General features: G+C 36.0%; 16 protein-coding genes and 1 long non-coding RNA gene across 32 annotated transcripts; 7 read left to right on the top strand and 10 right to left on the bottom strand.

Moving 5' to 3' along the window:
- Positions 1–2054: 2054 nt before the first annotated feature.
- LOC110807429 (P-loop containing nucleoside triphosphate hydrolases superfamily protein) lies at positions 2055–11677 on the bottom strand. Of its 3 annotated transcripts, XM_022032556.2 has the most exons (14): positions 11261–11676; positions 9213–9348; positions 8600–8986; positions 8093–8331; positions 7491–7618; positions 7283–7401; positions 7118–7210; positions 6739–6840; positions 6319–6421; positions 5643–5726; positions 5471–5566; positions 5235–5362; positions 4995–5115; positions 2055–3641 (listed from the first exon to the last, which is right to left on the bottom strand). In XM_022032556.2, exons 1-13 carry the CDS (start codon positions 11635–11637, stop codon positions 5014–5016), a joined length of 2094 nt encoding a protein of 697 aa, XP_021888248.2. In that variant the 5' UTR covers positions 11638–11676; the 3' UTR covers positions 2055–3641; positions 4995–5013. The 3 variants fall into 3 exon arrangements, with proteins under 3 accessions (XP_021888248.2, XP_088071558.1, XP_021888247.2); XM_088215432.1 differs by lacking the exon at positions 2055–3641 and having other exon boundaries at positions 4871–5115; positions 9213–9345; positions 11261–11677; XM_022032555.2 differs by lacking the exon at positions 2055–3641 and having other exon boundaries at positions 4871–5115.
- On the top strand, positions 2127–3687 carry CYP94B2 (cytochrome P450, family 94, subfamily B, polypeptide 2). The gene has a single exon (XM_022032559.2). The coding sequence runs from the start codon at positions 2127–2129 to the stop codon at positions 3660–3662; it is 1536 nt and encodes a 511-aa protein (XP_021888251.2). The 3' UTR covers positions 3663–3687.
- A 1728-nt stretch (positions 11678–13405) lies between the features above and the next one.
- On the top strand, positions 13406–16085 carry LOC148269100 (uncharacterized). The gene is made up of 2 exons (XM_088215413.1): positions 13406–13678; positions 15220–16085. Exon 2 carries the CDS (start codon positions 15270–15272, stop codon positions 15831–15833), a length of 564 nt encoding a protein of 187 aa, XP_088071539.1. The 5' UTR covers positions 13406–13678; positions 15220–15269; the 3' UTR covers positions 15834–16085.
- A 5681-nt stretch (positions 16086–21766) lies between these two features.
- On the bottom strand, positions 21767–25012 carry LOC110807424 (SWI/SNF complex component SNF12 homolog). The gene is made up of 2 exons (XM_022032548.2): positions 22776–25012; positions 21767–22069 (listed from the first exon to the last, which is right to left on the bottom strand). Exons 1-2 carry the CDS (start codon positions 24308–24310, stop codon positions 21997–21999), a joined length of 1608 nt encoding a protein of 535 aa, XP_021888240.2. The 5' UTR covers positions 24311–25012; the 3' UTR covers positions 21767–21996.
- Positions 25013–25769: 757 nt separating this feature from the next.
- LOC110807423 (Galactose oxidase/kelch repeat superfamily protein) lies at positions 25770–28735 on the bottom strand. Its single transcript, XM_022032547.2, has 2 exons — positions 28127–28735; positions 25770–27193 (listed from the first exon to the last, which is right to left on the bottom strand). Exon 2 carries the CDS (start codon positions 27160–27162, stop codon positions 25921–25923), a length of 1242 nt encoding a protein of 413 aa, XP_021888239.1. The 5' UTR covers positions 27163–27193; positions 28127–28735; the 3' UTR covers positions 25770–25920.
- Positions 28736–40538: 11803 nt separating this feature from the next.
- GHS1 (Ribosomal protein S21 family protein) lies at positions 40539–42312 on the top strand. 3 transcript variants are annotated; one of them, XR_002539632.2, is made up of 3 exons: positions 40539–41008; positions 41887–42057; positions 42185–42312. XR_002539632.2 is itself a non-coding variant. In XM_022041574.2 (2 exons), the coding sequence occupies exons 1-2, from the start codon at positions 40566–40568 to the stop codon at positions 41990–41992; spliced, it is 549 nt and encodes a 182-aa protein (XP_021897266.2). In that variant the 5' UTR covers positions 40539–40565; the 3' UTR covers positions 41993–42312. The 3 variants fall into 3 exon arrangements, 1 of the variants encoding a protein (XP_021897266.2); XR_002539633.2 differs by having other exon boundaries at positions 42182–42312; XM_022041574.2 differs by having other exon boundaries at positions 41887–42312.
- A 489-nt stretch (positions 42313–42801) lies between these two features.
- On the bottom strand, positions 42802–44613 carry LOC110814179 (uncharacterized protein At4g15970-like). Its single transcript, XM_022041562.2, has 3 exons — positions 44456–44613; positions 43610–43990; positions 42802–43463 (listed from the first exon to the last, which is right to left on the bottom strand). The coding sequence occupies exons 1-3, from the start codon at positions 44600–44602 to the stop codon at positions 42984–42986; spliced, it is 1008 nt and encodes a 335-aa protein (XP_021897254.2). The 5' UTR covers positions 44603–44613; the 3' UTR covers positions 42802–42983.
- A 7110-nt stretch (positions 44614–51723) lies between these two features.
- Positions 51724–52724, top strand: LOC148269099 (uncharacterized). The gene is made up of 2 exons (XR_015817683.1): positions 51724–52087; positions 52477–52724. It is a non-coding gene; the product is annotated as an uncharacterized LOC148269099 (long non-coding RNA).
- Positions 52725–63285: 10561 nt separating this feature from the next.
- CLC-B (chloride channel B) lies at positions 63286–67644 on the top strand. The gene is made up of 6 exons (XM_022032537.2): positions 63286–63941; positions 64061–64261; positions 64412–64589; positions 65085–65617; positions 65947–67096; positions 67370–67644. The coding sequence occupies exons 1-6, from the start codon at positions 63727–63729 to the stop codon at positions 67463–67465; spliced, it is 2373 nt and encodes a 790-aa protein (XP_021888229.1). The 5' UTR covers positions 63286–63726; the 3' UTR covers positions 67466–67644.
- LOC110807416 (S-adenosyl-L-methionine-dependent methyltransferases superfamily protein) lies at positions 67608–71929 on the bottom strand. Its single transcript, XM_022032538.2, has 15 exons — positions 71640–71929; positions 71425–71539; positions 71214–71325; positions 71079–71123; positions 70901–70968; positions 70735–70789; positions 70564–70643; positions 70382–70465; positions 69684–69797; positions 69167–69285; positions 68944–69061; positions 68684–68817; positions 68421–68565; positions 68227–68306; positions 67608–68135 (listed from the first exon to the last, which is right to left on the bottom strand). The coding sequence occupies exons 1-15, from the start codon at positions 71822–71824 to the stop codon at positions 68054–68056; spliced, it is 1536 nt and encodes a 511-aa protein (XP_021888230.1). The 5' UTR covers positions 71825–71929; the 3' UTR covers positions 67608–68053.
- A 10894-nt stretch (positions 71930–82823) lies between these two features.
- Positions 82824–85948, top strand: LOC110807412 (receptor-like protein EIX2). The gene has a single exon (XM_022032536.2). It carries the CDS (start codon positions 82824–82826, stop codon positions 85806–85808), a length of 2985 nt encoding a protein of 994 aa, XP_021888228.1. The 3' UTR covers positions 85809–85948.
- On the bottom strand, positions 83547–87934 carry LOC148269098 (uncharacterized). Of its 9 annotated transcripts, none has more exons than XR_015817662.1 (6): positions 87682–87934; positions 87467–87581; positions 87271–87359; positions 87118–87156; positions 86862–87007; positions 83547–85095 (listed from the first exon to the last, which is right to left on the bottom strand). XR_015817662.1 is itself a non-coding variant. In XM_088215353.1 (5 exons), the coding sequence occupies exons 1-4, from the start codon at positions 87869–87871 to the stop codon at positions 87101–87103; spliced, it is 450 nt and encodes a 149-aa protein (XP_088071479.1). In that variant the 5' UTR covers positions 87872–87934; the 3' UTR covers positions 86158–87007; positions 87093–87100. The 9 variants fall into 9 exon arrangements, 3 of the variants coding, with proteins under 3 accessions (XP_088071479.1, XP_088071473.1, XP_088071482.1); XR_015817661.1 differs by lacking the exon at positions 83547–85095 and adding an exon at positions 86158–86723 and having other exon boundaries at positions 87682–87930; XR_015817664.1 differs by lacking the exon at positions 83547–85095 and having other exon boundaries at positions 86158–87007; positions 87093–87156; positions 87255–87359; positions 87682–87929.
- A 15723-nt stretch (positions 87935–103657) lies between these two features.
- LOC110817975 (receptor-like protein EIX1) lies at positions 103658–106950 on the top strand. Its single transcript, XM_022046704.2, has one exon. It carries the CDS (start codon positions 103819–103821, stop codon positions 106798–106800), a length of 2982 nt encoding a protein of 993 aa, XP_021902396.2. The 5' UTR covers positions 103658–103818; the 3' UTR covers positions 106801–106950.
- Positions 106951–107523: 573 nt separating this feature from the next.
- Positions 107524–114095, bottom strand: UKL2 (uridine kinase-like 2). The gene is made up of 14 exons (XM_088215335.1): positions 113792–114095; positions 113231–113322; positions 113055–113124; positions 112822–112940; positions 112070–112166; positions 110500–110579; positions 109812–110006; positions 109267–109350; positions 109103–109163; positions 108885–108945; positions 108578–108671; positions 108412–108484; positions 107979–108061; positions 107524–107866 (listed from the first exon to the last, which is right to left on the bottom strand). Exons 1-14 carry the CDS (start codon positions 113985–113987, stop codon positions 107720–107722), a joined length of 1452 nt encoding a protein of 483 aa, XP_088071461.1. The 5' UTR covers positions 113988–114095; the 3' UTR covers positions 107524–107719.
- Positions 114096–115357: 1262 nt separating this feature from the next.
- EMB3011 (RNA helicase family protein) lies at positions 115358–126598 on the bottom strand. Of its 2 annotated transcripts, XM_088215319.1 has the most exons (18): positions 126231–126598; positions 125025–125081; positions 124801–124942; positions 123906–124118; positions 123220–123287; positions 122587–122842; positions 121780–121947; positions 121481–121626; positions 121210–121307; positions 120708–120816; positions 119525–119702; positions 119196–119425; positions 118914–119090; positions 118160–118231; positions 117866–118042; positions 117467–117528; positions 117223–117375; positions 115358–117140 (listed from the first exon to the last, which is right to left on the bottom strand). In XM_088215319.1, the coding sequence occupies exons 2-18, from the start codon at positions 125028–125030 to the stop codon at positions 115541–115543; spliced, it is 3855 nt and encodes a 1284-aa protein (XP_088071445.1). In that variant the 5' UTR covers positions 125031–125081; positions 126231–126598; the 3' UTR covers positions 115358–115540. The 2 variants fall into 2 exon arrangements, with proteins under 2 accessions (XP_088071445.1, XP_088071447.1); XM_088215321.1 differs by lacking the exon at positions 123220–123287 and having other exon boundaries at positions 122587–122835.
- A 3547-nt stretch (positions 126599–130145) lies between these two features.
- On the bottom strand, positions 130146–134253 carry LOC148269097 (Cupredoxin superfamily protein). Of its 2 annotated transcripts, XM_088215314.1 has the most exons (3): positions 133839–134253; positions 133490–133725; positions 130146–130561 (listed from the first exon to the last, which is right to left on the bottom strand). In XM_088215314.1, exons 2-3 carry the CDS (start codon positions 133662–133664, stop codon positions 130212–130214), a joined length of 525 nt encoding a protein of 174 aa, XP_088071440.1. In that variant the 5' UTR covers positions 133665–133725; positions 133839–134253; the 3' UTR covers positions 130146–130211. The 2 variants fall into 2 exon arrangements, with proteins under 2 accessions (XP_088071440.1, XP_088071430.1); XM_088215304.1 differs by having other exon boundaries at positions 133490–134253.
- Positions 134254–135058: 805 nt separating this feature from the next.
- On the bottom strand, positions 135059–141223 carry MPL1 (Myzus persicae-induced lipase 1). Of its 2 annotated transcripts, none has more exons than XM_088215293.1 (9): positions 140607–141223; positions 140386–140496; positions 137767–137907; positions 137570–137680; positions 137126–137269; positions 136998–137038; positions 136781–136860; positions 136219–136314; positions 135059–135478 (listed from the first exon to the last, which is right to left on the bottom strand). In XM_088215293.1, exons 1-9 carry the CDS (start codon positions 140790–140792, stop codon positions 135156–135158), a joined length of 1233 nt encoding a protein of 410 aa, XP_088071419.1. In that variant the 5' UTR covers positions 140793–141223; the 3' UTR covers positions 135059–135155. The 2 variants fall into 2 exon arrangements, with proteins under 2 accessions (XP_088071419.1, XP_088071425.1); XM_088215299.1 differs by having other exon boundaries at positions 137585–137680.
- Positions 141224–142014: the final 791 nt, after the last annotated feature.

Genomic DNA, 142014 nt, shown 5'->3' with positions numbered 1-142014 from the left:
TAGAACATGAAATTTTCTAAACATATACAGTGACGTGAGAATTATGTCATATTACGGTGAGCTTATAATTTTTTTTATTCTTTAATATCTTATCATATTTATGTATTACATAATTTTTTTTAAAAAAAAATGTTATCTGTTATAGAAATGTTCTTCTAATTTAAATTTTTCATAATTTAAAATTTATGATTTTTTTATTAATTTATATAAAATTATTAATTTTTTTATGAGCTATCTCGACACATATATATATATATATATATATAAAAGTTTCTAAATAAATATGTGAGAAAAGAATTAAGAGATTTTACGCGGAAGAATGAAAAATAAAAAATAAAGGACAAACGACTAAATTATCAAAATCAAAATCAACCAAACTTTTCTGTACTAGAAAGTACTTAATTATCAACAACAAAAAAAAAAAAAATCTAAAATTGAATTAAATTAAACCTAAACCATAAGAGAGAAAATTTCAATTTACCTTAATAGAAATATGAAAGTGAGAGATTGGATTCAAACCCTTAAAATATATGTACATCTTCATGAAATAACCAGTTGAAACCAGTGATAAACCCTAAGAACAACATGTTTTAACAAACCTAACGATGAACAATGATATCACTCGCTATATCTAATATCCTTGCAAGTAAACTCAAACAAAATGAGGTGGAAAAATTTTCAACCACTTCATTCACCGCCCAAGCGGTGGGACTTAATTTCAAAAGATACTTGTACCGACAAAAGGATTGTTTCAAATCATGCTCATTAAAAAAAAAAAACAAGTGAAGCCGAGGTGTGCCAAGTACCATCCCATTATTTAAATAAATAAATAGATTCGTATTCCAAATTATATACAGAATATAACTTTTTGTAATTATATAAAATACATATAATTAATAAAAATACTCATCTTCACTAATTTTTCATGAAAAGTTTATAAGATAAACTAAATGTGATAAAAATAAATAAATTAATTAAGAATTTTTTTTTATTATCATGTGATCTCAAAATTTATAATCAATAATAAATTAGTTACATAGTAATATCATTCCACTTATATTTTTATTTTTATAGTTAAAATATTAAATAAACAATTATCATAATATTACGTATAAAATTATTTTAAAAAATAATGGACTGGCATTTATTATTTCTTGATTGTATGTGTGTGTGTAATAGATGGTGGTGATATGCAAACGTGGAAGAAAAGAAATAAAAAGTAAAAAAAATTAAGAAAACTGAACGTTTTTAGTTGTACTGCCAGGTAGTGTTCAAGACATTTAATACACAGAATACTCAACTGAAATTAAAAAATCCTACAATTATAAAATAATCAGAGAGATTAAAAAAAAAAAATCAAATAATGCAGAATAGATATAATTGAATAGTGTAAAAGGTACAAAACCAAATTTAATATAAAAATATAATTTAATACAAACTAGCTTACATTTTTCACATGCAATTTTTTTATTAATAGTTTTCTTATAATAGCTTTATACAGAGATTTTTAATTTATTTATTTTTTTATAATTTTGACTCCTTCATCCTTGAACTTATACAGACACATTTTTATAAATACAATATATTTACAATGCCTTAAATACATTACGTATAATGAATTATCACCCAAAAATTAAAAAAATTAAAAAATAACCCAAGTGCTAGAAGTAAAAATGGATACATAACAATATTATACTAAGCTGTACTTCATCCGAAAAATTAAAGACTCCTAGTTTTTATCCTTCATGCTCAAAATTCTAAAACTACTATAATTCAAGCTTGCAAATTACCAAAATTGTTTGTAAAAAAAAATATTACGTTTTCTTAATTAGGTTAAAAAAAAATAGTAAATATAACTTTACACGTAAAATGTTTTAAAATAATAATGTGGCCAACTGGTCTTTTAATCCCGATGTAATTGAGATATACGTCCAACCTAAAATTCTAATTTGACTATTGCAACTATTCTATTGTCCTTTTTTTTTTTTCTTGTCTTGTCTAAAATCAGTACTGACTCGCTGTTTGTTTGATGGCAAATTCTCAAGTACCCTATAAGACAGAACCAAGTACTTTTATATATTTTACAAAACTAACAAAACCCATTTCCCTGTCATCTCCATGTGAAGATGGAAATCGCCATGTCTCTCTTTGGAGCACTGCAGCCCCTAACGCTTGTTTTCTTTTCATTCTTTCTTTCTCTATTACAAGTTATCATTCTACGTGAAATTTTTAGGGCTGGAAGGCTCTTACCGTCAACCGGCCACACCCCAGCCACCTACCCCATTATAGGTTGCTTGATATCTTTCTACAAGAACCGCAACCGTTTGCTTGACTGGTATACTGAGCTCCTGGTCGAGTCATCCACCAACACCATAGTGGTACGCCGGTTCGGTGCACCACGGACCATTGTGACGGCGAACCCAGAAAACGTTGAGCACATGCTCAAGACCAACTTCAACAACTACCCTAAAGGCAAGCCCTTTACTGAGATTCTTGGGGACTTTCTTGGGTTTGGGATATTCAATGTGGATGGTGAGCTATGGCGAACACAGCGCAAGCTAGCCAGCCATGAGTTCACCGCCAGGTCATTGAAAGAATTTGTCGTGAATACACTTGAGGATGAAGTGGAAAACCAGCTATTGCCTTTATTAGAGTCACTGGCAAAAGCATCTAAAGTGATTGATCTGCAGGAGCTGCTGAGGAGACTTAGCTTCAACATGATTTGCAAGATCTCTTTAGGAGTAGATCGATATTGGTTAGATCCTTCGGAGCCTGTGTCTCCATTTGACAAAGCTTTTGACATCGCATCCGAGGTGTGTGCAAAGCGTGGAGCCGCACCTTTGTTCATTGTCTGGAAGATCAAGAAATGGCTAGGTGTTGGATCGGAGAGGAGACTCAAGCTTGCCGTTGATGAAGTTCATGCCTATGTCACAGAGATGATTCGGGATAAGAAGAGAAAGATCGAAAAGGAAGGCAAAGAAAGGCGCAGTGAAGATCTCCTGTCTCGTTTGATATTGGCAAAACATGAAGAGATGGTGATAAGAGACATGGTGATCAGTTTTATCATGGCAGGAAGGGACACAACTTCGGCAGCAATGACATGGCTCTTTTGGTTGCTTTCTCACAACCCAGGTATAGAACAAGAGTTGGTGAAAGAAACAAGGCTGGTCAAACCGAAGCTGTTAGATTATGAATCGTTGAAGGAACTAAAATTGTTGAAGGCTTGCCTTTGCGAGTCCATGAGGCTCTACCCTCCTGTTGCCTGGGACTCGAAGCATGCCATAGCTGATGACTTGTTGCCCGATGGAATTCCAGTCCGGGCAGGAGATAGAGTTACTTACTTCCCCTACGGAATGGGAAGGATGGAAGCATTGTGGGGAGAGGACTGGCTTGAGTTCAAACCGCAGAGATGGTTTACAGAATCAAACTACAGTGAAAGAGTACTAAAGAAGGTATCTCCCTATAAGTTTCCAGTTTTTCAGGCCGGTCCAAGAATTTGTCTTGGCAAGCAGATGGCCTTTCTTCATATGAAATATGTGGTAGCTTCCATACTTCAGCAGTATGAGATCAGACCGGTGGGTTCAGATAAACCAGTTTTCGTTCCTCTCCTGACAGCTCACATGGCCGGCGGCCTAAAGGTTCTGATTCACAGGAGAGACTAATAAAGAAATATCTAAAATTTTTTTACAGTCAATATCATAAACTTGTTGTGCATTAACTTTAATATACAATTGGAAAAAAGAGAACAAATAAACAATTATCAAATCTGAGTATGCAAAAATTTCACACATATCTTTAACAGCAAGAATATCATATTCACAATAATCATGGATGTCAAGCGTAATCCAAAGCAACGTGCCATCCTAGTGGAGAATTTATTTGTGTCTCTAAATATGTAAGAAAGGTCTTTATCTTTCTCATCTTCTAGTTATAGTCAGAATGCACATGCGTGTTTGGACCGATTATCTCCCACATTCTATTTTAATAAGGGAAAAATGGTAAGAATCTTAAAATTACGTTGTTCGGTATTAGTCATCACTCAAGCATGTATGTATTATTAATCTAATTTTTAATAATTAATTAACTACCTCGTATTTTATATGTAAAAAGTTATAACTTACTTGTCTAATCCCTCCTCTCCTGCCAATTTTAGTCTGGGAAAAAGGTGAATTGCTTTTTGTCATTTCTAATTGGAGGCTCAAATCTAGTAAAATTTTACGGATGATGCAGATGAAATCTACAGCACAAACTGATATTGGGAAGCAGTCCCGGGGCAACAGTTGTTTGAGATTTTATGTGCATAATTAACCTATTGTAGTTAAGTTGTCATTATCCACTAGCAATGTTCAAATTTTTAGTCCCCACCAGAAAACTGGATCGAACTGGACCGGATGCTTTTGGTCCAAAAATAGGTGGATGAGAATTAGGTCAGATCCGATTTAGTCTCCCATCCGACCTAACAAACTGAAATTACAAACAACGCCCAGCCAGCTGAACCCAGCCCAGCAGCCTGAAGCCCATCTTCCGATCTTCAGTCCAGGCTCTGGCATTGAGCCAGCCCAGCCGTGAGCCCAGAAATTCATTTTCTGGGCTGAATTTCATGGTGAGAAAATAATATGCAGGACGCAATGCACAAAGAGTTGAATTCTCAGCTTCAAGAATTTCATGGTGAGAAAATAATATGAACACAACAAATGATATTGTAATTATGTATATTAAAAAAAATCAGAAGTAGATCTAAGATATGATTAGGAACTTAATGGAGATTAAACCAAATGCGGAGGGATTTGGTCTGAGATTCCTCTTTCTTTACTCTATATTTCTTCTCTAAAGTAAGGGTTAATTAGTTGGTTAGTTAAGTCACCCCAAATTATATAAATTTCATTGTAGATTTATCGGAAACAAATCTCAATATTTAATTTTGTTAAAGCTGACAATTATAGCGGTACAAGTTATGGTGAGTAATTCTATATGGGAGTATAACAATATCTAACCTTTTCAGTTAAGGGATCTCTAGAGTGCTAAGCTTCCGAACTGTTTGTTCCACTCCTCATATATACCAAGTTCATTCAAAGAAACAGAGGGTCTCACCTCTTGCAATCCATTTTCGAAGTCCTACATGAAAGAAAGAAAAACAATTACAAGTAATTATGCTAAACAAAGACAAGACTATTTATTAACATTTGCCTACTCGTGCCCTCTTGTAAGACGCCATCTAGTTTACATATTATTACCTGAAGATTTACTGGCCGCATATCCTCCTTCTTCAGCTGGGTAATTTCAATGCCATGTCTAAGGGCCTCTCTCAGTGGACCCATAGATGCATCTTTCACTAAGTTTTTCATGTCTGATCCTGAATACCCTAGAACACAAGGAAGAATGCATTGAATTTCAATGTAAAAAACAGGGACATGAATGAAGCCAAATAGAAAAGATAAAGAACTCAAGAAAAATTATATGAAGTGAATACCATCTGTCAGTCTGCATATAGCATCAATATCCTCCTTTGAGAGAGTGAATAGTCCATCCTTTTCTAAGAGATTGCGTATGATCCAGGCTCTTGCTTCTTCGCAACATCATTTTGTTAGTAACGTATTCTCTTACTAAAACTGGAGGGGCAAATTAGAGGACATGACATGTACCTGATGAAGGGAGAGGAATATAGAGCCTCTTGGTAAGGCGCCTCCGTGCCGCTTCATCAAGTTCTTGGGGTCTATTTGTCGCTCCTGATTATACAGAGTCACGGACACGAGTTATTTGAAAGTTAGAGGCGAAACAGTTTCACCTAAAGCATTGAATTTTGTTGTGTTGAAGGTAGTAAATATTACTCAAATTTCCAAAGATGGACAAAGGCTTTTACAGAGATTTAATTGTAATTATCCACATGAAAGAAACTTGTCTACGTTCATTGTGCAAAAGGTCATACAGCATTTGTCTTAGAAATCAGAAGGTTCTCCATTCACTTGAACCAAGCATGCTTAATATGGAACTGAACCTTAATGAGTCTCAACTCTTAATGAGCATGACACATGTTTTAATACATTATGGTTCATAATTTCAAATGGCTTTAGAGAATGGAAAATGGAAGAAGATTCAAAAAGAGCTCAGCGAATGCACCATGTCCTCTGGATTCTTGTCATTTCGAAACAAAGAACTGATTCTAAATTTCACGCATGAAGCAGCTAAGAAGCAATTGGTGGCAGACAAGCTTTGCCAGTTTAATTTGTTTTCTTGGTCATAAACCATTGGAGTCAAAATAGTTTGCTAACAGAAAATGCATTTTGAATATTAGATATTTTAGATTAGAGTCAAATTTACCTATAAGCAGAATTTGCTCATTACCACTGTCAAAGCCTTCCATTTCAATAAGGAACTGTGTCTTAAGTCTTCTGCTTGATTCATGTTCCCCCTCTGATTTACGCTGTGTTGAGAAATAATCAGCAGAGCATTATTTTCAAAGGAAAGACATGGTAACTAACATAGTCAAAACCATGATTAAGTTGCTCTAAATCTAGCCAAAGTGCATCAAGAAATTTGCATATGTTAATTGCCTTTATAGATGAAAAGCAACAAGCCATGTATCAAAACATAAAAATAGAGGACAAAGTCAACCAAATCAGTCATAAAACTGCTTAACGAAATTCCATTGGTTTTAGAATACATGCAAGGGATTACAATCCAAAGGACAGTATATAAGGGTACTTTAAGTTTGTCTTTAAGATATGCAACCCAACTTACCTGAGACAGAAGTGAATCTATTTCATCAACAAAAATTACAGCAGGCTGACGACAGCTGGCAACTCCAAAAAGGGCCCTCACTAGCTTTTCACCCTCGCCAATCTGAAGAGTATTTTATTTCAAGATGTTGATTCAGTCTAGTACCATCTAGGAAAAAGGGGAACACAACTGGGAGACTACAAGTATGCAATAAGTGAAAGAAAACTGACATTGATTTCATAAATAAGTTAAAAGACAAAAGATGAAGATACGGTGCAAAGCTGCAATCGGATCCATTCAGTTTGCCTTGCAATTTAGAGATTTAAAATTCACTATTTTCTACAGCGAATTCTGTTCATGGACAATCACATAAGCAATGCAAAGATACGCTAACACCTACCCACTTGCTTGTCAACGAACTGGCAGAAATGTAGAAAAACGTTGCTTTTGCTTCTCCAGCTATAGCTTTCCCTATCATTGTTTTTCCGGTTCCCTGAAACAAGGTAGCATGGTGAAAAACGTATGCTGGTAGTATTTCCCTTATGGAAAAAGATTTAACACTTACAGGCGGTCCAAAAAGGAGAAGCCCTCTTCCAGGAGAACGACATCCTCTGAATATGTCAGGGCGTAATAAAGGCCATATTACCATCTCAGTTACACATTTTTTAGCATGCTCCAGACCGGCTACAATAATTTCAGGCAATAATTGTCAATGATAAGTAAATTGCCAAAGTGCATGGAATGTATAGAAATTTTCTGCTTTGTCTAACTACCAATATCATCCCACCGAACATTGGGATCCCGATCCATAATCTCATTACTGACATGCTCTATAAGACGAGGTTCCAGGTTCCTTAATTTTTCAGGAAGCTCACCATCAGGACCGCATAGCATCTCCAAACTTGAATCAGAACATGAAATGTGTTAGGGCATAATCCTGTATCTCACTCGATTTATACTGAAGTTTCATGCATCAGATAAAAGTAATGATAAGAATATAGCAGTTAAAACATGAAACAATTAAATGAACTTGGGAATATATAGAGACCACTTCATGAGCAACCTCTATAATCACCATTATAGAAATTATTGGTTAAACTCCTTATGATAAAAAGCCACCATACAAGTTTACAGTAAAAAGGCACCATACATTCATTACTTAGCAGGATTTGATCCTACAAATTCCACCACTCGTGAAGAGTAAAGACTGTTTTCCCCTAACTTATTTTTTAGTGAAAGCATGGCAGTTGAAGTCCTGAATGAGCAATAATTTGGATAATCGGTATGCAAATTCTAACATTAGGTGACGTTGGGTTAGGCCTATAATTTATAGCATGCTTTATGTATTGTAGCAACATAAATTCACATAACTTACACTCTCCTTGTTGAGTCATCTAGTCCGTCATCACCCTTTCCAGCAACCCGTGAAGTCATATTTCCAACATTGCCCCCATTGGATTTGATCGGAGGGACAAAATTACCACGAGCTAGACGTCGAGAATATCCATATGACCTTACACCAGAACCTTTAATGGAGGCATTGTTATCGCATTGTGGAGACAAAGATGCACCAGGTGATCCAGCCAGGCCTCGTTTTTGTCTTGAGTCCATCTCCTGACAAAAAAGAGGCTCCCATCAAAGGAGCAGCCAGTAAGGATCTGCAGAGCCTTAAGAATTGATGTTCGTTCTCCTTTTTTACACCAAAAATTTCCAAATAAGAAAGAGAATAGCTTGATAGCAAATGAATAAGTAAGATGTAAGATGTTTCAACTTGCTTCATAGAACAGGCAAATTTTTGGCAAAAATGAAGAAAAGGCGAAAATCCTCCCCCTAGTATGCATACTACATTTGGAAAAGATGAAACTATCAGAAATCAAGGTACCAGTTTAGCTCTGGCAGTCACAAATCCGTTGCCCGGAACATCAGCATTAGCTTCTTCATCGTTCAATGATCTTACACTCACATTTATTGGGCTGCTGATGTCAACATGAGCTCTTTTTGTCCCTAAGCTATTCACATTACCCCTTTCATTCTCTTCAACTTTGAGAAAAATAGGAGAACCATGACCCTTAGGATAGGTGCTACACGACTGAGCCCTTCCAACTAAACTGCAATCATCAGCACCTTCATTGTGGTGATTCAAAGAACTATTGGAAATGCTATTACTTGTACTCCCAAAGTTGTTTCCATACAATGAAGTCAACTTCGTCTGTGTTATAGCTTTTGACGCCTTGGTAATAAACTTGTTCTGCTTATTCCATTGCTCTCCCTGATACAAAGTTAGAGACAATGATTCAGTTACCTAATCATGTGAACTTCTGGCTTCTTTTGCTGGCAACTAAATGAGGGGTGTTTTTTATCATGGAAAAATATTTACTGTAAAAAACCTGCTAAAAGCATCATAATCACAAGCATGGTATTAAAAAGAAAAAAGAGAAAAATATGCAATTTTTAACAGCTTCAAATGCAATAAAAATCTATTCCATATACCATACCACTTCATTTGTAACTCTTCCATTACACTGCTGAACAAGAACTTGGAAGTACTTTGACTCCTTAATCTTCTCAATATCAAATTCTTTACCGCTAAAGGCGCAGCCTGGATCCCTGTTTGCCAGTTCAAAGGCTCTTCTGGTGATATATGAAGCACAACAATTAGCTTGAATTAACAAAGTACATATAATATTCTAAAGAAGGAAAAAATTTTAAAATGGTTACGACTCTTGTATGACCCATGCAAAGAACGATTTTTTATTTCCAACCACATGGCCCAACCTTCCCCATCAATTACCTCAATCATCCTGGGTGAAGACAAGTCTGTTATGCTCTGAAATAAAGGAATTTGACTTGGTGCAAATTCTAACTGGACAGCATGCCTATTTTGAGGATTTGAAGGAGCAGATCAGTGGGAAGTTCCAGATGAAAGACTTGAGTGCAACAAGGAAAATCCATAAGATGAAGATTCACAACGAATGTAAGTTTGGAAGTAGTACATCCAAATAGTGCAATGATCAGTTAGGCTTCCAGGACGCCAAAGCTGTAATTACTCTATCGAGTGCAGATTCAATGCCAAGGAATCACCAAAAATATAGGAGGAAAAAATAGGTACATAAAATGCGGTCCATATGCAAACGAAGTAGGAAAATTTGACACATGATCAGTTTGATTGCTCAGGATATCGCTTATCTGAACAAATTGAAACAGATCCTCCGGTATTTATGTGTCTGCAAGATATTGAATAGGGATCGGAATGTTACTCTTAAGAAAAAACACAATAGAATTTGTTGACTCTGATTTTGTTGGTGACTAGGATAAAAGAAGGTCAGCTACAAACTACTACTTTATTCCTCCAGGCTGTGGCATCAGTAGGAAAGCGATTTTATAATCTAAAGATGCACTATCAATTATGGAGACAAAGTACATGACAACTACTGAGTGGTAAAGGAGGCATTATGCCTCGGTCTAGTTAGTGATCTACATTATAACATGAAAGAAAGAGTGGTACCTGTTGTAGCTAGAACTATTGTTCACTTAGCGAAGAACACCATATACCATGAGAGAAACCAAATACATCCAAGTACAGTATCATTTGCACTGAAAGAAAATATAGCCTCTAGTGGAAATATTCAAGTTGAGAAAGAATCCATTTTGAGAATCTTGCAAACATCTTGACAAACCCAGCCAATGAATCAAGTTCAAGCATGGGCATGTTTAGTTTGGAGGTTGCTGAAAGCTTATGAGGCTTTTGGCATAAACTAATGAAGAAGTTCCAAACTTCACCTCAATTTTCTTTTTACTATCCATCACAGTGGAGATTGGTGCAGTACTGGTGCAAACTGGAAGTCTTTGCTTCCCAACTAGCAACATCAACCTTCCCAAAAACCTTAATTTTCCATTCAAATGCTCCCCGTGTTCATTATCCGTAGATATCAATTATAGCACATGGATTGAGAAAATGGGTAAAGAGTGGTTGGTGAAGTGAAAGAAAGGTGAGAGTCCTAAGTGCTGATAAGAAAAAAAGAGGGAGTCTCTTCTGAAGATTGATTTCAATTCTTCATTCTCTTTGACACGTGTAGTTGAGATTAGGATTTAAGAATCATTATGTCTTCTACCATTGTCCTAATCTTCCAAGCTTATATAAAAAATTTTCCATTGTATTTGTAATAGTGGGCTAAAAAGGCCGAACCAATTTGAATATTTCGTCGCTTTTGCTTGAGTTCACATCGATCGCTCTTATTTAATCTTATTTAATCCTTTATACTCCGTAAAAGATCGACTGAGAGCTCTGCCTCTAGTTTCCTCAACAAATATAAGATGGAACTTCAGATTTTTGGATCTAATTACTTACCAGAATAATTTAAGAATCCAGAATTTCAGAAAATCACAAAAACCAGATTAGTTGCCAAATGTTCAAATCTATTTTGGTTAAAAATCAATCACGAATATCAAGATAAATCAATAAATTTCAAAGATAAACCAAACTCCTAGGCTCAGCGTGGTAGAGAACAATTTACAGAACCAAAAAGAGGCGACGTGCATATACCGATCGGAATCAGGGACGAGGGCTCGCCGAGCGGCGTCGACTTTGGAGGCGACTTCACGGCGGATGGAACGAGCGAGCTGGAGGTCTGCGTCGGAGAGAGAGCAGGAATCAATGAAGCCGAGAAGACGCAGGCCGAGAAGCTGAGCCGATTCGAAGTCCCGCTTGTCGAGGAAGTGATCGACGCCGAAGAGCAATGAGTGAAGCCGTTTAAGGTTCTGGTCCACCTCTGCTCTCCAGCATAACGCTGGTTCTCCTCCTCCTTTGGACGATTCTCCCATCTCCTCGGCTTCTGGTTTCGACAACGAAAATGAACTTGAAGATTTGTGACTTTCGCGATTTTGCTCCAGAGACCGCTGAAACTCCGTCTTTCCCGCCATTTTCTTTTTCCAACTTCGTTTTAATTAGGAAACTCGCGCTCTCCGGTCTATTGTTTAGTGAGGTTTATAAATTGTATGCTAAATTACCATTTTATTTTTTTAATTTATAAAATTATTTTATTTCATAATGTTTTATACAAATATGAAATTTTTGTTTTATTTGTATTTTTGTAAATAATTTTTAAATCATAATAATTAAATATTAACTCAGTAACCGAACAATAAGAGATAAAAGTGCAATAAATAATTATTTTTATATTTCTAAAATTTTAATCATATATACAGTAATTGTATTTTTAAATTACTTTTAAGTAATTTAAATAAGATGGATAATTTTTTACTGTTTTTTAATTAAAAATTTTTAAAAAAATATTTTCAAACTCAGTTTTTCTTTTCAATCTAAACAAAATACCAATGAAATTTTCAAGCTCAAATTTGTCTAATTTTATTTTTCTGTCAATACCAAATAAATATAATATTCATCAAAACCATTAAATTTCACCATGAATGTTTATTATGTGTATAATACAATTATGAAAAATAAACTTTTAATGTCGAATCACAATCAACTATAATATATATAAAATAATGGGTTTATTATTTTTTAATATAAAATAATAATCATTAATTATAATAATTAACGAACGAAACTTACTATAAAATATTTAATTTATTAGATACACAATCATTATGTTTCAATTATATTATGTAAATAAATTAGATGTTACTATAATATTCTAAAAAAATATATTATTTTTGACGTATACCTTCATATTATTTTGATGAAATTTTTACTAATTATTTTATTAATACAAAATTTTTTAATATATTATATAATAATTACATACGTAAATTAAATTTAATTAAATTTTACAATAAATATTATAATAACAATAGATATAACGTATTATATAAATTAAAAAACTATCGCGGTAATTATGTGATTTGTTAGATCATTACTAACTTATTATTTTGCAGCATTATGTTTGTAAATTATAAATTAAGACCAGCTATGACATTTACATGGATGTCGATTTTGTGTTTTATTGTTGGTATTTTACTAACATATATTTCATTTATGATTGTTCGTAGATAAAAAATTAAAAGAGGAATGATAAATGGTTGTTAGTGTATCCACGCGGAGTGAAAATTTTAATATTTATGTGAATATATTATTCTTTACATTATAATTTATTTAATAATATTAAATATGTTGTCATTAATTAAAATATATTATTAAAATTAAAAATTTATATAATATTTGAATAAAAAATAGTGTGAAAACTGACTTAAACAATTTAAATATTACATAGACTTTTTAAAATGTTATTAAACCAACATTATTTAAATATACGACGTAAATTATAATATTATTTATTGATGCGACGATAATTATTAATAAATCAAATAAAATTTTATAAGAATAAAAAAAATGATTTTAAATAATTTATTAGATTGTTTGCGAATCAAAATAATACACATTGAGATCCATACATAGTTATCGACGAGCAGCGTCAATAGCTCGTCGCCCAAATGGGGGCTTAAGATAGTCGAAAATGAGTTTGATTTAGGATGTTGAATTTCAGAGAATTAGATGTTAATCTGACTATTCTAAGTGATTAACAGTGATTTAGATAATTCAAAAGATATTATTAGTGTAATTTATTTTTTTAGTGTATTGTCTAATTACTTCTACCAATTGGCTACATGAGATAAATAATATTTTGTTAAAATATAAATTAAAAAAACAAAAAACAAAACAAAACCCTAAGCAAATTTCAATGGGTTTTACAGGGTTTTAAGGCAGCGTTGTTCACAGTTCCGTCTGTTAGAAGCCTACAAAGGGAGCAAAACCCTCTTCTAACCTCACCGAAGCCCACGCTTCTACAGAGCGGTTTACATAGCTTCCTCCAAATCTACCTGAAATTTTACGATCGACTTCTCATAAGCTCGATTATTCGTCATTCTCTCAGTCTCACAAGCGACGGTGTCGGTCAACTACTTTCGGATACGGGAAAGTTCTTCGGCAATTGCTTCGTAGGTAAGTTCATACATCATTTTACATACATTTATACGAATCAATTGCGAAGTTAACTTTTTATGATAGTTTATTTTTTGCGTATTTGAGTTTGATATCACACTGATTTGCTCTGGATGAATTATTGGATGCTGACTGCACTTGGATATCCTTCAGTTTTACGTGGTTTCTGTTAATCCTTTTATACAAATAGCTTATTTAGATATCAAGGAATGTATCTCCGATCGCATGGGATCGGTATAAATGAAATTTGTCCAGTTCATTGACTAATCGTTGACTCTCCGCATGTATGCTTCAGCTCTTTAGCTGCTTCTCCGTCTTACTGCATATTGCTTGATTCCTCTCATTTGTACATTATTTTCTTTTGCACTTTATCAGCTTATCTGGAGATTGGATATGTTGGTTGACTTGTTGGGATATAGGTTTTAAGACTCGCAGTTTTTACTAGTTTATCATAGAACCGGATCCTGCATCTTTCTTTTCGCCCTAATCAGTTTTATAGCAGTTTGTGTTAAAAGAAAAGACCTGGGGAGGAGCAGGTAATTATCAAATTTATACCTTGTTATTTCTTTTTGTTGATTGGTAGTAAGTAAACATGATCTGACCATATTAAGAAATGATTGTATTTAATAAATGGTTGCTGTAGATTATCTATTTCTTTTCAAGAAAATCCTGTCAATATGGTTCTTTGTTTTGGTACTCTGTTGTTTATGAGTTTCCTGGTGTTTTTTTTTTTTTTTTATAATTTCATTGGTATTGAAATTATAGGTGTAAGTGGCAAGGTCTTTCTGGCTTAAATGAGTCATATCCTGTTATTTTACAAGGTCTGTTTGGGCCGTTTGAGGATTTGGTTTGTATACATGTTGGAGTTATGTAGTTAGATGAAGCTATTTTAAGCTTGGAAATTCACTTGTTCAGGCAACTGGCTTGCTTGAAATAACTTGCATGCTTTAGTTGGATTTTTTTTTTTTCCCTGTTATTATTTATTGCTATCTCAAATTTGATGACTGGGAATTTTTATTACCTGTCTTACTAAGAATTGGCATGTTTATCTGGGTTTTGGGAAAGTAATTGAGGGCTGGCTTCTCTTCAGTTTTAACAATGGATCATTTATTAGTGGGCTAATTTTGATTCTGTCAGCTGTGCATGGGCTGCACCACTTTGTTGTCTTGTTACAGAATACTAGTTTTTAATTTCATTTATTCTGTTAGTTTTTTGTAGGTTATGGCCACAAAAATCTATTAGAATAACTTAAACCTTTATTTGTGTGCGTGAACCTCGTATACCTCTTTGAAGAGGCTTAGGTGTGGCTCGTGCGTATCAGTCTGAGTTAATTATAAGTGCCATGTCTCATTGTTCTTGGGATCTTTTTCGTCCCTTTGCTGTTTTTAATGATCTTTGATACATGCACATTGACCTTTGTTTTGGGCAAGTAGCTGAATTATTTTGATTAAAGTTAGCTTTTATTTTTTAAATTTATATCTCACATTCTCTTTCATGGTTTCATAAATTTATTGATTGCTTATACTTGTTTCTTGACTCAGCGATTCCCGCTAATCGTGAATCCACACCAGACTCAGTAAAATCCGACACTATGTCCTCGTCAAATCATAAGACAGAAGATTTAAACCCCGAAGCATCTGACAACAAAACATCAGAAAATCAGTTTTTGACCCATGCTACCAATTCCTTAGATGATCTCCAAAGTCAGCAAGGAAAGGAAAACCTAGAGCAAGGTCCAGATAAATCAAAGGACACTGAAAATAGTGAAAAAAGTCAAGGAGAAGGTGAAGGGAAAGAAGAGGAAGCGGACGAGGAAGAGGAAGGAGAGTGTGGATTTTGCTTGTTCATGAAGGGAGGTGGGTGTAAAGATAGTTTTGTTGCTTGGGAGAAATGTATTGAAGAAGCTGAGAAGAATAATGAAGAGATTGTGGAGAAGTGCTTCCAGGCTACTGCTGCTTTGAAAAAATGCATGGAGGCTCATGCTGATTATTACGAGCCAATTTTGCGTGCAGAAAAGGCAGCAGAGGAGGAAGCTGCCAAGGAGTTGGAAAGAGAAAAGGCAATGGATGGATCTGAGGGGAACACATCTTCGAAGGAATCAGAGCAGAAAATTGAGTCCAGTGATTTGAAGATGGCAGGTTCAATCAATCAATAAGAGGGTTAGAAGTTCCCTGATTTTTGTTCTTGGATATAATTGTTGATTCACTAGCGCTATTTCTTTTTTCGAGAATTGGCTGCAACGATTTTATTTTATTTTTCAGATAATATGAAACCGGGAGTAAGGGAAATTGAGAGGTCACAAAGAAAGAAAAAGATTAATGTAACCGCTAATTCATATTTCCTTCAATAAGTGAGTGATGATTCATCACTTGAAGAACATTCATTATTTAGAGATACAATTGTAACATGTGTTTTTATATAACTTTTCAGTTAGAGTATTAAAGAAATGCTAATTGCTATCAGTTATACGGTGATGTATCTCTAGGAGTTACTCCTAAATTTACCCGTTTTAGGCATAAATAGTAGCTCTTGAGTTAGAGAAAAACACCATCTTGTTACCATTGTTCATTTGGTGGTGCAACTAACATCAAGGTCAAGTTCCATACATTCTTGATTTGGCTACCATCTTTTGTTTGATTCTTTTGAGTGGTAACCAAATTAATTCATGCTCCACTGTTGCTTTATCTAGTTGCACATCAGCATGGAGCTTGTTAATAGGTGCTTTATCTTTCCTTTTTGGGTTTCCACTTCCAGTTCCAGGGGATTCTAGAAGAAAGTTAGAATATTTTCACAGATTTTTGTTGTCAAAGATTACTTAACATCGTGCTGAATCTCCTAGAAGCAGTTGAAGGAAAAGTGTTACCATTACATGGAAATTTGAGTGAAGCTAGATGCACACAATGGAAATAACTTGAGTAGTATGAACTTGTGTCTGTGTTTTTGTACCTTAGGTTAAGGGGATAAAGTTGAATGCGGTTCTCTGTACCTGATTTCTGAGGCTTCACTGAAGTTTAGAAATTACTGGGCTGCACAGAGGTAGGAGTTAAATTGTTAGACACTTGGACTAAAACAGGTGGTAACTGGGCATTAACATATTTATATATGTGTATGCAGAACAGTCTACTAGTTGCTTTAATTGGATGGCAGAAAGTCCTAGCTAGGAAAGTTAATCAACAGCATTTTTATTGATTCAGAAAGTTTGGTTACATATGTTCTGTAAGTAGACTAGGATTTATATTTCTTTCAAATATGGCAATTGGTATAGTGATATGGGTAAGTTTTGGAATTTAATAGCATTAGGATTTTATGTAGAGTTTACACTCTTAAGTTTATTGAAGTTTTGATATAGGAAAAAAAGAGTTTAAAAACAACATTAAGAGAAAAATTAACGAAGAACTTAAGAGAAAAATAAGAAAAACCAAATTAGTGATATTGGATCTCAATAATCGATCAACCTTTCAATGATGCTTGTATATACTCACCAAGCATGATCAAAATAAAGAACTTTGTATCTACCTAGGATAAAAGAGCTTAAAAACAATTTAAGAGAAAAATTATATAAATAATTAAGAGAAAAATTAACAAACAACCAAACTAGTGATCTCAGATCTCAACATCTGAATAATGTTTGTACATACTTACCAAGCATAATCAAAATAAATCTACCTAATTAGCAAAATGAGCATATTATTTGAAGAATCTATAATGATAATAATTGAATAGTATTCTAGCTAAATAGGAAATGATAAGCTTAAATCAATAACAACTCTGTAATAGTTACTAAATAAGCTAAATATTCTTAATAATACATAAACAATCACTTACATATAATTTAGGATCTTCTTGTTTTGCATCGTATTTTTGTACTTACTAAAAAATCGACCTAGAGTTTCACCATGTGGAATTAGAAAGAGTGTGAAAACTTAAACATGGCTTTCGAAGAAGAGAAGCTTGTATAAGATCCTTTGAGAAAACAAAAATGTTGCCATAAGTGTAGAAGTACTAAACTATGTAGGTTTAGTACTTCTACACTTAATTGATATGTAATTTCTATGTAATTGGGTGGTACTCCCTTAATACCTTTGTGAATAATAATACTTTCACTTTTTATTTAAAAAAAAATATAAAATGTAGGTGCTACAAAATCTACTGAAGGAGAACTGCCAGATTCTAACTATTAGTATCAAACGGTAAAGACTTTTTAGGTCTAGTCTCTTCAACTAGTGTCGCTTTTGTCTTCATGGAGCTCTAATCAACCAAGAAAACTTGTACTCAGCATAGGTGATGTCAGTGTTTGTTAATAAATCAAAAAATAAGTGTTTTTTTTAAGAAAAAATCAAAAGATAAATGACAAGGTTGGCAAGAGGGTTGGGATGTCAAATGGCGAAATTACCAATAAAGTATCTGAAATTACCTTTGGGAGTTAACACAAAGATGAGAGGACATGGGATCCGGTGGTGAAGAGCTTCAAAAGAAGGTTGGCGGGTTAGAAGATAAACCTTTTTTTTATCAATAGGAGGTAATTGACACTTACTAAGAGTATGTTGGTTAACGGACCCATTTATTACATGTCTTTTCTGATAATCCCAATAAAAGTGACCAAAAAATTGGAATTTATTCATTGTAGGTTCATTTGGGGTGATTCGGGGAACAGGAGGAAGTACTATTTGTGAATTGAGATGAAATAAAAAAACCAATGTCTCATAGTGGTTTGGGGTTGAGATGTTTTGTGGAGATGAATATGGCTCTACAAGGGAAATGACTATGGAGGTTCATGAAAGAGAATGGTACTCTTTAATGGAGAATGATTGAGACAAAGTTCGGTACTGTTGATACGGGCTGGTTTTCTAGAGTTGCAACGAGACTGCACGGGCAGGGGTTCTGGAGGAAAAGTAGCATGAGTAGGCATAAATTCCAGGAATGCATAGGGGATGTTGCGGCAAGATGAATATGGCTCTGTAAGGAAAATGACTATGGAGGTTAATGAAAGATAACAATAATCTTTGATGGAGAGTGACTGAGACAAAATTCGATACTGTGGATAGGGGCTGATTTTCTAGAGTTGTGACAAGACTGTGCGGGAAGGAGATGTGGAGGAAAATTTTTTGAAATAGACATGAATTTCAGGAATACATCATATGGAGTGTAGGTAGGGGGGACAATATTAATTTCTAGCAGGATTCCTGGCTTAGAGGAGGTGTATTCAGAGACCAATTCTCTCAAATTTATGCTATAGCATGGTATAAGGACATCACAGTTTATGAGTCATGAGAGATAATGGAGGGAATAGAGAGTGTATTGTGAATAGGGTGAGTAATCTCAATGATTGGGAGATTGATGATTATGAGTCTCTACTAAAAAATATACTTTCCTTTGTCAACCTGATTGGGAACAATGATTAACCATTATGGAAACTCAAGAGCAATGGTTTCTTCACTGTCAACTTATATTACAATCATTTGGCTAAGAATGAAATAGCAGAACCCAGGTTTCTGTTTTAGCAAATATGGAATGTGAATGCTCCTCCCATAGTTTTTCTTTTTGTTTGGGATGCGGAGCGTGAGTATATTTTTACTATATTGACAAATTGATGAGACGGGAAAAGATTATGGTGAATGATTGTTTTCTTTGCAAGAGGGAGGCAGAATCTTGTAATTATATTATGCTTTAGTGCCCTTTCACATATAAGTTATGGATTATTGGAAATTAGTTGGGTAATAGTTGGCTTGATAAGAGATGAAATCTGGGTCTAGAAGGGCATTAGTAATGGGAGGAAACACGTGAGTCTCATTCCTCTTACCAGTTTATAGGTGGTCTGAAAGGAGAAAAACAAGAGAGTTTTTGAGATGATGAAAGAGAATTTTGTTAGAATTAGAGACAGATGACTCCAAATATTGGGTTTCTTGTTTATGGGGCATCATGTTCATTCTTTTAAGGATTTTGAAGATTTTTTTGACATACCAATTGAGTTGTAAATATTTTTATATATAGGTGACATTCCCTTGGTGCTTGTGAGTTAGTGAAATATACTATACTTTTTATTTCAAGGAAAAAAAAAAAGGAATTACTCCATCTTTGACAATTTTTTTTTTACTCAGTTACTTCACACATTTATATCTTCAAGATAATTACTTAGTTTGTAGGCGCATTAGAAAGAAACTCTTGAGAAGGAGAAACCCAGAAAGAAGATGACTATGAGACTCTTCTGCTTTGAAGCACATCATACACACCCTTGCACACAAAGCATGATTCAGTCAGCGACCTTTGAGTAGATTGTTAGTATTTGTCCTATTTGAAACTGCAGTCCAAACAAAACTTTAAACTTAGGAGTAGGAACCTTAAGGGCACTGAATAAAAACATTTTCTTGGATAGAATGGTTACAGATAAGAAGGCATAGAAAGACTTGCAAGTAAAAATTCCCAAAGAGTTCAAAGAGCAGTCTACCCTCAGGCCTTGGAGAAAAGACAACAAAATGAGGAAATTGTTATCAACAACTTCGTGGTTTACGCTATTTACTATAACTAACTCTCAAGCAATAGTCGCTTATAGCCTGAACTCCCAAAAATAGTCTTAAAAGGTGTTTCCATAACTGCATTGGTGAATGAAATGATCTATTTCCTCCTGAACTAGCATGTATGGTCCCCTTGATCTTTTTAGTTATTATTGTTAGTAATTCTTCTTTCTCTGTAAAAAGAATTATTGTTAGTAATGAAGTAAAATTACAGAAATGTGTAATGTGTTGTTGCATTTTTTTTGTTTGCCCCGGAAGGACTTGTCTCTTGCCATAACCTTTATCCATATGGCTATTTGTTGTTTTCCTGGCTCTTTTTCTTTCGTCCTTTCTATTAGTGCAGACCACAGAGGTCTCTCTTTGATGTACTTTCTCCCCCTAGTTGCTACCTCTTTATTTGATATTATGTAAATTTCTGAAGGAATTCTACAAAATTCCTAGATGTTTCAAACATAGTTTCAGGAGATGTTTATGTATTTATTTATTTTTCTTCTCTTGAAGGAAGTAGTGTAATTTATTTTCAAAATCTCTAAAACCTGCATGTGATTACACAGTGGAAGGAAGCTGCCAAGTAACTGAATGACACTAGCTAGACCTACCACCCTCCTTATTCTGAAAATTGATGTTCATTAGCTGTCTCTGATACAAGATTCCCTTTCTTTTTAAGGATATAAAGCAGCATTTCTTAATTGTGGTTCACTGGTGTTCTATTATATGTATCTACATAATATATATATATATATGTATATATTCGTGTATATTGTGTGTCTATATATACATGTGTATATATATATATATATCCGTATATATTATACAATCATGCATAATGTGATGTAGGAGAGGTGAATAAACTAGAATTTGTTTATTATAATGTGATTTTAGTTATTTAAATTCTAATGGTATGAAATATAAATTTGAATAAAATATATAGATTTGAAAAAAAAAAAGTGGTATTATAATTCTAAGTTACTTTTTTTTTAATCATCGAATTTAAGTTAAAATTATTTGTAATTTATTTTTTGAAATATATGAGAATAAAAATTTATTGTTGTAAAATAATATAAAAAGAACTGATTTAATTGTACATTAAATATATAAATTATTAATTTTATAATCAAATAATTAATCTTTAAAAATAAAATAAAATCACACCAAACTAGGGGTATTGGGAAAAATCCTAACAGTAAAAGGAAGACAGCAGAGAAATAGGCTGAAAGTAACTTCGAATTTTTCTCACTTGATTTTTTATTTTAAATTATTTAGTATTCACAATTTAATTAAATTTATATATACAATTTAATTAAATTTATATTTATAATTTCACAATAATAAACATGTATTCACACTCAAAAACTAATTCCAAAAATAAAATTAGACTCTCGACATAAAATTAATTAAAATTTTAAATATTATTCTTATAAAAATGTTACATTTTTATTGTATTATAATTCTTAATCAACAAAATTAAAATTTGAATCAGATTAAACTTAATTGTTGGTTGAATTAATAGTTAATATATTTTTAATCATCATACCCCAGATTGTACAACACTGAAACTTTTTGGCACCAAGAGCAATGAGCAAAAGCCAAGTTCAGATAGAATTTAAGCCTAAAAACATGTTACTGATTGTACTTCCCTTGTTTTACAACCAACAACTCCTTCCCCACGGCTATTCAGTACTAGATATCATAATCAACTATTCTATACTTACACCAAAGGAAGCAAAAATGATCTCCAAATATTGAAGCTACCAGAACCAACAAGAAGAAACACCGTGGCCTATCTCCTCGACTTCCAGCTCCACTTCATGTGCTCCCTGGAACATCATTTCCGGGTGCTGGCTTTCGATTCAAGTATCGGATAACAGCATCTTCAACCCTGTTAGAATAACCCAAAAAGAGAAGAAAATTTAGTCAATCTGGTTTTTCAAATTTATCTAAGATATTCATAGAATACATTCAATTATCTGGGTTGAATACTTAATAGGAGATACTGATAAGAAATGATCTAAAATCTATTATTCAATGTAAAAACACCCTCATCGTGAACAAGATTGCTAGACTGAAAGCGTTGGTCAAGCTAAAACCACCTTATACGGAAATAATTAAGAAAAATGTGTGCTGGCAAGGATTAGAATGTTAAATTAGTCTTCTAAATTCTAATATAATGTTAAATGATTGATTGTAATTAATTATCTCAAATACTGATAGGAAATGGTCAAATATTATACTACCTTATAAAAAATATATTAAGACCAAACTTGAAGTACAGCTGACTAATCTTGAAAAACAGCAGGATGTATTTGAGATATCAAATCCACTCCAAGTTACGAGTTATATGAAACAATCATTCATGTTAAAAACTGGCTATCAATTATCTCAAGTAATATCATAGGGGTTAGTCGGGAGACTTGAAGTCCACGATTTGAGTCTTGGGAGAAGGTCAATACAAGTGAATCATGATTTGTGGTGGCTCTTTGACTTATACGAGTCTGCCTCAAATGGCAGAGCATAATAATAATAATAAAAAATGAAGAACACGGGACAATAATGACCAAAGAAAGAAAAGAAGTTGATGAACTTACCATGGTTGATTGAAGAAATCTGACCGACGTTCTTTCTCAGCATTTCGACTACCTTCTCCAGCTACAAGCTTCAAATCCCTGCTTTGAGATTCCATCAAGGCATTAATAAATTCCACAGGTGATTGACTGAATCCTAGAAAAAATGCTCGTCTCCTCCTATGTTCGTGTATTTTTCTTATGGTTGCACATATTGCTTCCTCACAGGCCTCAATCTCTTTGTTCTTCTCAGCATTGGCTAATAGAATAGACAGTTCTCTCTGTATTGGGAAGGGCACATCAACCAACACATCGTAGCATGCAGTTCCAGCTGGACTACTCCCCGATAGCTTGATTTTATGCTCCAAATGTATAGGTGGTGGAGGAGTCAAATGCTGAGATATTTTCTGTGAGACCATTGTAAATTTCATCTTTTCTTCCCCAAACACTTTTTGGAGAGCTACATCGCAGCTAAAGAAAGAAGGGTCATTTGGGTTCTGCAATTTTCTTGCCTTCACGTAATGCCAGATTGCAGCAATAATTCTTGGGCGGGTATCAACCTCAATACCAAGCACTTCCATCAATGCAGGGGAAAGCTTAAATTTCTCAGGAACGTAATTCATTTCCAACCGTATATTTACTGTAAATTCTTGATCCCCTTTTCTCTTCACTTCGAAACCCTCGTGTGGTGCAGGTGATCGAGCTTGCTCCCACATAATAATATGGTTATCTGGATATAATCTCTGATCCAATGAAATGCTTACTCTTTTGAAAAAAGATGAGAACTTTGGATATATCGGGTTTGATTTCTGAACAAATCCAGGCTGATCAGGGTCTACTCCATCTTCCAAAATCCTCCCTATTATCTTAAGTGTCCATATTGGAGGTTCAGCATTTGGCTTCTTTGGGATGGTTTTAATCTGATTTGCGTATGTGTTGAAAACATAGATTCGAAGAGTTTTCTGAATGCAAGGAGGATTCTTAAGGGCCTCCTGGATGTCAACCTTCTTTCTCGCTAAAGCAGCATCTACACGAGCCTCAAACTCGAGAAGCTGTGTGTATAAAGCAGACTCTGGAAGAATTGCTGCCACTCTATCCTGTAACTGTTTCTCAGGAAGCTTCTGCTTCTTCCTTCGAGCACCAGCTGGTGTAAGTTCCATAGCTTTCAAAGGAGAAATTGTGTTTGTCATAGGAACACCAGGTGGACGCATGGGTGGCTTTTGGGGGAATCTTTTAAGATTGACAGATCCAGGAGTTGGGATGGAAGGTGAAGATGATCCTAAGTTAGCAATAGCCGCTGCCTGGTTCGGGTTCATAGCCAGCCCTTGAGCTTGTAAGTGAGCTTGTAACTGGGCATGAGCCTGTGCTTTTGACTGCGCAATAGCCTGGGCTTGGGAGAGCTGAAACTGAGCTTGAAAGCCAGCTGCAATTTGTGCCTGAGCCTGGGATGGTGTGAATGTCGGGTTCGTGGGTATAGAAGGAGAGGCCATTCCAGCATTTCCGAAAGGTGAGGAAGATGAACCAAGGTTCTTGGGTGGATTATTGTTGTTCATAGACATCCCCCAATAGATAAATTTACCAAGAAATAACTAAACAACTAACAATATCCAAACTTCACATACGCATTAACTCTAGTATCTCAACATAAACACCACCCATTGACCAAGCCAATCAAAGCTTTAAGATTTCCCTCACCAAAAAAAAAAAAAAAACCTAAAGGATCGGAATTCCCGAAAAAAGGGAACCTTTTAATTAAGAGCTAAACTCCACTAACGTGTACCTAATAGTAAGTAAGACAACCAAAAACTATGTCTCCTAAATCCCTGAAAAACGCTGATCTTTCAACCAGAAGATAAGAGGAAAAAAAGAAAAACCCTAATTCACTGAATTAAGCTTCAATTTCTACTCCTAGTCAGTGCCGTCAAGCCAGGGACTAAAAGCATGTCGGGCAGACACAATAACAAGTCAAAAACACGAAAATCCAACATATAAAACACCACTAAAATCTGAAATTCAATATCGGAAATAGGAAATGACACTGAAAGGGCAAGCTCGAGAGAGGATTTTTGACTGAGAGAAAATTCGAATTGAAGGATTAAGAGGGAACAAAGTAAATTGCTTACAGAGTATAAACAGCTCAAGCTTTTGCTTGCTGTCTTTCTGCTTTGCCCCCAACAAAAAGAGCTGCCACAGAGATGGGGACGACTTTTTTGTGCTCTGCTTGGTTCTCTCTCTGTTTTTTGTTGTTTCTTTTTCTTTCTCCAGGAAATTGTAGTTCCTGCCCGTTCTGCCCATATTTTGACGGGTTCGGTTTCGGGTCATTATCTGGATAATTACCCGGCCCATTTAAGTCTAATGAATGGAATTATGGGGAGATCGGAATAACAAGGGAGAATATTTAGAGAATATTTATATTTATATTAATAAAATATTTATATATATAGTAGGTTTTGATAGATCAAATCCGAATTCATCCTATTCCACAACTATTTTTCCGTCATCCGAACTCGATTTATTCCGAACTTACTATTTAATGAAATAACTTACTTAAATCATATTTAAATAAGTCGGGTTCGAATTAGAATTATTATTTATATAAATAATAGTACAAAACCTAATAGCCTAAGTAATTGGCTAAATTTTGAATTGGTGTCTAAGTTGCTAAAATTGATTTGATTAATGTATAATCAACAACATAATTAGGATTATGCTTCAAATTATTTATAATCTGTTTATTAAGAATTTCATGTATTTTTTTTATTTTTATTTTTACTTTTTATTTAATAAATTTACTTAAATATTATGTTTTATATTCTTTTATCAATTATTTTTTTTTTTATGTAAAACACATAATTTTATTTAATTAATAAAATTTACATATTCGTAAGATTTTATTGTACATCAACTTCCCAAGATCATTTACAGTACAAGAAGAAAACATACACTCACATCCATATATGTTTTTTTTTTTGTAGTTTTCAATTTCCCAGAATCAGTACAGATACAAGAGAAAGGGAATCAGCAAAATGCTTTTAATTATCACCAATAATGCCAACGGATGATGTATCCTCCAACCAAGTTACATATATATATATATATATAACCACAACAATCCAGTGCCATTATTTTTATTCTTCATAAAACTTCTTTCTATATAACATCATCATCCTCAAGCTGCCATTACAGAACAGTTGAGGATAAAATGACTAAGCCTGCGTTTACAGCAATCGATAGGCCTCCACCGCAATTCCTCGCTATTGTTACCACCGGAACCCGGACAGCAAATGTATATACTTACATCATCTTCTAAATCAGATGATGCACCCATCACAAGCAGCTCATAACCAAGAGACTTGAATGCCACACCCCATCCTCCATGAGAATCAGCTTTAACCGGGACTGAACCTAGCTTCTTCCATGTATTGCTGGCCTTAAGGTAGACTCTCAGCTCGTTGGAGGATGTTTCGAGTGAATATAGTTGGTTGTTTACAACGGCAATTAGAGGCGGAGACTGCAGGGTTGCAACTGGGATATCTCTTAACATGTTTGGTATATGTTCCCAAGTGTTTTTAGCTTCATCATAAGCTTCCCCACAAGTTAAGTCTCTTCCATTTTGGTCTCTCCCTCCAATGACAAAAAATTTATTGTCCATGTAACATCCGGAACAAAGCTTCCTTCGGATATGCATATGTGGGAGTCGATGCCATGACCTAGTTTCGGGGTTATACTTCTCTGCAGAATTCAGTATTTCCCTACTTGTTTCCAAATCAATCCCACCCGCTACGAAAGCATGAGACCCACAAGTGGCTGAAGCAAATAAGCACCTGGGATTGATCATTGATGGACCCTTCTGCCATATATCAGTCTCCAATTCATATCTCCACACAACTCCACCACTTATCTCCCTGCCTGACACAATCAAATGAGTCCCTGCACATAGAGATTCCTTGTCTCCAAGCAGGAAGCATTCATCTGCAGGCAAATTCGGAAGACTCCTACATGACTTGAATTGTCGATCAAATTCCCACCAGCAACTATCACCACTAGCCAACATGAAAACTGAGGACTCCCTACACCTGATTTCTCTCCTGATCTTGAATATCTCACCACTCTTCAGCAGCCAAAAGAACTGCTTGTTGAGCAAGCCTAATTTCCAGTACTCTGATTCAGGAAACCGGGCCAGAATCAAGATCTCTAACTCATCACTGAGCTGGGAAACAACATACGAGTAATCTGCATCCTGAGGTTGGACCACTGAGGAACTACAGCGATTTTTTCCTTCATCACCGGAATTTACTTCCAGGTTCAGTTGTGGTATCCAATTAACCTCACAGATTTTAGGTTTCTGCAGTGCAGGGGAATAGAAGTCGGTCTGACTCTCTTCACCTTCTGCTTCTTTGTCTCGAGACATTGATCAAACACTTCTTGAACCTTGGAACTCTCTGTCAGTTTGACCAAAGAAGTCAAGAACAAAGCAAATCCAATATCAATCATAAGCCATCCAAGTAGCTTACAAGTAAATAAGTATAAACAACAGATTGGGTCCAAAAACAATACAAATAGTATCTTATATGTACATACATTTATCTAAAACTCCACATATTGGTAAAAAATAGATATCAAGACAGACTATCATCAAACAAAAGAATGATCAATTTTCAAATCAATGATTGAACAGATAGACAGGCCAAACAAAGATCTATTCCATTTACTAGTTAATAAACCTGCAAAAAAGAACATATATAACACATGTAGTATTAGATCATGCTTGTTTTCCTTGTCATAATTTGAGAAAAAAAAAAAAGTAGAAGAGTGAAAATGAAAGAACTGAAAACCAGAATGAAAATTGGAATATAAATACGAAAATCAATATTCATTTCCAGCAATTGGTCAAATACTAACACTTCCTTGTCACCTAGAGGAAGAGAACTCAGAGAAGAGGTTCAGAAAATTTAGATAAAGAACAAAAATGAACAATATATATAAGCTTCATGGGTGAAAAAGGAAAAAAAAAACTCAGGATTCAACATTATTTGCAGAGAAGGAAAAAAAAAAACTAAACAAGCTGGACATGCAGAATTTGATAAAAGGAAGTGAAAAACAGTTGCAGAAACCATAAAACTATTAAAGCTTAAAATCTCCATTAGCCCAATACACTGCTGTATAGATATATTTATATATATTGTATGTGTTTGTATGTACATACATGCAACTGGACCTTGAAAATGATAAAGAAAAGCTAAAAGGGTACCCGGAACAGAAAGGATGCATATATGAATATACAGAGAGATGAACATATACATATATATATATATATACTTATAACATAGCTACACATGTATACTATGAGACTGCCAAAAAGATAGAGAGCATACCAGATATACCAAGTCAAAGACAGAACAGTAAAAAGAAACAGGAGGTGTAGAGTCTCCAGTGCTTAGACAGTAAGATAAACCCTAGAATTTGGATTAGAGGAAGAGAGAGAAGAGATGATACATAGATACAGCATGAGCACATGTAAACACCCAAAAAGAACAACCGTGAAGAGAAAGAGAAGAAGAGAGGGCAGAGGCCATTAAAGGCTCAGAGATTGAGAAATATTAAAGTAAAAATTTTACAGTACACCCCCATTTGCTGGGGATTTATGCTTAATTTAGTTTAATGTAACCCATATTGGTTAGGATTATTATAATATTAAATTAAATAAAAGACGAAATTTTCGTTTTATTTATACATTTTCTTAAATTTTACCATTAACAACAACAAAAACCCATAATATTTTTTCAAAAAAAGGAACTTATAGAGCTAAAAAGAGAGTGAGAGACAGAGAGGGTATCTGTTATTTTCTTTGTTTTTCTCTTTCACTTTCTCTCTCAGACAAACAAAGGGTAAGCAAAGAAAAAAAAATGGTTTTCTTAAAAAGAAATCTGAGAGACAGAAGGCAAAAACAGAGAAAGTTTTTCCTTTTGGTTTTTTCAGAGCATGGAAAAATTTTCAGCAATGGAGTCCAGCTCATGCATTAATGTTCTCATTCTTTGTTCTTTGTTTTTTCTTCTCGTTTGCCAATTATGGTAAATATTAGTAGTATTTTATTAATTAACTTCTGCTTAAAATTTTATTTTAAAATAATAGTGAGAGAAATAAATTATTTTTAAGAATTATTAAATAATAATTTATCAGTATTATATTTTATAAATTAAATTAAATAATTAAATATTTCACAATATACTTTTTAAGATTTAAATCAATTTAATTTATATATTCACTAATAAAATAAGATACCGATTCTATTTAATCAAACATTATAAATCAGTTAGCGATAATCGTAATGTATTTATAAAGTAGCGACTTTTATTTAAATTCGTGATCTTCAAATTGAACACAAAAATTTTAATTACCATACTACTACGATTTTAATAATTAGTTCAAGATAATTATAAAGTTAATAATATTATTAAATATTAAAATAAAGTGTAATGGTTACTTTGAAATTTAATTAGAAGCCTTAATTTTCTATTTTTTTTTTTGTTTTAAAAATGGTTATATAAATTTCCTTTAAGTTTTTTAAAAATTTTATTTTATTGCTATTTCACTTATATGTTTATTTATTAATAGTTACATTTATGGATATAATATGATCACTAACATAATGATTGTTGGTTATATAACATTAAATTACTTCTCTATTAAAATCTGATTTAAAATAATTGCAACAAGAAATAACAAAAGTGCATAATTTGTAATGTTCTCATGCATACATAAATATATTTATGACTTTAAATATGTTGATATATATTGTTCTTTTTCATGTAATATTAAATGTACCTAAATTAAATTCTTTTACTTTATAATAAAATATTTTTAATCAGTTTTAGTTGATAAATTATTTTATTATTAACAACTTAATTATATGAAAACAATATTGAATTAATAAACTAAAAAAATTGTTATTTAATATATATTAAAAATATATGAAATTAAAATTAAGCAAAGTTATAAAGTCCTTTTTGTTGGTAAATAATGTGTGACAGAACTAGTGGGCAGTTAGTCTTATCAAATGTCTGGAAATTTTTTTTAAAAAAATCAAAAATCAAAAAATTAAAAGTGTATAACTGCAATTTTTATATTTAAAAATTATTTTTATTAAATATTAAATATTTTTTAATTAAAAAATATTTTTATTTTAACAATATTTTTGGTAACCCACATCATAATAAATTACACCACATCAAAATGCTCACTAAACCCAATAAAACCATTTATTTATAAAATAATGATGATAATAACCATAGGAATAAAAAATATTAGAAAGCTTAAAGCTTACAACATCTGTCCAATTGATAAAGTTTGTGGCAATAAAAGAATCTAACAAAGTTTAATTAACAAAGATTAAGGGATGATTAAATTAATCCCCGTCCAATTGGACAGCAGATGCCACGCTTAACCCTAGAAAGTGGAAATCCATTGGATAAACCCTTCCTTCCTTTTAATGTTCTTTTTTTATATAATATAAAGTTAATTAATTGTTTGATTGAAAGTTTACATATATACATATATAACAGAGATACATATGTAGGTTCTCCACTTATTTTTGTTTGGTGGATTTGCCTTTTAGATAATATATATATTTTTTAAAGTGTACTATTATTGTTATTTATTGGGTTTTTTAAAATTTTTATTGTTGCAAAAAAAAATACATATTTAAAATGTTACTTTGGCATGAAAGTCACATCAATATAAACCCCAAAAAATATTTTTTTAAAAAAATTTATTTAAATATTTTAAATATAAAATTATTTAAAAAAAAAAAACTAGCATAAATACATTATTATATATTAAATAATAATAATAATAATAATAATAAATAATTTATTTATTTATATCACTGATTTCCTAAGTTTCATAACAAATTCCATCGATTAAATCTATTTTTTCAATAAATACGATACATATATATCATATAAATAAAGAGATCCATTTATCTATAGGAACAAAAAAAAAAAACATAATCAATAATTGAATTGATGATAAAATAAAATGATGGGTCTCAAACTGTAGCACCCCTGGTTGTTCTATAATTTCAAATTTCATCCGTGCTCTATTCTTTTATATTCACGATCTCATTCAAATCCAAACGAGCGACATGCATTCAATTCAATAGTCAACTATATCAATCCTATTAGTTCCACTTTACAACTAATAGTTTCGAGTGACAAATGATCCAAAAAGAAAAAGAATGTGTATCTAGTATAGAGAAGTAAACTCGTATGAATGTCTAGTGTGAATTTTGTATGTCAGTGTTCAGTTAACTTGATTCTTCTACATATTATCCTACCGTCTGGGGTTTTAGCTTCGACTCTTACCATATTGTATTTGTAAATGACATAGAGTGAGCATACTCTAGTCTAGTAGAATAAATTCAGAATTTCAAACAAAGCATGTAAATACATTTGAACCCCAAATCCGGCACTACCTCTACACCTATAACACAGTACTACTCTCACCTTTCCCTATGACTTTTTAATAACACCTATACGACAAGACCACTATCTCATTACCTCCACCCATCATTTCCTCTATGCACACGCAACTATCCCACTTCAACTCACATCATTAACTACCATACCAAGTTCTTACCAGCCCCTACGCTACGCTCACTCACCCTACACCTCCACACCATAATAGCACCACTATAACATTACCTCGAGGACACATCCCCTATGTATTCTCTACCCATGCTGACCTTTAATGGCCACACACGTGACTACAACAACAATATTCACATTCCACACAGTGAATATACACACACAACCTCGTCCTAGCCACCATATCACAATTCGACCACTCACGTATACACCAGCCACACATATATATACATGCAACATCTGTCAATTCAATCACAAAATCAAAACTCATGGAACATAGTCCACACTCACGTATATTGGCCCCAGTCAGCCACACACGTGTATCAGTAATATATATATATATATACATACAACCACGTCTCTCGAACTCACGACATATAGTGCACACTCACACACACCGAACCTTAATCGGCCACACGCACACATATTTTCAGTAGAACCAACATTAGTGCATCAACCTTCCTCTTTGTCGTCGTTAATATCGGTGCACCAACACTCCAAATCACGACACCAACATCGGCACCCTAGCTCATATCGGTGCACCAACACTCCAAATCACGAAACAACGTCGGCACCAACATCGGCATATATCGGTGCACCAACAGCTCATATCGGTGCACCAACATCGGCACACCAATGTCGTTAATATCGGTGCACTAACACTCCAAATCACGAAACAACAACGCATATCATCGTTCCTGGTTTCACGTAGACTCCCTCTCTCACCTATAACCCCTACTTCACACACATTCCAGCTCATCTCCTCCTTCACCGAACATAAACCTAAGCACACCATTCACCACACTCCTGCTCTACGATTGGCCTCCTCCTTTCACTTCCACCACTAAACACGCCGCTCTACTCCTTTCAGAATCATGAATCAACCACCGAATCGTCCAGATGGAAATTCACACTATATTAACATACAAAAGCCCAAAATTTAGAATTTATTTACCTCTGGCTTCCATCATCTCCTAGATTCGTAGAATGCCTTCACTCGTACTTCTCTTCGACTCTCTCCCGATCCCTTTCTAAATTTCCTCAATCTCTCTTCTCCCCTGTAGCCCGATCTCTCCTCATTTTCCCATATTTCTTTTTCTTTCTTTTTTTTTTTCTCAGCCAACCCCTATTTATATTTCCCTTCTCATCTAATCTCAGCCCTTCATTCTACCCCTCTAATCCTCATAGTTCACCTAACCCCTAAGTACATTACAACACCCCTCTAAAAGAAATTTAGACCCTCAAATTTTGTCACATTACCTTAAATAACTGCGGATAGTTAATTCTCATTTCGTCCTCTCGTTCCTAAGTTGCCTATTCGTTATTATGATGCTGCCATAATACTTTCACCATAGACACTACATGACTTCTCAATTTCCTTTATTGTCTATTTAGGATCCTGATTGGTTTCTCTTCGTAAGTTAGATCCCTTTCCAATAGAAGTGACTCATCTCGTATAATATGCGTCGGGTCGGGTTGATACTTCTGTAATATCAACACATGGAATACATTATAAACCCTAACATACTTCGGAGGGAGTGCGATCCGATACGCCACCATACCCACTTTTTTAAGAAGCTTAAAAGGACCTATAAATCGGAGGTTCAAATTTTCCTTTCTTTTCAAATATCAACAAGCCCTTCATGAGAGATACCTTCAAGAATACATGGTCCCCTACCTCAAAAGTCAAGTCTCGCCTTCAGTTGTCTACATACCCCTTTTATCTACTCTATGCCACCTGGAGATTCCTTTATATTACCTCCACTTTTGCAGTAGTCTCCTTTACCAATTTCGGTCCTAGTAATTGCCTCTCGTTGACCTCATCCTAATAAATGGGTAACCTGCAGGGTCTGCCATATAGAGCCTCATAGGGAATCATTCTGATGCTAGCATGGTAACTATTATTATATACGAATTCCATTAGAGACAACATTCTCATGCTCTTCCAACTGAGGACATCTGCTATTACATTACCTTTTGCTGGATGGTATTGAATTTTAAAATCAAAGTCTTTCAACAAATCTATCCACAATCTTTGTCGCATATTCAGTTCCCTCTGTGTGAATAAATACTGCAAGCTCTTGTGATCGATATAAATTTCAAAAGTTTTTCCATATAGGTAATGTCGTCATAGTTTCAATGCATAAATTACTGCCGTCAATTCCAAATGATGTGTTGGATAATTTCTTTTGTGTACTTTCAACTGTCTGAATCCGTAAGCAATTACCTTCTCAAGTTGCATAAGAACACAGTCCAACCCTAAATATAAGCCATCATTGTACACTACAAAACTCCCTTCCCCAGATAGAATAATCAATATTGGTGTTGTAGTGAGTTTCCACTTAAGTTTATTAAAACTAGCCTCATAGTCATCATCCCATTGAAACTTTACACTCTTCTTAGTTAATCGAGTAAACGATGTTGCAATACTCGAAAAACTTTTGACAAACCTGCGATAATATCCTGCTAATCCCAAAAAACTCCTGACCTCTACCACAATGTTCGGTCTTTCCCACTTAACTACTGCTTCCACTTTCACAGGATCCACAAATACTCCCTTTTCTTACACAATATGACCCAGAAATAATATTTGCTCTAACCAAAATTCACACTTACTAAACTTAGCATACAACCTGGCCTTCTGAAGGATCTCCAATACAATCACTAGATGTTTAACATGTTCTTCTAAATCTCTGAAATATATCAATATATTATCTGTAAACACTACCACATAGTAGTTCAAGAGAGGTCTGACCACTCGATTCATTAGATCCATGAATATTGTAGGTGTATCCCTTAGTCCAAAAGGCATGATAAGAAATTTGTAGTTCCTGTACCTGGTGCGAAACACCGTCTTTGATATGTCCTCAACCCTCATTCTTAACTGATGATACCCAAACCATAAGTCTATCTTTGAAAATATTCTGACCCTCTGCAACTGATCAAAGAGGTCATCTATTTTCGGGAGTGGATACTTATTTTTTATGGTTACTTGATTCAGGTCTCTGTAGTCTATACACACGCGCATAGTCTAATCTTTCTTCTTCATAAACAATATTGGGGCTCCCCACGGTGACACATTCGACCTTATGAACTTTTTGTCCAACAGTTACTGTAATTGCTTACTCAGTTCCAACAATTCTGATCTCGCCATCCTATATGGGATCTTGGAATAGGTTGTGTTTCTGGTTGTAACTCTTTTGTAAACTCAACTTTCTGGTTGGGTGGTAAGCTAGGGAAGTCCTCTGGGAATACATTAGAAAAATCTCGTACTACAGGTATCTTTTACAGAGTGAGTCACTTACGCTCATGATCTATCAAACACATTAGTAAGAACGTTACTTTGACTGTATATGAACTAAAAATGTCACCTACCACAATCATAGAACCCATCAGTATATCATGCATTATGAGGTATAAACAATAAATAAAAGTACCACTATTTATTACCACCTCTAACCCCAAAATATATATTTTTTTATGCTGTACAATTCATCCCTCTTTTTTTTATATAGAGAAAGGCTCTTCATCCGAGATTCTAAACACCATTTTTTTACGGAAGTAGTCTACATGTACATGATGAGTGGTAAGTCAATCCATGTCTAAAATTACATCAAAATCTCTAATGTCTGGTAGAATCAAATTTGCTTCTAATTCCATCTTTGCTCCTTCTATCCCACATGAGTTATATATTACATTAGTATATAGGGCACCACTAGTGGGAGTGGATACTGTAAGCATGCAATCTAACACTATCGAGTCTACCCTCAACTTAGGCACAAACATGCATGAAGTGAATGAGTCCGTGGCTCTCAAATCAATCAAAACTCTAGTAGGCAAACTCGAAACATAGAGTGTACCTTGTATCATTTATGGAGTGGCTTTTGTATCTTGAGCAGTTAGGGCAAATACCCCCCTGCACCAACAGTCTACTAGGCTCCCTAAGTAGGGGATAATCTCACACGAAGTGCTGGGTATTGCCACATCGGTAACATCCTTAACTAACAGTTATACACGAGTGATCTCCATGACTCCTGGCACATCATGGACAATCTGTACTCCTTGAGGTTATCTAGTGACCTGGAGTTAAGTTTTACATTGTTCTCTATCTTTTATCTGTTTGACTAGGTTGTGGTGGTATTCGTTTGTGGCCAAAAAATCCTTTACTATACTCCAGTTGTTCCCTGAGCAGGGTCTCTACTAGTTGTGCCTTCTCCAACACTGTTTGATATGTGGGTAAGGTGAACACCGGTACCTGATGATACAGTTATGGTCTCAACCCCTTTTTAAACCTCATAGCCTTTTTTCACTCATTCATCATAATCTCTATAACAAATTATCCCAAGCTTATACATTTATCTGCATATTCTGCCACTAAAAATTTTCCTTATCGGAGCTCTGCAAATTCAGTTTTTTTTTTTTCATTTAAAAAAATATAAAAAATACTCTGCATTGAAGGTCTCCATGAACATTTCCCAAGTTATTGGGGGGACTAAGGCTCCCCTATTTAAACTCCACCATCGCTCCACCGGTCCTTTCAACATAAAGATAGTTAGTTGTACTTTCTGTTCTGAGGTAACTTCTATTATATCAAATAATTTCTCAGTTTTTTTTATCTAGTATTCAGCAACCAATGGATCGGAACCCCCATTGAATGCCGAAGGATTGAGCCTCTGATACTTCTCAATGTTACTTGTGTTTACTCCACCCTGACTAGCATTATATTGTGGGATGTAAGAGACCTCTCTTAGATCATCACTATCAGGCATTCGACCACTCTACATAGGCAGTTAAAATCATTTTGGTGACTAGCTGTTTGCCCCACCTGTGGTGCCGGTGGGGCGAAAGTGGGCCTCTGGTGAGTAGTGAGTGGTGCAGATGGGCAAGGAGTCGGTCCTTAAAAAGTAGAGAGGGGCACCTGATGAAAGGAAGACGCCCCCTGCGGTGCAGTTGGTGGATCCTGGGGTGTTGGGGTGGATCCCCTCCTAGGACGACCTTTGCCTCTCTTCATCCCCTTTCCTTGTCTACCTACATCACAATAGCCTTCGTCAGTCACTCGACCTAAAATGTGCCTACAATCTACCACATAATTTAACCCTAGAAACTTGTTCTAATACCAACTGTATACCCCTAGGTGTTCTATAGTCTTAAATTTCACCTGTGCTCCATTCATTTATATTCATGATCTCATTCAAATCTAAACAAGCAACATGCATTCAATTCAATAGTCAACTACATCAATCCTATTAGTTTTACTTTACAACTAATAGTTTTGAGTAATAAATGATCTAAAAAGGAAAAAAATGTGTGTTTAGTATAGAGAAGTAAACTCATATGAATGTTTAGTGTGAATTTTATATGTCAGTGTTCAGTTAACTTGATTCCTCTACGTATTGTCCCACCGCCTGGGGTTTTAGCTCTAACTCTTGCACTATTATATGTGTAAATGACATACAACGAGCATATTCTAGCTCAGTAAAACAAATTCAAAATTTCAAATAAAGCATGAAAATACATTTAAATGCCAAATTCGGTACTACCCCTACCCCTATAACACAGTACCACTCTCACCTTTCCCTATGACCTTTAGTAACACCTATACGAAAAGACCACCATCCCATTGCCTCCACCCATCTAGGTGTTATGATGTACCTGGGGGTTAGGTAAATGGTCATGATTAGAGGGGTAGAATGAAGGGCTGAGATTAGATGATAAGGGAAATATAAATAGGGGTGGGTTGAGACCAAAAAAAAAAAGAAAAAAAGAAAGAAAATGAAATAGGGGAAAAGGAGGAGAGATAGAAGAGAGATTGAGGAAATTTGAAAGGGGATTTGAGAGAGGGAGTCGAAGAGAAGTACGAGTGAAGGCGTTCTACAAATCTAGGTGACGATGGAAGCCATAAGTAAATAAATTCTAAATTTTAGGTTTTTATAAGGTAACATAGTGTGAATTTCCATCAGGTCGATTCATGATTTTGAAGGAGTAGAATGATGAAGAACAATGGATAGAGATTGTTTAGTGGTGAAAGTGAAAGGATGAGGCCAATCGTAGAGCATGAGTGTAGTGAATGGTGTGTTTAGGTTTGTGTTCAGTGAGGGAGGAGATGAGCTAGAATGTGTGTGAAGTAGGGGCTATAGGTGAGAGAGGGAGTCTATGTGAAACCATGAATGGTGATATGCGTTGCCGTTTCAAGGTGTTAGGGTGCTGATGTTGGTGTCGTGATTTGGAGTATTGGTGCGCCGATATTGGCGATGACAAAGAGGAAGGTTGATGCACCAATGTTGGTGCTACTGAAAAGATGTATGCGTGTGGCCGATTAAGGGTCGATGTGTGTGAATGTGCACTAAATGTTGCGAGTTCAGGAGACGTGGTTGTATGTATATATATATATATATAATCAGTATGCGTGTGTGGTCGACCGAGGCTGGTGTGCGTGAGTATGGACTGTGTTCCATGAGTTTTGATTTTGTGATTGAATTGACAGATGTGGTGTGTGTATGTATGTGTGGTTGGTGTGTGCATGAGTGGCCGAACTGGGGCCGGTATATATATATCTATATATATATATGGATGGTGCTCACGGTTGATTGTGATGTGGTGGCTAGGAGGAGGCTATGTGTGTATTCACTATGTGGAGTGTGAATATTGTTGTGGTAGTTGCGTGTGTGGCCATTAAAGGTCGGTATGGGTATAGAAAACGTAGACGATGTGCCCTAGAGGTAATGTTGAAGTGGTGTTGTTGTGGTGTGGAGGTATAGGGTGAGTGAACGTAGCGTAAGGGCTGGTAGGAACTTGATATGGTAGTTAATGATATGAGTTGAAGTGGGATAGTTGTGTGTGCATAGAGGAAAGAATGGGTGGAGGTAACGGGATGGTGGTCTTGTCGTATAGGTATTACTAAAATGTCATAGAAAAAAGTGAGAGTAGTACTGTGTTATAAGTGTAGGGGTAGTGTCGGATTTAGGGTTCAAATGTATTTTCATGCTTTATTTAAAATTCTGAATTTGTTTTATTGGACTAAAGTATTCTTACTTTATGTCATTTGCAGATATAATAGGGTAGGAGTTAGAGCTAAAACTCCAGACGGTGGGACAATACGTAAAGGAATCAAGTTAACTGAACACTAGAATACAAAATTCACATACGACATTTATACAAGTTTACTACTCTATACCAGACACACATTCTTTTCCTTTTTGGATCATTTGTCACTCAAAACTATTAGTTGTAAAATAGAACTAATAGAATTGATGTAGTTGACTATTGAATTGAATGCATGTTGCTTATTTGGATTTAAATGAGATCATGAATATAAATGAACAGAGCACAGGTGAAATTTGGGACTTTAGAACACCCAAGAGTGTTACACAAATTTATGATAAAGAAAAATAATTTTTAATTTAGTTCTCTACCTTAATAGCAAAAAATAAAAAAATTAATCAAATTCTATTGAATTTGATTTTTAGTGATCATTTATAAAAAATAATAATAATAATTTTATTTATTAAATAGTTGAACAAGCGAGAACAATTTATTTGCAATATTGTAATAGTTTAAATTCCAATGTAAATGGGTACGGACATTCGTACAATATTTTATACAATTGCGTATGTAATATTTATTATAATTATTAATCAAAAATATTTTATAAACGTTTATACTTATTTATATTTGTGGTTTAAATTGTTACAAATATTTAATTGATATTTATAAAAACTATCTAGTAATACATTATGAGGTGTATATATATATACTTAGTGTGAACGGATATTCCTTGTCCATCATCATAAACACCATTAAAATGTAAAAGTAAAAATTAAAAATTAAAAATTTAGGCTAATTAAGAATGATATGATGGTAGACAAGAGGTAAAGCCGGCAGCCCTGCTGACTTTACAAAACCCTAATTATTAAAACTAAACCCACTAGCTTTAATTAATCATTTTGATTTAATTGGTTAAGTAAAAAATTAAATAATACTTGCCATTTCATGGAGATATATGGGTTTACTAAACAAACCACTTTTTAAGAATTGACAATTTGCTTATTGGAGGCTTTCAAAACATTTTATATACATATATATATATATATATATATATATATATATATATACATACATTTTTTATGGGGTAACCTTTAAAAATTGGGTCATCCCCCTATTGTAGGTAGATACGCACGAACTTACAAGGATTGGGGAACGGGCAAGTGGTTATAAATTTAATTGATAATTAACAATATTATGTTATAACGACTGAATAATTTTATATTTTAATTAAAAATTATAAATTTAAACGTAATTCATAATATAAAAATTTATTTAATATTAAAAATATTAAAAAAAAAATTGATTGAAAATAATAAAAAATAATTAAATTAACAAATTATTTATGAACTTATTTAATCTAATTCATTCAAATTCGATGTAATAATAATTTTATTCTTTAAATTTCAGAGATTTGGGTTTAGCATTCCATAATCCTTTAGAACACAATTTATAAAATAAACTATATATATTCTTGTATGATATATGACAAGTTTATTATAAGTTGAGGAAGGATAAGAGAAAAATTGGAAGTAATGACCAATGAGGAGGAAGTGGCGGTGTAGCCGGCAAATGGGTAAGCATATTATATATATATATATATATATAGAGAGAGACACACACAGACACATATACATATACATACATATATATGTATAGTGGATGGCTTAGCTCATAAAATTTGCCTTCCACATCACTTGTTGCTCGAATTTCCACTTTAATTTCCAATCATCAAATTTCATTTTATTGTTGGATTTTGACCTTTGATAAAAGGGACCTAAGATTTGGGGTAATACTCTAACCATTATTTTACATTTTTTAGTTTAAATATTTTCCTAATTCACTCTATAAATACAATTAAATATAAATTTTAAATAAATTTCACCACCAAATTTTATTTGCTATATATATATATATAGGTAGGTTAAGTCTCTTTTACAGCATATCAGATTTGGGCCTCTTATATGTGGAATTTTGGAAAAGGCCTTTTATAAATACCATCCGGGTCAAAATGGAGGCCCAATTTTTACCCCGAATCCTTAAAAATTAAAGATCCGATCCGACCCGATTGGAAACCAACAAAAAAATGCAACATTATTATTATCCACAATTCCATCATCATCCATCCATGGCTACTTCCTTCTCTCTCCCCAATTTCATCTCCTTCCTCTTCCCCTCAAACCCACCTCCGCCACCGCCGAAACTCCCGCTTTCCGATGTCCATCTCCCGTCCTCTTCTCATGCACAGAAGCTCAGAAACGGGTCGGTTTCAATGGCGGGCCAAGAGGCTCACTCGTCTTACTCTTCTTCGTCTTCGTCTCTATCCGCTGAATTGTCGTCTGTAGTATGCCCGTCTGTCGCGTACGCGAACACCCTTTTCTTTAGATCAGCGTACAATGTGCAGGTGATTGTGGACGACAACGAGCCGGAGGAGAGGCTGCTGAACAGGTTCAGGAGAGAGGTCATGAAAGCTGGGGTTATTCAGGAGTGTAAGAGAAGAAGGTTTTTTGAGAATAAGCAGGATGAGAAGAAGAGAAAGTCACGCGAGGCTGCGAAGCGTAATCGACGAAGGTTTAACTTTTCCCCCTTTTTTTTTCTGTTTTTCCTATTTTCTTTCTTGGTTGGTTGGTGGGAAAACTTCAGGGACAAAAAACTGAAGGGAGTTTAGGGTGAGTGATTATTTATGTACATAGGGAAATGGGTAGTTTGGATGCTTGGTTATGTTTGGTGTGAGGGAATTTTTTGGCAGAGAAAAACAAAGTTCCGTTCTTCGTGCCTGATCACTTCACTGTTCATCTTTAAATTAGGGTATAAATTTAAGCTTTTCTGGGTTTCGTGACCGGATTTTAACACAGAAAAGATAAGTCATAATGATATGATTCCAGTGATCTTCTTGATCACAAAGCTTTTATAGAATAACTGAAATATCAAGTTCTTCTCCTAGGATGATAAGAAAGAAAATTTGGGCATGTATAAATTACCAGTTTCATTTGTTTTAAGAGTATGGAGTTTTCTGGCAATGGCGAGAAACCCCCCCACGCGCTGTGAATGGTTATCGCCTTTGAAGAAACCAAGCAAAAAATATTTCTTTGTTTCTATTTCTCGAATTTACATGTATTTTATACCTAAATTTTAGAACATGGTTTCATGAACAATCATGTGCATGTAAAGATATGAACTAAAGAAATCAAAGGTAGAAATGTTGTAATGTGCCAAATGTAACTTCCATGTTTCATTTTTTGTGGACAAACCAACAATGTGTTCTTACAAGGAAATCCTTTACTCTTTTCAGTAAGTCAATATAGGATCCTTCTTGTGTCTTTGTATTACCTGTCTATGTCGAACAGTTTTGCGGACTTCCTAGTCCTTTGGCTTGTTCTGCTTGGCTTTTAGTTAAAATATTTCTTGGAGATGATTATTGACCATTCCCCATTTTGCACAATGACCAGGCGGGGCCAGTTTAGATCTTTTCAAAACAAGCAAGAGACACCTGTAGTTAAGAAAGATGAGGATGAAGATAACTGGGAAATGCCGGAGGGAGATCTCCCATATTGACAACATTTCACTATGCTTTTAGTTCTTGGACTCGACAGATTTCGTTTTCCAGTTTTTTGACCCATGTAAGTTGCATGAAGTGATCGAGTTATTTTATTGACCTAGTGCCCTGTAATTTTGGCAATTTTAAGTAATATATATATGTTTCAGTTCATTCCCAAACGTGTTATGTAGCTCTTATTTATTTAGCAGGGGTAGAAGAGGTGCTTCTTAAATGTGACATAAGGTGAAAGGTCTTTTTGGCAAATGGACAGCAAACTTTTACATTTCTGTATTACTTGTGAAAGAGGAGATAATCTGCATTATACTTACTGCCCCAATGATAGTTATTCCTTACCCATTTTCTGACTAGATTTGTAAATTGTGATGATATTGGAAATGAAAATATTATGAGAAAAAAGGGTGATGATGCTGGAGAGTTGCCCTAAGTCATGTGTGTGGTGTAAGACATAAATAGCTTGATTGTGAGACTGATTCAAAGAGATGCACTACTTGTGATGATGTTGGATACCGATGTTATAAGAAATGAAGCTGATGATGATAAAGGTTTACACTAGATTGATGTGGGTTCTTGGAGGAATTGTTCCTCTGATTAATCTTATTGTATTTCATGTAATTCAGTAATTTTCTGCAATAATACTTAACATGGTGTGGTAACCTGAGTGTTATTTAAAAGAAAATAGTGCAGTAATAAGCTACACAATGTTAACTGATTACCGCAAAATTGTTGGATTGCTATGAATTTTGAGAAAATTATCACGAGGTCATTATTCCTCCTATGTATCATAAATTCTACGAAGCGATGTAAGTAGTGGGAAAGCTATAAGTAGCATCACTCTGATACTGAATCAAGCAGGTACATTATACTCTGTGTACTTCCTTGTCTGGTATGTTTCTACATTTCTGTTAGGTACGTAAGCATTCATATAACTCTGAACTCCCCCCCTACTTTGCTGGTGTCAAACTTATTTGCCTGCGCCCTGCAATGCCCTCATTCTATGCATTTCGTTGGAGCTTTCCACGAGGAAATCTCCCATTGGAAACCAGCAGCGGCAACCTTCTTCCAATCATCAAGGAGAAGCTTGAGTTCATGGACTTTACTCTTAGTATTCTCACAGCAATTTGCATGGAATGTACTGATCTTGCTCAGCTTTACTTCTGGATTACAAAATCCCACGAAATTCGTCAGATTCAGATGATTCAGTCGGTGTCCAAGTTTCGTTTCGATTCCAGTGTACTCCAGGATTTCACAGAAAGATTTATGTTCGTAATCGGGAAACAAGAACCTCATCAACTTCACCATCTTGAAGATTTCAAGGGTTGAATCAAATGACTTGGCGTGGAAGAATCCTGCATCTGCTCTGGTTTCGATGTTTGGTTGATTTGCAGTGGAGAAATCACAGGTAACTTCAATTTCTTTTTCAGGGTCCAAGTGTGGAAATGGATTCCTAAGCCACATCACATCTGCCTCCTGCGGCCATAGTTCCTTAATATTAAGCTAAAGACTGAGAACAAATTTAGCTTGTTCATCCAAGTATAGAATGTCTTAGTCTATGTTCTTGACAAATTTAGAAATGATGCGATGATGAACACGAGAGTAGAGGAATAAGATATTACCGTGAAAACGACATTGTAACCCAATTCTAGAACTTGTTTGAGCAAATTGATTATACCGGCACCAAAAGTAGGATGATCCGGGTTTTTGGACTGAATCTTACGGTTAGTTTGATTGGGAGAGGAGTTTTTGAGAAGGAAGCAATTGGGATGAATTGAATTACAGTAACGAAAAGCTTGTTTATCAAGAGTGGCAATCACAATGTGATTCAACAAGGGTTTGGTAGCTTGACCAATTTGAAAGCTCTCAAGGAAGAGGTCAAGAACAGAGCCTGAAGTTGCCCATGCTTTGTTAACAACTGTTAATACGATTGTTCTGTCTTCCATTGTTGCTCTTCTCAGAACTTGCAACAAGATGCTTTTGCTTTTGGAGGAATAAGCAGGCTGGGAAACAAAAAACAAAGCATTGGTATCAAGATTAGTTTCAACCCATTACATTATTGCAACTATATATGCACACATATACTAATTATTACTGAATTATTGCATAATAATATACAATTATTGTAAAGTATTTATTTTATTTAATTTCAAGTTAAATATTTTAACTGTTTGATATAATGAAAGAAATTATGATTTGCACAATTAACTTGACAAATAATTTTAACCCTACAATTACGAATTTGTACTTTTATTTATCATTAAATAAATTACAAAAATAACAAATTTAATACCTCTTCTCTCTTCACTATGAATTTCAATTTCTTAATTTTAAAAATTGTCAAGAGAATCCAAAATTAAACCATCCAAGACAAGAGACCTAATACATACATACATAAATACATACAGCGCACATATATATATATATATATATATATATGTATAAGTAAGAAAAAAAGTTGATCTTACAGGTTGAGGAGTGAAGAGCCATGATTTGACATAACTTGGATAAGGGGAATGATTAGACTGATGCAAAATCAACCACATAATGAAGATGAGAAAAGAAGCTATCACAAACCTCAGACACTTCTCTACCTTCAAAACTCCCATCACCATTTTTCTCCAAATTATTTAGAAAAAAAAAAAACATGTTAGGATTTAATTTATTTTTTAATAAATATTATGATACTGAGAAATATTAAAGGAGCAAATTAAAAACGGAAAAAAAAAATATTAATAAATACTATGAATCGTAAGGGATTTGTTGGTATGTACATACATACATACATATATATCATATCGTATACTATGTTTTTAATGTTGGGTGATATGAGAAAATCTTTTTGGGAATCACAGTTCAAAATCCTAGTAATTACACACATATATACATACATATGTTGGTATATATATGGTTTATACATATATACATATATATATATATATATCATATACCGTGCTTTCGATGTTGGGTAATATGAGAAAATCTCTTTGAGCAATTTTTGGGATTTGGTTCAAAATCCTTGTAATTACATATATATATATATATATAAAGTACATCTTGTGTTTCTTAGTATCCCTATTGTTTTTATGAACAAAAAAAAAAGTTATTGATTAAAAATATCATATTAAATCTATAAGCTTTATATATGATATATAATATGGAATTTAATTATTTTTTGGACTAATTTAATTTTCAAATTTTAATTTCCCAATCTGTAAGATTGATGTAGAATTTGATTCGAGAATGTTGGAGATGAGAAACAATAAGATGATAAGAGAACGGAAATTTAGGATATTATATAATACACACACACACACACACACACACACATATATATATATATATATATAAGTTTCCTATTTTCTTAAGTTATAAATAATTTTTGGACAAAAATACCTTTACAACATGTCAATTTCTGATATCTTCATTTGGTAGGTGTGTATAAGGTCTTTTTAAGACAAAAAAAAAAAAGTAATAACTTGATATATAAGCATAGTGTAGGTTTATATTGATGCAATTAAAAATGTAAAATATAATTTGATATAATTATATAAATGCAATATTAGTTTTTTGATATTAACCCTTTAATTAGCTACAAACTACTTACTTATATTAGAAGGTAAAAATTAAAATAATAATAATAATCAATTGGTATATACAATTTTTTTTTAAAATTTATCGCGTAATTAATTTAAGAGAGAATAATCAATTTATACGTTTTAAAAATTTTAGAAACTAAAAAAATAACCGAAATATCATAATCAACTTAACCCATCGAATTATATAGCATAATCAAACTGGATTGTCCGAATTTATTTGATCAATTCGGTTAATAACTGAGTATTCGATAAAAATAATTGTTAAAAAATTTATTATCTTATAAAAAAATTGAAATTATGTACTTGTTATAAATAACTTTGAAAATTTTATATAAATTTTTATTAAAATCTAAATTCATTTTTTAAAAGTTTTAAATTATAATTTTTGTGTTTAAAGACATATTAAGTTTTGGTTTTAACTTTTGTTAATGTTTTTTTTTTTTTAATTTTATCTATTTGATTGCAAACCTATTTTTGAAATGTAAAAATTAAAACAAAAACTTACTCCAAGCTATAGTTAATAGACAAAAGCATATATATATAATTTTTGTTCAACAATAAAATATTAATTTTTATTGAATTAAATATTAATGATTAATTATTATTAATTTATAATATATACATAAAATAATAGTGAGTTATATATTTTCATTAACATTGAAATTTATAATATTGGAGCTGAAAATTTTTTAATTATTAAAATACTTTGTTGTTGATTATTGATAACCACTTTAAATTAGTCAAACTAACACATGATTATGATGCCTTCCAAGTTTTAGTTATTTTTCACTAATAATTGAATCACATGCTCATTTTTTAAATAAATATTACATATATATATATATTATATTCATTTTATTACATGTGTATGAAATGCATGATTGGTAACAAAACAATAATTTAGAAGAGGATACGTCACATAAAGGTCTTTAATTTTTTATATAATTATAACTATATTCTCAACATTATTATATTTCTGAAAAATAAAATATGACAAATACATAAAAAATTTTATGATTGATAAACAACTCCGGTCATTAAATCGTACGGTCAACAGCGAGCCACGCGTTACGTTATTATAGGTGGTCAAACATCCAATAAGATTGTTGTGGCACGTAATCAGCAACGTGGTCGGCGAGACAGCCAAGCAACGCGGCTTTTGGATCAAAAAGATCAGGTGGTCTAAACGTTTGACCATCACCGTCGCAACGCGCACCGTAGGATGGTCGCCACTTGGCATCGGGCCCACAACCGTGACAGTACTGCCAGTTATTTGTCAATTTTTCGCACGTGAATCTCACCCTGATTTTTTTTTGTCATCAATCAAGAAACTGAAGGCTCGTGGGACCCACTCCCATGTTGATCCCCCATGAAATAATACCCAATACATCTAACCATGTCCCTTTTTTTTCCATCTCCTAAAACGACAGCGTTTGATGGATAAGGTGGCTTTTGAGAGAACCGAAGGGCCGTTTTTTCCTGCGCCGTTGATCTTCTTGTCACTCCGTCTTGATAATCGACACGTGTAACGTCATAGATGTAGCCTTTCTATCTTCTTTGCTTATCTGGAAAAGGGATGAGCTGGCACCATAAAAGTGTAAGCAACAAGATGCCAATTGGGCAATACTGTGGGACCCAGTAATAAAACGATAATGATATTGATTATATTACTTAATAATTCCAATTTTCTATAATTAATTTGCGAGATATTTTCTTATATTAATATTTCGTTATCCTCATTAATATTTTTTTAATTGATTATTTAAAAACCTTAAATATTATTTTATCAACCAATTTGTGAGATATTTTGGTAGATTAATCTATTAACTTAAATAACTCAAAAGGGTAACTAAAAAATTAATAATATGGTCCAAGTTGTGAGATATTTGTTGCTTGATGCAACTAAAATGAATAATTTAAAGTCTCAAATATTGAATGGACCACTTGTTGGTGCATATATTTGTTTTATGATAAAAATCTAATTAAAGTGAGTGAATTACATATAAAAAATTTGAAAAATTCAATAACCAACAGCACAGTTAGCACAGTGAGTTAGATATTTGTGCTATTGTAACGGCTCCGTAAATTAAAAAGAAATGTATATATATTTATTCTAAGTGCGAAAGCGAAATAAAATGTATTATGATTAATATCCCTTACACAATAACCAAAACGAATTAAAGTATGAAAAAATATGTAACGGCCCCGGAAAATATTAAAATGAAATGAGTATTTAAATATATCGAATGCGGAAGCGAGATCAAAATTTCAGTTAACATCCCTTACACGAAAAACCAAACAAACGTACTTAAAATATAAAAGGTTAAACTAACTAAGAAAGAAAACTCGAAAATAAACTATGCGTATGACTACAGAGTCTCTAGGCATCCCCTTCGTCGTCCTCCTGCGGAACGGGCTCGGGAACCATGTCTTCCTGATCTGAAATGGTTAATTAAGGAGTGAGCTACACTAGCCCAGTAAGAACATCACGATATCTCACCGTCACGGAAATAAAGGTGGGTAGAAAACCACAAAAAGACCAATGGAGCATAATTTACAACAAAACCTTTTATCAATAATAAAACTTTTACCATCCACTTACCTTGGTGGAATTTATGAAAACAATATGAGAAAAACAATAACATTATCATAATCATTGAATAATCTAAGCTGTAAAACATAACACTTATCACGCCTCTTGTAATTCAATCATTGTACAACATATCTTTTTTCTCATTTACCAGCCTACTAGTATCCGTGGGGGTCCATAGGGGTTCCGCTACCCGTTAACCTTTAACATTCATAATCAGTTTCCAGGGCCGTCCCCATACCCCGTCCGGTATGGGCGCCAAAACCATGAACCTCAATACCCCGTCCGGTATGAGGGTGAAACGGGCCGTCCCCATACCCCGTCCGGTATGGGCGCCAAAACCATAAACCTCAATACCCCGTCCGGTATGAGGGTGAAACGGGCCGTCCCCATACCCCGTCCGGTATGGGCGCCAAAACCATAAGATCTCCATACCCCGTCCGGCATGTGAGACCACAATCCCGGTAGGGTTCCCTACGGACCCGGTCCGTCCACCATCTCCCAGGATATCTAGTCAGGCTGACCCCCATAATACAATTATCAGTCTACACAATCTTTCATTTTCCTTTTCCTCAATCAGCATCATCAATTCACATTTAAACAAGCAAATCGTAATTCATACCAAACAGACAACATACAGTATCAGTTTTTCAGTCATTCAACCCATAATTAATAAAAACGTAGTACATGCACACAAATCTGTAAAATGAACACATCAAACCTCATTTTGCATTTAAAGCTGTAAACAGGCCAAATAACAGTAAATCATCAATCACACTAGACTCGGGCTCCATTAGCAACCTTAAGCAATTTCACACATGCGTTAATTCAAGAAATACCGTTTTATCATTTTGAACTTTAATACCGTGATAGGAAATAGGGTGAGGGGTCCTTACTTGTTTTCGGGATCCGAATACGATTCACAGTGCGCCTGCAGGCTGTCCCTAATTTTCCCTGAATTTTTCCCGGGGAACTGAAACACACTAACAGTACCTGCACGTGTTCCAAAAAAAATCCAAATTAGGCCCAGGGCCTCTTTCGGCCCAAATCGCAACTCCGGCACGGCGGCTCCGCCGTGCTCCGGCGACGGCGCCGCCGCTGGCGGCGGCAAGTCGCCTCGGGTTGACTGTTTTCGGCCGAATTCGGCCACTCTCGCATTGGTCCTTGTCAGAAAACAACCCTAGGGCCCTCGGGGGGCCAAAAAATCACGGAAAAGCGGAGCTTACCGGCGGCGGCGCTCTCGGGTACGACGACTCTCCGGCGAGGTTCGTGTTTTGGTGATTTGGCTTCGGTCAACCTGTAGAGAAAAGAATGGTGATCACGGTGATATAAAAATTGCATCGAACGGAGGCCGGGAAGGGCCTCGTCGGAGGCAAAAACCGAGAGGGGGCGCGGCGGCGCCGCTGGGCTTCGGCCGCGTATTCCGGCCGTTTGGCCGGGATTTCGGCTTCGATTTGGCCATAGGAGGAATCAGTGGGGAAGAACGAGTCGGGGGTATGAAATTTACCTCGATCGGCGGTCGGAAATTTCCCCGGTGCTGCGGCGAGTGGCGGCGGGTGGCGGCGGTCGGCCTCTGGTTCGTCTTCTCCGGCGAGCGGCTGGCGGCTAGGGTTTGTGGTCTGGTGTGGGGGTTCTATTTATAACCCCTTGCCTTTTGATCACAGCCGTTCATTTCGTTTTAATCTGGGCCGTTCGTTTTTGATTGAATCTGGGCCGTCCGTGCGTTTGAATCTGGGCCGTCCGATCGCGCGATTGATCTGGGCCGTCGGATCGCACCCACGCGGATCGCCAACGTGGCTCCTTTCGGAGTGACGCGATCTTGCCACGTGGCAGGCCCTGGTTGGCCGGGACTGCTGACCGGGCCTGCTGACGTGGCTGCTGACGTGGCCCCCTTTTTTTTTTTTTTTTTTTCTCCTTTCCGGGTGCTACAAAATAAAATAACTTAAAGAAAATACTATGAATGAATACTGTAAGGAAAACTAATATATTCTTTGGATTCTACTCGCCGTCTTCCTGCAGAACGGACTCCAGAACCAAATCCTCCTGATCTGAAATGGTTAAGTAAGGAATGAGCTACATTAATCCAGTAAAGACATCTTACTATCTCACTGTCACAGAAGTAAAGGTTGGTAGAAAACGAAAACGATCAATGGAGCATAATTTATAACAAACTCATTTATCAATAATAAAACCCTTTACTATCCACCTACATTGGTGAGATTCATTAAAACAATTTATGAAAATAATTACATCATAGATATCATAAGATTACGCACACTCTGCAACATAACACATATCATGCTTTTGTATTTCAATTATCAGACAACAATTACCCTATTTTTATCAGCCTACTAGTATCCATGGGGATCCATAGGGGGTCCCCGCTACACGTGAACCATTCACATTAATAACTCAATTTCAGGGCCGTTCCCATACCTCGTCCGGTATGGGTACCAAAACCATAAACCTTAATACCTCGTCCGGTATCAGGGTGAAACGGGTTGTCCCCATACCCCATCCGGTATGGGCGTCAAAATACATAAAGTCTCCATACCCCGTCCGATATGAGAGACCACATTCCCGGTAGGGTTTCCTATGGACCCGGTTCGTCCACCATCTCCCAGGATATCTAGTGAGGTTGTCGACATAAAAAATTATCAATTCACATACATTTTTACCATTTTTCTTAATCTCAATTATCCAATCAAACACAAATACGTAAACCGATAATGGATATCAAACAAGGCAACACAACATAGGGTTCACAATAATTCAAAACATAATAAATGAAACCGTGATTCATGCATATGAAACCATAGAATAAACACATCAGACACCATACTGCATTCAAAACTGTAAAATAAATCAAACAACACCTAACCGAAAATATATCAGATTTGGGCTCCATTAGTAACCTTAATCAATTATACATATCTATTAATTCATAAAATACCGTTTTATCATTTATCAGGCTTTAATGCCGTGATAGAAAATAGGGTGAGAGATCCTTACTTGTTTCGAAATCTAAAATCGGGTTCTCACTGCGCCTACGGGCAGTCCTTAGATTCCCTAAATTTTTTTCAGAAACTGAAACACACTTCCGGTACCTGCACATGTCCCCAAAAAACCCCAAATCAGACCCAGGGCCCTTTAGGCCAATTTTAGAATTCCGGCACGGCGAAGTGGCGACGGACGGCGGCGATCCGCCTCGAGTTAGCCGTTTCCGGCCGTTTTTGGCTGGATTCAGCCAAACTTGCATTAGTTCCTGTGATAAAACACCCCTAGGGCCCTCAGTGGGCCAAAAAATTCTAGAAAATCGAGACTTACCAGCAGCGAAGCTCTCAGATGCGACGGCTCATCCGGCACGAGTTGCAATTCGGTGTTTTGCTCCAGTCAACCTGTAGAGAAAAAGACGGTGGCCACAATGGTATAAAAATTACATCAAACGGGAAACAAGGAGAGTCTCATCGGAGGTAAAAATTGAGAAAACTCACGGCGGCGCCTGTAAGGACTAGAAAGTAGAAAAAATAGAAAGAAAAAAAAAATAATAATAATAAAAACGACGTCGTTTTAGAGAGGGGAAAAACGACGTCGTTTTGAAAGAAAGAAAAACGACGTCGTTTTGGGATGTAGGAAAACGATGTCGTTTTGGGGTAGGCTGGCAGAGTATAAAAGGAGGTCGAAAAAGGGAGAAGGAGAAGGAAAGGAGAAAAGAAAAAAAAAAAAAAGAAAGAAAAGGAAAAAGAGAAAAAGAGAAAAGGAGGGAAGGAGGACAGCGGAGACGAAGAAGAAGAGGAAAGTTCCAGAAGGAGAGAGGAGAGAGTCGGGGCGGAGGGGAGCGAGAAGGGAGAGGGAAGGAGGCCGTGGACGGACGACGCGACCGGCAGGAAGAAGGAGGATGGAAACGGGAGGTACGGTGAAAATTTGAGTTGTTTGGTGTGGTGTGTGTGTGTAGAGAAATTTGGTTGCAGGTTGCGGCATCGGCAATGGCGCGACGGAGTGGAGCAGTGAAGGTAGGCCGTAAGCGTGGGGTTGTCCCGCGCGCTCACGGAGGTGATTGGGGAAGGAAGGGAAAGTATGGCGGTGTTGGGGGCGTTTGGGGGGGGGGGGGTTGTTTGGCCGTGCTATTGCCTTGGAATGGGACCTTGATAATTAGTGTAGGGAGAGGGTTATGAGTTGTTTGGGGTTGGGTAGGATAAATGCATATAGACATTCTGGAAATTCTTGTCACTGCATATTACACTTACAACTTGATTTTTATCGTATTGAGTTATGTGAACTCACTTCTCATCATTCACAGGTGGAGTAAGGACGGAATTGGGATCCGAGCGGCTGGTAATGGAGCCCCGTCGGTAGTGCCATAGGGCACAAGTTTTGTTTGTGATTTAAAGTAGTTTGAAAGGATGGTTTAGTCTGGATATTGAATATCTAGGAATGTTTGATATTGTATTACTATGTGTTGTAGAGGTGGAGATGTATGTACAATTGATTTGGAACATGGAAGGTGGATATCTCTTGTGCATGGTTGGAATAATATGGATTTCGGTATTGTGTTGTATGGGTGCTTTATCGTACACCGTTAAGAAAAAAAAAAAAAACGGGGTGTTACAGTTGGTATCAGAGCAAAACTAAGTATACCTACTAACTGGTATAACTATCCTGCAGGTGTATCAAGGGAGGTGACGAAGAAAGGACGGGGCCGACCCCGTCGCGGGGCTGTCCCGGGGCTGCGGGACTCACCGGGGATTCCACAACGACCACCTGGGTGTCCCCAGGTACCACTCCCAGCATTTTACGGGCCACCCCCGTATCAAGCGGTGCCCCCTCCCACACAACCGAGGCCCGCGCCTGGCCCAGCGGTAAACCAGACGGGACTGCCTGGGGTACAACAGGAAGACTTCAACCGACTGTGTAGAGTGGTGGAGAGTCTGGCCACAGTGATCAGAGATAGAGAACTACGGGCTGAGACAGCCTCGGTCCCACAACCGGGGATTCACCAGGGTGTGGTGGACACCAGCAATATTGAGAAATATCGAAGGTTAAACCCTCCTGCTTTCAATGGGAGTACTGATCCCTTGGTGGCGGAAGACTGGATAAAGGAGACCGAAAAATTATTCGAAGTGATCACAGTGACCACTGAACAGAAGGTGCAACTGGCCACATTTATGTTTAGAGGATCCGCTGAGCGTTGGTGGAAACTAAAAAGAAGAACTCTAGCTCCCCCAGTCACTTGGGAAGTATTCCTGGAAGCCTTCAATGCAGAATATTTTCCGGATTTCTTGAGACAACGGAAGGAAATAGAGTTTGCCGAACTGAGATAAGGAAGATTGTCAGTGGTAGAATATGCTGAGGGGTACATAGAATTGGGGCGGTTCGCGCCCGAGGTGATGATGAATGAGACCAAGAAGGCTCACAGATTCGAAAAAGGGTTACGGTCTGAACTGTATCGTCAAGTGGCTGTGTTTGCATTACCCTCATATCAGATGGTGTTAGAAAAGGCACAGTTGGTGGAAGCACTGTATAAAGAACAAGTTGAGAACAGTAAAGGGGAGTTCAGTTACAGACGTCCACCACCCCCCTCCGGCCAAATAGAGAAAAGGCAGAGGATAGCACCGGATTCTGCCCCGAGTCAGCAGGTATCCCGGAGTAAACCAAATTGCACCCAATGTGGTAGAAATCATGGGGATCGACCATGTATGAGCGGCGGGCGGGGCTGTTATCGGTGCGGAAACACTCAACATTTTGTGCGTGATTGCCCGTTACCGAAGGAGCCGGGTAGACCGTGGGTTCAAGGACGGGTGTTTGCCATCACAGCGCCAGAGGCGGCCGCCACTTCCGAAATAATACAAGGTATACTTTACATTTCAGATATTCCTGCTAAAGTACTAATTGACCCTGGTGCCACACATTCATTTGTATCGCCTATGTTTGCATCTAGGATAGGTATAGAACCTCGAGTGTTAGATCGAGTGTTAGTCATATCTACGCCAACTAATGGCCCTTTATGTACGGATGTGATGTTTGATTCTTGTGAGGTAGATGTAGAGGGGAGGAAGTTAAAAGTGGATCTAATTTTGTTAGACATTAAGGATTTTGATGTAATACTGGGGATGGATTGGCTTGCGGCCCAACGTGCCCATGTAGACTGTTTCCGTAAGAGGGTAGTGTTTAAGATGCCTAACGAAGAACCTTTTTCTGTATGGAAAGAAAAATCTCAATGAATGAATGAGTGTTATATTAAAATGTGCTAGCGAGAATATGTATATGGATTATAATTTTGTCTACGTTTGATAGGTAACGAGGATAAGAGACTTACACTCCGAGAGATACCAGTGGTAAGAGATTTCCCAGACGTTTTCCCAGACGACCTTCTGGGATTACCACCCAATAGAGAGGTCGAATTCGCCATCGAACTCCTGCCCGGCACCCAACCAATCTCTAAGACCCCATACAGGATGGCGAGATCAGAACTAATGGAGTTAAGTAGACAGTTACAAGAGTTACTGGATAAGAAATTTATAAGGCCGAGCGTATCACCGTGGGGAGCCCCAGTACTGTTTGTTAAGAAGAAGGATGGATCCATGCGAATGTGTATTGATTATAGAGACCTGAATCAAGTGACAATAAAGAATAGGTATCCGTTACCTAGGATCGACGACTTATTTGATCAATTGCAAGGGGCACAAGTGTTTTCAAAAATAGATTTGCGTTCGGGGTATCATCAGCTACGGGTAAGAGCCGAAGACATTTCCAAGACAGCATTCCGCACCAGGTATGGTCACTATGAATTTTTAGTGATGCCTTTTGGACTAACGAATGCGCCTGCAGTGTTTATGGATTTGATGAATCGGGTGTTCCGACCCCTGTTGGATCGCTATGTCATTGTCTTCATAGATGACATATTAATTTACTCAAGAGATTTGGGAGAACATGCAGAACATCTGACTACGGTGCTGGGGATGCTTCGAAAAGCTAAACTGTATGCGAAACTTAGTAAGTGCGAGTTCTGGTTGGATCAAATTACCTTCTTGGGACATATTGTGTCGAGAGATGGGGTATCAGTAGACCCAATGAAAATAGAAGCGGTGGTAAAGTGGGAAAGACCAAAGACTGTCACAGAGATCAGGAGTTTTCTGGGCTTAGCAGGATATTACCGTCGGTTTGTGCGGGGGTTTTCTAGTATTGCAGCACCTCTTACCAAGCTGACAAAGAAGAATGTGGAGTTCGAATGGGATGAAAAGTGTGAGAGTAGCTTTCAGGAATTGAAACATAGATTGACTACTACGCCAATATTGGCCATCCCATCGGGGGAGGGTAATTTTGCAGTATATAGCGATGCATCTCATGTTGGGTTAGGCTGTGTATTAATGCAACAAGGGAAGGTTATAGCGTACGGGTCGCGACAATTGAGGACACATGAAAAGAACTATCCGACACACGATTTGGAACTAGCTGCAGTGGTCTATGCTTTAAAACTGTGGCGACATTACTTATACGAGGAAACATTTGAAATTTACACAGATCATAAAAGTTTACAGTACTTGTTCACGCAACAGGAATTGAATATGCGACAGAGGAGATGGATGGATCTGTTGAAAGATTTTGACTGCAGAATTAAGTACTACCCGGGACGGGGAAACGTCGTGGCAGATGCACTCAGCCGTAAGAGTACTGGGGTGTTATCTCATTTGATGGTGTCGGAGTGGGGTATACGGGAAGCCATACAACGATTGGATATTCAAGAGGGGAACAATGGCAGATATGTGGCTAGTTTGAGGGCACAACCTACTTTGGTTCAGAAGATAAGAGAGGGACAATTGGGGGACACTGAGATACAGAGGATCCGGGAGGGAGTAGAACAGGGTACAGTGGGAGATTTTGGGTTGGGGAACGATGGAATACTCAGATTTCAAACCAGAATGTGCGTTCCCAGTGATTGTACACTCAGAGAAGAGATACTCAGTGAGGCTCATGACACCAAACTTGCTATACACCCGGGAAGTACTAAGATGTACAAAAATTTGCAGAAGAGCTTCTGGTGGAGGGGCATGAAGAGGGATGTGGCCGAGTATGTGTTAAAGTGTTTGGTATGCCAACAAGTCAAGGCGGAACACCAGCGGCCTGGGGGGTTGTTACAACCCTTACCTATACCCGAGTGGAAGTGGGAATATGTCTCTATGGACTTTGTGACCGGGTTGCCAGGTAATCGTAAGAAACATGATAGTATTTGGGTGGTGGTTGATCGTCTAACTAAATCTTCCCACTTCTTGGCAATGAAAGTGACCGATCCAGTAGAACGGTTAGCGAGACTGTATATCGGAGAGGTAGTGAGATTACACGGCATTCCTGTGACAATTGTCTCCGACCGGGATCCCCGATTTACTTCCAGATTTTGGAGAGGGTTGCAACAGGCTTTGGGTACTAAATTGAGCTTCAGCACAGCTTTTCACCCACAAACGGACGGACAAACGGAGAGGACGATACAAGTGTTGGAGGATATGTTGAGAGCCTGTGTCATCGACACGGGAGGAGATTGGGAAGACATACTACCCTTAATAGAATTTGCATACAATAATAGTTATCACACCAGTATCGGCATGACTCCTTATGAAGCTCTGTATGGTCGACCCTGTAGGTCGCCGGTGTGTTGGAGCGAGGTGGGGGAAAGACAGTTGTTGGGGCCGGAGATGGTAGAGGAAACCACAGCTAAGGTGCGGATGATACGACATAATTTACAAGCTGCCCAGAGTAGACAGAAGGGGTACGCAGACAATCGTAGGAGAGAGTTAAGCTTTGAAGTAGGGGATCATGTGTTCCTGAAAGTTTCTCCGATGAAAGGGTTATTGAGGTTTGGAAAGAAAGGGAAATTAAGTCCCCGGTTCATAGGGCCGTTTGAGATTTTGGAAAAAGTGGGGGTGGTTGCGTATAGGGTAGCGCTTCCTCCTCGGTACAGTGGGGTTCACAACGTATTTCACGTATCACTACTACGAAAATACCGTCCGGATCCCAACCACATTCTAAGGTATGAATCGTTGCCATTGGAGAAGGACTTGTCTTATGAGGAGGAGCCAATCCAAGTTCTCGAACGACAAGAAAGGAAGTTGAGGAGCAGGGTGATACCTATGGTGAAGATACAGTGGAGACATCATGCCAAGGAAGGGGCAACCTGGGAACGGGAAGACGAAATGAGACGAAATTATCCAGAATTGTTTGGAGGTAAGGTAACCAAATTTGAGGGACCAAATTTTTTTTTTTAGGGGGGAAGTGTTGTAAGGACTAGAAAGTAGAAAGAATAGAAAGAAAAAAAAAATAATAATAATAAAAACGACGTCGTTTTAGAGAGGGGAAAAACGACGTCGTTTTGAAAGAAAGAAAAACGACGTCGTTTTGGGATGTAGGAAAACGATGTCGTTTTGGGGTAGGCTGGCAGAGTATAAAAGGAGGTCGGAAAAGGGAGAAGGAGAAGGAAAGGAGAAAAGAAAAAAAAAAGAAAGAAAAGGAAAAAAAGAAAAAGAGAAAAGGAGGGAAGGAGGACAGCGGAGACGAAGAAGAAGAGGAAAGTTCCAGAAGGAGAGAGGAGAGAGTCGGGGCGGAGGGGAGCGAGAAGGGAGAGGGAAGGAGGCCGTGGACGGACGACGCGACCGGCAGGAAGAAGGAGGATGGAAACGGGAGGTACGGTGAAAATTTGAGTTGTTTGGTGTGGTGTGTGTGTGTAGAGAAATTTGGTTGCAGGTTGCGGCGTCGGCAATGGCGCGACGGAGTGGAGCAGTGAAGGTAGGCCGTAAGCGTGGGGTTGTCCCGCGCGCTCACGGAGGTGATCGGGGAAGGAAGGGAAAGTATGGCGGTGTTGGGGGCGTGTGGGGGGGGGGGGGGGGGAGGAAGGATGGGGGTGGTACGGGTAGAACAGAGTGAGGAGGATGTGAGAGAACAATCTAGGGGGCGCGGGTGGGATAAAAACTCGAGAGGACAGAAGAGGTGTGTGTGTGGTGTGTGCGTGGGTGGGGATGTGGAGGGAGCCGTTAATAGGCGGTGATGTGTTTCCCCGAAATACACGGTGGTGAGGGCGTGTATGTGGCGTGAAACGGTGCAAGCTGAGAGGTTAATCGCCCTAGGTAGGCAAAAGTGTATAGGAACCGGGAGGAGGCAGGAGGATGGGGGAGGTAGTGGGTAGGGGGCAGTGGGAGAGGGAAGGGAGCTGGAAGGTACGGCAGAGGGGACTAGGAAGCAGGATTTGAGAGGGATTGGATGGGAGAAGAGGAGTAATGTGGTCAGTAGGAGTTAGTAAGTTAGAATGCTTGGGACTAGCATGGTATAAGGGGAGATGGGAGCATGCGGTTTGGGAGGGGAGATTTGGAGGCCGTTGGTAGGGGCGGGTTGAGTTGCCGATGTTGGTGGAGCAGGGAGGGGATATGTATGTGAGTGTGGCCTAGCAAGGCCGAGAGGGGTAGAAGGGTGCATGAGTCACGGATGGTGGTGACGGGAGGTAGAAATGTTTGTGTGTGTGCGTGGCCCAACGAGGTCGAGAGATGGAGGAGTGAGTATGAGTCGCCGATGTTGGTGACGCGAGAGGATGGTATTTGTGTGTGTGTGTGGCCTCTTTAGGTCGAGAGGTGGAGGAGTGAGTATGAGTCGCTGATGTTGGTGACGCGAGACGATGGTATTTGTGTGTGTGTGTGGCCTCTTTAGGTCGAGAGGTGGAGGAGTGAGTATGAGTCGCCGATGTTGGTGACGCGAGATGATGGCATTTGTGTGTGTGTGTGGCCTCTTTAGGTCGAGAGGTGGAGGAGTGAGTGTGAGTCGCCGATGTTGGTGACGCGGAATAATGGTGTGTGGGTGTGTGCGTGGCCTATTAGGTCGAGAGGTGGAGATATAGGTGTGAGTCGCCGATATTGGTGACGTGGAATGAAGGTGGTTGGGTGTGTGTGTGTGTGGCCTCGTGAGGTCGGGAGATGGGGGAAGAGTGTATGAGTCGCCGATGTTGGTGACGAGAGTTAGTGGATGATTGTTGGGTGGGGGGGGGGGGGGGGGGGTTGTTTGGCCGTGCTATTGCCTTGGAATGGGACCTTGATAATTAGTGTAGGGAGAGGGTTATGAGTTGTTTGGGGTTGGGTAGGATAAATGCATATAGACATTCTGGAAATTCTTGTCACTGCATATTACACTTACAACTTGATTTTTATCGTATTGAGTTATGTGAACTCACTTCTCATCATTCACAGGTGGAGTAAGGACGGAATTGGGATCCGAGCGGCTGGTAATGGAGCCCCGTCGGTAGTGCCATAGGGCACAAGTTTTGTTTGTGATTTAAAGTAGTTTGAAAGGATGGTTTAGTCTGGATATTGAATATCTAGGAATGTTTGATATTGTATTACTATGTGTTGTAGAGGTGGAGATGTATGTACAATTGATTTGGAACATGGAAGGTGGATATCTCTTGTGCATGGTTGGAATAATATGGATTTCGGTATTGTGTTGTATGGGTGCTTTATCGTACACCGTTAAGAAAAAAAAAAAAACGGGGTGTTACAGCGCCGCTGGACTTTGGCGGTGTTTTTCGGCCAATCGGCTGGTGGTTTGGCTCCGATTTGGCCAAAGAGAGGTTCGATATCGAAAAACGAGCCAAAAGAAGAAATTTTACCTTGTTTGGCGGCCGAAAAGTCCTCCGGTGCGGCGGCGGGTGGCGGCGGCCAGTTCCTCTAGTGGCTGGGTCGTCTTCTCCGGCAAGGGTTCTTGCGGCTAGGGTTTGGGGTTGGGTGTGGATGCGATTATTTATAACACTCCCCTTTTAATCTGAGCTGTCCATCATGATTTAATCTGGGCCGTCCGATCGCGATTAAATTGGAAATAAATCTGGACCGTCCATCGCGATGCGATCTGGATCGTCCGTGCGTGATCAAATCTGAGCCGTCCACGTGCACCTTTGATCTGGGCCGTCCGTGCGCGCAGATCGCCAACGTGTCTCCGTCTCGCGTGGCTTCCTGCGTCAGCGTCCTTACCACGCGGCGTGTCCTGGTTGGCCGGGGCTGCTGACCGGGCTGTTGTCGTGGCTGCTGATATGACACTATTTTTCTAAATTGCGTTTTGACCTCCGGTTTTCGATTTTTTTTTTCAAAAACACCCCCATAATCCAAATTTTCACCATTTTTCCCTAAAATCAATTTCAATTAAATCCCAAAAATAATTTTACCCTATTTTATTATTATTATTATTTTTATTTCTATTAATTTAAATTAAATTAAATCAAAACCTTATAAATTAAATATTAAAATAGAAAAAAATTAAAAAAAAATCCAATAAAATTAAAATAAATTAAAAAATAAAAATAAAATAGAATACAAATTTTTGGGTGTTACAGCTATACTTCAACGGTTACGAGATTAAATTTTATTGAGAACATAAAATTCTCAACTTTTTAAAAGTATTATGAGCTGATAATGATTAATTCATTAGTCAATAATCGTTAAATAGAACACAAATATCTTAATACTTAATTTAGTAAAATCGAAGTTCTATTATCTATAATGGATGTCGTGTGTTAAAAACTCGATATAATTTTTATATATTTAAAATAAAAGATTAAGGAGTTTAATAGGTATATAAATATCGTCAAATGATATCCTCTATTTTATTTTACAAATTATTTTTTTATATATTTTTTAAATATAGTTAAGGATATAGTTATTATAACTATTTTAACTGAAGGAGTCTAATCACCACAAAATATTAATCTCAGTATAATCGTACCATTTACGAATTAAATTTTTTTTAGTTTGAGGATCAAATGAATTCTACAAGTAGTAGTATCCTTAAAAGAAAAAAAAAAACTAAAAATCATGTTAGTTATATTTTACTTATGATTTGAACAAATTTAATTATTATTTTAATGTATTATTTTTACTTAAATGGGTCAATAAAATAAAAAAAAAGAAAATCATGGAACATTTGGGGAATTAGTTCATATAACTTAAATGAGCAATTTAAGAATTCAATAACTAATATATATATATAACTCTAAAAAAAAAATTAAACATAAAAAATGTTTCAACTAAAAAATACTTTTTATTAATAATTTCATATTCATATAAAATTATATACATTCTTCATTTGTCAAGTCATCAAAATTAATAACATTATATACATAATATGTATTCCGTCTAATAATTCAATAATTATTTATGTATGGTACACATGGGGTATAGTTGGATTTATGGGAATGCACATGTTAACAATAAAAAAAAAATAAAAAACATAGTTGATTTAGTGTAAAAAAAAAAAAAAAAAAGACTTCTCTCAATAATATATTTACGAAGATACAATGATTATTATTGAATTAAATCTTAATAATTTTATTACTATTTTAAGTAAAAATAATATTTCGTGAGATAACAATAACGAATTAAAACATGATTTAATATATTATATCATAAAATATTAATTAAATAAATATAATTCATTCATCGAGTTTCAGTAGTTGAAGTTTTTAGTCACGAATTCGATAAATCATGAGATAAAAAATAATTAAATAAATATAACAATACCATTTTAATTAAGTGAACAAAACCTTTGTATTTTATTTCGAAATTAGAAGTTCAAACTTTACTGGAAGGCTAAAGTTTGTCATCGTAACTATATTATGGATTAACAATAGTCAATCTACGTAATATTTGATTAAGTAAAATAAATAACTTAATTTATTAGTATATCGGTAACATTATAATGATCAAATTAGATTAAATTTCAATAAATTTATTATGTTTTTTTTAATGTTGATTAAATTCTTTATTAATAAATATAATAATCTATTAATTATTACTATTATTTTTTTTGTTATAAAAAAAAAGAATTAGGTGAACATATTGAATAGATAAGTTATTTAAATAATTATGACACATGAAGCAGAAATTTTGAAAATATAAATAATTAATGAAAAGAGAAATAGATAAGAAGGCGGAAAAAAGAAAACGCAAAGTCAATCAGGCCATCTATTATTAGACATCTTCACAATGTTTTTGGTCGGGTCCCTCCCAAATTTCTGTATATCTCTACACATTACACCTATATAACAACTATAATTATATATATATATATATATTAGTTTGAAATTTATTGCAATCACAAGTGTTATATATATTTTTTTAAAAAATGTAATTGATCAAATTATTATTATTTTTTTTATGAAAATTATCACGAGGTCCAAATTAAAATCAGGTCAAATATATGACACCTAATATACTTTGAAATAAGAAATAAATATATATATATATATGTATATGGTAGGGTAATGATCGTGATCTTTCCAAAGTGAACATTTTAGAAGTTTTTAAAAATAATAACTTAAATTTTTTATATTATGATTTAAATAAGTGAAACTATGAAATTTTATAGATGATACTAAATTATATTTTACTAAATACATGTATTGTTTATGTTATTCTATAATGGACATATAAACCCTATACCAAATACTATTACTTTACTAATTTTTTAAATTTAAACCATTAATTATAAAAATTTTAAATTAAATTATTAGTAATTCATAACTTGAATTCTTTATATAAAATTTAATTTAAATACTTATAAGATATGAAATTGTATCAGACGAAATCACTAAATTAAAACGTGCTTCGTTATAAATCATACGTAAAATTTTTGCCATAAACACCAATGATCCAACAATCTTTAGAATTAAGATTACTTGCTTTAAGAAGGTTAAACTCGAGTTATTGATACGTGAAACTTAAATTTTTATATAAAATTTAACAATTATATATTTTTATAATGTAAGAATAGGGTGTACTAAGGTGACAGGAAATATTAGAGTAAGTTAAACGGTAAAAATTAATTTATGATTTTGAACTGATATAGATTGAAATAAGAACATTTTTAATATTCTTAAACATCGTATTAAGAGGAATATGTTTTAAAAAAAAAATCAAAACTTGTAAATTAGTTTTTTAAGACAAAAATATATTGCCACTTAATATTTTTAGATAATTTTTGTTTATCAAAATTATTTTCTTGGTAAAAATAATAATTTTATTTTATTTTTCCAAATGCAACTCACAAATCATTTGCTTTAATACGTGCCTAATCCTTTTAATAATCTTGGAAGGGATAAACGAAGCTTGTTTCCTTCTCCAAGTTCTTGCTTCTAGATTAATACTCATCTCGTGATGGCAGTAGGAGGATCCTTTAAATTGAATATTTATTACGAAAGCTCCAAAGGGGACCAAATCGAACTTCTTCTCTCCATTAAATAATTTACATTTTCTTCCCATTTCTCGGCAACCAAACATGGTCACTGTTGTCAAATACAGATTTATATGGGGAAGAAGACACTAAGAATAACATCTGTATACTGATTATTTCCTCGTGTGTGCATATATATATATATACACTCCCGAGCAAAGACAAACTGGAGAGGGACACTTTTGGGTGAATGATTGTTGTGCAAACAAGTAGTACAAAAGGGATAGTAGCTGTCATTTGCTTCTTGTTAAATCAATAAAGGGAGTCTCTGCAACTTCTGCTAAGCTTTTTTTGCGCTTTAATGGAGGAAGATTCGAGTTTAGCTCAGTTGGGTAATGGAGCATCAACGATGGTGATCCGGAATCAAAACATGGGAGGTGAAGCTGGGGAAGAAGAAAGAGATCCAGAAACCAATTCTTTGCATCAGCCACTCCTCAAGAGAAACAGAACTCTTTCTGCAAATCCATTGGCCTTGGTTGGTGCCAAGGTTTCCCATATTGAGAGCTTAGATTATGAGTAAGATAAATGAATATTTGTTCTTAGATTCTATACATATGTGCATATATGCATGTATATGAGCTTATTTATTTATTTTCTGTTGCTGTTGATTGAGAATTGAAGTGGGTTTGATGCAGGATAAATGAAAATGATCTTTTCAAACATGATTGGAGAAGCAGATCCAGAGTACAAGTTTTGCAGTATGTGTTCCTGAAATGGAGTCTGGCCTTTCTTGTTGGTCTCTTGACTGGCTTGATTGCCACTCTCATCAATCTTGCAGTTGAGAATATTGCAGGCTACAAGCTTCTTGCAGTCATTCATTTCATTGAGAAAGGAAGGTATATATACACACATATTTATTATATTTTATTTGTATGTATATCAAACTTCTGGGTCTTTTACTTGCTCCATCAGTGGCTATTTCTTCTGCAACTTTGATTGGATTAGGATTATGCCCTTATCCAAATTCATCCTTGGTTATGTGCCAGGTACTTGATGGGGTTAATCTATTTCACTGGGGCAAATTTTGTCTTGACACTGGTTGCTGCTGTTCTCTGCGTGTGCTTTGCGCCCACAGCCGCTGGACCTGGTATTCCTGAAATCAAAGCCTATCTCAATGGAGTAGATACTCCAAACATGTTTGGTGCTACAACTTTGATTGTCAAGGTGAGATTGATTTTATTTTTTGATTGCTTATTGTCATGACCCAGATGGGTAATCATGTAATCAATGCTCGAAACTTACCCATTTCTTTTAATCCTGGAAGATCTTCATGGATTTAATCTGATTGGATCTTGTCCTGAGAATTGAAACTTATTGGTTGACCTGGTTTTGGCTTGAGGGTGTCAAGCAGATTTTTGGGTTTTATCAGGAAAAGATCAGTGATCATGATCCAACTACAAAAAATTTTACTTGATTAAGTTCTACGGTGAAATTAGAAGTTTAATTAATTATTAATTCTGGGTTGCTTTTGTCTTTTCTGGTGTTTCTTTTTGTTTAATAATTGATTAGGGATAACTGTAAGGAATATTCTTGGAACCTTTTGCTGTATCTGGAAAAGTAAAAATATCGATGTTTCTCAGAGAAGAAACAATTCCAAAAAAGTGACAGTTCTTTCACTTTTGTCTCTGTTCATTAAATATTTAGTTTGTACTGTTATAGATAATAGGCAGCATTGGAGCTGTTTCTGCTGGACTTGATCTTGGAAAAGAAGGGCCTTTGGTGCACATTGGCAGTTGCATTGCTTCTTTACTTGGCCAAGGTGGCCCTGATAATCACCGCATCAAGTGGCGTTGGCTACGCTACTTCAACAATGATAGAGACCGCAGGGATCTCATCACCTGCGGCTCCTCATCTGGGGTTTGTGCTGCTTTCCGTGCCCCAGTAGGTGGTGTCTTATTTGCCCTTGAAGAGGTAGCTACCTGGTGGAGGAGTGCTTTGCTTTGGAGAACCTTCTTTAGCACAGCAGTAGTGGTGGTGGTGCTCAGAGCATTCATTGAAACCTGTAATTCTGGGAAATGTGGGCTTTTCGGAAGAGGAGGGCTTATCATGTTTGATGTGAGTGATGTCAAAGTTTCATACCATGTGATGGATATTATTCCTGTGATTGTCATTGGCATTCTTGGTGGAGTTCTTGGAAGCCTTTACAATTACCTTCTTTACAAAGTCCTCAGGGTCTACAATCTTATCAATCAGTAAGCAGCCTAACCAAACATCTTTCTCTTTGCTTACATACATGCTTCAGTGGACAGAAAGAATCAAGAATTTGCCTGTAAAAGATATAAACTTATAGCTAGAATACGTGAAGTATGAAGCAGAGTGATGCAAGTTTCCGGACAAAGATCTCTAGTTGTGTTATAAGTTCCTAGTTTTGAACCTAATATGATAGATCAGATTGATCTAAATTTCAAGTTTAAGAATGACTGAATATCTGGTATAACGTTTGAGTCTGAGTCACCTGGTTAATACCTCTTGTAGTAATCACTTCCATTTGTTTTTTTTTTTTGTCGGTTTTTCTCTGCAGGAAAGGAAAACTTCACAAGTTACTTCTCAGTCTCAGTGTCTCGGTCTTCACCTCAGTTTGCCTATACTGTCTCCCTTTCTTAGCTACATGCAGAGCTTGTGATCCATCTGTTTCCGAGGCTTGCCCTACCAACGGACGTTCTGGCAACTTCAAACAATTCAATTGCCCAGATGGTTATTACAACGATCTAGCTACTCTCCTCCTCACCACAAATGATGATGCTGTCCGAAACATCTTCTCTTCAAACACTCCTAAGGAATTTCAGCTTGCCTCCCTCATGATATTCTTTGCAGTCTACTGTATTTTAGGACTCATTACCTTCGGTATTGCGGTGCCTTCTGGTCTCTTCCTCCCCATCATCCTAATGGGCTCAGCTTATGGCCGAGTTCTTGGTGTGGCCATGGGGTCCTACACCAACATTGATCAAGGACTGTACGCTGTTCTTGGTGCAGCCTCTCTCATGGCTGGCTCAATGAGGATGACTGTTTCTCTTTGTGTCATATTCCTTGAGCTCACCAACAACCTTCTCTTGCTACCCATTACAATGATTGTCCTCCTAATAGCCAAAACAGTCGGAGATAGTTTCAATCCAAGCATATACGAAATCATATTGCATCTAAAAGGCTTGCCTTTCTTAGATGCAAATCCTGAGCCATGGATGAGGAATCTCACTGTTGGTGAGCTTGCTGATGCAAAGCCTCCAGTTGTAACCCTCCACGGAGTGGAAAAGGTGTCTCGAATTGTTGAGGTCCTCAAGAACACTACACATAATGGCTTCCCTGTTGTTGATGAAGGAGTGGTGCCATCAATGGGGCTGCCTATTGATGCAAGAGAGCTTCATGGACTGATACTGAGAGCTCATCTTATTCAAGTGCTGAAGAAGAAATGGTTCTTGCCCGAGAAGAGGAGGACGGAGGAGTGGGAAGTTAGGGAGAAATTCAGTTGGGTTGAGCTAGCTGAGAGGGAAGGGGACATCAGAGAAGTGGGTGTTACAAGTGAAGAAATGGAGATGTATGTTGATTTACATCCTCTGACCAATACAACTCCTTTCACAGTAGTGGAAAGCATGTCAGTGGCCAAAGCAATGGTGCTATTCAGGCAATTGGGACTTAGGCATTTGCTTATTGTTCCCAAGTATGAAGCTGCAGGGGTAAGCTTTTTAGCATTTATAATAAATTTTGAAAATTTGTGATGTTTATTTGCAAATTTACATTTAGCTTGACTATAAAAATTTCTAAATTTATCAGAAATGATTTTCACAAATAGAAACAATACATTCAAATTTTATTAATCATTTTAAAAACTTTCACTAGTTTCTAATTAAGTTTGTATTTATAAATGAATTTCATAAAATTCAGAATTTACTCCGAACCTTGCCTTATTAATACAGTAATTAATTCCATGATGAACTATTCTTTTTCAGGCTTCCCCAGTGGTTGGGATCTTAACCAGGCAGGACTTGAGGGCTTACAACATTCTGCAAGCTTTTCCTCATCTGGCAAGACCTAAGAGTGGATAAAAGATAAATTAGTTTGTTTGGATTCTCAAATTGGTATACCGGCTTTTCATGAAGCAGCTATCTTTCTTCTGTACCTCCACAATTTGACCTCAGTTTTGCATTCTTTCATGGAATCACAGAGGAAACAGATATAGATATCAGATTGATATAAACGTCTTCATTTTTCCATTTGTAATCAATCATTCTTTTGCAATACACATCTCATCCAATAATGAACAAATCTCTTTTGGAAAGAAGAGATGATAGAGAAAAACGTACTTGTTTCCTACAAATATCACATGCCTACTCCTATTCTTCTCATAAATTTCAGCCTATGGAAAGCCTGGTACATCCTCTTTTTATCTCCTTACATTCAAAATCATGCTCTGGTCTCATGTGTCTCTCCTCAGAAATCAGATTGAACTCACATCTCGTAGATTCTTCCTTTATTGTCTTTACATGCAATGTGCTCAGGTTGCATTGTTTTATCTTCTCACAGACTAACATAGAGCTTACATCTGGTAGATTTTCCTTTATCTCCTCAGCATGCCCTGATCCCATAAGGCACTCCCAGTACTTGATTCAATGCTTCACAGAGCCAAATAGTTCTCACAAACGCTTCTGCTTCTTTTTCCCCGATTTCTTTTTCTTGACTCTATCATTCCTTTTGAATATAGCCAGAACTTCAATACTGCAACAACCATTGTGCAAATTAATTCTAACAGAAATGATAACGGTCGATGAGCATTAGAACTTCATATCTAGGCATGGGAAGGTAGTACCTCTGGGTGCCTGGAAAGAAATTAAAACCATGGGCCTTTTCTAAGTGCCACTCCTTGCTGGATAACAACACCTTGCAGTCCTGTTGAAGGGCTTATGGCATAATTAGCTAGAGATAAAGAAAGTCTGCTCCCAAAAGAATAAAAACAGGGTGTATTCCAGTTAGTTGGGATATGGTAAGTAATTGTAGAAGTACCTCTTTAAAGCTTTCCCATCCACAACTTATGTAGATGAGAGTTTGAGGCAGTGATTTATTGACCTCTGAAGTTGTTTTGCCTTTAAATTCAACTGAAGCCTCCCTTGCACGTAAAATCCAAGGTCTCTTTTCCTCTTTTGATGAACTGTAATAAATCATTAACTAGTTGTCAGTATCTGCAAATTTCAAACTTAGATCGAACAGCTTCCATACAACCACCAAAAGTTTCTAGTCAATTACATAACAGCAACAAACTACCCAACCTTTCGGATGATAATCTAACTTTATGCTCTGCTGATGATATAGATCTTAATGCATTGAGCAGAGATGGATCCAGTCCTTTTCTAGGAGGATCAACGACAACCACATCTGATCCTATAATCCAAGACATAGGTTCCTGCAGAACTTGTGAATTGGTCACAAAAAGTTCGACATTTTTTTATAAAAAGACATGTTCTCAATCATGTGATTATTAGTTGATCAGAAAAATAATATCAAACAATGTTAGTATCAAAATACTAACTACTGAAGTGTCTCCATGATGCCAGCTAATGCTGCTATCTACTGAGCTTGGTAGGCGGTCAATTGTCTTCTCGAAAGATAGTTTAGATTCTTTGTTAACTTCAATGCATTTAACAATCCTGGAAGACAATTAAAAAAATTAAATTGGATGTTACCATTTCTTCTGTATAAACATAAGAAAGACTTCTAAACCGCAGAGGAGGTAGAACTAATCCAGTTCTTGCCTGCATTTTCTAGTGGTAGCTAATGATATTCCAATTACACCAGCTCCTGCATATAAATCACCGACAGATGATCCATAGGGGACGTACTTCTGCAATTTCCGGAGCAAGCTATCAAAAGCCTGACAAGATGCATTTGGATTAGTATCATTAAAAGAGGTCATTGCAACCAAAAAGGAAGAAGGTTATACATGTAACAGCCCGGACTCTCCAATAGAGTCCTTGCTGCATGCACACACCACAATACATGTATTGCAAATAGTCTGCAGCTAGCCGTGCATCAGGAAATTGAATGAAGCCAATATTTGAGCATGAAGATGGCAGGGCATAGAACCTACAATCTGAACTATCCTTTTCAGGAAATGACAATGCTAGCCTGGAAGCTATGTACTAACAATTTCATTACAAAAACTATGATGCTGCTCTTCTGCCAACTTTCATCTTTGTAAAATTGTAATTGAAATGAAAATCCTACCGTGCATTGCCAATTAAACAACTGTTTAAGTAGATATCCACCTACCCGAGTGTTTGCTTGGCCAAAACTTGATGGATCCAAGGATATATCAACCCCCCCAACATGCTCCCAGAAGTCTCTTTCTCCTAAAAGATGTCTCCACCTATTCCCAAAAATTATCTGCAAAATCAGTAGAACAGTAAATTTCAGAAGCAGTTAGAAGAAAGACACAATCAAGATAAAATTTGAACTCACGTCACAAAAATATCTGAAGTGAGAGCTAACCCTTACATCTGAATACTGGATCCAAAACATTTTCACTTTCATTTCAGGTTTTATTGCTCTTAATCACATTTCTTTTAGATAAAAAGGGCATAGCATTAAAAGGCACCAAGAGGATGCTGCCTATATACAAAAAGATTTACACCAAGTCAGAAACCAAAGTATCTATACGCACTCCAAATCCTCCACATTAAGGATAAGATGCCCTGTCAACAAAATACCCAGGGAGTGAAACCAATAATCTGTAAGTGCTCTTAACCACATTCTTATTCAAAGAAATTGCTTATTCCAGCATTAACAATCATCAATGTAAATTCTAAAAATCCGAAATCTGATAACCTACATTTCCAAGAATACCATTTTTATCAATGAATAAATCCCTTACATCTTCAGCACATCATAGACAAAACGTATGACCAACAATGGAACAATGCTTTCATTGTTCATCTTTTTGTTTAAAAATTCATTTCTAGTTAACTCACGTTGCTAGTTGACGTCTGAAAGTTAGCCCACACAGAGTGAATTAGATGGACTTTGCTCCTCAATCCGCCATTCCTCCACAAAAACTGCGATAACCAGTGCTTAATCAATCATGTCACCTAATTTCTGAAGTAGAACAAAATGAATCACCAGATCAACAATAACACAGAGAGGGCAAGCTCACACTGGCTAAGGCATTTAACTTGTCCGAGTTTTGGGATTTCTCATCTCTTGAATTCCAAACTAACGAGACCTGAACTTTACCTGGAATCAAAGATTCGAAGTAATCAAGTTTCAATCTTAATCAGGTTGTTTCAAACTTAGAACAATAAGTGCAGTGAGTTAGACAGTACACCATTTTGATATCTTTCTGAGGAGGGGAGGGATGTGTTATATGTTGTCACAGCCATCTGCAGACACCAACCATAACCAAAACCACAAAACTAAAAACATTTCAAAATTTGATCGATCAATTAATCATAAAATTTCCGCTTATAGTAATCTTTAACTGCAATAATCACCTGAACATATCTCAAATCACCTGTCCCAGCGTCTTCATCATATGGCTCTACATTTAACTCTTTAATACCTTTATTAAAAGAAAAGGTGGAAAAAAAGACAAAAACTTAAAAATGGAAGATTTAAGAAGCAAATATCTTTTTGAAATGGCTTTTCCCCCCATTTTCTGGGTAGAATTACCTTTTCTCAGTAGTTCAACAGCGGAATTAATATTAGGATGATGAGCTGTGGAAGGAAGATCAAGATTATAATCACAATACATAATCAAAAGAAAAAAAAAACAAATTCAGAAGTAATTAACAATAATCTATACACCTTTACATTGAGGAATATCCACCACATTGTGCGTCCCCTCCTGATAAAGTCCAATCAGAGGGTTTACCAACGATCCGCGAACGGCCAATTTAGCGCGACATCGCCATCCCCACTGAACCGCGGAGCAGAGAATCAGAACTCCACGCAATCGAAGAAACTAAATTTGCAAAACTTGAAGATGACAAGAATGGATAATCAGATAATTGAGTACCAGTCTACAGCTATCAAATGTGAAATCAGAGACGCCGAAGCTCTTGAAGAACTCAGTAGCCTCATCAACGACAACTGGACGGTGGAGATCGAACTCATGCGTACAACCGGAGCACCTGAGGAATTAACAACAAAATCAAATTTTAGGTTAATTAAGGAAAACAATTTCGCAGCTGAACTGTAATTTTGGATTGCTGGATGGTGGGTAATGCGCACGTTTGAAAGTGAGGGCACTGAAGGGCGCACGTTAGCGAGGGCAAGTTGGTTGGGGTGATGGTGGTGGCAGCGGTGGTGGGCGGGAGGAGAGAGGAAGGAGGAGGAAGTGTGCGCGCTGCGCACAATGACACGCGGCAGTTGATGATTGGGGAAGGACGGGGAACAGAGGGGTTGCACCAAGGCATTTGTGCTACCGGTGGTGCTAGTGGTAGTGCAGGATCTCCGAGGCGGGAATGGATAAAATATCTTCAGCTTCTTAAACGGATAAGATACGTCTGCTATTTCTAACGGAGAAATAGACTATGGGTACGTAATTTATAAAAATATCTTTTAATTTAAATTTAGTTATAACTTTTATTTTATTCTAATATAAATACTAGTATTTTGTTAATTTGTATTAAATTTTTTTATAATTAATTATTATATTATGATTATCTGATAATAAAAAAATAAAAAAATTGTGTAATGACCCAGAAATATTTTAAAAAAATAAATGATAATTTAAGTGCGGAAGTATAATAAAAAGTTAAGGTTTAAATTCCTTACACAATAATTTAAAATACCGAATAGTGTTACGTGAATTATCTTTTTTAAAGAAGTACAAAAAAAAAGAAGGAAATAAACAGAAAGTAAATAAAACTAGCATCCTACTCGCAACTCTTTTATGGATCGGGCTCTGGATCCTGATTCTCTTGATCTGAAATGGTTAAATAAGAAATGAGCTACACTAACCCAGTAGAAATATCACATCAACTCACTGACACAGAAAAGAAGATTGGTAGAAAATCAAAACAACTAATGGAGCATTTAATTAAGCAAATTCATTTATCAATAATAAAATCATTTACCGTCCACTTATTGTAGTGAGATTTATAAAAACAATATATAAAAACAATAACATTATATATATAATGATTTCATATATAGTCAGCAACATAACACATATTATACTTTCATATTCAAATCATCAAAACAACAATTGCTCTTTTTTATCAGTCTGTTGGTATCCATGGGGGTTCATAAGGATGTCCCCGCTACGCGTGAACCATTTCCTTTAACATTCTCAATTGCGAACTGTTCCTATACTCGGTCCAGTATGAGTGCCAAACTACTAAACTTTAATACCCCGTCCGGTATGAGGGTGAAACGGGTTGTCCCCATACCCCGTTCGGTATGAGAGTGAAACAGACTGTCCCCATACTCCATCCGGTATGAGCGCCAAATTACCAAGTCTCGATACCCCTTCCGGTATGAGACAACGTTCACGGTAGGATTCTTTATTGTACCCGATCCGTCCACCATCTCCTAGGATATCTAGTGAGGCTGCCGTTTCAGCCATTCACTTAATCACATAATTTTCCGTTTTTTTTAGTCTCTATTTTTCCAATTCAATGGCAATCACATAAATCAAACATATAGGCATTTAAAGCTATAAAATCGATCAATAAAGTAATATCATGCATTTAAACTGTAAAAACAATCAACAGAACAACAATAGATAATTTACAGTTCTGACTCCATTAGTAATCTGTAATTAATTATGTACATTTTATAAATTGTAACAAAATATCGTATTTATTGTTAATTAGACTTCAATTATATAACAAAAAATAGGATGATGGATTCTTATTCAACTTGATGCCCGAAAGGCTAAACTGTTGACTGCGCCTACTGGTGATCCATGGGTTCCCTAAATTTTTCTTCGAGAATTAAAATGCGCTATAAGTACCTACAAATATTTCAAATAAACCCAAAATTAGTCTCAGGGCCCATTTTGGCCAATTTCGAAATTCCAACACGGCGGCTCCGCCGTGCTCCGGTAATGGCACCGCCGCCCACGACGGCAGTCCGCCTTGGGTCGGCTGTTTTCGATCGATTTTGCATCAATCCCTATGAGAAAATACGTTAAGGGGCCTCGCTTGGTCAAAAAAACACAAAAAATCAAAACTCACCGGCGGTGGGGCTCTCCGGTGCGACGGCTCCTCCAGTTCACGTTGCAGTTGGGTGTTTTGCTCCGGTCAACCTGTAGAGAAGGAAGCAGTAATCACAATGGTGGAAAAATTTTATCGAATGGGAATCGAGAAGGGCCTCATTAGAGGCATTTTGTGAAATTTCCTGCGGCGGCGGCGTCGGGCTTTGCCAACAGTTTTCGGCCAATCAACTGATCCTTTTGCTCTGATTTGGTTATGGGGGTGTTTAAAATTGAATTCCGAGCAAAAAAAGAAATTTTTACCTCTTTTAGCTATCGAAAGTAGCTTCGGCGTGGCGGCGGCAGCTGGGTCTTCTTCTCCAGCGAGGGCGACTAGAGGCTAAGGTTAGGGTTTGGTGTGAAGAGTGTTATTTATATTCGTTTCTTTTTAATCTGGATCGTCCATTGCATTTGATCTGAATCGTCTGATCGTGATTAAATAGGGAGTAAATATGGACTGTTCATCGTGATATAATATGGGCCGTCCGATCGTGTTTAAATTTGACTGTCCGATCGCGTTTAGGGAGGGGACGCATCCGGACTATTCGTGCGTGTGAGAACGGATCTGAGCCATTCGATTATGGGCACGCGGATCGCCTGCGTGGTACTGCGTCAGTGTCTACTGCCACACCGCGCATCCTGATTCGTTGGGGCTGCTGACTAGGCATCCTACGTGGAAGACTTTTCTAAATTGCATTTTGACATCCGGTTTCTGATTTTTCTTTCAAAAATACCCCCAGAACCTAAATTTTACCCATTTTTTTCAAAATTATTTTCAATTTCATCCACCATCAAATTTTCTTTATTTTTACACTAAATTAAAATTAAAAAATTATATTTATAATTAATTTAATTTACAATTAAATTAATTTGGGCATTACAACTCTCATCCCCCTAAACAAAATTTGGTCCCTCAAATTTGTCTCTCTCATTCTCAATCAAACAGCTAGGGATATTGGGCTCTGAAGTCAGATTTTAGCTCCCATGTGGCCTATCTCAGTGTGTGATTCTGCTACATGACCTTAACAAAGGAAATTTTTTGGTTGCGGAGTAATATACTCTTTCAGTCCACAATACCGACTGGTACTTTCTCATATGACAGATCCTCCTAAAGTGGAAGAGACTCGCGGGTCAAGACGTGAGAGGGGTTCGGGTTGTACTTGCGGTAGCATGGACACATGAAATACATTATGGACCTTAGAAAGTTCTAGAGGCAGTATCAGTCTGTAGGTGGCGGTACCAATTCTGTCTAAGATTTTAAATGGCCTAATAAACTAGGGATTTAGTTTTTTTCTCTTGCCAAATCTACTGATTCCCTTGAAAGGAGTGATCTTAATGAACACCCGATCGCTTTTCTCAAATTCTAAATCCCTCATCCGGGTGTCCGCATAACTCTTCTGCTTGCTCTGAGCCGTCTGAATATTCTTTCTGATCTTAACTATTTTGGATGTAGTCTCCTCTACGAGATTTAGGCCGAACAGTTTTCTATCACCCACTTCTTCCCAACATATTGGCAATCTGCATGGGCGGCCATACAATGCCTCATATGGAGCCATGTCAATATTTGTTTGGTAGCTGTTGTTGTAGGCGAACTCTATCAGAGGTAGATGGTCATCCTAATAGCCTCCGAAGTCAAGAACACAAGCTCCAAACATATTCTTAAGTGTGCGGATCATCTTTTCTGACTGTCCATCGATCTGAGGGTAGAATGCAATACTAAGGGACAGTTTCGTTCCCATGGCTTGCTGAAGGCTAGACCAAAACTGAGAAGTGAACTTGGGGTCCCTGTCGACACTATCGTCATTGGCACTCGATATAATCTAACTATTTTTCGGATATACATTCTTACCAACTTATCTAAGGGATTGGTTATCCTGATGGCCAAGAAGTGGAAAGACTTGGTAAGTCGGTCAACTATTACTCAGATGGCATCATGTCCTGAGCGTGTTTTAGACAATCCTGTCACAAAATCTATAGTAATATATTCCCACTTCCACTCTGGAATTGGTAATGGCTGAAATAGCCCATCTGGGCGTTGATGCTCTGCCTTGACCTGCTGATATACCAAACATTTAGAAACAAAGTCAGTTATATCTCTTTTCATCCCATTCTACTAAAATCGGGGTCACATACTTTAGTACATCTTAGTGCTTTCGGGATGCATGGTAAACTTTGAGCTATGAGCCTCTGTCATAATATCCTTTTTTAACTCACTGTTACCTGGAACACACACTCTGTCCTGGAATCTGAGCAACCCATCGACAAAGACTCGAAATTCTGAGTTAACTCTCTATTTTGCATCTTTCTCGAGGGCTACTAGGGTGTAGTTGGCGGACTAAGCTTCCTTTATTCTCTGGATTAACTCAGGCTGAACAGTTAGGTGACCCAAACATGTGACTTCTTTAGGTCCTGAAGCCGTACCTGTTGTGCGACCCCTATCTGTCTGTACTTTGAAACCATTAAATGAGCTAATGTACCTGCACTTTTTCTACTAAGTACGTCAGCTACCACGTTACCCTTATCCGGTTGATACAAGATGTCGCAATCATAGTTCTTAAAAAGTTCTATCCACATTCTTTGATGTATGTTGAGATTTTTTTGAGTGAATATGTGTTTTAAACTCTTGTGATTGGTATAGATTTGAAAATTCTCCCCATACAAATAATGGCGCCAAGTCCTCAAGGTGTGGATGATTGTGACAAGTTCTAAATCATGGGTGTAATAGTTTTTCTTATGACTCTTCAATTGTCTGGACTCGTAGGCTATAACATTCTCATGTTGCATCAAAACACAACCCAAACCTAGGTAGGAGGCATCACTGTAAACTGTATATCCACCCGATCTACTCGACAAGGGCAACACAGGTGCAGTAGTCAGCCGCTTCTTTAGTTCTGAAAAACTTCTTTTACAGTCTTCGTTCCACTCAAACTTGACATTCTTCTTTGTGAGCCAAGTAAGAGGAGTAGCTAGACTAGAAAATCCTTCCACAAACCTGCGGTAATAACCTGCCATCCCCAGAAAGTTACAAATCTCCTTAACCATTATCAATTTTTTCCAGCCGAGCACTGTTTTAACTTTTTTGAGCTTCACTGACACTCCATCCTTTGATATGATGTGTCCCAGAAAGGTAGTCTGCTCAAGTTAGAACCCACATTTACTCAACTTTGTATACAACTTTTTCTTTCTAAGAATCTGCAAAACCTGAGTCAGATGGTGAACGTGTTCCTCTTTGCTTTTTGAATAAACCAAGATGTCATCGATGAATAAAATAATAAACTGATCTAGGAATTGTCTGAAAATCTTGTTCATCAAGTCCATAAAGATGACGGGAGCATTGGTTAGTCCAAATGACATGACCAAGAACTTATAGTGTCCGTACCTAGTTCGAAAGGCTGTTTTGGAGATGTCTTCTGCCCTGATTTTTACCTCATGGTAACCTGAACACAGGTTTATTTTGGAGAAGACCTGGGCACCCTGCAGCTGATCATCAATCTTGGAGAGGGGATACTTGTTTTTGATCGTGACCTTATTCAGACCTCTGTAATCAATACATAACCTCAACGTCCCATCTTCCTTTCTTGCAAATGTGACTCCGGCACCCCAGGAGGACACACTATGCGGATGAATTTACTATCCTACAATTTAGTGATATGTTTCCTCAGTTCCTCCATCTCAACACGACTGATGCGGTAAGGAGCAACTGAAATAGGCTGGGTGTTTGGCTGAAAGTCTATGGTGAATTCGACTTCTCTGTCCACTGGTAGTTTATCAAGAAACACATCTAGAAAGTCTTGGATTACCATAATCTCTTAAATATAAATTTCTTTCTTAGGTTTGCCTAATTAAAGAAAACAGTTGGGTTAAAGTACTTGATAATAAGAAAATTTTCCATGAGGGAACAAATGTTAAAAGATTTTATTAATTTGTAAATGACTCCTCATTATGAGGGTTAAATATAACTTTTTTGCTAAAACAATCTACAATGGCGTGATACGCCGCTAGCTAGTTCATTCATAAGATTACATCAAATTCTCCCGTATCAATTTCTATTAAGTCCACACTCAATTTTTTATTTGCTATATCTATGACACAGACTCTGTATACAATCTCTCCCAGTAGTGTCCTACTCCCAGGAGTAGATACAAACAATACAGAATCAGGTTTTTCAAGCAGTATGTTTAAATTTGATGCAAAAATATGTAAAACAAATGAATGCGATGCACTAATATCAATCAAAATATGAGCAAGATGATTACATATAGTGTAGATACCCTGTACCATGTCCAGGTTGGCTTCTGCATCTTGCTGAGTGTGATTGTAAACTCTACCCTGGACATTAGGTATGGCCTGGTTCTGGTTCCTCGGGCACTCCCTCGCATAATGTTGGACACTACCATATATGCAGTATGTGTTGTTGAGGCGATGACAGGGTCGGTCCCTATGATCCATGCCACAATGCTGACAAATCTTACTGCGTCCTGCTGCTGGAACCTGAGGGGGAGTTTGAGTCATCGGCTTGGGTCTCTTGTTCTGTTGAATAGGCGCAGTAGGTGCTGGTCTGCGGGGTGGAGCTGAGGGCCTGAGATTCCCTGCTGTTTGAGAGAAGATGCAGAGGCTCCTCTCCACTAATTGTGTCTTGGCTAGAATAGCCGAATAAGTACTGAGCTCAAGCATAAACAATTATTGTTTGATCTTTGAACGGAGACCCCACTCGAACCTTCTAGCCTTCTTGTCTTTATCCAACGTGCTCTCAGGGGAATATCGGCCCAACTCTAGGAACTTGCGAGTATATTCTGATACAATTATGTTTCCCTGGACCAAGTGTGTAAACTCCATCTCCTTCAGATATTGGAGATGTTATGGGGGGTACTCTGCATGAAAGGCTCTCAGGAACTGTTCCCAAGTGACTGAGAAGGGCAGGGTGGTCTGCTTAAGCTGCCATCAGCGGTCTGCTTCTCCCACTAACATGTAGGTAGTAAGGATGACCTTCTGTTCGGGAATCACCCAAAAGGTTTTGAAGGCTTTCTCTGTCTCGGCTAACCAGAACTCGACCTTTTCAAAGGAGGATCCCCCTGCAAAAATAGATAGATTTAGTCTTTTATACCTTTCTATGTAGTCTGGATCCATCATGGGAGGAGCTGGATCCCTGGAAGAGGGACTGGACTGTGCTGAGGATGGACTGGATGGCCCTACGGTGGTACTTGATGATACGGCGGGGGTACTGAATTATACTGTGGTGGTGGTGTCGGGTGGTACTGTAGAGGAGTAGGGTCATATCGGGGTGGCTCAGGATCCTCTCGTTGCAAGGGTGGCTCGACCTGTGGTAGCGGGGGAGGGTCAGGTAGCTCCCTCCTTTCCTCCCGGACCTGCTGGGCAGCAATGAGTCTCTCCAGCATCTCAAGTAACCGGTCAACATCCTCTCTAAATGAACCCTATCGAGTTGCTCAGTTTAGTCGGAGTCTTCTTCTCCTCATCTATCTGTACTTGTATTTCACAAGGAATAGTTAAGTGATAATTCATTATTTTTTGTGTTTCCTAAGGATTTTGTGTAAGAAATGGGTCCGAGAAACGCTGCTCTGATACCAACTGTAACGACTCCGAAAATATCTAAAGGAAATAAATGATAATTTAAGTACGGAAGTGTAATAAAAAGTTAAGGTTTACATTCCTTACATAATAACTTAAAATACCGAATAGTGCTACGAGAATTGCCCTTTTGAAAGAAATACAAAAAAAAGAAGGAAATAAATAGAAAGTAAATAAAACTAGCATCCTACTCGCAACCCTCTTGTGGATCGGGCTCTGGATCCTGATCCTCTTGATATGAAATGGTTAAATAAGGAATGAGTTACATTAACCCAGTAAGAATATCACACCAACTTACCAACACAGAAAAGAAAGTTGGTAGAAAATTAAAACAACTAATGGAGTATTTAATTAAGCAAATTCATTTATCAATAATAAAACGATTTACCGTCCACTTACTGTAGTGAGATTTATAAAAATAACCTATAGAAACAATAACATTATATATATCATGATTTCATATATAATCAGCAACATAACACATATTATACGTTCATATTCACATCATCAAAACAATAATTGCCCATTTTTATCAGTCTGTTGGTATCCATGGGGGTTCATAAGGATGTCCCCACTATGCATGAACCTTTTCTAGTGGGCCGTCCCCATACTCCGTCCGGTATGAGCCCCAAATTACTAAATCTCAATACCTATTCCGGTATGAGGGTGAAACAGACCATCCCCATACCCCGTCCGGTATGAGTGCTAAATTACCAAGTCTCGATACCCCGTCCAGTATGAGACAACGTTCACAGTAGGGTTTCCTATTGTACCCAGTCCGTCCACCATCTCCCAAGATATTCAGTGAGGCTGTCATTTTATCTATTTATCTGTTCACGTAATCACATAATTTTTCATTTTTCTTTAGTCTTCATTTTTTCAATTCAATGGCAATCACATAAATCAAACATGCATTCAAAGCTATAAAATCAATCAATAAGGTATTATCATGCATTTAAACTGTAAAAATAATCAACAGAACAACAGTAGATAATTTTTTATTCTGCCTCTATTTGTAATCCGTAATTAGTTATGCACATTTTATAAATTGTAACAAAATATCGTATTTATTGTTAATTAGATTTCAATTCTATAATAGAGAATAGAGTGAGAGATTCTTACTCAATTTGATGCCCGAAAGGCTAAACTGTTGACTGCGCCTACTGGCGGTCTCCAGGTTCCCTGAATTTTTCTTCGGAAATTAAAACGCACTATAAGTACCTACAAATATATCAAACAAACCCAAAATCAGTCTCAGGGCCCATTTTGGCCAATTCTGAAATTCCGACACGGCGACTCTGCCGTGCTCCGGCGATGACGCCACTGTTCGCAGTGACAGACTGCCTCGGGTCAGCTGTTTTTGGTTGATTTTGCATCAATCCCTGCAAAAAAATACGTTAAGGGGCCTCAGTTGGTCAAAAAAAATAAAAAATCGAAACTCACCAGCTGCGAAGCTCTCTGGTGCAGCGGCTCCTCCAGTTCACATTGCAGTTGGATTTTTTGTTCCGATCAACCTGTAGAGAAGGAAACGATGATCAAAATAGTGAAAAAATTTTGCCGAACAGGAATCGGGAAGGGCCTCATCAGAGGCGTTTTGTGAAATTCCCTGCGGCATCGCCATCGGATTTTGCCTGCGGTTTCTGGCCAATCAACCGATCCTTTTGCTCTGATTTTTCCATAGGGGTGTTTAAAATTGAATTTCGATTAAATTTTTTTTTATACCTCTTTTGGCAGTCGGAAGTAGCTTCGGCACAATGGCGGGTGGCGGCAGCGGCTCTCCTTCCCGGCGGCTAGGTCTTCTTCTCCGGCGAGGGCAACTGGCGGCTAGGGTTAGGGTTTGGTGTGAACATGATTATTTATATTCGTCCCCTTTTAATCTGGACCGTCAATCGCGTTTGATCTGGACTGTCCGATCGTAATTAAATAGGGAGTGAATCTAGATCGTTCATCGCAATCTAATATGAACCATCTGATCGCATTTAAATCTGACCGTCCGATCGCGTTTGGGGAGGAAATACATCTAGGTCGTTTGTGCGCGCAGGAACGGATCTAAGCTGTTCAATTGCGGGCACGCAGATCGCCTGCGTGGCACTGCATCAACGTCCGCTGCCACGTGGCGCGTCCTAGTTCGTCGGGGCTGCTGACCGGGCATCCTACGTGGTAAGACTTTTCTAAATTATATTTTGACCTTCAGTTTATGATTTTCTTTCAAAAATGCCCCCATAAACCAAAATTTCACCAATTTTTTTCAAAATTGTTTTCAATTTCATCATCCATCAAATTTCCTTCATTTTTACACTAAACTAAAACTAAAAAAATTATATTTATAATTAATTTAATTTACAATAATTGAGCATTACAAATTGTCTAATATAATTATGAAATAGCGTCTGTTTTTTCAGCATTTAATTTAAAAAATTATTAAGTAAGATTTTATGATAAAATAAAACAAAAAAAAAATTTCTGCAAGTATATTTAAATTTTGGCATATAGTAAGGAAGATCTGAATATAAAATATGATTCTTTAATTTTTTTTTTTAGTAGAAAATATATGTATTTATTAATTAAATGTACATATATAAATTATAATAAAATATAAGTAACTTTTAAATAAATACTACAATCTAATTTGACTTTACAACTTTATATAGAAAAAATATAATAATTATTAATTTAAGCAGTATATATACATGTGTGTGTGTGAATATATATATATATATGTGTTTATAGATATGTAATGAACCCAGAAAAGGTTTTTCCAAGCCTAATGAGTGGAAGGGTTTACACTTCTATTCGATCACGCACCCAACAGTTCTGTCTGGTGACTAGAAACGATTATAAAATATGTACGAGCCTTGACTTTATTACACCTGAGATTTAGACTCCCATTATCAATGGTATAATCGGTCTGAATCCACTTTCGAAAATATTTGACTCAACATATATATATATATATATATGGGTATATGTTTATATTCAGTACAAATAGATACATATACATATAAAAAGCAAGGGAATTTTAACCCGTCTTATAATATTTTTTTTATTTAAAAATATAATAAATTTGTTAAAATTAAATTAAATATTATAAATTAATAATTATTATTCCATAATTATTTACTAAACATATCTTTCTGGTAGTCAATGGTCCTTTCAGGCTGTAGCTCAAGTGGAGAGGCATTTTCTGGTTACCCAATGTTTCTTTATTCTATGAAGGACTTCTTGACATCTCAAATGTGGAAAAGACTTCAAAAAGGTAGCCATGGAAATTACGTCTTATGTAGAAGGTCTTCTTGACGTCTCAAATGCGGAAAAGACTTTAAAAAGGTAGCCTTGGAAATGACCTACCTCTTATATCACTTCTAAATGTCCATGTATATATATATATATATATATATATACACATACACACACAGACACATGGATTGATTTGTTTTTTCTTATTAAGTTTCAGAAATTTTCCACAAACAAAACGTTAAATTAACAGTATTTAAACAAGGGGACTCTTAACTTACAAGTGCGAAAACATAAACAGAAACGAGAAGAGTGATTTGAAAATTCCATATTACATATTCTCTCATTTGGGTATAATAGCATATATATCATCTAAGTTCTTAGCCGCAATAACAATGGCAGATACCAATACCCTCTTCCAATTTTTACTCATTTATACTTTACTTTTTTTGTTTCTATATACAGAAAGAATCAAGCTTGGATCGTGCAGTGAAATTAATCACACTGTCAATTGCATAGAAATTGAGAGAAAAGCTCTCCTCAACTTCAAAGAAAGCATCACAGATCCTTCAGGCCGTCTATCTTCCTGGATTGGCAAAGATTGCTGTAGCTGGGCTGGTGTGAGTTGCAGCAATAGCACCAATGGACATGTCACTGAGCTCAAGCTTGGCAATCCAAAGTCGAGCAATCCTGACATCAAAGCAGCTTATGCTTTAGCTGGAGATGTAAGTTCCTCTTTGCTTGATTTAAAGTACCTGGAGTACTTGGACTTGAGCATGAATAGCTTTGAAGGAATCCCAATTCCAACCTTCATTGGCTCACTTAAAAAGTTGAGATATCTCAATCTCTCATATGGGTCTTTTAGAGGAAGTATCCCTTCAAATATGGGGTACCTTACAAGATTGGAGTATCTCGATTTAGAGAATTGCTTTCTTGAGTCAAATGGGAGTGATCTCCATTGGTTAAGGAGTCTTTCTTCTTTGAAATACTTAAATTTGGGAGGTGTTGACCTCAGCAAAACTACAAATTATTGGCTTGAAGTTATCAACATGATTCCTTCACTTTCGGAGTTGTATTTACCAGCATGTGGACTTTCTGTACTTCCTCCTTCTCTTCCATTTGTTAACCTTACTTCGCTTTCGGTACTTGACCTCTCCAACAATGGCTTCAACTCTTTAATCTCGCCATGGCTTTTCAACTTAAGTAGTCTTGGTTATCTTGATCTTAGCAAGAATGTTCTCCAAGGTGAAATTCCTGATGAAATTGCAGGGTTGAGCTTACTTCATCATCTTGACTTGTCTCTTAATTCGTTTCACGGAGGCAAGTTGAAAAATCTAGGCAAGCTCTGCAATTTGCGTGTTCTTGATCTTTCTTTCAATGTGTTTAATGGAGGAATTGCAGAACTTACAAATGATTTGTCTAGATGCAGCAACAGCAGCTTAGAGATACTGCACTTGGGATACAATCAACTCGGTGGGCTGCTTCCAGATTCCTTGGGACACATCAAGAACTTGAAATATCTTGGACTTATGAAAAACTTCTTTGTGGATTCAATTCCAGAATCCATCGGGAATTTGTCTTCTTTACAAGAATTCTATCTGTCAGAAAATGCAATGAGAGGAAGAATTCCAGCTAGTCTCGGACAACTCTCTTCATTGCTTTACTTGGATCTCAAGTTAAATCAGTGGCATGGAGTCATAACTGAAGCTCATTTCGCAAACCTAACTAGTTTGAAGGAGCTGTCACTAGCTCAAGAGTTCAAAAACTTTACATTGCTTTTCAATCTGAGTTCTAAATGGATTCCTCCTTTTAAACTTACATACATCAACCTTAAATCGTGCCTAGTAGGACCTAATTTCCCCGAATGGCTTCGAAATCAAAACGAGCTACAATCTGTCTCCATGAGCAATGCAGGGATTTCAGGGAAGATACCAGATTGGTTCTGGAAGTTGGATATGACTCTTGATATGCTGGACTTCAGTTGCAACAATTTAATAGGGACAGTTCCGACCACCATTAAATTCAATCCGCAAGGTATTGTTTTCTTGAATACTAATCACTTTACAGGCCTCTTGCCAATCTTATCAGCCAATTTGAGTTCATATCATTTGGACAATAACTCTTTCTACGGACCAATTCCAGAAGACTTTGGCGAAAAAATGCCAATGTTATCAGACATAGATATCTCTTTCAACTTTCTCAGTGGCGCCATACCACCGTCTATCGGAAACCTGACTTATCTAATGACATTTGTTGTCGGTGACAATCATTTGACTGGGCCAATTCCCGACATTTGGAATACAACACCGGACGTATATCTCATAGACTTGTCAAACAATGATTTGTCTGGTGAAATTCCAACTTCTTTAGGCTCTTTAGCCGCACTTCAATTTGTCAGGCTAAGCAACAATAGTCTCTCAGGTGAAATTCCATTGTCTTTGAAAAACTGCCCCTTAACAACTCTTGATCTTGGAGTTAACAGACTTTCAGGCAAGATACTGACATGGATAGCAGACAAGAACGGATCATTGTCTATTCTAAACCTAAGATCAAACATGTTCACTGGTCGAATTCCAAGGCAATTATGCAGCCTTTCTTCACTCCATATTCTGGAACTTGCAGATAACAATCTGTCAGGCTCAATTCCCTCCTGCATCGGCAATCTAACTGCAATGACAACCAGTGCAACCGGCGTCAGATACGAGGGACAGTTATGGGTGGTGGCAAAAGGGAGAGAGATGTGGTTTGACACTACTCTTTATCTTGTAAACATCATAGACCTTTCAAGCAACAACCTATATGGAAATATCCCTGAAGGAATTTCAAGTCTTTCAAGATTGGGAACCTTGAACTTATCCATGAACCGTTTGACAGGGAAGATACCTGACAGCATTGGATTTCGTTTGAAGATTATTGAAACAATAGACCTGTCAAGCAATCAAATTTCAGGCACCATTCCTCAAACAATTTCAGATTTGACTTCATTAAATCACCTCAACCTTTCACACAACAATTTGACTGGTAAGATTCCGTCAACCAACCAGTTTGGAACCTTCACTGATCCTTCTATTTTTGAAGCCAACCCAGGGCTCTGTGGATTCCCTTTGCCGATCAATTGCAGTGGTGATGATGGAGGAAATCATGGTGGAGGAAGTGAAAATGGTGGGGTTGACGAGTTTGAAATGCAGTGGTTTTGGTTTGGGATTGGACCAGGATTTGCGGTGGGTTTCTGGGTAGTGTGTGGAACTTTGATGGGGATGAGATCTTGGAGGATTGGCTACTTACAGTACGTTGATAAAGTAGTAGATAGGATAGTTGTGGTGGTTAAACTGAATTTAATTCGTTTCAGAAGATTTCGAGAAGAAAAAAGAGAATACTAGAAACTATTAAGACCCTTTGGCCAAGCTTTGGTTGTGCTGCAAAAGTTGTTTTTAGTGAAAATGCTTTTGAGGTGAAACTGTACAGCATTGGCTTTGTCTCATCACTGTACAATTGACCTGTAATAACCTATTTCATTCAATTTTTACTCGCATTCTTTGACTAATTACCAGACTAATCTTGATAAAGAAAATTACATTATAATTTTTATAATCTATTCCCACCAACTTAAAATGAGTAAAGATGATTCATATGAAAAAAAAAAATTATAATATAGTTGTACAAAAAGAGGTCTGATAACTAAATAAATATATAAAATATAACATAAATGGAAATTGAACAACAGAAACAAGCAGAAGCATCAACATCATACAACATTAGAGAATAATCATCACCATCCTATTATACATCACAATTCCTTTCATAGAATATCAACTGCAATAAAAAGCAGAAAATAATGGGTGCTTGAGAACTTGGCTTCCTTAGCTCTAAATATTCACATGCTTTTGAGTGCTCTTAACCATAAAGATATAAAATAAAACATGAATGGAAGCAATAATCTCTAAGTGCTCTTAACCACATTCTTATTCAAAGAAATTGCTGATCCCAGCATTAACAATCATTAACATAAATTCCAAAAATCCAAATTCCAATAGCCTAAATTTCCAAGAATACCTTTTTCATCAATTAATAAATCGATTAGGTCTCTATTCTCCTTTAGACATTAACTTCTTAGCATCCATCACCTGTTCCCTTACATCTTCAGCTCATCATAGACAAAACATATAACCAACAGTGGACCAATCCTTGATTGTTCATCTTTTGTTTAAACATTCATTTCTAGTTAACTCACATTAGTAGTTGACGTCTGAAAGTTAGCCCATACAGAGTGCATTAGATGGACTTTGCTCCTCAATCTGCCATTCCTCCACAAACACAATATCAACAATAACACAAAGAGATGGAAAAGTCCACACTAGCCAAGGCATTTAATTTGTACGAATTTGGGGATTTCTCATCTCTTGAATTTCAAACAAAAGAGACCTGTACTTTACCTGGAATCAAAGATTTGAAGTAACCAAGTTTCGATCTCAATCAGGTCATTTCAAACTTAGAACACTAAGTGCAGTGACTTAGACAGTACACCATTTCGATATCTTTCTGAGGAAGGAAGGGATGTGTCTTATGTTGTCACAGCCATCTGCAGACACCAACCATAACCAAAACGTCAAAACTTAAAAAACTTTAAATTTGATCAATCAATTAATCATAAAATTTCCACTTACAGTAATCTTTAACTGCAATAATCACCTGAGCATATCTCAACGGCATTAATATTAGGATGATGAGCTGCGGAAGGAAGATGAAGATTATAATCACAATACTTAATCAAAAGAAAAAAAAAACCCAACTTTAAAAGTAATTAACAACAATCTACAAATCTTTACACTAAGGAATATCCACCACATTGTGCGTCCCCTCCCGTTGAAGTCCAATCAGAGGGTTTACCAACATCCCGCAAACGGCCAATTAGCTTGACACCGCCATCGCCACTGACGAACTCAGATAATTGAGTTCAACCAGAACTCCACGCAATCGAAGAAACAAAACTTTTCAAAACTTGAAGATGATAAAAATGGATAATCAGATAATTGAGTACCAGTCTACAGCTATCAAATATGAAATCAGAGACGCCGAAACTCTTGAAGAACTCAGTAGGCTTATCGACGATTTCTGGACGGTGAAGATCGAACTCATGCGTACAATCGGAGTACCTGAGAAATTAACAACAAAATCGAATTTTAGGTTAATTAAGAAAAACAATTTCGAAGCTGAACTGTAATTTTGAGTTATTGGATGGTGGGGAATGCGTACGTTTGGAAGGGCACGGAAGGGCGCACGTTAGCGAGGGTAAGGTTGCTGGGGTGGTGGTAATAGTGGTGGCAGCGGAGGTGGCGGGGAGGAGAGAGGGAGGAGGAGGAGGAAGGGTGCGCACTGCGCCCAGCGACACGCGGCAGTTGATGATTTGTGAAGGACAGGGAGCAGAGGGGATGCACAAAGGCATTTGTGCAACTGGTGGTACTGGAGCTCCGAGGCGGGAATGGATAAAATATTTTGAGCTTCTTAAACCGATAAGATACGTCCGTTATTTCTAACGGAGAAATAGATTATGGATACGTAATTCATAAAGATATCTTTTAATTTAAATTTAATTATAATTTTTATTTTATTTATTTTATCATAGAAACTAAATTATTTTATTAATTAATATTAAACTTTTGTAATTATTATTATACTATGTGTAATACTCGGGCTCAAAAATCAGTACGAGATAATTTTTTTATTAATTTATTGATAAAATAATTATATTAAATAATTATTTAATTTATCATATTTTAATTTTATTGAATTTTTTAGAAAAAAAATGAATTAATGAAGAAATTAAAAATAATTTTTAAAAAAATGGGTGAAATTTTGAATTCGATTAATTGTTTTTGAAAAAAAAATTAGAAACATCGAGTCAAAATACAAATAGAGAAAATTCAACCACGTGGAACAACCAGTCAGCAGCCACAATGAACTAGGACGCCCCGCGTGACAAAACACGCTAATGTCAATGCCAAGTGGGCGATTCGCATGTCCAGCGATCCGACGGCTCAAGATTGATCCCACGCGCGTGGACGGCCCAAATGCATTCTCCCTTTTAGGCTTGATTGGACGAACGAGATCAAATGCGATGAACGGACGAGATTCGACCACATCATTAGTCTAAACGAAAAATGATCGAACGGTTCTCCTCGCTCCACGTCAACGTAAATGAATGGCATGGATCGAAGAGAGAGGAGTATTTAAACTCCTCTTCGCAGGAAAACCCAAACCCTAGCCGCCACTCCCTGTCGGAGAAAAAGAACCAGACTTCAGAGAAGAAGGCAGACCGCCAACCACCGTCGCACCGAAGCCATCACCGACCGCTAAAAAGGTAAAATTTTTTCCTACATGCTCAGAATTCAATTCTGAGCCTTCATATGGCTATATCGGAGCAATAGAGATGCGAATAACCCGAAAATCGTGGGCAAAGCCCCGACAGAGGTGCCGCGGCCAAAATCCTAAAATTCCTCCGATGAGCCCCTTCTTGTTTCTTGCTTCATGCAATTCTTTGACCATTATATTCGTCGTTTCTTTCTATGTAGGTTAGCTGGAGAAAAAGAACCAAACGCGAAGGAGAACCGTCAGAGCTGCCACACCCGAAGACCCCCCCACCGGTAAGTTCGATTTTTTTATTTTTTTTGGCCAACCGAGGCTTTTAATGTATTTTTTCGTAGGGATGCGTGTAAAGCTGACCAAAATTGACCAGACCGAGACGAATTGCCGCCATGGGTGGCAAATCTGGTGTCGAAGCACGGCGGCGCCGTCGTACCGAAATCCTAAATTGGCCAGAAAGGGTTTTCAACACCGGTTTTGGATTTTTTGGGTATTTTTTAGTACGTGACGAGTATTTTAAGTTCCCACATAAAAAATTCAGGAAATCCGGGACTTGTTGGGAGGCGTAGTGGACAGTTCGACATATTGAAATACCGATCCAGGTAAGAACCACTCACTCTATTCTCAGTTACGGTAAATTAAGAATTAATAATCGATAATTATGTGTTTTATAAAAAATTAGAAAAACTAAAAATATTATAGGTGATTAGTGGAGGCAGAACCGATTAGTTCACATTTGTCATGATTTCCTATTTATTTTCTTGTACTATCTAAATTGTTTACTATTATATTATGCATGTTTACATTGATAGTTTTTATAGTCTTCTCAATTATCTGGGTTATTTGGTCCCTTATTACATGATTTATCTGGTTATCTGGTTATTCAGTTATTGGTTATGATAAATTAAATTGCTTGTTTAAATGTTGTTTAAATTTATCAATGAATATGACATGAGACGTTGGTATGCTTTGGTGGCTGTTTGGAGAATCAAAATAGATAAAATCTTACTGGGCATCCTGTGAAAGGGTGGACAGACCTAGTACATAGAGAACCCTACCATGGACATTTCCTCAATCAGACATGGCTAAAAAGTCCTATCCCATAACGGTTTTGGGAGATTTGGTTCATCCTCATACTGGACGGGGTATCGAGGCGATGATGTTTTTGGCGTTCATTACTGGACTGGGTATGGGAACAGTCGGGTTAATTATCAATTGTTGATACTGGGTCCACGAGTGAAGGGATATCCCTATGAACCTCTAGGAATCCCAGTAAGTAGGTCAAAAAAAGAAGAATTGTGATCCCATGAATGAAATTAAAATGTTATTTAGTTATTTATCTTCATAGGTTAATTTGAGAAAAACCATAACGATAAATATCGAATAGAAATTTTTAAAGTTAAATGTATTTACTTAAGTAAGGGCTCTATTAGTTGTTTTCTGATTTTTAACAACCTTCGATTTTTCGTATATGTGATTAGTGTGATATTCTTACTGGATTAGTGTAGCTCACCCTTTCATTAACTATTTCAGATCAAGAAGACCAAGAGACAGATCCCGATCAGCAAGATGGTTATGAGTAGTTCACCTATCAGACTCCCTTCAAGTGCTAGTGAAGGTTGTCCTAATATGCTTATTTATTCACTTTTTTTTAATTATCATTTGTCTTTTAGAAATGACATTCACGTAGTCTTATTGGAAAATTCAAATTATTGTGTAAGGAATGTAAACCCTAACTTTATTTTTTACTTCCTCATTTAAATTATAAATTTATTTCCTTTTCAGTTTCGGGTCTTTACAGTTGGTATTAGAGTCGTGTTTCTCATAACTATTCCTTACACAAAAACTTAAAAACACAAAATACAAATTATCGCTCAACCATTCATTGTGAAATGCAGGTATAAGGATATGAGGAGAGGAAAGCCCCCACTAAACCAAGCAGCTCGGGATGGTTCGTTTTGAGATGATGTTGATCGAATCTTTGAGATACTAGAGAGACTCATATTTGCCCAGCAAGTCCAGGAGAAAAGGAGGGAGTTATCTGACCCTCCCCCGCTGCCACAATTTAAGTCACCCTTGTAGTGGGAAGATCTGAAACTACCTTGGTACAACTTTACTCCTCTACTGTATCATCCAGTACTGCCACAATACAATTTGGTGTCTCCACCGTATCATTTGGCACCGTCACAAGGCCACCCAGTTCCTCCACAGTACAATCCAGTCCCTCTTCTACGAGATCCAGTTCCATCCATGATAGATCCAAACTATATTAAAAGGTACAAAAGACTAAACTTATCTACCTTTGCAGGAACATTCTCTTTCGAATATGCTGAATATTAGTTAGCCGAGACAGAGAAGGCCTTCAACTCTTGGGGTAGTTCCTGAACAGAAAGTCGTATTTGTCACCTACATGCTTGTGGGAGATGTAGGTCACTGGTGGCAGCTTAAGTAGGCCACCATGCCCGTTTCAGTCACTTGGAAATAGTTCATGATAGCCTTCAATGTAGAGTACCTCTTAGAGCACCTCCGGCATTTAAAGAAAATAGAGTTTGCACACCTAGTTCAGGGTAATATGACTGTGTCGGAATATACCCGAAGGTTCCTAGAGTTTGGCCGATATTCTCCTGAAAGCATGGTGGATGAAGACAAAAAGACAAAAAAGTTCGAGTGGGGCCTTCGTCCTGAGTACCTATTCAGCCGTTCTTGCCAAGGCATAATTAGTGGAGATTAAATTTCTCATCTTTCTTCAAGCAATGGGGAATCCCAGATCCCCAGTCTCACACCACATACCAGCACCCACTGAACAAGTTCAGCAGAACAAAAGGCCTACGTCAGTGACTCAGACTCCTCCTCAGGGTATGATAATAAGATCCAGTAGGACTTGTCAACACCGTGGCAAGGATCTTGGGAACCGACCTTGCTATTGTCTCAACAATACCTATCGCATATGTGGGAGTTTCCAACACTACGCGAGAGAGTGTCCGCGAAATCAAAACTAGACTAGACCTCCTATATAGGGCAAAGCTTACAATCTCACTCAGCAGGATACTGAAGCTAACCCAGACGTGATACATAGTACGTACACTATTTGTAATCACCTTGCACATGTTTTGATTGATACTAGTATTTCACATTCGTTTGTCTCACATGCTTTTACACCAAACTTGAATGTATTATCTAAAAGACTTGATTCTGTATTGTTTATGTCTACTCTTGGGCATAGGATACAATTAGGAGAGGTTATACACAAAGTTTGTATTATAGACATAACAAATAAAAAATTAAGTGTGTACCTAATAGAGATTGACACAGAAAATTTGGATATAATTGTAGGAATGAATTGGTTAGTGGTGTATTATACTATCGTAGATTGTTTTCATAAGAAACTTGTATTCAACAATTCTAATGAAAATTCATTTATAAATTAATAAAAAATTTTAAATATTATTCCCTCATGGCAATTTTCTTATTACATAATACTTTAACTCGGTTGTCTTCTCTATATTAGATAAACATAAGAAAGAAATTTGCATTCAAGAGATCCTAGTAGTCCGAGACTTTTCAGATATATTTTCTGATGAACTACTTGGACTACCAGTTGGCAGAGAAGTTGAGTTCACCATAGATCTTCAACCTGGTACTCAATCTATTTCGGTTGCCCTTTACCACATGAGTCATACTGAGATCAAAGAGTTGAGGAAACAGATCAATAAATTGTAGGATAATGGGTTTATTCGACATAATGTGTCTCCTTGGAGTGCTAGAGTCACATTTGTAAGAAAAGGAGATTGAATGTTAAGATTATATATTGACTACAAGGGATTGAATAGAGTCACAATCAATAACAAATACCCAATCCCCAAGATTGATGACCTTTTGGACTAGTTGCAGGGTGCCCAGGTTTTTTCCAAAATTTACTTGCGTTCGAGTTACATCATATAAAGATCAGGGCAGATGACATTTTCAAGACAACTTTCAAAATCAGGTACGGACACTATGAGTTTCTGATCATGTCATTTGGACTAACTAACGTACCAACTATTTTTATGGACTTGATGAACAGAGTTTTTAGACAATTCCTGAATCAATTCTTCATTATCTTTATTGACGATATCCTGATATATTTAAATAGCATAGCAAAACACGCTCACTACCTGACTTAGGTTTTGCAGATTCTTAGAGAGAAGAAATTGTATGCAAAATTAAGTTAGTGTGGGTTATAGCTCGAGCAGACTACCTTCTTAGGACACATCATATCAAGTGATGGAGTATCAATGAATCCCAAAAAAGTTGATGCAGTACTTGGTTGGAAGAAATTGACCACGGTTAAGGAGATCCGTAGCTTTCTAAGAATGATAAGTTATTACCGCAAGTTTGTAGAAAGATTTTCTACCCTAGTTGCTCTTTTGACCCAACTCACAAAGAAGAACGTTAAGTTTGAATGAAATAAGGATTGCAAAAGGAGCTTTACGGAACTCAGGAAGCGATTGAATACTACACCCGTGTCAGCTTTGCCGAGTGGAACAATTGAATATATAATGATGCCTCCTACATGGGGTTAGGTTGTATTCTGATGCAGCATGGGAAGATCATATCCTATGGGTTTAGGTAGTTGAAGAGTCATGAGAAGAATTACCCTACCCACGACTTAAAACTTGTTGTCATTATCCACGCCCTAAATACCTAGCGTCACTACTTGTATGAGAAGACTTTTGAGATTTATACTGACCATAAGAGCTTAAAACATATTTTCACTCAGAATAATCTTAACATGCATCAAAGGCGTTGGATAGAGCTTCTTAAGGACTATGATTGTAATATTTTGTATCACTCGGGTAAGGGCAATATGGTAATTGACATGCTTAGCAAAAAAAGTGCAGGTATATTGGCTCACTTAATAGTTTCTGAATACAGGGCAATAAGGGCTGCACAACAAATATGACTTCAGGATTTGAAGAGAGTTGCATGCTTGGCCCAAATAACTATCAAACCCGAATTCATCCAGAATATAAAGGAAGCTCAATCCACTGATTCCACCTTATCAGCTCTCAGGAATAATGTAGAAGAAGGAGTAAATCTTAAATTTCGAGTATCTGTCGATAGGTTATTCAGATTTTAGGATAGAGTGTGTGTTCTAGGTGACAATGAACTGAAAATGAACATCATGACAGATGCTCATAGCTCAAAGTTCGTCATGCATCCTTAAAGTGCTAAAATGTATTAAAGTATGTGACCCTAATTTTAGTAGAGTGGGATGAAAAGAGAGATAGTCGACTTTGCTTCTAAGTTTCTAGTATATCAACAGGTTAAGGCAGAGCATCAATACCCAGGCAGGCTACTTCAGCCATTACTGATTTTGGAGTGGAAGTGAAAATATATTATAACGGACTTCGTGACAGGGTTACCTAAGGCACGCTCAGGACATGATACTATCTGAGTAATTATCAACTGGCTCACCAAGTCTTATCATTTCTTGGTTATCAAGATGACCAACTTATTGGACAAGCTAACAAGAATATATATCCAGGAGATCGTCAGATTATATGGAGTTCTAGTGACAGTAGTATCCAACAAAGACCCCAGATTCACTTTCCGATTTTAATCTAGTTTTCAGCTAGCCATGGGGACGAAATTGTCCCCTAGCACCGTATTCCACCTTAAAACCGATGAACAATCAGATAGGACAATTTATACCCTACAAGATATATTTCTAGCTTGTGTTATAGATTTCGGGGGTCATTGGAATGATCACCTACCTTTGATATAGTTTACCTACAATAATAGCTATCAAGCAAGCATTGGCATGGTCTTGTATAAGGCATTATATGGCTGACCCTATAGGTCACCGATCTGTTGGAAAGAGGTGGGCAATAGAAAATTGTTTGACCCGGATCTTGTAGAGAATACTACAGCCCAGATAATTAAAATCAAGAAGAACATCCAGACAGCTCAGAGCAGACAAAAGAGTTATACAAATACCCGGATGAGGGATTTAAAATTTGAGAAAGGAAGAACATTCCATCCTGTATGAGCACTAAAAATATCATCCATTAATATCCCGACCGGTATGAGGTAACGTTCATGGTAGGGTTCCCTATGTACCCAGTTTGTCCACAATCTCCTAGGATATCCACTAAGACAACAATTCATTAATTCACATAATCAAACAATTTTCCATTTGCATATTAATTTTAAATTTCACAAATCAACTGTAAATCATGCAAGACAAGCGTTATATGCATCAAGAAAGCACAACTGAATCATTTAACTATTTTAATATATTACATGTATTTAAAGCTCTAAATTCAAATAGTTAGTTAAACAAGACAAATAAATAACTAACTAATTCCAGCTCCATTAATGACTTTTAATTATTCTCAAAGTTTTTTTAAATTTTACAAAATACCATATTATTGATTATTAAGCTTCAATTCCATAACAGGGAATAGGGTGAGGAATTCTTACCTGAATCAATCTCTGAAACACCGATCTTTCTATTACGCTTACTAATAATCCCCAAGTTTTCTGAATTTTCATGCAGAGATTAAAACACGCTTCACAATACCTCAAAAATCTAAAATCGGTGTTAAAAATCCTTTTCGACCAATTTCAGAGTTCTGGCACTGCGATACCGTCATGCTCTGATCATGGCACCACTGCCTGCGGTAGCGGTTTGCTTCGGCCTAATCGTTTTCGACCGGTTTTAGCCACCTTTATATATATCCCTGTGAAAAAATACGTTATGGGGCATCGATTGGCTGAAAAAATCAAAAAATAAAAACTTACTGGTGGTGGAGTTTTCCGGGTGCGCGACTCCGCCAGCTCACTTTCGCGGCTGAGATATTTTTCTTCAGTCAACCTGTAGAAAACAGAACGAAATATTTATACCCATTTTGTGTTAATCTGGGTCGTTTATTGCGTTTGATCTCGACCGTTCGATCATACCTAAGGAGGAGATAAATCTAAATCGTTCATCGCGTTTAATCTCGATCATCCGATCATGCCTAAGAAAAAAATAGATCGGGACCATCCATGCACGCGGGATCGCTTCTGGGTCGTCCGATCGCACTGCAAGCAGATCACTAGCATGACCTCCCGCGTGGCACCAAGTCAGCGTGCCTTGCCATGCGACGCGCTCCTATTCGTCGAGATTGCTGACTGAGTGGTCCTACGTGGCCAAACTTTTTTTATTTGCACTCTAACCTCTAGTTTCTAATTTTTCTTTAAAAAACACCATCTGAACCCAAATTTTCGCCCTTTTTTTCCTAAAATTATTTTCAATCTCATCCCTAATTTTTTTTCTAAATATAACAAAAATTTCATTAAATTAATTTATAAAATATATTTTTTATACATCTCTAAATTAATAAAATTTATCCCGAGCTAATTTTCTGGGACTGAGTAATAAAATTTTTCCTCCTTAAAAGAAATTTAGTCCCTCAAATTTGTCACTCTCACTTAATTAATTAGTTGGGGATACTAGCCTATGAAGTCTTATTCTAGCTCCCATGTGGCCTCTCTCTGTGTGTGATTCTGCCATAGGACCTTAACGAAAGAAATTTTCCGATTACGGAGTACTCTATTCTTTTAGTTTACAATGCCCACCGGTGCCTCCTCATAGAACAGATCCTCCTAGAGTGAAAGGGGCTCGTGGGCCAAGATGTGAGAGGGGTCTGAGTTGTACTTACGTAATATGGACACATGAAATACATTATAGACTTTGAATAATTCTGGAGGTAGTGCTAGTCTATAGGTGACGGTACCAATTTTGTTTAAGATCTCAAATAGCCCAATAAACCGAGGATTTATTTTTCCTCTCTTGCCAAACCTGCTGATTTCTTTAAAATGGGTGACCTTGAGGAACACTCGATCACCTTTCTCAAATTCCAAATCCCTCCTCCGGGTATCCGCATAACTTTTCTGTCTGCTCTAGGTCGTTTAGATGTTCTTCTTGATCTTAACTATTTTGGTTGTAGTCTTCTCCACAAGATTTGGGCCGAATAATTTCTTGTCACCTACCTCTTCCCAACAGATTGGTGATTTGCATGGGCGGCCATATAACGCCTCGTACGGAGCTATACCGATACTTGCTCGGTAGCTGTTATTATAGGCGAACTCTATTAAGGGTAAATGATCATCCCAATAGCCCCGAAAGTCAAGAACACAAGCTCGAAATATATCCTTCAATGTGTGGATCGTTCTTTCTGATTGTCCATTTGTCTGAGGGAGGAATGCAGTACTAAGAGACAGTTTTGTTCCTATGGGTTGCTGAAAACTAGACCAGAACCGAGAAGTGAACCCGGGGTCCCTGTTGGATACTATTGTCACCGGCACTCCATGTAACCTAACTATCTCCCCGATTTACATTCTTGCTAACTTGTCTAAGGGGTCGGTCATTTTGATGAACAAAAAGTAATAAGACTTAGTAGTCGGTCAATAATAACCCAAATGACATCATGTCCCGAGCATTTCCTAAGCAATCATATTACTAAATTCATTATGATGTGTTCCCAATTTCACTCCAGAATCGGTAATGGGTGAATTAAGCCACTTGGGCGCTGATGCTTTACTTTGACCTGCTGACACACTAGATACTTGAAAATAAAGTCGACTACCTCTTTTTTTATCCCGTTCTACCAAAACTAGGGTGGCATATTTTGATACATTTTAGTACTTTTGGGATGCATGACAAACTTTGAGCTATGAGCCTCTGTTATGACATTCCCTTTCAATTCACTGTCACATGAAACACACACCATGTCCTGAAATCTGAGCAATCTATCGGCAGAGACTCAAAATTATAAATTTACTCTCTGTTCTGCATCTTTCTTGAGAGCTATTAGGGTGGAATCGACGAATTAAGTTTCCTTTATTCTCTAGATTAACTTAGGTTGAACAGTTAGGTGGACCAAACATGTAACTCTCTTCAGATCCTGAAGTCCTATATGTTGTGCGGCCCTTATTACCTTGTATTCTGAAATCATTAAGTGAGTTAACATACCTGCACTTTTTCTGCTGAGTTAGTCGGCTACCACATTGTCCTTACCCAAGTGATACAAAATATTACAATCGTAGTCCTTAAGGAGTTCTATCTATCGTCTCTTATGCATGTTGAGATCTTTTTGAGTGAATATATATTTCAAGCTCTTATGGTCGGTATAGATCTGAAAAGTCTCCCAATACAAGTAATGGCGCCAAGTCTTCAAGGCATGGATAATCGCGACAAGTTCTAAGTTGTGGGTGGGGTAGCTTTTCTCATAACTCTTCAACTGCCTGGACCCATAAGCTATAATCTTCCCATGCTGCATCAGAACAAAATCCAACCCCAGGTAGGAAGCATCACTATAAATTGTGTATCCACCTGTCCTACTCGGCAAGGCCAACACAGGTGAAGTAGTCAACTGCTTCTTTAGTTCTGAAAAGCTCCTTTCACAGTTCTTGTTCCACTCAAATTTGACGTTATTCTTTATGAGTCGGGTCAAATGAGTAACTAGGCTAGAAAATTCTTTTACAAACCTGCGGTAATAGCTTGTTATTCCTAAAAAGCTATGAATCTCCTTGACCGAGGTCAATTTCTCCCAACCAAGTACTGTATCAATTTTTTCGGACTTCACAGACACACTATCCCTTAATATGATGTGCCCTAAGAAGGTAGTCTGCTCGAGACAGAACCCACACTTACTCAACTTTACATACAACTTCTTTTCTCTGAGAACCTGCAAAACCTGAGTCAGATAGTGAGCGTGTTCCTCTCTGCTTTTTGAATAAAATAGGATATCATTTATAAATACAATGATGAATTGATCTATGAATCATCTGAAAACTCTATTCATCCAATCCATAAAGATGGCTGGTGTGTTGGTTACTCCAAATGGCATGACCAGGAACTCATAGTGTCCATACCTGGTTCAGAAAACTATTTTGAGAATGTCTTCTGCCTTAATATTTACCTGATGGTAACTTGAACGCATATCTATTTTGGAGAAGACCTGAGCACCTTACAACTGATTACAAAGGTCATCGATCCTGGGGATAGGGTACTTGTTCTTGATTGTGACTATGTTCAGTCCCCTGTAATCAATACATAACCTTAATGTCTCTTCCCTTTCCTTACAAATATAACTCCAACACTCCAATGGGACACACTACATCGGATGAACCCACTATTCTGTAATTCATTGATCTATTTTCTCAGCTTTTTCATCTCAACGCGGCTTATGTGGTAAGAGGCAACCGAGATAGGCTGGGTGCCTAGCTAAAGATTTATGGTAAATTCAACTTCTCTATCCACTGGCAATCTAGTTAGTTCATTAAGAAACACATTCATGAAGTCTTGAACTACTAAAATCTTTCGAATGTAAATTTCTTTCTTAGGTTTGTCATGTATCAAGTCTGGGTTGTCTTCTGCATCTTACTGAATAAGGTTGTAAGCTCTACCCTGGATAGGAGATTTGGCTTAGTTCTGATTCTTTGGGCACTCTCTCGCGTAGTGTTGGGCACTCCCACATATATGGCAAGTATTGTTGAGGTGATAGCAGGGTCGGTCTCTGTGATCTTTACCACAGTACTGGCAAATACTACCACATTCTGTTACCGGAATCTAAAGAGGAGCCTGAGTTACTAGCCTAGGTCTCTTGTACTACTGAACAGGTGCAGTGGGTGCTGGTCTGCGGTGTGAAATCGGGGGCCTGAAGTTCCCCACTACTGGAGGAAAAATGCGAAAGTTTCTCTCTACCAGTTGTACCTTGGCCAGAACAGCTAAATAAGTACTAAGCTTGAACATATATAGTTGATGTTTAATCTCAAGATGGAGGCCCCACTCAAACTTTTTTTCCTTTCTGCCTTCATCCATCATCCTCTCAGGAGAATACCGGCCTAACTCTAGAAACTTTCGGGCCTACTCTAACACAGTCATATCACATTGGACTAGTTGTGCAAACTCCATTTTCTTCATATGTCAGAGATGCTCTAGGAAGTACTCTGCATTGAATGCCATCAGGAACTGTTCCCAAGTGACTAGAACAGGCAGGGTGACCTGCTTGAGCTGCCATCAGCGACCTGTTTGAGTTGCCACCAGCGACCTGCCTCTCTCACCAATATGTAGGTGGCAAGTATAACTCTTTGTTCAGGAACCACCCCAAGAGTCGTGAAAGCCTTCTCTGTCTCAGTTAATCAGTACTCAGCCTCTTTAAATGAAGATGCCCCTGCAAAAGTAGATGGGTTTAGTCTTTTGTACCTCTCAATATAGTCTAGGTCAATCATTGCTGGAACTGGATCCCATGAAAAAGGGACTGGATTATGCTGGGGAGGGACCGGATGGCCCTATAGTAGTACTGGATGATATGGTGGAGGCACTATATTACACTGTGATGGTGCCGGATAGTACTGTAGAGGAGCAGGGTTGTACCAGGGTGGCTCAGGATCCTCCTGCTGCAGGGGTGGCTCAAACTGTGGTAGTGGAGGAGGGTCAGGTAGCTCCCTCCTTTCCTCTCGAGCATGCTGGGCAGCGATGAGTCTCTTCAGCATTTCAAATAGTTGGTCAACATCTTCTCAAAGTAAACCCTCCTGGGCTGCTCAATTTAATGGGGGTCTTCCTCTCCTCATCTATTTGTACCTGCATTTCACAAGAAATTGTTGAGGGATAATTCATTTTTTTTTTTTTCCTTAGGTCTTTATGTAAGGAATGGTTCCGAGGAACGCAACTTTGATACCAACTGTAAAGATCCAAAACTTAAATGGAAACAAGATCATAAATTAAATGTGAAAGCGTATAATAACATTAGGGTTTACATTCCTTACACATAAATTAGCATACCCAATAAGTCTACAGAAATGTCCCTTTCACAGCGGTTCATAAAACAAAAAACGTAATAACATATAAAAATAATAAATAAATATTGTAGGGAGGTTAACCTCCACTAGCTCTTAATAGGATCCGGGGGGACACCTACTCACAACCCTCCTACTGATCAGGATCTGAATTTTAATTTTCTTGAACTGAAATGGTTAATAGGGGAGGGGGGAGCTACACTAACCCAATAAGAATATCACACTACTCACTGATATAAAAACCGAATGTTAGTAAAAATCATAAAAACAACTAATGGAGCTCTTAATTTAAGTAAATTCATTTATCATAAGGAAAACAATTTATTGCATACTTACCATTACGAGATTTTCAAAACCGACCTATAGAGACAATAACTCAAATAATATTATGATATCATATTCAAGTGAGCAATAACAACTTTTTTTTTTTACTGGTAGCTATAGGGGTCCATAGGGATGTCCCACTATACATGAACCTAATATCTAAACTTGTCAACTAACTGACCGTCTCCATACCCTATCCGGTATGAGCGTCAAAAATACCATCCCTCGATACCCCATCCAGTATGAGGGTGAATCAGACTGTTTCCGTATTCCATCCGATATAAGCACCAAAAATACGATCCCTCGATACCTCATTCGGTATGAGGTAAAGTTCACTGTAGGGTTCCTTATGTACCCGGTCCATCCACCATCTTCCAGAATATCCAATAAAACAACTATTCATTAATTTACATAACTAAGCAATTTTTCATTTGCATATTAATTTTAAATTTCACTAATCAACCGTAAATCACGCAAGACAAACGATATATGCATCAAGAAAGCACAACTGAATCATTTAACTATTCCAATATATTATCATGTATTTAAAGCTGTAAATTCAAATAATCAATTAAACAGAACAAATAAATAACTAACATGTTCCAGCTCTATTAGTGACCTGTAATTATTCTTAAAATCTTTCTAAATTTCACAGAATACAATACTATTGATTATTAAGTTTCAATTCCATAATAGGGAATAGGGTGAAAGATTCTTACTCGAATCAGTGTCTGAAATACCGAACTTTTTACTGCACCTACTGGCGGTCCCTGAATTTTCTGAATTTTTTTGCGGAGATTAAAACACGTTTCACGTACCTAAAAATACCCCAAAAGCCCAAAATCAGTGTTAAAAATTCTTTTTGGTCAATTTCAGAGTTCTGGCACGGCGGCACCGCCATGCTTCGGCGATGACACCACTGCCCGCGGTGGCAGTTTACCTCGGCCTTGCTATTTTTTGTCGATTTTGACCGATTTTAGCCGCCTTATGCCTGCAAAAAAATATGTTAGTGGGCCTCGGTTGACCAAAAAAAATAAAAAAATAAAAACTTACCAGTGGTGGAGTTTTCCGGGTGCGGCGGCTCCGCCAGCTAACCTTCACGGCTGAGATTTTTTCTTCAGTCAACTTGTAAAAATTATAATGGTGAACACAACGGTGAAAAAATCACACGAAATGGAAAACGGGAAGGGGCTCATCGAAAAAGGTTGCAAGTTTTGCCTGCGGCGGCTCCGCTGGACTTTACCGGCGATTTTTAGCTCACCCACCATTCGTTTTGCTCCGATATGGCCACAGGAGTGCTCAAAATCGAATTCCGAGCGGGTAGGAGAATTTTTACCTTTTTTGGTGGTTGGAGGTGGCTCCTGTGCTGCGGCAATCGGCGGTCGGCAGTCTACTCCCTTCTCCGGCGACTGGTTCTTTTTCTCTGACGGAAGGCTAGTGGCTAGGGTTCAGATTCAATGTGATGCGAAATATTTATACCTATCTCGCAATGATCTGAGCCGTTCATTGTGTTTGATCTCTACTGTCTGATCATGCCTAAGAAAAAAACGGATCCGAATCATCCATGCGCGCGGGATCGCTTTTAGGTCATCCGATCGCGGGGCACACAGATCACCAGCGTGGTCTCCCGCATGGCACCATGTCAGCGTGACTTGTCACGCGGTGCGCTCTGATTCGTCAAGGCTGCTGACTGAACGGTCCTACGTGATCAAATTTTTTTTATTTACATTCGACCCTCAATTTTTTATTTTTCTTTTAAAAATATCATCCGAACATAAATTTTTACCTTTATTTTTTAAAAATTGTTTTCAATCTCATTCTTAATTTATTTTTTTTTTAAATATAACAAAATTTTTATTAAATTAATTTATAAAATATATTTTTTATACATTTCTAAATTAATAAAATTTATCCAGAATTAATTTTTTGAACTAGATTATTACAGAAAAAAGTTTCTCGAACCTAATGAGTGGATGGATGGTTTACACTCTACGTGATCCACCTACCCAACAATTCTGTCTAGTGATTAGAAACGATTATAAAAATATGCACGAGGCTTTACCATATTACCTAAGATTTAGTCTATCATTATCAATGGTATAATCAGTCCGAACCCATTTTTGAAAATGTTTGACTCAACATATTTATATAAACACACACACACACACACGTATATGTCTATATGTGGGTCCATATATACTCAGTACAAAAATAGATACATATATATAATTCCAGAATTTACGTGGGTCGACAGACCCAGCAGTCTTAGTGGACCAACCGTCAATTTTTTTTCTACCAATAAAATATTAATAACTCGTTATAATATCTCAACTAAACAAAATTAGTTAATATTTATTTTATTCTAAAAATATAATAATTTTAATAAAATAATAAAATTAAATTTTTATTTTTATTAAATTAATTATTTTTAACCTGTAATTCTTGAGCATTGTTGACGACAACAGCATCTCTTTATCGCAGTCGATTGTCTCCACCATTGGAGCAAGTGGGCTATCTACAGCTCAAGTGGAGAGGCATTCTCTGATTATTAAATGTTTGTTTTTTTCTATCAAGTACTCATTACCTCTCAAAAGTGGAACAGACTTCAAAAAGGCGGCCATCGAAATTGCCTGCCTCCTATACGACTTCTAAATGTGTATGTATGTGTATATATATATACCCACGGACACTCTCAGAAATTTCCACAAACAAACGTTAAATTAACAGCATTTAAACAGGGGAACCCTAGTTTTACAAGTGTGAAAAATGAACCAAAACTAAAAATTGACTTCGAAGTTCCAGATTACACGTTCTCATTTGGGTATAATAGCATATATATATATATATATATCATCTAAGTTGTTAGCCGCAGCAACAATGGCAGACACCTTTACCCTCTTCCAATTTCTACTCATTCCTATCCTACTTTCTTTGTTTCTATATACAGAAAGAATCAAGCTTGGATCATGCAGTGAAATTAATCACAATGTTAGTTGTATAGAGATTGAGAGAAAAGCTCTTCTCAACTTCAAAGAAAGCAGTACAGATCCTTCAGGCCGTTTATCTTCCTGGATAGGCAAAGATTGCTGTAGCTGGGCAGGTGTGAGTTGCGGTAATAACAGCAATGGACATGTCACTGATCTCAAACTTGGCAATCTGAACTCAAGTGATCCTGATCACGGAGCAGATTATGGTTTAGGTGGAGATATAAGTTCCTCTTTGCTTGATTTAAAGTACTTAGAGTACTTAGACTTGAGCAGGAACAGCTTTGAAGGAATCCCAATTCCAGACTTCATTGGTTCATTTAAGAAATTGAGATATCTCAATCTCTCATATGGGTCTTTTGGAGGAAGTATCCCTTCAAGCATAGGGTATCTTACAAGATTAGAGTATCTCGATTTCGAGAACTGTTTTCTTGAATCAAATGGGAGTGATCTCCATTGGTTAAGGAGTCTTTCTTCTTTGAAATACTTAAATTTGGGAGGTGTTGATCTCAGCAACACCGCAAATTATTGGCATGAAGTTATCAACATGATTCCTTCACTTTCAGAGTTGTATTTACCAGCATGTGGACTTTCTCTGCTTCCTCCTCTTCCATTTGTTAACCTTACTTCGCTTTCGGTACTTGACCTCTCCAACAATGGCTTCAACTCTTCGATCTCGCCATGGCTTTTCAACTTAAGTAGTCTTCGTTATCTTGATCTTAGCAAGAATGTTCTCCAAGGAAAAATTCCTGATGAAATTGCAGGGTTGAATTCACTTCAGCATCTTGACTTGTCTTCTAATTATTTTCTAGGAGGCAAGTTGAAAACTCTAGGGCAGCTCTGCAATTTGCGTGTTCTTGATCTTTCTTTCAACATGTTTGGTGGAGGAATTGCAGAACTCACAAATGGTTTGTCTAGATGCAAAAACAGTAGCTTAGAGTTATTGCATTTGGGATACAATCAACTCGGCGGGCTGCTTCCGGATTCCTTGGGACACATCAAGAACTTGAAATATCTTGGACTTATGAAGAACTTTTTTGTGGATTCAATTCCAGAATCCATTGGGAATTTGTCTTCTTTACAAGAATTCTATCTGTCAGAAAATGCAATGAGAGGAAGAATTCCACCTAATCTCGGACAACTCTCTTCGTTAGTTTACTTGGATCTCAAGAGAAATCGATGGCATGGAGTCATAACCGAAGCTCATTTCGCGAACCTAACGAGTTTGAAGGAGCTGTCACTAAATCAAGAATCCAGAAACATCACTTTGGTTTTCAATCTGAGTTCTGAATGGATTCCTCCTTTTAAACTCACATACATCAACCTCCATTCTTGCCTGGTAGGTCCTAATTTCCCTGAATGGCTTCGAAATCAAAACAAGCTACAATCTGTCGCCATATGGAATGCAGGGATTTCAGGGAAGATACCAGATTGGTTCTGGAAGTTGGATCTGACTCTTGATGTGCTGGACTTCAGTTACAACAATTTAACAGGGACAATTCCAAACGACATTAAATTCAATCTGCAAGGTATTGTTTTCTTGAATGGTAATCACTTCACAGGTCCCTTGCCAATCTTGTCAATCAATTTGAGTTCTTATCATTTGGATAATAATTCTTTTTCTGGACCAATTCCCGAAGACTTTGGCGAAAAAATGCCAATGTTATCGGATATAGATATCTCTTTCAACTCCCTCAATGGCACCATACCCTCGTCTATCGGAAACATGACTTCCCTACTGACATTCGTTGTCGGAGACAATCATTTGACTGGGCCAATTCCTGATATTTGGAATACAACACCAGATCTGTATCTCATAGATTTGTCGAACAATGATTTGTCTGGTGCAATTCCGACTTCTTTAGGCTCTTTAGCTGCACTTCAGTTTGTCAGACTAAGTAACAATAATCTCTCAGGTGAAATTCCATTGTCCTTGAAAAATTGCCCATTAACAACTCTTGATCTTGGAGTTAACAGACTCTCAGGCAAGATACCAACATGGATAGCAGACAAGGATGGATCATTGTCGATTCTAAGCCTACGATCAAACATGTTTAATGGTCAAATTCCAAGGCAATTATGCAGCCTTTCGTCACTCCACATTCTGGACCTCGCAGACAACAATCTGTCAGGCTCAATTCCCTCCTGCATCGGCAATCTGACCGCGATGACAACCAGTGCGGCCGGAGTCAAATACGAGGGGCAGTTATGGGTGGTGGCGAAAGGGAGAGATATGTGGTTTGACACTACTCTTTATCTTGTAAACATCATAGACCTTTCAAGCAACAACCTATCTGGAACTATCCCTGAAGGAATTTCAAGTCTTTCAAGATTAGGAACCTTGAACTTGTCCATGAACCATTTAACAGGGAAGATACCTGCCAGCATTGGGTTCCGGTTGAAGATTATCGAAACAATAGATCTGTCAAGCAACCAAATTTCAGGCACCATTCCTCAAACAATTCCAGGCTTGACTTCATTAAATCACCTCAACCTTTCACACAACAATTTGACTGGTAAGATCCCATCAACCAACCAGTTTGCAACCTTCACTGATCCTTCTGCATTCGAAGGCAACCCAGGGCTATGCGGATTCCCTTTGCCAATCAATTGCAGTGCTGATGATGGAGGAAATCATGGTGGAGGAAGTGAAAATGGTGGGGGAGAAAAGTTTGAAATGCAGTGGTTTTGGTTTGGGGTTGGACCAGGATTTGCTGTGGGTTTCTGGGTAGTGTTGGGAACTTTGATGGTGATGAGATCTTGGAGGATTGGGTACTTAAAGTTTGTTGATAAAATAGTAGATAGGATAATTGTGGTTGTTAAGTTGAATTTAGCTCGCTTTAGGAGATTTGTAAAAGGGAAAAGAGGACACTAGAAATTATTAAGACCTGTTTGGCCAAGCTTTGGTTCTGCTGCAAAAGTTGTTTTTAAGTGAAAATGCTTTTGAGGTGACATTTGTATACCATTTGCCTAGTCTCTGTACTCGTCCGCTGACTCCATTCTAATTCGATACGAAAATCTCATACTTCACACTTGCAATAATATAGTTTAGTCTTCATTTTTCTTTAGATCCCTAGTTTCATTTTGATGTCAATGCGGAGGAAATGAACGCATTTAAATTATATTTTATTAAATAAGACACAACTAAAAACATAGTTTAAAGTATAATCATACAACATAACTTATTCTAGCGGATTTTCTGAAGTCTCTCATGCACGGCATAATATTGTCGAATCATAGAAAAAATTCTCTTCTATGTCCTAGACACGGGAACAAATGATAATGGGCTTTCAGCCGAAAAACTGGGCCCATTATGACTAACGCTCTAGACCGGCTGTACAATTGACCCATTATAACCTATTTCATTCAATTTTTACCTGCATTCTTTGACTAGAAACCAGACTAGTCTTGATAAAGAAAATTACATCGTAATTCTTGTACCTGAGTCACCTTTACTCAACCGGAGTGAATCTTTCAATTCGCGCGAACTGAATCTTTTCCCCCAACTTAAAACGAGTAAAGATGATTCAAAAAATAAAAAAAAAAATTATAATGTAATTTTCTGTAGGAAAGCAAGTCTAATAATTAAATAAAGATATAAAATATAACGTAAATGGAAATTGAACTAGAGAAACAAGCAGAAGCATCAACATCATACAATATTAGAGAATAAGCATATCACCATCCTATTATACATCACAATTCTTTTCATAGAACATCAACTGTAACAAAAAGCAGAAAATAATGGGTGCTTGAGAACTTGGCTTGCTTAGCTCTTAATATTCACATGTTGATCAGTCATCAGTACCAAAGTATCGATCGCCAAACTCACCCATACCTGGTATTACACGAAACTCTTCATTCAAGCAAGCATCGATTTCTGAAGTCACGATTTTCAAGGATGGGAATCGCTTGCAAACACAATGGATTCCTTCGGGTGCCTGGAGAAAAACAAGAGTGGGAGGATCAGTATAGGGATTACCAAGATTCTTTGCCGTTTCTGGTCAGCATGGCAAAAGGATTATCTGATAAAAGAGCAGTTAGAAAACTCACAGAGATGAGATTTAAGAAAATAATATGGGATTCTGGAACTCCTTTCTGTATTAGTAGTTCAATGGCCTGGTTAGCAGAGTTCCCTATCCAAAAATTCATCAATATTAATATTTAATATATAAAAATTAACAAACATTTTTAATTTCTTTTCCTTTTATAGCATTAACTGCACCATGATTTTTTCTGCAGTAAAGGTCAACAATGACAATTTTTTACATCTATGATTGTAAGAGAAGAATTTTTAGTAACCACTTTCTCCATCTTAAATTAATCTCTTACTGTCAGGAGAAAAAGTGAACTTCATCAAAATAGGACAAAGAAAGGGAAAGAGCATGCAGAGGAAACTTCTCCTCATACAAACCGAACCTAAAATTGCACAATTCAATAGAGGCAGATATCGGACATGCAAAAGGCAGAAAGAGATTAAAATCACCTGTAGCAAGAACAGGATCTAGAAGCAGCACATGTCGTTCTGAGATGTCCATGGGAAGTTTTTCATATATAAGCTTTTTATAAAAAGAAAGAGCAGCTTACTGTTAGATTCATATTACCCAAGGAAGCCAGAACTACTTTATTAAAAAAGAAAAGAACTTTAATACCTGCTTTCCATTGTCACCATCCCGGTGAATAAGAATTTTTCCAATTTTTATTCCTTTGCAACATGCACGCAACGCATTTTCCATGCTTTCACCACTGTACAAAGAAACCTTGTAAGCAATTATAGAAGCAGAGAATAAACTAAAACCTAGAGGAAATTTCTTGATTCGTGAGAATCTCATGTTAAATTAACATACACTTTGATGAGATGGAAAGAAGGAATGGCAACTCACATTTCAAAAAACTAAATCAATGCTCCTTCTCAAAAATCAGACCCAAAAAAATCAATATACCTGATTCAGAGCTCACCTTCGAACAATGGAGACTCCACATAATTTCTTGCAAAAATCAACACCAGTATACAGTGATCCTGAGGGGATTACAAGCATCAAGATTAGCATTCCAGCTACTAAAACCAGCAAATATGTGAATATGAGGTAAGAGTGCAAAAATATTCAGAAAAGGAGTGGACACTAACAGAATCATTTATGAGACTCAAGCTCCACTATTTGTTCTCTTTGACATACCTGTTGGAGTAACTATTTGCTTCTCCGTGAATGGCAAATGACCAAGTCCATGCTCCACAACCTCAAAATTACAGTCAACAAGACAAATTAAATTGTCATTTCCAAAGAACATAGAGTAAACTTTGATGAACTAGTGAAGTTTAGTTGAGCCATAAAGAAGGTACCAGACGAATCAATCTATCTGAATAAAAGACAAAATCATGCTTTGATATGTCCTTGTCTCGAATCAGTGTGTGCATGCCTCGTATCTGTATAATGATTCTCCATATGAGAAAACCAAGGACCATAAAGATCTTAAAATTAAATAATAAGATATTCGACAAGCACAAACATGGGAAGTTGTCAAGATAAGTGGAATAATCTTAACCACTAATCTCAGGCTGTATTATTCTGGGTCTTTGCTTAATTGCAACAACCCAGAACGAGAATTGCTGGAGTTCTAACCTTCTGCAACTTTTCCCAATCATTCCACTATAACTCCAACCTTCTACGACATATCACAGCTATATATCATAGTTTTCTTATAATTGCCTGGTATAATGAAAGCTCTGACTAGTCAAAGAGATGGGACAACACTAATATTTGCAAAGACGACTTCTCCTCATCATAATAGCAAAAACTACCATTTACCTGTGCATTCTCCACATTCTAAACTAGTACTAAGTGAAAAGAAACCTACCAATATAACAGATATCAGAAGAAGACACACCTGAAATGTTGATTGAATTACAGTTACATTGGGATATATTTTGCAGAGATCATGTTGGCCAAGCTTTGTGTGGATATGTTGAACAATCAAATCAATGGCAACATGATTATCACCTCCACGGGGAATGATCACATCAGCATACTTCTTCGAAGGCAGAACAAAATCATCAAATGCAGGTTTAACAAACTTCGCATACTGCAAAAAGTCATAATAATGGTCAGCGTATGGGACCAACTATAACAAAATCACTTAATCAGAATAAAGAAAATACTAACAGTAAGAGATACGAAAAACAAAAGTGCATAGAAGTTTAAAATTATCTTATCATGGAAACCAGAACCATGAGAACCTATATCTGCACAAACTAACTATTAGTCCTACTGTGCTGTAAGTTGACTGGCATCTCACTTCAGCTTGTGGCACGGCTTAACAGCAGGTATTGAATTCCTATTCTATTCAGCTTCTGTGAGTGAAAATCTTCCATATTTTAGAAAGTAAAAACGGGGAGAAAAACAAAGATCAGCACTCTGACATAAATACAGAGCATTATGCAAATGCTTCCATCAAAATGTGATATCATGGACTGCAAAAAGTTACTTACAGCTCCACTGCTTGTAGAGATATTCAGGAAAACCCAAGGGAGAAATGAAACGACTTTAAGATAAAAATATATTATGAAGAGCTTTACCTGCTCAAGAACGGAGGTAACGTCCCTACCCCTCTCAACAGTATCACGTCTTATTCTACGAGCCAGCCTCACATCAGCATCTAGCATCAATTAATGGCTATATAAGATATCTAAATATGGAGAAGTAAAAATGACATAAAAAGAGAGAGAAAATTAATGATTTTTTTTAAATAACATAGAGAGAGGGAGAGAGTCATGGCTCCATTACATGACACGTATAAACACATCCGGAAAGAAAATAACTCGTAAATTTCAAGGTTATAGGAACAGTAAAAAGTGCCAGACCATGGAACCAAAACAGTCAGGAATCTAAAATCTTCTGAGATCTGCCTTTCAAGGTTGGGCCACAAAATGAATCCAACTAATGATTGGCATTGCATGTTTCATGACTTTCATTTTAAGTAGGTGATATTTAAGTCTGTACACATCATAAGAAATAAGCACACATTGCTCTCCACCAGTTTCAAGCCTATCCAAACACTGTCAGTTTGCAAGAAGTAACGTTTAATTGTTTTTTCCTTTTTTACAAAGTTTGCAACAAGGAGTTAACTTGGAAATTCCATGTATGGTCAATGGTTTATGGCTTGTTGGGTATTAATTGGGTTGGGGCTGGTTCGGTGAAAGAGGAGTTGTGAGCTTGGGGTGGGATGTGTAAGAAGAAAAAAATTTTAAAAATTATCCCCTTGACTATATTTTGGGTTATTTGGAAAGAGAGAATAGGAGGGCGTTTGATGGAGTGGAAAGGAATATTGTAAAGATTAAGAATAGTTGGTTCCACTGTTTTAGTTCTATTTTTTTGGGACACAACATGTATAGGATTGAAGATTTGGGACATGTCATAAATGGCATCAATAAGATGTAAATACTTTTGTACACGGGCTGCACCCCCTTAGTGCATATTCTTAATTATAATTTCACACTTTTTTATTTCATAAAAAAAAAAAGTTCACTTGGAAATTCACATTTTAACATCTCTAAGCCCATACCAGACTCTTGTTATCAGCTACGGCACTCCCTAGCCTTATTTAAGTAGATTAATTCCTTTTCTCTGGGCATTATGTTTGGAACAAACAAACTCCGCCAGGAGTAGAGTCATTTCAAAGCCACATTCTTACTCCTTAAATTACTTAAAGAGCATGAAATTTTGATTTCAATACCATATGAAATTGAGCAAGTGCATTTCAAAATTATCCAACTTAATTGAATTTACATCGAACTTGAGATATTGGAGAAAATTGTATAAGTCCCCCTTTGCTTTGTTGTTCGTGTTTCCCTAAATGTATTGATTCAATTAAATACTTGAGATATTTAAAAATATCATGATTGATTGGAAACATTAACATTCGAATAAAAATTAACTCTTCTGCTCAAAAGGACCTTAATTAACAACGCAAATTTTCAGTAGAACTTTAAACATGGAAACATTTTAACTCAAATATCACTTCGAACATATGTACAGAAAATTTAAGAAAAAAACCCCACATACAGACACACAGGCAAGTGATGATATACAAATAAAAAATGATGAAAAAGACATGAGGATCGTGAAAACCAAGATAAACGGCCATACCTGTGTCAACAAAAATCTTCATATTCATTAGGTTTCTGACATGTTGATCATGGAAGACTAAAATTCCCTCCAAGATTATAACATCAGAAGCATTGACCTGATAATGAATTTAATATCACTAGTTCATAAATAATTAGATTAAAGATAATTCTCATACAACTTTTCTATTTAAAACTATATTTCAGCAAGAATATCAGAAACTAAAATATTCAAGATGACAAACTACATTCAATATATAACAGTTCCAGCATCAGATAGCTGCAAAATTAGGGAAAGATGCAACCAATTTATGGAAAAATATTATCAATGCACCTTAAACAATTAAAGATATGATAAATCATAGGTCTTATCAGATATCACCCTTAATGGGATTTCAATAATTCCACAGAGCACTCAACCAACTCAAGGCAACAATAGGGAAAATATCCGAATTAGAGAAAAGAAAGATATGTCTATCAAAAATATGATGTGTCTGTCATAAATGCAACTAAATATTTACAAATGTACAACTTTAACTGCTGGCAGAAAACGACAATAGAAGCTTTCAGTTGTTCAAGAGGCAAAATGAATTCACATATCCAACAAGAAAGCTACAGTCCCCAAAACTTGGCAAAAAGCAGATAATTAGGGAAAATAACTTACTATGATGCACTTTGTGAAAATATTCGGTCAGCAACTAGATCATCAAAAAGTTCAAAGACTAACCAAATAGGTAGAGATCCTAAAATCACAATTTAGAAAACAGCTCATACCTGGCGGAAGCTATCTGAGCAGCGATGATGCTTCTTGAAATCATAAATTGGCACATGGTAAGATTGCCCGCTTTTCAACTTTTGGATGCAATCCAAAAGTTGCTCGGTGTCAAAAGCATCTGTGTAAAAAACCAAATCACAAAAATAGAATTTATGCCAAATGTTGCTAATTCAACAATGATGTTGGAAATGTAAACACATATTCATATGCCGAACGCATAAGAAATTAATACCAGGATGATCGAAATTATACTCATGCACACGTTCCGATTCTTCAGGTGTCAAACCACGGTAAAATGAATCCTAAAGATAATCATACCAAATAAGTAAGCAGAAATGAGAGAACAATTTAAACTAAGTTAACTCATCACAAGCTGCAATGACAAAACAAGTAGCCTCGAAAAGGAACCTGATTAACTAGGACTACGCGATGATCATGAAGCTGTTGGATAATCATGTCACAAACAGTTGTCTTACCAGAAGCTGTACCACCTGATACTCCTGTACAATCACATAAAACCAAGCACGGCCAGACAAGGAAAATGAAATTAATCAAACGCACAATAACACAAATTAACAATTAGTGAGCGAATCTGATTCATGAACTTGAAGCCATATACATAAATATATATGAGCAAAACCGGTTCCCTCAAGAGAATCAAGGAAATGTAACAGGAAACAGAAAGTTCTGCTTAGCTATGAGTTATAGAGAAACACCTAACTCGCTCCCTACAGGATTCACTGAAAGAAAAACCTCAATTAACTAACCAAAACTAGCGATAACCAAGTAAAAGAAGAAGAAGAATCTCCTTTTGCGAAAAACAAAACGAAGAATCATTGAGAAATTGTCCTTTCTCGGAGGAAGTAAATTAATAACTTCCAAATAGAAAATCATGAAGAAATTTTAGAGAACAATAAAGCAAAGAGACGTAGTAGTAGAAGCAAAAAGACAAGAGAGACGATGTTTTACCGATGACGAAGGGCTGCTTGGGAGCATTACCGTCGGCAAAAGCAGGAGCGGAAGAAAAAGAAGAGCGGAGATGAGAAGGAGAAGAAGTGGACGAAACCAGCGGCGACGATAGAAGGCCGTCGAGGCGTAGACCGGAGAAGTGAGGCCCAGACGCCTTCTCCATTACGTAATCAATCGTAATCGTCTCTTCTGGCATCTTTTTCAGACTCTCTCTGAACTGGTTTGTTGTGCTGAGTTTTGAGAAGAGAAAAAAGGCTTTATTTATACGAAGGGGAGTGTGTACTGGTCGCCGTTCGGTCCTCACGCAACTGCGAATCTTCTCTCTCTCTTGCACATGTTTGATATTTCACTTTTTTAAAAAAATATATATATTTATTTATTTAAAGAAGATAAAATATGTTTAATTAATTTATAATAATAAATTTTAAATATTTAGCATAATGTTTATATTTTTTATTTTTTTAATTATATTTTTAAATTAATTATTTAATCAAATCCATAAATTAGTAAACATGGGTCTTAACTGACTGCAATTTTAGTAATTAGTTTATTATATCCCAAAAGTTCAAACTCTTTCTTCTTTGCCAAAGAGAAAATTTAGAGATAAATTAAAAAATAAGTGAAATTAGACATTTTTATAATTATAAAACTAAAAAATTAAATAAAATGATTGTTATAAATTTGATTGGAGTGTATAAAAGAAAATGGTTAAATATTTTGTAGTGAATACCTTTAACTCCACTTTTGAATATAAGAATGTGATTCTTGTCTCTATTCCTTAATCATTCTCCTCTCAAAATAATTTCCTTTTACGTCCCTTGATTTATAATTTAATCTTTTACATACATTATGTATTTTTTTTTATTTTCTAATAAAAAATAATAGTTCTAAAATTGATTTTATTAAATTAATAAATTGATAATAATAAAAATATTATTAATTTATTTATTGTCTACTTATTAATGACACGTATTTTTTTAATAGAAGATAGTATTTATTTTAGCATGTTTTAAAAGTATCAGAGTTTAAATGAACAAAAAATTAATACAATAATTTATACTTGATATTATTTTGTATTAAAAAAAAATTTGTTAAAATTAAAAGTAGATTAGACAATAATTTATACTTGATGATGTCAGCGAGCACATAATGGGGATGGATATATATATACTTAGTTTACTTTTTAAGTTTAGAAATATATATTTTAATAAAATAATTTTATCTATTATATAAAATTATTAAAAATATATATATAACTATAAATTAAATTATAGAATCAAATGAATAATTTATCAAATTATTATAAAATATAAAAATTGACTTGTAACTAGAAGACTAACATTTTAAAATTCAATCCTTCCAATCAAAGGCAACAGAGAACACAATTTATACACGAAGACACACATTAAGGTGTAAACCAAACTTTACAGCAATTTTTCCATTGCCATTACAAAAAGATTGATATCAATCAATTTCACTTTTTATAAATCAGTATCATCTTCAGTTAGTTGGCTTCTGTAGGTCAATTGGCATCTTCACTGCCAATGAATCCAAAGAGAGAAAATGTACAAAAGCAAGATAAAATTACAACATAAAAAGTCCGACATCACCTTCACCTACATCTTCTGTACATCCAGTAATTTAAGATACATACAAATACAAAATTTTGTATCTTTTGTAAATCTTTTCTGTGGTAAAAATTGAGAGAATCTGTGTTTCTAACAGTAAGAATTAACTACAGAGACAAATTTACAAACCGAACTTCTTTGGTCGTAGATATGTGGAAGGACCCTGGCGCATTCCCGGCATTGAAATCTGTTGTTGTTGCTTCCTCCTCTTTTCTCTTTCCTTCTCCCTGCTTTTTCTCTCCACCTCTAATTGTTCTTTCCTCAAATTTTCCATCTCCTCTTCCATTGCCGTCTTCTCTTCTTTCTGCTTTTTCTTATGCTCCAACATTGACGTATCTGATTCCTTTACAGAGAAAAACATAGGTCCAAGCTCAGCCAACCATTGGGGCTCCACTGCTGTGGCACACTGCATGTACTCCTTCGTCGTTAAAATCAATTCATGGTAAACAACATAGTCTGGTGTATAACCCAAGCCATATAAAGCACTACTTGGGTGCAAATGGCAAGGCATTCCATTCCTGCAGTTTACGTACTCCCCAACACCCTTCAGTCTTGCTGCATTGTGGAAATACGCAGAACAAATGGCTTTTCGAATTACATCCCAATCAGGTCCACAAGAAGTTAGTGGGATTTTCAGCTGCTTGAGAATATCTAATAGCTGGGACCTCACCTCTCTAGCCTTTTTCAATCCTTTAACATGCAAAAAGTGATCGTTACACCAGTCTCCCCGATAATCATGCTCTTTCCACTGCTGGTAAACATTGAGGAGGGTTAAGTGGTCAGATTCTGGGACAAAAAATTTTTCCCTTGCCGCATCACTCTCTTCTGCTCTATCTTTAGGCCTGAAGAACACTGACGGAACTGAAAGCATTGACACAATTGTTAAAACCTCATTAATACATTCTAGTTGCTCGCCCATCAAAAGCATCTTAGCCAGTGGGGGGTCCAAAGGAAACTCAACCATTTTCCATCCAAGATCAGTTAAAGCACCCACATTGCTAAGAGCACCCAAGACCCATAACTGGTACATGGAATTAAGGATGTTATCCTGTGGAGGTGGGTCCATAAAATCGAAATCTAGCAAATTCTCTATTTTAAGTGACTTTAGCAACAATACCACATTTCCAAGGTTCGTTCTTTGAATCTCTGGCACAGGGCTCGGCAGCAATTCATTTAAGTATGCACTCTCTGTATAAAGTCTGTAGCAGGTACCAGGTCCAGTTCTCCCAGCACGTCCTGCACGTTGATCAGCTGCTGCCCGACTAACAGGGAAAACTTGGAGAGCATCCATACCCATCCTAGGATTGTAAACTTTCATCTTTCCATAACCAGTGTCAATGACATAATAAATTCCATCGACAGTCAATGATGTCTCAGCAATGTTGGTCGCAACAATACATTTGCGGGCGCCATCTTCAGCCTTCTGGAATATTTTTGCTTGCAAGTCAGCAGGCAACTGGGAGTATATCGGGAGTATTAGGAGTTTAGGAACTCCCCTCTTGGTAGACGAAATGAGTTGTTCCATTCGCTCAGCAAGCGCATAGCAAGCTGCCTCAATCTCATCTTGGCCAGTCATGAAAATAAGGATATCACCTGGAGGACTTGTAATGTGAATAGTCATAGCCTGCTTAACTGCTGCTTCAACATAATCTTCACATGGAGTCTTACTGTATAAAATATTAACTGGAAAAGTGCGTCCAGGAATGTGGAAAATTGGCACACTGCAAACATATCAAAAATCAGTTTTTACTTTTTATTAACTAGAACCAAAAGGAGTTAAGCAATAAATGAAAATCTAGTTACCTGCCAAAGAAATTAGAAAATTTCTGTGCATTTAATGTTGCAGATGTAACAATCAGCTTGAAATCCCGACGCTGGGCAACCACTTTCTTCAATATCCCAAACAATACATCTGTATTGAGTGATCTTTCATGTGCTTCATCCATCACAATAACACTGCAGTATTTCAAGACTTCATAGTAAATAACATATTGATGTTACAAATATACTGTGAATATAGAATTATCAAACTATCTATTCACCATACCGGTACTTGTCAAGATCAGAATCTTTTAAAGTTTCACGAAGAAGTACTCCATCAGTCATGTACTGCAACATTACAAAGGAAAAATTCAGCTGTCATGAATAAAGAAAGACTAACATAGCAAACGGAGATATACAATTAACTGACCAGTAACTACTTGATAGATATTAACAATAAACTAATATATGTACAAACACGACCAATTCAGTTAACACCACTTACCTAAGTCCGTTAAGAAAACTCATGAAAACAAATATAAATATGTACTACATAGAAAAAGCATCATCACATCATTGTATATCGCAATCAGACACTTATAATCCCCAATCCAACAAGGTCACATTTAAGAAATGCTAGGGAGGTCCTAAACATGTTTGACCTAATAGACATAAAACCACAAACCTTGATCAAAGTGTCCGGGCCAGTCACATCTTCAAAACGAATAGCATAGCCAACTTTATCCCCCAACTCAGTTTCCATCTCTTCACTAACTCTTTTTGCAACACTCATGGCTGCTACTCGCCTTGGTTGGGTGCAACCTACTATGCCATTTGAAGTGTATCCATCTTCATGAAGATACTGTGGCAAAATCAACACCATAGTCAATTTACTTTTGAGAAACACACACACACACACATATTACTTTAGTGAAACAATGGAATAAATAAAGACAAAATACTGTATCAAATGATGAACCTGTGTAAGTTGGGTTGTCTTTCCTGAACCAGTTTCTCCAACAACAATCACCACCTGATTTTCACGAATAACCTGTTAAATAAATGTTTGAGAAACATTAGAAAAGCATGACAGCAACAAGATGGAAAAGTTAAAAAAGAATGTCTAGCAAACTAAGCTAATACAATCAAAATAGAAATTCTAAGTCTATTTAGGAATTCTATGAAATAAAAAAATAAACTAATTAATTGGAATAACCTATAGTAAAATAACTAAATAGAAAATGATCAACCTATACCATATAGATACTAATTCCTAGATAACCTAAAGACCTTAATAATATGTCTACTTTAGGATCTTTTTCTGTGGCATCAAAAGGTCTAATGGAACTTGAATTTTTTTTTTTTAAATTTCATTCAAGCATATGACAGTACAAAACAAATAGAAATAAGATACTTGAGAACCTTCCAAGTTCCTGTCCATCATTCAGCTCCCATTACATCGTATTTCATTTTCAATAATTAATCAAGTCATTACTTTTTTGGGGCATAAAAAAAGTAATGATTCATAAAGCACTAACAGAAAGCCTTTCATGAAAAATCAAATCATTATGCTTTAATTTTTTTACTTTTCTAGATATAGAGCAACGTCCGTGAGTCCCAGTAGAGATAGGAATATGCAAAGAGGATAAAAAAGTTTCAATTCTATATTCTATTAAAAAAATTTAGACCTGATTTACAACATCCAAATATATAGCAAAAAGAAGACCTCAAACCTGCAATAACTCATCTCGTACTGAATATATAGGCAGATATTGTCGCTGCTCTGCCATGGTTTTGGACTTAGCAAATTCACTTACAGCCTCTTGCTTCTTCAAATGCTGTGCAAATTTTGCATCTTCCTTAAAATCAATTTCACCATGTTCACCTACTACAGCAGTGTCAGCATCGATCTACAGCAAGAATGACACAATTAAGTACCGAACCACATAACACAAAAACACCAACAAAGAAAGATTTAAAGAGTAAAAAAGATATCATCTTCATCGACTAAATACCTGCTCTGCTGTTTTCTCAACACCAAGAATATCACCAAGTTTGGAGCCAGCAAGCTCCCAAAAGCGTTGGCGTGACTTATTCATACTTTGCTTCTCATGAATTTCCCTCACCAGGGCAGACCCTTTGCGTGAAATAATAGCCATGTCTGATGTGGAATCTTTGATAGGCATTATTGGCTCTGCTTGTTTAGTAAAAACAACTCTTCCATCCAGGAAAGGAGGCTTTGTATCTGTAACAAAAAAAGAAAAAATGCAGTTCAAGCAGCTGTTATCTACACGTCCAACTGATTCAACCACTCATTTACTAATTTATCATGGAGTCGTCTTACCATGTACAAGGAGAATAACTTTACGTTCCTCCTCCTCATCAAACTCAGTTTGCACTTCAGTTCCCCTTACAGCTCCAGATCGCAAAAGCTGTCTGTCTTCCCACTGAGCATTGTCAGCAGTAAGTTGTGATAACTTTTTGCTTTGGGCAAGAGACATTCTAGTCCCATCTCTTCGAACCTGAAGGAAAGATTCTTATTATAAATAAAACATTCAAAATTAACACCAAGAATAATTTCATAAACAGGAAAGAAATCACATGTACATATTCCAGTGAAAAAAGAAAAAGAGATTCCAGAAGGAGATAGATCTCAATCAAATACATGCAGAGCAACACCATTTCCACAGTATTAGATGTCATTGATTATCAAATTTTACAAGGGACTCATTTTACAAATACAAGTGATAAGATCCATCGCTACTTCCCAAAGATATTCAAACATCATCGAAACAACAATTTTTTATTGTTAACAAAGATGTCTGAAGCAACATTGTTCCACAATATTGGCAACGTCATTGATTTTCAAATTTTAAAAATGTTCGAAAATGTATTTATAAGGGACTCCATTTTACAGATACAAGTGATAAGATCCATTGCTACCACCCAAAGATATTCAAACATCATCTAAAACAACACTTCTTTATTTTTTTTCTTTTGGGAATAAACTTAAAGTACATGGCATTTTTTGAAAGATTAATGCTGAAGCAAGATAGAGGTTACCTAGGAACGTCAAACCACTACTAGGAGTTTGTTCTTCCACCATTTCTTTTTCTCCTAAACATTTTAACTTATTTAGATATTCAAACTCAGGGTAGCAACAGTATGCCTCATTTGAACATTTATAAACCCAACCATGCAATTGCTTTTAAATTTACACAAAACAGAACTTCTAGGTCACTAGATCACTCTGTTAGATTTCATGGAATAAATGTAACTTTCCTGATTGTAAACATAAGCCAACAATTTCCCCATTCAAATTTTATAACACCTATAGACTAATGTAGAATTGTAAATGTTGTAAATGGGCTTGGTGCCTATATTAATACAAGATACACTTTACATTTCAAAAAAGAAACACCAATAGACTAATGAAGAGAAAAACAAAAGCCATCCAAATATTAATATCAAACAATAAATGATGAGAAAAAGTTGATAGATGTAAATAACTAGAAATGAAGTTATACCAGTCTCTTTGCCAACTCTGCCTCTTTCTTCCGGAGAGATGCCTCATCACCAAAGAAAAATGAAGAGTTATCTGCATCAAACATTGTATTCCCTTCTTCTCGGTCATACCTATATGACAAAACTCACGAGTTGAAATGAAAGATGTCTATATAAAGACCTTGACATGAAATAAACAAAGGGAAAACGGAGGCTTGAAAACCCCACAAAGGAAAAATCAAAACAAGAGTTGACTCAAGAATCGAAGTATTATTATGAAAAATTTTCTATTTATAAAGCTTATAAGTGATTTTCAAAGACTTTCCTAGATAACATAGAAGAACCAAAAGAAAATTATTCATCGATCAGAAATACGCTATTCAGGTGTTTGCTACTAAAACTTGTTCTTTAAAACCTAATATAAGGATTACGAATTTTAGTTATTAATGGAAAACAAAAGCGATTAAACCATTAATTTCACATGGAGTGGAAAATTTCCACATTGTACACGTATATATAAATTACCATGCACGGTCAGAATTGTATTCCATCTCCAAACGCATACTTTCTGTAATCTCATGATTTTGATCTTCAGCCGAAAATGGATTCTCTTCTTCTCCATCCTGTCCACATAAAAATAGCATGCCCCAAGTAAGCATGAAGCCATACAAGGACAGTACAAGATCTATGAAAAACTTTCAAAAAGAAATGAAAGATTTTAAAAGAAAATGTATCCTGCCTCCAATACCAAGCCCAACAAATAATTAATCCCTCATTACAATAGGAAATAAGGTACCTCAGACGAGTGGTTCTTTTCCTTCAGAAAGGTAAGCTGGAAGGACCTCCCACTACGTTTAGAACTTGAAGATTTAACTGAGGATCCAGAAGCACGTATTGGAACTGGAGAAGGAGCACCAAGGTCCCAGGGAGAAACAGATGAAACTGTAGTAATTAGAGAAGAGGGTTAAAAAGGTATTATAGTGCGAAATTAAAGCAATGCAAAGCAATAAAGTACAAAAATAAAAAAGCAGAAAGAAATAATTGTTGAATTAATCACGTGCATATTGAACTAATGACAGAGATGCTATAACATACCAGCAGAGCGAGGTGTACCCAACCACGGGGATGCTAGTCGAGCATCAGGTGAAGCCCCAAGTAACATGGGAAATGGAGAAGGTTGATGACGCCTACTAGAATTAGAGTCACTGTCGCGACGTGGCGTTTCTTCCCATTCCCATCTCCCATCATCCCAATCAGACCTACCTGCAATATTTACAGTAGAGGAGAAGATTTACATACTTGAATACTATTTTTTAAAAATAAGAAGTGTGAAAAATATATTAACAAGATACCAAAAAGGGTACCACCCATGTAGAAACCATTTATAATTGTGTTAGGGGCCAATGACATTCCCAAAATCCTCCAACCTAACAATGTCATGCCCTACATACTTGAATACTATTACAAAAAAACTTAAAAATTAATGAGATACGTAGATAATAATGAATGTTTGATCAAGTACTAAAAGAAAAAGATAACTTGTGCCATTAGGCACTTGCTAAATTGAACTTTCACAAATTCATCTCAGAAACTCATAAGACTTCCACTAGATGAAATTTATCAGACTGAAAAAAGAAAAAGAAAAAAAACTCAAGACAAATAGTTCATTGAAGATGGAAATTTGCAAAATGAAATATAAAAGAAGGGAAAAAGCAACTTCCAAATGATGTGCAAAAAACACGATATTTTCATAAAATACTTTTTTAAAGAGTAAAATGTGATACTTTTATAAAATACTATGATGCATTTGGACTTTGGTATCCCAATTCTGTTTTTCTGTATTGAGGTAAACATCATCAGAAGAAAAGAACTAAAATACTTCAAATGAAAAGCATTTCCTACCAGGTGTCCTCCTTGCACCTTCATATCTTCGACGTTTTCCTCCATATTCTCCAACACGCTCTTGCTCGTATCTATGACGTGACTCTCGTCCATGATAGCGCTCCTCACTGTCTTCATAAAATCTTTGTCTTGATTTTGTGCTTTCACTCTTCCTATCATCTCTATGATCTCTTCTCTCCCCATCTCGATCATACCTCTCATAACTAGAATTCCTATATGAGACACTACGAGAACTTCCAACAGATGATGCTGTAAGCTTCAATTGGAAAGAAAAAGTTAGAAAAAGCCGTGAGAAAGGTAAAAGTCAAACTATAGCATTACAATCAAGCATGAAATGAAGCACTAAATAGTTGAAACACCATCTTATAATCTGAGTTAGAGGGAAGCTACAAGTAACACCAGAACAAACTGTATTTTTTTTTTTTGTTTCTGCCATGAAAGACAACAGGAAAAAGAAAAGAAATTTAAACGTTAATATCTATACTAACAATATTTTTATTCATTCCTGATAATTCATGACAAAATCATACTCAGAAGAGGAAAATAACAGGATACACACTTAAGAAGGGATACGTGCACTACATTTGGAAGAAAAAGGAAAAACTGGTTAATAATAAATGAAAAATCCCTTACATTGGACTGCAAAGATTGAGCAGCTTCAGATTTATTACTAATTTGTCCTGACACAGTCACAGTATCTTCTACACGAAAGAATTAATTTTCCAGTTAGGCCACAAGGAAATTTGCTCAAAAAACAGAAAGAAGAACATTAAAATTTTACAAACACATTTAAATATGTTGCACTGCCAATCAACCACTTCATATAAGAAAGCTTAAACTTAAGACTATAGTGAAGCACTCCAAGTAGCTCACTTCCATAGGATAACAGATACTTTGCATAATATATATGTAAGCATGCATCCATAACAAAAGCACAGGTTTATAACAACCACTTAATATGAGAAAGATGAGACTCAAGATCCCAGACATTTTACATGAATATCAATGTAAGCACGCACTTGAAATCAAATCATGAAACCATCTAAAAATGAATTTTACAATTCAAAATAAAGGATGCATGGGGGAGGAGACCAACCAAAAACCAAATGTATATTAACATGCTTGAAGTCTGAAAATCATAAACTAGATCCCTGTAACCATCCAACAGGTACAAGGTTGATCACCCCCTTGGAGCACTTCTCTTCTATAAGTGAAAAAACAGAAAAGGAGCATAAAAGATACAAACCTCTACTCCTTCAAGCATTCACATGTTATTCAAATAAAAATAACAAGGTTATTTGAAATTAAAGAAAATGTACCTTCCCAAGTTTGAGAACTTGCAAACTTTTCGCGATATTGCCTGCTGAAATGACTTTGTTTACCGATACTTCGGGCCTCATCTGTTCCAAAAGATTCAAATTTCTCTTCCTCATTGATAGATGCTGCAACTGAAGCAACTCTCTCCTTCGGGACCTTGAATCCCCCAGCAACCCTAGAAACTTCCCGTTTTTCACTTGCACGAACATCTAATCCTGTCACAAATAAATACAGTAAATCTAAACCTTTTTCTATCAACAGTTTTACCTTTATCTATAAATAACACACCCGAGAATTAAGTTGCTCATCACTTTACTAAAAATTTGCTGATCACATTAAACCTATCTTGCTTTAACTCAGGTGCAAGCGGCAGATAAGGCCATGGATTTGGGTCCAAGTGTCTGAGTTGATAATTCTCACAGTCAAAAGATATGCTGATTCAATAAAGCACAAACTGGATATGGGTACTTGGATTTGATTGCTATGAAAAAAAAATTAAAAAAAATTATCCATAAAGCTATGTGTCATACACATAAAAAAATACAGTTCTCAGCACAAAAGATAGCAAACTGATAGCTACAGTGAGCAAAAAAATACTTAGTAATATATAATGGATTAAGTAATTATTATACAAAAAATGTTCATATTTAAGACAATCAAGAAAATATATTTCCATTAATGTGCTCTTTTTCAACATAATCAAGACTCTTCATCATTATATTCACATTATCATATACCATAACCTCTACTATGGATCATCAAATGCCTAGCACGCACATCAAGTGTCAGACGCAGGTTCCATAACAGCACCGATTTTGTGTCATGTCCAACACAGAACTGGCACTTAAAGAGTACAAACAACAAAGCATTAATTGATAGAATTTTCATACACCATACCTAAACGAGATTTTTTCTCAGGAGCTCTATAAGTTGGTCTATCTTTCACAGGAATGTGTAACCCCCCACCATCTGTGGTCTCAGGTTCCAGTGTCTCAGTTGTCTTATATGGATCAATACCACGCAATCCATCTCCTTGTTTCTAGAGAGAAAAGGTTACAAAACAAATTAACCAAACAAAGCAACCAGAGAAAAAGCACATGAAGAGATAGTTCGACACCAACCTCCATGTTAATTAGCTGAAATAGAACTGAGATGCCAAAAGTTTACAGAGATATCTCCTGCAAACAATAAGGAAGATTAAGACAAGACTAATAGTTAGAACTTAAAAAATATATTTAGTATTTCCAAAAGATGAACTAAGGCCAAGCAACGCTACTAGCTTGAAATTTATATAAATCACTTAACATATTGCATATCAACTTCTTCAAGATAAACAATCTTTTTCATTCTAGATAGATTACTAAGAGCCCAAGACTTTGATTTTTTTTTTTTTTTGAAATAAAAATATGAAGCTGTAATGCCAAGATTTTGATATATATAAAACCCTAACACAGATTCTGATTTATTATTACTCTATAATTTTAAAGATTCTCATTTTCTATAGAGCAGGTTTTGAGTATGTCCACTAAGGATCAAAAACTGAGGGATAAAAGCTAAAAGGAGAACAAAGATGCAGCAGAGTGTATTTGTTCTGTTTTAAGGCTCTTAGAGGCTTTTTCTGCAACACACCTGAAGGGCCAAGCACTACTTCGACGTGCTGAACTATAAAACCTTGTTTCCAGCTCAATCATAAATGCAGTAATTGTTTTTAAAAAGGGTTTCCATAGTTATAGTAAAACTGATGCAAAAACACAAGAAAGGCATTCAAGAAAAATGACAAAAGCAAATAGAGAATGATATAGAAGCAACAAAGCCAAGATTCATTCTGAGCGTTGTGATCTTTTTGTCAAGCAATCAAAGGGCGTCGCCTTAAGCTAATATGCTGACCCACAGAACATCCTATTTTATACATAAGCAGAAAAACCTAAAAGAAACGGGAAGTTTTGGTCCGGGATTTTGACTGTTACTGGAATGCAACAAACAGACATGAAAAGGGAAAAGGCAAAATAAGAGGGGAAAAAAAACTCTCTGGAGGGGAAGGGTAGAGAGGCCATCATGCATACTGCATTACCATTCAATTCAGTAACTAACGTTTAAAAACACTCCATACGCTATACTCTTCGATTGAACTTCATTATCGCTTAACCAAAGATCCCAAAACAACTCATAAAGTTACCACGTTAGTCGACCGCAAAATTAAACTCAATAAATATTCGAGGTTATGCAAACACACAGGCATTCCAATTTCTTTACCAGATACATAAAAAAAAAGATCCAACTCAATCACATATTCAGGGAATACATGGCCATAGTTTGCGTAGTTTTACCTATTTGAACGAATCTTGACTGCAAAGACGCCTTGAACCACACCTTCCACGGACAGAAGCAGTCTTTTTTCCCGTATCCCGTTGCAGCTTTATCAAAATCTCCCTTTTGGTTTCTCTACGAATCGCCAAGAAAAATCGAAACACTTCTGAATCAAGAAGAAAATGCAACGTAGTTGCCGGAGTACGGAACTGATACGAGGCACCTGGTTGCCGCAAAATAGCTCTCTTGTGCGAATCGAGGAACAGAGTGGAGCAGCACTGATGAAGAAATTGTGACTAGGGCAAATTATGGGGTGTTTTATCGACGATGAGGATGCAGCGCGCTTGGAAAGGCCGATTTAGGGCTCTGTGTTGGAATCGATTTTCTCTCTAACGTTTAAAAGAGGTGATTATTAGTTTATTAAAAATAATAAACTATTATCAAATTTTAATTTTTTTAAGTTATTATAGTTATCTATTTAATTAATTTATAATAATACAAATCATAAAATTTTTGTGATAATTATATTTTATAGAAATAATCAAGTATTTCTTTTAATCAATATATAATTTAAATATAGAGTAAATTTTATAGAAATTGTTCGGCCCGGAGTTGGTAGAAGAGACCACGTCTAAAATAGTTAAAATAAAAAAGAACATTCAGACGGCTTAGAGCAGTCAGAAGAGTTATGCGGATACCTGAAGGAGAGATTTAGCGTTTGAACAAAGCGACTGGGTGTTCCTTAAGGTCATTCCTTTCAAAGGAATTAGTAGGCTCGGCAGGAGAGGAAAACTGAACCTCCCGATTTATTGGACCAAATGAAGTTTTAGACAGAATTGGTACTGCCGTCTACAGACTAGTACTGCCTCCAGAGCTCTCCAAGGTCCACAATGTGTTCCATGTATCCATGCTACGTAAGTACAACCCGGACCCCTCTCATATATTGGCTCATGAACCGCTTCCACTTCAAGAAAACTTATCTTATGAGGAAGTACCAGTCGGTATCACGGACCGAAAAAGCAGAATACTCCGCAACCGAGAAATATCATTTGTAAAGGTAGTGTGGCAAAATCACTCGCCAAATGGAGGCTACCTGAGAGTTATAATCAGACTTTAGAGCCCAGTATCCCCATTTGTTCGACCAAGAGTAAGAAGCAAATTTAATGAACCAAATTTCTTTAAGGGGGTGAGAGTTGTAACACCCAAAATTTTTTTTATTTTATTTTAAATTTTTATTAGAATTTTGTTTAATTTTATTCTATTTTAATATTTAATTTATAAGGTTTTAATTTAATTTAATATAAATAAAATAATAATAATAATAAAATATGGTAAAATTATTTTTGGAATTTAATTGAAATTGATTTTGGAAAAAATGGATAAAATTTTGAATTCTGGAGATGTTTTTGAAAAGAAAATCGAAAATCGATGGTCAAAACGCAATTTAAAAAAATAATGCTACATCAGCAGCCACGTCAGCAGCCCGGTCAGCAGCCCCAGCCAACCAGGACAGGCCGCGTGGCAGGGACGCTGACGCGAAAAGCCACGCGGGACGGAGACACGTAGGGATCCGCGTGTGCGCGATCGAACGGCCCAGATTGGTTCCCACGTGCACAGACGGCCCAGATCAAAAGTGCGCATGGATGGCCCAGATCTCACGCATGCGGACGGTCCAGATTTATTTCCAATTTAATCGCGATCGGACGGTTCAGATTAAATCATGATGGACGGCTCAGATTAAAAGGAGATGGTTATAAATAATCGCATTCACACCCAATCCCAAACTCTAGCCGCCAGAACCCTCGCCGGAGAAGACGACCTAGCCACCGGAGGAACCTGTCGCCACCACCGCACAGGAGGATTTTTCGACCGCCAAACGAGGTAAAATTTCTCCTATTGGCTCGTTTTTCGATGCTGAACCTCCTTGTGGCCAAATCGGAGCCAAACCACTCGCCGATTGGCCGGAAAACACCGCCAAAGTCCAGTGAATTTTCTCTGTTTTTACCTCCGATGACGCCTTTCCCGGTTCCCGTTCGATGTAATTTTTATACCACTGTGACCATCGTCCTTTTCTCTACAGGTTGACCGGAACAAAACACCAAATCGCAACTCGCGCCGGAGGAGCCGTCGTACCCGAGAGCTTCGCCGCTAGTAAGTCTCGGTTGTTTATAATTTTTTGGCCCACCGAGGATCCTATGGGTGTTTTATCACAGGAACCAATGCAAGTTTGGCTGAATTCGGTCAGAAACGGCCAACCCGAGACGGATCGCCGCCGTGGGCGGTGGAGCAGTTGCCGAAGCACAGCGGAGCCGCTGTGCCGGAATTTCGAAATTGGCCGAAAGGAGCCAGGGTCTGATTTGGGATTTTTTGGGGACATGTGCAGGTACCGGAAGTGTGTTTCAGTTTTCGAATAAAAATTCAAGGAATCTAGGGACTGCCCGTAGGCGCAGTGAGAACCCAAGTTAAGATTCTGAAACAAGTAAGGATCTCTCACCCTATTTCTTATCATAGCATTAAAGCTTAATAAATAATTAAAATGTATTTTATAAATTTATAAATATGTATAATTAATTAAGATTGCTAATGGGACCCGAACTTGATGTATTTGTCAGTCTGTTTCTGTTTGATATATTTTACAGTCTAAAAGCAGTATAGTATCTGATTGTTGATTCTGTGATTTCGTATGCATGAATAACTGTTTAATCTATTATGGTTTGAATTATTGTGAACCCGATGTTGTGTGTCTTGTTTGGTGTGCATTGCTGATTTACGTATTTATGTTGATTGGGTAATTGAGACTAAGAAAAATAATGATGGTATGTAAATTTATAAGTGGATAACTCGACAGTCTCACTAGATATCCTAGAAGATGGTGGACAGACCCGGTCCATAGGGAACCCTACCGGGAACGCGGTCTCTCATATCGAACGGGGTATAGAGACTTTATGTGTTTTGGCGTCATACCGGATGAGGTATTGAAGTTTATGGTTTTGGCGCCCATACCGGACGGGGTATGGAAATGACCCTGGAATTAAGTTATTAACGTGAATGGTTCACGTATAGTGGGGACCCCCTATGGATCCCAATTGATACTAGTAGGTTGATAAAAGAGAAAATTTGTTATCTGATGATTGAAATACAAAAACATGATATGTGTTATGTTACAGAGTGTGCATGATCTTATGATATTTATGATGTAATTGTTTTCATAAATTGTTTTCATGAATCTCACCGAGGTAGGTGGACAGTAAATGATTTTATTATTGATAAATGAGTTTGATATAAATTATGCTCCATTTGTCATTTTTGTTTTCTACCAACCTTTACTTATGTGACAGTGAGATAGTGTGATGTCTTTAATGAGTTAATGTAGCTCATTCCTTAGTTAACCATTTCAGATGATGAGGTCTTGGTTCCCGAGCCCGTTTTGCAGGAAGACGGAGAGTAGAAGCCAAATAATTTATTAGTTTTCCTTATAGCATTCATTCATAATATTTCATTTAAGTTAGTTTATTATTTCATACGTTTAATTTGTTTTGGATATTGTGTAAGAGATGTTAATCATAATATATTTTATTTCACTTTCGCATTTAGAATAAATAGATACATTTCCTTTTAATTTCCGGAGCTATTACATCTATACTTTATAACTTAAATTGATAAATTACTTTTATATATGTAATATTTATTCTAGTTACATATTTTTTTCAATCTAAAAGTTCTTTTATAGTATTTTAATTATATTTTATTATATAATATTTAATTCTAGTTACATATTTTGTACAAATATAAATGTAGTAAAAAATGACACAAATGTATTATGATTCTAAAAAATAAAATAATTGGTGAATCTCAACAATTAATATTTAGTAAAATTTTAAGAGTTTAAAACATTATTTTTATTGTATTAGTCTCTTAAGTGCGAATAATCAATCAATAACAAATAACATATTTATTATATAATATATATAACATCAAGTTAATTCTTTCAATTTTTATACTCATAACATAAAAACCATACTAAGTAATGAACCAAATAATACAAATCCCATAAAATGTTGTAAAGCATAAGTTGCAAAAGAGGAGTTTGGCGAAGAAGAAGTAGACGGGGGTGATGATGATCCAGGAGAAGAAGGTGCATTGCCGGAGACAGTAACGATCTTCACTTTCATCCCTTGATCACAATGCCCTAAAGTGCCACAAATAAAATAACGTGTGCCTGGCTTTTCTAATTTGACCACATCATTGCCAGTGCTCATCGAGTTTATTGGTGTTCCCAGATCGCAATTCTTGTAGGCAGCTTCATTGCTTATTTCTACTACACTGTGTAGTCCCGATGTATACTTGAAAACTACATAAAAAATTATAAATTTTAATTATATATTTATTAACGAAATAAATAATTAAACTTGATGAGATAATTTAAATATTTATATAAAGAACAATAATTTAAATATAAAAATAATTACTTGCTCATTAACAATATTATGAAAAGTAAATAATAAATGAAAAAGATTGAATAAAATATAAAAATTATCTATTTGTAGACAAGATATGAAATTTATTTTTTTCTTTGATACCAAAAGATTATTATTTAATGCCAGAAATTGATAGAATTTTATATATAGGGTGAATATGATATGAACTGGGCCGGGTTAACTATCCGTATGTATCCATGCCCAAGAATCCGACCCGGTGCAAAAATTTTAAATATTAAAAACGATTTTTTAAAATTATAAATTGGAGTTGCCGCTTCTTAGAACCGCCTTTTTCTCTCTTGATTTTCATCTTCATCGTATCTCGAATATAATGGCTTCTTATACCTTACGACATGTATGTTTCCTTCCCAATATCCTAAATTTCCGTTTGTTTCTCAGGAAAATTTTCGATGTTCACATATTCTTTCCTTGTCAGAAATTCAAATATATTTAGTTCGTCCGTGCCGCCATGGCCACGGAGAAATAACGGAGATTGCCGGAAGAAATCGAAGACATTATACCATAGAGCTTGAGTTTTATTATGCATGCATTCTGAAATTGATATACATTGGCGCCAAGATGAGAGGCTTGGGGATTCGCCAGCGCGACAGATTAGGAATGAGAGTTTGGAAACTGAAAAATAAAGCAAGGATTAAAAAGAAGGGAAACCCATGGAAGGTTATAGGAAATTCGTTTAGAGAGCAGCAATGAAGTTGGCGAGTTATTACTCCCAAGAAATCATTCCGATTGATTATCGGAAGTTCCATCCTGGGGAAAAGGAAGCAATAAAACCGCTAGAAAAGATACCAACTGGAGTTGGAAGGTGAAACTAATGAAGAATTCAGATACAATTGCTTTATGGGGAGAGGACGAGACAGGTACAAACAAGAAAAGATCACCTTATCTTGTCCACCACGGCCATGCTTAGACATGCTTAAAACTAGTGATTCAACAACTGGTTTTGCTGCCTCTTGACGGGGAGGCTCCAGGTAACTTTACACCTATGTGATAATGTCTCTTGATTTCATTTACATTAAAGTATAGATAAATAGCATTTTTACATGCATTGCAGAGAGCGAGCAAACCTAGCCCAATCGATCTATACATACTTCTTTATACATGTTTATTTTCTCTGCAGAAGGTTTAAGGACTAAGCTTGTGAATTAGACATATTATTGGAGATTTAATTTACATAGTTGTGTCGTTAGGAATCAAACAGTAAAGCATAACAGAAAATAGTTTAGACGGTTGTATTGGAAAAGTTAGAGAAGGTAGAAAAAATAAGTACATGGATCGTGACTATAAAAGATACAGATAGAATATGACCCGATTTTATTTCTCTTTGGTGTTTCTCTGTTAGTGTGTATCTGTAGTTTTCTTTTGCTATCTCTCTTTGTGAATTTTAGCGGTGGTGTCAGACTCAGTATTGGTTTAATTAGAATTACAGAAGAATCCAGAATATGCAGGAAATGGAAAAACAAGTGATATTGGGAATAGATTGGATAAAAATTTGGGAATGATGAAGCAAGAAATCAGTGGAATAAGGTAAGAAATCTGTAGAATGAATAAATAATTGCATGAAATCAAGCAAATCTTGATTATCCTCGCATGCAATGCTCCCAGGTGCGTGATGGCAGATTCAAATAAGAATTTGGTATATCAAGAACAGGAGAATTCTGGAGCCAACTCAATCAAGGAAATAAAGGTTTGAAAGAAAATTTGGTTGAACAAAGTGTATCTTAGGAAATTCAACAACATTTGTGGAGAAAGTGACTGGCACCAGTTTGGCACCAACAATGAGGAAGACCAGCTGGGCACCAACAATGATGAAGATAGTTTGGAGTGTACATGAGGCTCTCAACAGGAGCAATTGAATTCAAAATCTACTCACAAGTAGTATTTGGTTGGAATTCCTCTAAAGATGTCTGGTTATATAATAAATTTTACCCAAGTAATAGCCAGCCATACAAATCCAAGTTCTGAGGGAGCAGAATAAAAAGAACAAATGTTTAGATCGGATAACCACTTCTGTTTTGACTCATAGGATGCTTAGATTCATCATCAACCCTGAAGACAAGGTGACTCTTTGGTGGAGAGTATTGATACGCGGGAAATAGTTAGTTAGATAGTAGAGATTTAAAGAATAAGACTATAAAAGAGAGAGTATTTTGTAACGACATTAGGGAATGGAAATCAGATTTGTTTCCGCTGTCTCCTCTCTTTGCCACCCTTCTCTCTCCCTCCGCTAAATCTAATTCTAGCTGATTCTTCTCTGTGACATCTCCCTCTGATGCTTTGTCTGCCTGTCTCTCTCTCTCTCTCTCTGTTCTTTCTATATGTACCATCTCACTTATTAATAAAAACAGTTGAAAAATTTTCCATTACATTAAAGATAATTGACCAGACTCTAGTATTTCATTGATAAGAGAGGTCTAGATTCTGATTGCCCCAATTTTATCAAACTATAAGAGAGGTCTAGATCCTGATTACCCTAATTTTGTCAAACTAATCCTCGCTTTTAGACTAGAGTGATTAAGTGTGAAGAAGCTTATTAGTTTGTAAATAATAGATTAGAACCATTGTTATTAGATTTGTTAGAAAAGCGATGGAAATTTATTATTTTACTAATGATCGTCTACAGCAAAACTCTTTGTGTGAGATTTCAGAATGGTTGAACTCTGAGATGTATAAATTAGGAATATTTCTTAGTAGCAATATTTCTCAGGGCTGACAAAAGAAGAATATGATATAAAATTGTGCTAAAGGATGGTTAATATTGAAGGAAACAAAACAACACATACCCAGTTGGTCTCCAACCTTGAAGGTTTGGCCTGAAGCCCATGAGTTGAGATCGACGGATTCTTCCCACCCTTGGCTACCCCCAACAGCGTGTTGGGCTCCATACACTCCTTTTGTTGTAATAACAAAGGCAACAAGGGCCAACACCAATGAAGAAACTCTGTGCGCTCCCTTCATTCTCACTGTCTTCACTCCACTTTTTCTGTCATGTTCTTCGTAATCCCCACTATATATAATGCTGCAATACACAGAAAAATATAATATGTCCATATAAACTCACTGTCAATGTCCCTATCTTTAGTTTAGTTAATATGTCTACCGATGATGTGATATATGATCTAGAATACTTACGACCCATGATACTTTCTCAACAAGCCTGCAATATTATACTAGATTGGCCTTTGGATAACAGTCTTTGAGTTGGGATTTTGAGGTCAAAGAGGGGCAAAGTGTTTGGATGTCTGAGTTTCTTAATTGCCCATGAAGCAAACATTGGTTGGTGAAAGGTCTCGGAAGCTTTGAGTTGAAACTAAGATATGTTGATGGACATTCTAGGAGATATCATCATTGTCCAGGGAGCTTAGACATTGTATTTTGATATATCAGATACGGAGGAATCTTAAGACAACCTGAATTGCTAATGAAGTTTGGTGACTTGTTACTTATCATTAGCCCAATAAGCTAGCTTTCTGGTCAATAAATTACGGCCTCATCATAAAGTAGATATCTCTAACTAGTTTTGTTTTTATTTTAAAAAAATTAATTTTCTTTTCTGTTAAGGAAACACGCACACATATGTGTATAAAGACAGAGAGAGAGAGAGTTTTCCTATACTTTCTCCAGTTATTCAAAAATATTAATACTATTTATAATTATTAATTAATTATATTTTGTTATTGTCTTTACTATTATTTATTATATATAATATAAATTGTTATGATATTAAAACTAGATAGTAATAAATGTACGACTCAAAATACATATAATATTAGTTAGAATGATTTAATATATATAAATTATTAAAAATTATCTTTTTGAGTTGAAATCTATATATTATAATGATTAAATGACACTTATACATCAATAACAAGATAATTGATTTTTTAACAAAGAAAGAACACAATTGATCTTATAATAAGGATATAAGGAACTCAACTTGATTCGAACTCAAAAACTCATAGAGAAGTGTATATATCAATGATTCTGGTAAGAGATTGTTGGTTATAAATTTTAACATTTAATTCATATAGAAACTAACATATTTTAATACTACTTATATATCTAAATTGATAGAGGTATGCAGACCTAAAATATGAGATTGATATTAATAGAATTTAGATGTAGTACTTTATAGATTTTAAACTAAAATTATAGTAATAAATAAAGGGATCCAACGAATATATAAATCAAAACACGTTGATGTGTGTCGACAGGGAAGTAATATGCTTAAAAAGAGTATATCCCATTAGATCTTTGAATATATTCCGGCTAATTAATCATTTTGCCATTCAAAATTTTGTCTAAAAATTGCTCTCAGCTTGTCGAGATTTCCTTCCTAATCATCCAACACATCTCATAATCCAACCACATTTTATCTATATAATTTATTACATAATAGTATTTTAACAACCACAGAGAACCAGTGACCACCCAAACTCTCCTCATTAATCATCGTTGGCGTTTGAAAAATGTAACAATTTTATTATACACAATGTCCTTAGCATTGATCCCCATAATAAAGTCTGCATGAGCATAGTCCTTGATGTACTGGATGCTAAGCTTGTCTTCCTCATGAAACTTGAAACTATCCAGCAAGAGTGCGACATCTCTTGAATCAGAGAGTGCATCTTCGCCTCCATAGCTGATGAATAGAGGCAGGTTGCTAGGGATGTTTGAGAGATTGTAGACCGGCGGAGTAATCTCACCGTAGTGCATCAGGTTGAAGTCTGGTCTGCCATAATTGTATTTTGCAATAACTCTGTCTCTAACAGCTGCAATAAAATTCTAAGGATCAGCACTAAAAAAGAATTCGTGTGAAGAAAAGTAAGTACATGTACAAAATAACAGTTAGTCAAGTCAGTGATTATATTAGTCAGACTGAATAAAAAGAAATAGAGAGAAGAGATTGGTTTAGCCTTATTTAGTGCCAAGGCTTGTCCGAGCATGATGACCGATGCTTAGTTAGGAATGCTTGATCCAGCATGCATTAGCCCAATTATTGTAGTCATATTCTGTGTTAGATATAGTGCTGAACTGTTTAAAATTTTACTTTTGATCATGAGATAGGTATTTTTTTGTAGAAATAAAAATGAACTTAATTTTGATAAACAAAAATTAGCTTAATGAGTTGTGCTTGGTTAGAAATTCTTGACCTTGTATGCATCAGCCGATTATTTGTCATCATGTCATATGTTAGACTTTGTGTTGTACCATCCGAAATTTTATTTTTAGAGCTTTTAATCATGACATAAATGATTTGCTTTCGATTGACATAGAAAAGAACTTGTTTACGATAAACAAAACTTAGCTTAAGAATTTCTTGATCAGAAAAAAATATAAAAGCTACTTATTTATGCCGAATTGCTAGTTCCTTATTAGCGATGATTAATTGAGGGTTAATACTTAGATAGTACTATATTAAAACAGGAACAAGAAATAGTTACAGTGTCATAAAATTAAACAGACAGTTATTGTACTTTCAAAAAGACAGCTATAGTTATAAGGAACTTACTTTGAGCCAAGTGTACCATGTTCTTTGTGGCAGTTGACTGAGGTTCATTCTTTAAGAAAATATTAACTGTGGAGGCATTAAGGCAGCAATTTTTGCCTTTCAAATTTTTCGCACATCGGAACCCAGAAAACAAAAATGTTAGTCTAAGTTTTGTCAAGGCAACGAATACAGAAAAAATCTTAGTTGAACTTGGAATTTGGAAATAGAAGACTTCTGTTTGGTTGTAGAAAATTTTTCTCTAGTGTTGAAAATAAAGAAGTATCTATCTGCATATATTTATTTTATGAAATATATTAGTTATTATATATAATTAATTGTTCTGTTATAATAATAGAAGAAAATATTAAAAATTTAATTTATTAATATATAAAATATCCTCAAAATAAACTGCATGAAAAATTTGAGGGTGTGATGGCATTAGAAAACTAGTATCTAGTAAAAGGAAACAGAAAATTGTTAGAAACATTGTTTCAAATTGAATTTATAAATGAAGAAAAATAAAATAGTTTCCAAACTAAACAATCCTAAATAAGAAATTTTTAATGGATAATAAAATTAATACCTGTAATTGCGGTTAATAAATCATAGCAATTTACCCCAGGGTTGGCGCAGAGAGACTTGAGAAATGCAGAGACAGGCTGCCTATAAACAGCAAAAGGTTAATTAAAAAGAAATCAATTATAGTGAATATATTTAGAATATATTGATATATATATATATATATACACACAAAAGTATATAAACATATATAACTACAAGTATCGAATGTTGATGTATACCCTTTAGGATTAAATTCTGCAATACCCAAAAGTGTAGTGATCTGGGAATTGAGAAAATAAAAATAATTATTAAATCACTGTTTTAGTTAGATAATTAATTACATAAATTAGGGTATGATTTTACAGACCTCACCAACAAAGGATTTGGCAGCAAGAACTCCAAGTGCGGTGTTCATGTAATTTAAATAGGCAATGGGGCTAAGTAGAGCTGCAGAACGGAGCTTGTCCACTAGTCTCCCTTGTGAAAATGATGCCAAAGCTATGAGGGTTCCCTGTTTCTCACAATAAATTTAATTACTAAAAAATGAAACAATTTGTTAACAGAATTTTAATTTTCTAATAAAAAATACATGAAACGATATAATTTATTTTAAACTTATAATTTCTTATATAAAAAAAAATAAAAAATTATTAATTATCAAAACCTCACATTTATATTTAGGGCAAAATACTTTTTTTTTAATTTATTTTTTGTGGTTTAATTTTATTAAAATTTAAAAAAGTAAATATATAATAAAAGTAAAATGTGTAAAGGTGTGAATAATAATAAAAGTAAATTGAAGGGAAGTTACCAGAGAATGGCCTACATAATGAATTCTCTGGCCAGTGTGGGTGTACACGCAGTCAAAAACTGCTGGAAGATCATACGTCACAAGCTCATCCCATGACCAATTCCAGAACTCCTGGCCATATCAATCCACATAATATATATTTTTTTAAAAAAATTAAATTGTATTTAGATAATTAATTAAATTAAAGAGAGAGATACCGGTTGACTGGGGTCAAGAATCACGTGTTTTCTGCTAAATCTGGTGCCTCTTGTGTTAGCAATCCAAACATCAAACCCTTGATCGGCTAAAATCAACGGTAGAGTTTGATCGGGTGGGTTCAAGAGCCACGTCATCCCATCCTGTACATACACACAAATATCTGAGCAATCGAGAAAAAAAATTACTACATTTTTTGTGACAGCAAACGTGTAAATACAACAATACATTCATATACTGCCTCTAAATTTATGGAGAGAGAAAATTAAAAAAGCAGCAGTAGGCAACATTGTCCCGTACAACAAAGAGGAGAGGATAATTTCAATTATTTTTTTCTTTAAAAAATTAATTATTATATTTTTTTCTTTTATAAATATAATAAATTTACTGAAATTCTATTAATTTAACTATTGTCATCCGGGAGAGTAGTAATATATATATATATATATATATATTTACCAAATTGTGGATCACATTCTAAATGTATTCTTATCCGCCTTGGATAATTAAAATATTCTGATAACAGTGTTTCTTAAGGACCAAGGGAATTCTATATTTAAAAATAATAAATTCTTATCCTATCTTTTTTATTTTCTTTTTATCCCTTTTAATTTTACTAATATTTTTATTTAATTTTCTGAAAATAAAACTTAATAACTTTTAAGATAAATTGTTCGCAGAAATATTAATTTAATATATTATAACAATATTCACATAAGTAAAATACAAATTTAATTTAATAAAATTATAAATATAAAAAAATGTATAATTAATTTATAATATTTAATTTAATAAAATTAAAAACATAATTTTGAGATTATAATAATTTAAGAAACAAATTTTGTGTACCAAAATGTTTTTTTATTTGTAAATGATATCCAAAAGGCAAGTTTCAAAAAAGGAAAGTAAGACAGTATTGAAACTTGGGCCCATTGGATTTGAGTCTGAAACGGCGCCTGATTTTGCGTTCCACTATATAAAAGGCCATAGGATTAGGCAGTGACAGGCGCAGAGACGCAGCCTTTAACAGCAATAATGAATAGGAAATTTCTTGAAGAAATCATGCGCACGTCATTTTACCAAATATAATTTAAGATATATCTTCAAATATTAAAAATAATAAAATTATAATAAATTAACGTAAAAAGTATTAAGTATCTTCTATTTTGCTTTGGGGAATTTAGTAAACTTAAAGGAGAAGAATACGTATATATATATATATATATATATATGTAAGTATATTTTTAGGGAGCGTGATTGGTGTTTTTCTAAAGTTGCCAGTTTATATGTTTCTTCAAATTTAGAAGTTTGAGAGAAAGAACGTCATCTAACACATAATTTATAAATCAGTAGTTAGAATGAAATTTTCTTTAATAAAAACTATAAACAAAAATATTTATTTACAGAACCAAAAAAAAAAAAAAATTACTTTAATTAATTCTAAAATAGTTATTTCCTATATACATATATATATATATAAATAATTAGAGACGGGAACCATAAAAGTGATCCCATTACAGACTAAAAGTACAATGTACAGAAATTAATTATTATTAACTACATTTTCTTTTTGGGTAATTATAATTAATTCGTTCTTAATCAATTTGTGTCTATAACTAGAAAGTGAAATAGAGACATCCCATCTAATTATTCCTTTTCTTTTTTTTAAATAAAAGCATATCATATACTAAAATATATATATATATATAAAAATTATATTAATGGGTCTGCCTATTTACTTTTACTTTAAAATATAGATATATTAGAAAAATAATATAATTTTAAAGAAGACCCAACTGTATTTATGAACAACTCTTCTAATTACTTGTAAATAAGACATAAATTATAGTGCACTCCAACTCTTGCATAAATCAAGTAACGCTTCTGTTTTTTAGGCTTTTGTGGGTGGTCTTTATGTGAAGCTTAATTATTAGAAATTCAAACCATGTAAATTTTGCCCATACATGTATATATATATATATAATGTTATACGTATAGACAGTGGACAACATGATCAATGCATAACATGCCGATCGTGATCATGATTCTTTTTTTTTGGAAGTCAACAATGCATAATTGGTCCATATATTGTCAAAATTTGGAGTCACATATTCACATTTAAGATGCATTCCTTTTTCCCAACTGTTTTTAAAGTGACAAATTAATTTTTTAATTTTAATTACTATTCAATATATATATATATGTATATACAAACTCATATAATTGATTAAACAAATCCCAAGTATATGAGGAAAAATTTTTATTATAATTAAATTAATTTAAATCAAATATAAAATTATTATTCATGCTGACTCTATAAATTTGATCTGAAATCATATAAACATAATGTGGACAAAACTTTGTCAATCCCATTATTACGTAAAAGATTTAGTGTCTGTGTGTGTGTATAGAAAACTTATTCATTTTCTTATTAACTTTTTACGTATGTGTAATCTCTACTTTTTCTACCCACACTGAAGCGCACTTCCTCTGTGTGTGTGTGTGTACATATATATTAAGCAAGAATGTGCTATGTGGGTGCGCATACTATATATAGACCTACACATTTGCGTGACTGTATGTATATATTTGCATAAATAATTATATAAAAAAGCACTTACAACAAGAACTCCATGTTGAATCAAGACGGGCGGCCTTTTAGTCCCACCACCACCTCCACGACCCTCTGGTATTCTCTGCATATTCAGTATGTACCCATCTTGCGTTGTCACCTGAAAAATTCAACCAATGTTCACATACATATATATATATATATACACACACATACAGAAACATATATATATATATATATAGAGAGAGAGAGAGAGAGAGAGAGATTTACTTCAAGCTCCTGGCATTTATATCCATGTATAATTACAGAAGAAGCGCATATGCCATTCCCGGCGCCTGCTACAACCACCTTTCTCCGATCAAATGAGCCTCGACTCGAGCCATGAGCCCATTGAGGGAGGACTATAAGGCCAATTATCAGGACTACCCAGAAGCTAGCCTTACCACCAAGGGCCATATATATATATGTGTGTGTCCGAGTGTGAACTGAAAGCTCTGGCTAATTCGGATTTGTTTTGAGAGAGAAAATGGAGAGACAGTTTGAAGATGGTCGTATATATTCTCTAATAGACACAATTATAAAGGAACAAGACAAGGCCGCTTTATATAATGGGAAAGATGGGAGTGCATACATATATAATATGTATATATGTATATCCTCTTCTTCTTCCTTCCTTTCTTTCTTTATGGGTCTCCAACTGAAAGACCACTAAAAGCAATATTTCCAAAAAGAGAGAATGGGGGGAAGTGGGTCCCACTTCAAAATTCCATCTCGATCACAGCCTTCGTATGTATATCTCTATCTCTCTCTCTGTATACATATACGTATAGGTCTAAATATAGGTATTATGAAAAACAGAAAGGTGTTTGGATATGAACTCTGTTTTAACGAAGGTTACTCCAGAGACGAATAAATGGAGGAGATAAGGAGGAGGAGGAGGAAGAAGATGACGATGATGGGGGTTTTAAGCTTTACGTGTTTAAGAATGGAAAATGTGGGACCCACATTACATCATGTGTTGGCTTCTCCTTTTGTCTCATTTTTTTTTCCTCCCTTAATTATAATTATTACATTTATTAATTACAAATTTACATACATAATAATGTTATAATTTCTTAACAAAAACGTAATTAATGTAATCTCTCTCTTTTTGCTTATAAAAACTTAATATTTAGAAGAAGCATAATGCTTGAAGTTTCATACTTAGTAACCATATTTTTAAAGGGTGTTTAAGGTAAAGAGAATAACAAAGTCATTCTATTTGCATTATATTCACAATTGTATTTAACAAAATTAAAATAATCATAAAAAAAATCATTCTCGAAATAGATGATATCGTTGCAGTTTAAATCCTATATTAGTTTACTAATTCTGACCTAATTAAAGATATAAAAACTTAGTTAGTTAGAAATTAAAATGTTATGATTAAGCATATTTACTTAGAAGTAAATCGTTGTACTGATCATTTGACTAATCAAATTTTCTCATCTATCTTCAACTATTATTTTCGAAGTCTATTATCTGCAAAACTTAATAAACATTATTAAGAACGATCTCATTGATATTCTTATATATGTATGTGATATAAGTGCATTCACATTCAAACTCTCAATTCCATTAATGCACTTAAACTCACATCTTATTTGTTATTGAATTTGATTTAAGCCGATATTCCCAC

The sequence above is a fragment of the Carica papaya genome, chromosome 1 (genome assembly GCF_054855325.1).
Source record: "Carica papaya isolate Zhongbai chromosome 1, ASM5485532v1, whole genome shotgun sequence".
NCBI classification, from domain to species: Eukaryota; Viridiplantae; Streptophyta; class Magnoliopsida; order Brassicales; family Caricaceae; genus Carica; species Carica papaya.
The sequence above is the reverse complement of the archived record's forward strand: the minus strand, read 5'-3'. Positions and strand labels throughout refer to the sequence as shown.

Bases quoted from the DNA above. Each gene is read 5' to 3' on its own strand.
- CYP94B2 (XM_022032559.2), top strand. From the start codon at position 2,127: ATGGAAATCGCCATGTCTCTCTTTGGAGCACTGCAGCCCCTAACGCTT.
- LOC110807429 (XM_022032556.2), bottom strand. From the start codon at position 11,637: ATGGCGGGAAAGACGGAGTTTCAGCGGTCTCTGGAGCAAAATCGCGAA. The intron at 7,402-7,490 runs GTAGTTAGACAA...AAATTATTGTAG, and splicing joins TGTTCGGTGGGATGATATTG to CCGGTCTGGAGCATGCTAAA. The intron at 5,116-5,234 runs GTAATAATATGT...TCTTTCATGTAG, and splicing joins TGCGGCCAGTAAATCTTCAG to GACTTCGAAAATGGATTGCA.
- GHS1 (XM_022041574.2), top strand. From the start codon at position 40,566: ATGGCTACTTCCTTCTCTCTCCCCAATTTCATCTCCTTCCTCTTCCCC. The intron at 41,009-41,886 runs GTTTAACTTTTC...CACAATGACCAG, and splicing joins GCGAAGCGTAATCGACGAAG to GCGGGGCCAGTTTAGATCTT.
- MPL1 (XM_088215293.1), bottom strand. From the start codon at position 140,792: ATGGCCCTTGGTGGTAAGGCTAGCTTCTGGGTAGTCCTGATAATTGGC. The intron at 137,681-137,766 runs GTATCTCTCTCT...TGATATGGCCAG, and splicing joins TTCTTGACCCCAGTCAACCG to GAGTTCTGGAATTGGTCATG. The intron at 136,315-136,780 runs GTATTAATTTTA...AAAATTTGAAAG, and splicing joins TTTATTAACCGCAATTACAG to GCAAAAATTGCTGCCTTAAT.
- LOC110814179 (XM_022041562.2), bottom strand. From the start codon at position 44,602: ATGGTGATGGGAGTTTTGAAGGTAGAGAAGTGTCTGAGGTTTGTGATA. The intron at 43,991-44,455 runs GTAAGATCAACT...TTTGTTTCCCAG, and splicing joins GGCTCTTCACTCCTCAACCT to CCTGCTTATTCCTCCAAAAG. The intron at 43,464-43,609 runs GTAATATCTTAT...CTATGGCCGCAG, and splicing joins GTTACAATGTCGTTTTCACG to GAGGCAGATGTGATGTGGCT.
- LOC110807423 (XM_022032547.2), bottom strand. From the start codon at position 27,162: ATGTCTCGAGACAAAGAAGCAGAAGGTGAAGAGAGTCAGACCGACTTC.
- LOC110817975 (XM_022046704.2), top strand. From the start codon at position 103,819: ATGGCAGACACCTTTACCCTCTTCCAATTTCTACTCATTCCTATCCTA.
- CLC-B (XM_022032537.2), top strand. From the start codon at position 63,727: ATGGAGGAAGATTCGAGTTTAGCTCAGTTGGGTAATGGAGCATCAACG. The intron at 64,590-65,084 runs GTGAGATTGATT...GTACTGTTATAG, and splicing joins CTACAACTTTGATTGTCAAG to ATAATAGGCAGCATTGGAGC. The intron at 67,097-67,369 runs GTAAGCTTTTTA...ATTCTTTTTCAG, and splicing joins CCAAGTATGAAGCTGCAGGG to GCTTCCCCAGTGGTTGGGAT.
- LOC110807412 (XM_022032536.2), top strand. From the start codon at position 82,824: ATGGCAGATACCAATACCCTCTTCCAATTTTTACTCATTTATACTTTA.
- LOC110807416 (XM_022032538.2), bottom strand. From the start codon at position 71,824: ATGCCTTGGTGCAACCCCTCTGTTCCCCGTCCTTCCCCAATCATCAAC. The intron at 71,540-71,639 runs GTGCGCATTACC...TTAATTCCTCAG, and splicing joins CAGTGCCCTCACTTTCAAAC to GTGCTCCGGTTGTACGCATG. The intron at 68,566-68,683 runs GTTGGGTAGTTT...GATTTATTACAG, and splicing joins GTTAGATTATCATCCGAAAG to TTCATCAAAAGAGGAAAAGA.
- LOC148269100 (XM_088215413.1), top strand. From the start codon at position 15,270: ATGTCCTCGTCAAATCATAAGACAGAAGATTTAAACCCCGAAGCATCT.
- LOC148269098 (XM_088215347.1), bottom strand. From the start codon at position 87,871: ATGCCTTTGTGCATCCCCTCTGCTCCCTGTCCTTCACAAATCATCAAC. The intron at 87,360-87,466 runs GTACTCAATTAT...TGAGTTCGTCAG, and splicing joins TATTTGATAGCTGTAGACTG to TGGCGATGGCGGTGTCAAGC. The intron at 87,157-87,270 runs GTGGATATTCCT...TTCCTTCCGCAG, and splicing joins GGGAGGGGACGCACAATGTG to CTCATCATCCTAATATTAAT.
- EMB3011 (XM_088215319.1), bottom strand. The intron at 119,426-119,524 runs GTAAGACGACTC...TTTTTGTTACAG, and splicing joins AGTTATTCTCCTTGTACATG to ATACAAAGCCTCCTTTCCTG. The intron at 118,043-118,159 runs GTTCATCATTTG...ATTTTGCCACAG, and splicing joins AGACAACCCAACTTACACAG to TATCTTCATGAAGATGGATA.
- LOC148269097 (XM_088215304.1), bottom strand. From the start codon at position 133,757: ATGGACATATTATATTTTTCTGTGTATTGCAGCATTATATATAGTGGG. The intron at 130,562-133,489 runs GTATGTGTTGTT...TTTTTTATGTAG, and splicing joins CAAGGTTGGAGACCAACTGG to TTTTCAAGTATACATCGGGA.
- UKL2 (XM_088215335.1), bottom strand. From the start codon at position 113,987: ATGCCAGAAGAGACGATTACGATTGATTACGTAATGGAGAAGGCGTCT. The intron at 110,580-112,069 runs GTATGGCCGTTT...AATTGATGCTAG, and splicing joins GAAGATTTTTGTTGACACAG to ATGCTGATGTGAGGCTGGCT. The intron at 109,351-109,811 runs GTGTGTCTTCTT...ATCATTATACAG, and splicing joins TAATTCAATCAACATTTCAG to ATACGAGGCATGCACACACT.
- LOC110807424 (XM_022032548.2), bottom strand. From the start codon at position 24,310: ATGTCTATGAACAACAATAATCCACCCAAGAACCTTGGTTCATCTTCC. The intron at 22,070-22,775 runs GTAAGTTCATCA...TTATTCTAACAG, and splicing joins GATTTCTTCAATCAACCATG to GGTTGAAGATGCTGTTATCC.